We start from the raw sequence: 144,179 nt of genomic DNA, 5'->3' as shown, positions 1-144,179 counted from the left end.
AGATCCCATCCCGGCCACAAGGAAAGCATTACCCAAGCCCTCCCACACTACCACTGTCTGTTCAAAGTTGCTCAAGTCTTTCGTACCATCTTAAAAATCCCATCTCTTGGGATTTCAGACGGTTTCCCATCCCTGCCCTCACTTCCGTGTTCCTGGCTCACAATGAAAACCTTAAAACTTTAGGCTGGACCTGGGATTGGACTCTAGCTCTGGACCCTGCATGCCGTTTGACGCTGGGCAAATCACCTAGGAGAATCACGACTTCTGTCAGTGTCATTGGCTTTACCTACCACTAGCAACTTTAAGCTTCACAACAAACCACCGGGGCAACTATCGTTACTGTCCACATTTTATAAATAAGGAAATGTGGCACAGAAAAGTTAAACTAGTTCTTCAGTTTATGACCTTTGGCAGGTAATAGAGCTAGAGTTTGAACTCAAGTGGTCTGACTCCAGGGTCCAATGCTGAGTAACCACTTGATAAGCAACTTCGAGGTGTGTATATTGTGTAAGAGCGAGTGAATTCTCCTCTATTGTCACAAGCCTATGAGAGAGGTATTATCCACCCCCCCCCCCCCCCTCCATTTATAAAGATGAGCTACGAGTCTCAAAGAGATTGAAAATCTGCTAAATGTCACACAGGTCATAAGAGGAGCTAAGAGCTGCATTTCTCTAGAACCCAACCTTTTCTGATTCCATGATGCTTATGTTATCTGGACCACAATTTTCTCGTTTGCAAATTAAGTATAGATGATGCCTCCTTCTCAAGGACTCCAGCAAAGATCACAGTATGTGAGAGACTTCATCAACTAGATGCTCAGTGATGGTCACTTATCCTCGTCTTGGTCTATGCAAACCAACAAGAAGTCGTCTCTCTGGCAGGCTGCCACATGCCGACTCTGTGTTCATGTGTTGGCTGGACGTTAGATTCACTCACCTAATTTTTTAGGGCCCTGTAAACCATATGAGGTAATATGTCTTTGTTAGTGAAAAAGACTTAGTGATGAATTCACCCAACAGCATCATTAGCCCCAGGCCTGTCTGTCCCCGAGGGAGTCCTTCCTATCTTAGCAAAACACAGACAACCTGAGGTTTGGGGGGGGTGTCATTTTACAGAATCTAGCTCATCAAACACAAAATGCGCTGAATCAACAGGTCTTTATTCCTGCCACCTCTAAGAGACTCTGCTTCTCCCCAAAGCAAAACAAAGGAGTACTTTTTGCCAGCATTAAGGTTGGCCAAACAATGTAAATTTGAATTGAGAACTATTAAGAATTACTGGAGGCTTCCTCTGCGTTTCTACAGATGCTCCTTTGGGCTTCCAGCAACAAAGAGGTGTGCTTACAGAAGAGGAAGACGCTCGTGATACTTGCGATTGCTTTGAGAATGTGCCTCCACTTGATTTTCAAAACACTTTCCAAGAACATAAAGGCTAGGAGGTTGCCAGACTGCCTCAAAATGACAGAAGGATTTGCTCAAAAGAGAGTTGGCATTCTAATTTTACATCACGCTTTGGTCCTGCCCACAGAATAGCCCAAAGTGCCAGGAAACGACACGGTTTGCTATCCTTCTCCAGTGGCTTAGGTCACTCGGCCGTCATACGACCTTTGGTGATCTAAATCACCTCTTTCTTGCCTTTGCCAAAAGCTGATTGCTGTTCATTTCTTCCTCCCACCGGCCATTGAGCGATAAAATGTCTTTTCCTTACCAACTGAAGATAAATCCACAGGAAAGAAAAACATCCTGTGGCAATCCAACCGGCAGTAGACGTGCGTTGGCTCAGATGGCTTCTGCCCTCAGGTGCTCAAGTTCACATGCCTTCATAATGGTCCTCAGAGTCACTGGCATCGGTGTCCACACTGTAGCCAGGTGGGGTTTTTTTTTGCAGCCAGCTAAGAAAACAGCGTATCTCCTCTTGTCCTGGTGAGGTAACAGGACCAAAACCAGGAAGCAGGACTCACCAAGGTGACCAAACAAGGGGATACACCAAGTACAAGAGGGGCTCTGACCAAATCCATGGGAACAAAATAATTCCGAGGCTACTTCATGCAGCGTCTGTGAAATGACGTTTAAGCTGTATACAAACAGAACTCGTCTAAATCTCTTGATGGAAATGTTCTCTTGCTGGACTCCTGCATTGGTCATACAAGGCCCTTCATAATCTTATGCAGGCAAACCAGTGCATTGTGGGGCACTGCACCTGACGTGAGAACGTTCTTCTCTTGCTGGGTCTTTCCCCGCAATTGCTTCCCTGCTCCTTTGATACAAAACCCTGTAAACTCCTCTGAACAGTCCATCTGTGCTCACCAACCTCTCTCCCTGCTGTGCTTTGTCCTCCTCTGCTCTCCTTATCAAATTTTATTCATCCTTAAGCTCAAGCTTCAACTCTCTGGAGTCCCCTTTCATTGACTGTACTTTGGGATTTCTCAGCATGATTGCCATAGACTGAAGTTCACAGCCACAATCTTTTGCGGTTCCTCCTGTCAAAACTAGGTATCTTTTCCTCATTTTTTAATAATTTTTTAAAGTTTATTTATTTTGAGAGAGAGAGAGAGAGAGAGAGAGAGCACGAGCATGAGCAGGGGAGGAGTAGAGAAAGGAAGAGAGAGAATCCCACGTAGGCTCCACACATCCGTGCAAAATCCAACGTGGGGCTCAAACTCATGAACCGCATCATGACCTCAGTCGAAACCAAGAGTCAAACACTTAACAAACTGAGACAGCCAGACACCCCATTTCCTCATTCTTTAGTTTCAAATTTGCTCTGACTACTAGGATGCGGGAAAAGTGATGCTAGGTGAGTTCTACAATCTAGTCCTCCAGGGTGCCTTGAAAAGTCTTCCTTTAATCTCCTGAAATGTTGGCCTGCGATCACCATGTAAAGAAGGCTGTCCTTCCCACTGCAGCCTGCCAGAAACCAGGCCATCTGGACTATCTCCCCAGTTGAGTGACAGCAGGCCTATGACTGATTCTAGACAAACCAGGACAACACCACCTGACTGAGCCCAGCCCAAACTGCAGAATCGGGAGCAAATAAATGGTCATGGTTTTAAGACACAATATTTTGAGATGGTTTGTTAGGCAGCAATAGATAATGGATACAACGAGATCCTTTTCTTAGTGTTTGGGAAGCAGAAACGTTTCCATGTATGTATAGGAAGCCATGGGCATCTTTGTGTTGGAAAAGTGGATTATTTCCAGGGGAAAATTTTCTTTCTCCTGCATTCCCAATCCAAGGGACTCCCATATTCAAGTCTCGAATTAGACTGCCTTTCTCTAAGAATTGTTCTCTGACTCCCCTGAGAAGGGATTAGGGGCTTCTCTGATGGGCTCCTTAGCACCTCGTTCTTTCCCTATTATAATACAGGTCACCCCCATGGCGGTAATGCTGTTTTCCACATCAGATTGAAGGCTCAACAAGGCAAGGACAGAGAATGCCTCAGTCACCACAGCCCTCCCAGCTGTGGGTTTATACTTCCAGACGCAGAAAGGATCTTCTTCCTTCCACTTGTGTATCTCATCACTACACCAAGTGTTTACTGGCCCTTGCCAGGTCACCCAGGCCACTGTGGAACGGTGATACATGCCGCCATGTTTTTCCTTAAAGGAGACACCCTCTGTGTCTACTTTCTGTTCTCGGGCCTGTAGCTGATCTCCAAGGGCTCCCCAAACATCCCCTGCATATTTCAATACAGGCTCTCTGCTCTCCTTAAATCACTTCTTCTCCAGCCTACAGTGTTAGAAAGAGCTGAGGGCCCAGGGGACGTCTGGCCTAGAGCAGTTAGTGCCTGACCATCCAATCTCTCTTCTCCTGGCCATTTTTCTCTGGCCAAAATGTTGGCGTCAGCAGGAGCAGTCTGGCCAAGGTGGAATAGAGGGAAATGATCACATTCACTACTTAGAACGTGACTCCAAGGCTGATGCCACTTTACTCTAATGTGGCTTTACCAGATGGATGCACAGCCCCTGTATACAACGGGCATCTGTGTCACATTCATTCCGTCTCACCTGGACCTGAGAGTATACACTTGATCTTATTTATTAACATTATAGAAAACAAGCACAGCAATTTTCATTTAGCCATGTTTTCAAAGTCAAATGGTTATTGGGCTCTTCCAGTGCTATTGTGATTACAGAAAATTGTGTTTTATGCAATGCCCCTGTAGAGTCACATCAAGCCAGAATTCCACGTTCCATTCCATTGAACTTGGAACTTGCCTTTGGTAGAAAAGTTTCTATGTAGCACTTGGCAAGAGTTTTTGTTTAATTCACCTGTATTCTATTTGGAAAAGGAAAAATAATGGCAATTGGCAGTAAATTCCTTTCAGAGGAATGAGTATTTCTTGTTGTCCCCATGTTGTAGGAGACAAAGTTAGAGGACAAAGGAGAGAGTGTTTGGAATCAGGTAAATTCAGGATTAAATCTCTTATCTACCACTAGGTGGTTTAGGACAATGAAGAAGTGACAGAAGTGACTGGGAGAACCAAGTAATGGGGGATGAAGTTACTTCTCTCGCACCATGAAGCTAGAAATGTATTATGCTATATATATAATTTATATATTCATTATTAAAGAAGTATATACATTTTTTAGAATTTCTTATGCTAGATAACATCCATGATCATTGCACCGGGCACATAGAAGTACATAGTCTTGATTCTTTATTTGCTGTTGTTACCTACTGGATACAACCTCTGTCCATCTGGTACCCTGGGTGACCTTGGAGTCTAAAAAATCCCACCACTGAAACATGCATTTAATGTAGAACACTTCTTGTGATTACCTACTCTGTTAGATTTTGGCAAAGAAGAAATGGCACCTTGGGATTTAGTAGCTCATTGGCCCTGTCTCAGCTTGGGAATCGTGTGTGTGTGTGTGTGTGTGTGTGTGTGTGTGTGTGTGTGTGACAGTCACGTAGGCAGCCACAGGATCCTGTTTATGAATAGGTATAGGGGTGTGTGTGGTTGGGTGGAAGGAGTTGTAGGGTGGAAGGAGTTGTAGGGGGAAACATGGAGACACGGAGACCCTCCGAACCAGCCGGCTCCGCCACCAGTGGTGAGAGCTGGAGCCCTCTTGTGTCCCTTAAATACATCCCACCTTGCCAGCTGGTAGCAGTGGAGGGTTGGCGCATCTCTGGGTAGATGCTGCCATCTTCTGGTTAGACACACACATAGCAATTCAGACTTGACTGTTCCAGGCCAGAAGCCGGGCCTTTCCCACCTGAACCCCAAGACTCGGCTTTTGGAAGACAAGAAAACACAACGGAAAAGCCAGCTGGCCGTCAGCATAGCCCAGGATTACCTCCAAACATACTCTGGGCCCATCGTCCCCTCCACAGAGCTGCCTTTGCACTGTGCAAACTCACCAGTTACCCCTAGTTTTCTTTCTGGTCTTTGGAGGTTCTCTTTAAGACTCATGCTTCTGCTGCACTGACGTCATGTCATGTGACGATTCTGTCGTTGGAAGTGACAATTAGAATTAAGCAACTATACCAGAAAGTTTTAAAAGTTGTTCATACTCCGAAACAGAGGATCCTCAGTACTGGTAAACAGGCTGTAGCTGAGCAGGTTATTTTTCACATTTTAACTCCTTTCTAACTTCCACCCCACAAGCCACACCCCAACCAGGCCTCTTACCTTAATGCCCCGACCATTGCACACAGCTGTGACCGCACACTTGTCCTCGGCTGCCTGACCTGTTTGATTACCTCTGCTGACAGAGCTCTCACTACCCCAAGTGGCTGACTTTACCTTTGGACTACAGTATTTACCAGCAAATCTTGCTGGTTTCTTTATCCCACGAAAGACGTTCACACACACAAAAGGGATGTCAGTAGCCAGCTCTGTGTCATCAGAAAAATTATTCTTAGCTTCTTCAGCCTCAGCTCTCACTACACAGATCTCAAAATCTTGATCATACTTTCCTCACTGGATGGGCTTCATTTTGTTAATTCCACCTCAAATGGAGTTTACTCGACTTTTAAGAAACGGCATGAGCCAGGCGAAAACAACAGAACCATGATCTCCCTGCCCTGAACACTAGAGTCGTATCAGTGTGTTTAAAGATGCAAAAGCAGGGTGTCAATGGATAATAAAGATTCTCGCACAATGTCATCCTGATTTCTTTCACAGGAACCTCTGCTGAATTTTCTATTTTGACCCTGGTCCTTCAGCAACACAGAAATCATTCACAATTACGCCAAGGCAGGGTTTGCAAGGTTGCCATGTACCCCTCCCCTTCTCTCCACCCCCTATCCCCCCCCACCGCCCGGCTGGGACAGTTTAAGGCTGTGGCTTCCGCTTACCATTCTGGAAGCATGAGAAGGATTTACTGCTTTCGATGCACGTGCCCTGATTGGTCAGAACTGTGTGGAACCCACTCATTTCATTTTACAGGTTTCTTTAAATAAACCCATTCATTTTTTACTTTAAAAAAAAAACTTTCTGGGGCGCCTGGGTGGCTTGGCCGGTTGAGCGTCCGACTTCAGCTCAGGTCATGATCTCACGGTCTGTGAGTTTGAGCCCCTCGCCGGGCTCTGTGCTGACAGCTCAGAGCCGGGAGCCTGTTTCAGATTCTGCGTGTCCCTCTCTCTCTGCTCCTCCCTTGTTCATGCTCTGTCTCTGTCTCAAAAATAAAATAAAAAAACGTTTAAAAAAAATTAAAAAAACCCTTTCTTATTATCGTATGAAAATCTAGCCCTGGCTTCTTTAGGAGGCAAACACAAAAATAAATAGAGGGAAAGTTAAACAAGTATGTGAAGTTCTAGAAAAATAGAGTTGCCGGGGGCGCCTGAGTGGCTCAATCAGTCGAGTACCCAACTCTTGATTTAGGCTCAGGTCATGATTTCACAGTTCATGGGAGTGAGCCCCATGTCAGGCTCTGTGCTGACAGTGTGGAGCCTGCTTAGGATTCTCTCTCCCTCTGTCTCTCCCTCTCTCAAAATAAGTAAACATGAAAAAAATTCTTTCAATAAAAAGGAAAAATGTAGTTGCTGACCTAAGGTGTTACTGAAAGGGGGGGAGGGTGGCATTAGAAGTTTTAGGGATGTATTTGAGGCATTTTAAATCAAACTAAAAGTGTTTCTTTTTAAACATATTTAACCATTTTTGAAAGGAGAATAACATCACCACTGTGTGTTTCAATGTGATTCAATGGGCCATCAGGATCACAGACATCATGAGTAATAGGAGTCCCACACTTTGGTGAAACACTGCCCTAAGCCATTGATAAAGAGTATTGCATTTTGGGGCACCTGGGTGCCTCAGTCAGTTGAATATCCGACTTCAGCTCAGGTCATGCTATCACAGTTGGTTGGTTCGAGCCCCATATCAGGTTGTGGGCTGTCAATATGGAGCCTGCTTCAGATATCTGCCCCCTTTCTCTGCCCCTCCCTTGCTCGCTCGCTCTCTTTCTCAAAAATAAACAAACATTTGGTGGGCACCTGGGTGGCTCAGTCAGTTAAGGAACTGACTTTGGCTCAGGTCACAATTTCACAATTCTTGAATTCCAGCCCCCCATCGGGCTCTCCGCTGACAGCCCGGAGCCTGGAGCCTCCTTCAGATTCTGTGTCTGCCTCTCTCTCTGCCCTTCCCCTGCTCCTTCTCTGTCTCTCAAAGATAAATAAACATGAAAAGATTTTAAAAAATAAACATGTGAAACAAAAACTAGTTGACAGATTTATTTAGCTTTCAAAGCTGGGATTCAGGGTGAATAGGTAGATATGCTTATCATTCCCACGAATGCACAGACTACATATTATATAATAGTGACCCCCTTAATAAGGGAGGGAAATCGACCCCTTATTTTGTCTTTAAAATAACTCCATTGACACCATCATATCTACTTGCATTTACAGGCGAGGTAGTTGGAGATCAAAGAGGAAAATAATAAGCCCTAGGTCACGTTTAGTTTGTGAAGATTTCAAGCTTGAACCTGAAATGTTCTGCCTTCTAAGACTAGGTGTGTGTGTGTGTGTGTGTGTGTATGTGTGTGTGTGTGTGTGTGTGTGTTTATTGTACCATGAGAATGGACGTGAAAATGTGGAAGAATTTGGAAGCTTCTCCTTGTGGCAGTTCAGTGGTTCTCAAATCTGGTAGGCAAGTCATTTGTAAACACAGATATGGATCCCCACCCCCCTCTTTCTACATGGAGGAAAATGAGGCCGAGAAAGCTGAATGGACATCCAAGGCTGTTTGGGGAAAATAGGAATTAAAATAAGAGGCTTAATGCTCCCTGTTGAAAATAAGGGAAGAGATTTCACCTGCCTGCCTTTTCTTAGAACATTTACTTTAGAAAACTGGTCAGCTCTTTCTGTCTTTGAAATTTATATAAATCTTTCAAAAAAAGCTACATAAGCCTCTTACCACCTCTGTGACCCATGAGACTCTTTCTGAAGAACCTGGGAACCAGCTCTGTTTTCTTAAGTTATCTCTACACCCAACCTGGGGCTTGAACTCACAAGCCCGAGACCAAGAGGCTTGCTCTACCAACTGAGCTAGCCATGTCTTTGGAGTGTACCCATCCTGGAAGACAGCACCGCCATCTCCCAGGGCCTGTGGGAAGGGAGGAGTCTAACTTGCATAGGTGCCTACCTCTGAAACTCCCTCCTGCCATCTCATTGTCCGTTGGATAAAGCCCATGAGCTACCACAGCTAGTCACTCCAATTGCCAAATGAGTTTAGGATGGCTTATGCGAGACAAAGGGCGCTACGAATTCTGCCATTCGGGAGACAGTTACTGCTTATCAATGGGCTGTATGTGTTTGGCCTTACACAAGGGTGGCTTTCTTTGTTCTTCCATGGACTGCCTGGCATATGCATCACTCTACTTTAACGCTTACTCAATAACAACTAAAGGGGCGGCTGGGTGGCTCAGTCAGTTAAGCGTCCGACCTCAGCTGAGGTCATGATGTCACAGTCCGTGAGTTCGAGCCCTGCGTCGGGCTCTGCACTGACAGCTCGGGGCCTGGAGCCTGCTTCAGATTCTGTGTCTCCCTCCATCTCTTCCCCTCCTTTGCTCATACTCTGTCTCTGTCTCAAAAATAAATAAAAACATTAAAAAAATTTTTTTTAATGACTAAAAAGTGATATAACATGTCCAGGTAAAGGGAGTGCCTTGAAAATCTCAATCTCATGATGCTAGGGTGTCCCAAAGACTTGTATTTACCTCCGATAGGTGTGGGTTTTTTATTTTTATTTTTTTTTAATGTTTATTTATTTTTGATAGAGAGAAAGACCGTGAGTGGGGGAGGGGCAGAGAGAGAGGAGGACACAGAATCTGAAGCAGGCTCCAGGCTCTGAGCTGTCACCCAGAGCCCAACGCGCGGCTCGAACTCACCAGCTGTGAGATCATTCCCTGAAAGGAAATCAGATGCTCAACTGACTGAGCCACTCAGGCGTCCCCCCTACCCCCCGATGATGGGTTTGGTTTTCATGACACTCTTTGGGGTGGGTTTTGGTGACAACAGGCCAAATATGAGGCATACGTATTGCATCTCAAGGCTAGTAGAGTTCTAAATATACACGGAAGTATTTTTAAATGTTTGGTGAAATTTGTAATCCAGAAGCATTTAAGATTGAGTAGATAATACAGTCACTTAATGATGGATATTTTCCAAGAGCAAATAGCTGCTAGACATGAAGAAAATAGACTCTCTCTCTCCATGCATATACATAGAACAGGTGGCCCAAAAAAAAAAAAAAAAATTCTCTCATCATTATGCAGTTAGGAAGCAGTGACTCCTTATTTACATTTCACTGTAGGACCCTAGGTTTTATTAGTAAGAAATATTATAACTAGATAAGGGATGTGTGGATCACAGGAAACCAAAGGTTGTATGTTTCTCATGATACTTACAGTTCTATTTAAAAGGAATTCAGAGATAATTTTCATCTGTTTATTCTCTGCAGAGCATTTAAAAATATTTTAAAATTCATGGGAATAATCAACACTCAGAAGAATTACGTCTTGGGCAATGAAGAAACACACTGAGAGGTTTTAGAGCCTTTGCCAACTGCCACTCAGGCTTATTATTTATGAACTCTTTGCTCTTTAAAATTGAGAACAAAGCAATTAACTACAATTTCACACCTTCAGAAAGACTAAGAATACAGTCTGCTATCTATTGTAAATACCTAAGGGTATTCTTTCACTTAAATTTATAGTCCCATTGTGTGGAAATTTTCCTCTTCTTCCAAATAAAGTTAGAAAGTGAATCTTTTAGTTTGTTCACTGAAAAAAGTAGGCAATGCATACCAATTTGTTCCTAAGAAAACAAGTTTAATAGACCCCATTGTAAAGATAATTACAAGGCCAATATTTAAGAACACAATACATATAGACAGAACATATTAAGTGAGGCAATGTGCTCCTTGCTTTGTTCACTGAATGTGATCAGAATTTTGTAAATACATGCCGTGATAACAGGATGGGTTCTAGTTAGTGAGCATGAGCTCTTACTGGGGGTCAGGTCCTTCATCCCCACAGTGGCCCTGCTGTACTCACACGGCTACTAACCTCACATGCACTTGAATCAGTGAGACTGGGGAGGGGCGCACAGGTGGGGAGGCATGGATTGGAACCCAGGTAGTCAGGTGAGAACTTGAGCACCCCTGTATGCACGTATGTGTATCCAGCAGGTGCTATGAAACGCTACACAGGATCAGTGGCGTTATGCCAAAATACTACGACTCAACCCCTGTCCCACCAAACAGGATGTTCCTTTTTGAGAATAAAAATAATGAAATCACTCTCCTGATTTTCAGACTTTAGATCCGCTCAAAGAAAGCATTAGAATTGAACTGGCACTCCCGTGGTCTTTAGACCCATCATCTCTGTCTTCTCTTCCTACTGCCTGGGTCAGGCCCCTGCTGCCTCCTTCTGAACTGTTCTAGGAGATTCAACATCATCTTTCCAACCTCAGCCTCCTGCTCCATTACATTGTTCAGAGTGGCTCTGCTCCTGACCAGTCTACTGCTCAAGGAACCTTTCAATGGGTGCTCCTGAGTATGTGATAAAATGCATACAACCGAGACTTCTTGTGTCTGGGTCCCAACTGGGCTCTCAACACTCCTCTTCCTTCTCCCCTCAGGAAGTAACCTTTGATCCAACGGTTTCCATGTAATTCCCCTCCCCCACCCCAGCCCCAGGACTATTCTACACATACTTACCAAGGTCCTGCTGCCTTTAGTGGTCTGTGCCCAGCGGGCACCCTGAGAAATGCAAACAAACTGTACATGGATCCTGCCCTCAAGGCACAGACATTTAGGGCTCATGTGGCCCATGCACACGCCCAGCTAAAATAAAGTAATTCACAAGAATGCGTACAACTTCGGAGATTTTATCTAATTCAGCTGGGAACTGTGTTTTTAGCTCAGCTATTTTAGTTGTCTTAACAACTGAAGCAAATGAACATACCTCGTGTGGAAAAGGGGGCTGGATTTCAGACTGGGGGAGATGAGGGTCATGGTGTTGACCTTCAAGCAGAGAAACGCACAGTGATTTTTTTTGTCCTCTCTTCTGATTTCACTTCTGTGCTTATTTTCAAATTTGCCCCAAATATACTTTCTTACTTTCCCACTACTGGTCCCACAGTTTTCCTGCTTTACAAGAACTGTTTCCTTCCCTCTGCCCATTCAAAACACATAATACCATCACTGTTCTCATCTACAAAGCTGCGCATGAAACCCAGCTCAGGGTAAAATGGCCGCTCCCTTCTGTGAGGTCCCCCAGCTCTGAGCCCTGGAGCCACACTTCCTTCACGATGGGGCGCCCGGAAAGTAGTGTGTTTCCTCCATAATCAGGTCAAGATGAATATACCCTCAGTCTTGTCAGAGCCTAGATCAGGGCCCTCAAAATGTGTTGTTCAACAAATATTTTCCCCTCAAAATTCTCCTGGGTCATATTCTTTTTCCTCAATATATTTCCTTTTAAAATTAATTTACCTTTCATTTGCTTTTTCTTTACATTTACAAAATATTTTTCCACCTGCCTTTTCCATGTCAAGTGCTTCAAACACTGAATCTGTTAAGCCTCCGTTCCCTCATGTATAGATTGGAGATAACAGTGTTATCTAAAATACAAGGTTATTAGGGGAACCGATTGAAACAATGATGGACAAGGTTAGCACCTGTCAGCAGCAACTGAATAACTGGCAGGAAGCAGAACGACAAGCCAGACTCTAGGCCGGGAAAACAAAAGGAAATGTACTACTGCCCTCAGGGATACTGCTGTGTCACAGGGCAGGGAACTATATAGACAGAACGTAATAACATGGAAAATATTACTAGAGAGATCAGTACAGATGAGAAGAGTCTTTCCATTCAAGATGAGATTATGTTGGATGTTTCACAAAAGCACAGTATGTGGATTCTAGCATCTGAGGTTGTTTCTGGTTTACTTTTGCCATGACAAGTCCTTGGATGACATATGGGGACTGAAAAAAATGTGAGGTTCCCGTAACAGTGGAAACCACACTGAATGGATTTTGGGAAGGGCAGCCATTCTGCACACACCCGTATGTGGAGCCTGGAACTGAGGTAGGAGGAAGACTGAGAAACTGGTAGCAGGCAGTCCTTTCTGCACAACGGAAGCCAGCGACTCTACCCTGGAAAGGGATCCCAGTCATTCACCCCAGGGGTGACTGATCGCCATGCACTGACCACATCTGTTTGCAATAAAATGCATGAGTGACCAACAGTAAATGGTCCTGTCTTCCCATTTCCCTTTCATTTTCCTACATATATAAATAATCCAACAGGTGCCTATGTGTTCTAGAGTGATCCCCATTTAGTGTCAGGAAAGGAAAATTTCATCAATGCATCTCCTTCCTCACAGAGCAGTACTGGAAACATCCAGGGATAGAACAGAATAGAGAACCCAGAAATGGACCCAGAAATGTATGTCCAACTGATCTTTGACAAAGCAGGAGAGAATAGCCAATGGAATAAAGACAGTCTCTTCAGCAAGTGGTGCTGGGAAAACTGGACAGTGACATGCAGAAGAATGAACCTGGACCACTTTCTTACACCATACACAAAAATAAACTCAAAATGGATAAAAGACCTAAATGTAAGACAGGAGCCATCAAAATCCTAGAAGATAAAACAGGCAACAAACTTTCTGACCTCAGTCGCAGCAACTTCCTACTTGACGTGTCTCCAGAGGCAAGGGAAACAAAAGTAAAAATGAACTATTGGGTCCTCATCAAGATAAAAAGCTTCAACTGGGCTAAGGAAACAACCAACAAAACTAAAAGGCAATGGACGGAATGGGAGAAGATATTTGCAAATGACCTATCAGATAAAGGGTTAGTATCCAAAAATCTATAAAAAAGCTTAAACTCAACACCCAAAACACAAATACCCCAGTGAAGAAATGGGCAAAAGACGTGAATAGACACTTTTTTAAAGAAGTCATCCAGATGGCCAACACACACATGAAAAGATGCTCAACAACACTCACCATCAGGGAAATACACATCAAAACGACAATGAGATACCACCTCACACCTGTCAGAATGGCTAAAATGAACAACTCAAGCAATGACAGGTGTCAACAAGGATGCAGAGAAAGAGGGACCCTGTCAGAATGGCTAAAATGAACAACTCAAGCAACGACAGATGTCAACAAGGATGCAGAGAAAGAGGAACCCTTTTGCACTGCTGGTGGGAATGCCAACTGGTGCAGCTGCTCTGGGAAATAGTATGGAGGTTCCTCAAAAAATTAAAAATAGAACGACCCTCTGACCCAGCAATTGCACTACTAGGTATTTATCCAAAGGATACAGGAGTGGTGTTTTGAAGGTCCGCATGCACCCCAGTGTTTACAGCAGCGCTATCAACAACAGCTAAACTATGGGAAGAGCCCAAATGTTCATTGACTGATGAATAAAGAAGATGTGGGGTGTGTGTGTGTGTATAAAATCCATTGTGTGTGTGTATATGTATATATACACACACATATATGTGTATGTATATATACACATATATATGTATATATATACACACACAAATACATATTTATGTGTATACACACACACACACATACATATATATATACACACACATACACACAATGGATTTTACTTGGTGATCAAAAAGAATGAAATCTTGCCATTTTCAACCACATGGATGGAACTAGAATGTATTATGCTAAGCTAAATAAATCAGAGAAAGACAAATATCATATGATTTCACTCCTATTTGGAATTTAAGAAACAAAACAAATGACACTAAGGGAAGGGAAGCAAAAATAATATAAGAACAGAGAGGGAGACAAACCATAAAAGACTCTTAAATACAAAGAACAAATTGAGGGTTGCTGGCAGGGAGTTGGGTGGGGGGATGGGCTAAAGGGGTGATGGGCATTAAGGAGGGCACTTGTTGGGATGAGCACTGGGTGTTGTATGTAAGTGTTGAATCACTAACTTCTACTCCTGAAATCATTATTACACTATATGTTAACTAACTTGGATTAAAAAAAAAAGAATCATCCTCAGAAGCCCTTACTACCACTTTATAGCATCTCCCCGATTTCTATCACATTACCACATATTATGTAAATTATCATTATATCATTACCTGAAAAAAAACAAAAAAACCAAAAAAAAAACAAAGAAACATCCAGGGGGAAATAGGCTCTTAAAAAGAAAAAGATTTGTTTTGATTTGCCAGTGTAATTATTTTTAAGTAACTTTAATCTATTTTGAAATAGTTAATGTGTATTTGTTATTATCAAAGACACAAGTGGGTTTAATAAGGTTAGGAACAGGACTGCAAAACTTAGAGCACAGACGGTGAGTTTGCCCTCGCTGTGTGCTCCATGAACACAACCTTAGCTGCTTAAACCAGGACATATTTATTTCCGCCCCCCCCCTCCCCGCCCCGCCGTGGCCACGGGTCAGGAGTCCGGCCACAGCTGAGCTGGTCCTCCGCCCGTGGTCTCACGAAGCTGCAAACGAGGCACCTGCTGGCCTGCGTTCTCACCCGGAGGCCTCCCTGGGAAGAAGCTGCTTGCACACGCTCAGTGGCTCATTCGGGTTGTGCTCAGAGGCAACCCCTCGCAGCCGTGGGAGTGCCTGGCTCTTCGCGGGCGGTAGGCCTGCAGGTCCCGGGGGCTGCCCACAGCTCCTAGAAGCCTCCTACAGGTCCTCACCTCAGGGCCTTCTCAGACATGGCCACTTTTTTCCATCCGGTTCACCAGGGGAGGCCCTAGCTCCAGTCTGCATGGACAGAGTCTTCTACAACCTAAGATAATCACAGCAATGACATCCCGTTGTGTTCGCTCTGTTGGTCAGAAGCACAGCAAGGGTCCTGCCGACGCTCCAGAGGGTGCCGCACAAAGGCACCAACGTCAGGGATTGGGACTCCTTGGGGATCACAGTAGGGTTCGTCGGCTACACTAAGTTACAGGGATAACCTGTAAAAACACGTATGTGTCCATTATCTCAATACCTAAAATTGAAGGATCGAGAGAAATGACTGAGAAGCTAGGCTTCACTAAAATGAGAAACTTCTGCTCTGGGACAGACAATGTCCACATAATGAGAAGACCAGCCAGAGACCAGAAGAACATATTTGCCAAAGACACATCGGATAAAGGACTCTTAGCCAGTATATGCAAAGAACTCTTAAAGCTCAATGTGATGAAAAAATGGGCCAAAGACCTTAACAGACCCCTCACCAAAGAAGGTATACAGATGGGAAATAAGCATACGGAAAAAAGTTCCCTATCATCTCTCTCTCTCTCTCAGGTCATCAAGGAAAGGCCAAACAACAAGATACAACTTCACACCTGTTAGAATGGCAAAAATCCAGAACACTGAATGTTGTCAGCGTGTGGAGAAACAGGAACTCTCATCCATCACTGGCTCCGGGTGAGGGCTGTGGCAACAGCTTACAACACTCAACAGGTTCTTCCTAGATGATCCAGCCATTATGCCCCTTGGTAGTTCCCCCAAAGGAGATGAAAACCAGGTCCACACAAAACATTGCACATGGATCTTACAGGAGCTTTATCCATAATTGTATCTTGTATTTAAGAATCAAAACTTTCATGCAACATTTTTTTTCTAATTGGCTTCTGGAGAGTAAAATAAAAACCATAGGTGATAGACAAAAGAGAATCCTAGTCTTTCGTGTGGGATGGAGCCACCTGACCACATTCAATCTTAGCCTGCAGCCAACAGTGATATTTGAAAGTCAGGGACTAATTTGGGGAGTAGACAAGTAAACAGTGCATTCAATGACGGCAAATCATTATTTTTAAAAATCTTCAGGCATAATCTCATTTCTAGGTAGAGGCTTATAGATTTAGATCTAAAAATTTTTTAAAATAGTCCTTAGTATAAAAAGTTAGTGAACACTCCATTAAGTCTTTTAAACCTTTACTGAAAATCATTTATATATACCAGACATCATTCTAGGCATCGGGAATTGTATTGGTTATCCATTGATGCTTAACAAAGTAACGCCAAAACTCAGCAACTGAAAACAGAAAATACCAACACTTCCTCAAGATCCAGAATCCAAGAGGAGTGTAGCTGGGTCATTCTGACTCTGCATCTTCCGTGGGGTTGCCATCAAGATGGCAGCCTAGACTTTGGTCATCCGAAGGCCTCCCTGGGGTTTTGCAATCTTCTTCTAAGGCCACTCATGTGACTACCGGCTGGAGGCCTCAGTTCCTCACTGAGTATGTCCCCTCCATAGAGCTATTCATGACATGGCGGCTGACCTTTTCCTCCCTGAGCGCGCAATCCAAGAGAGAGCAAGTACACCACCAAGACAGAAGCAGCAGCTGTTTATGACTTAATCTCAGAAGTGACATCCCATCCTCTCGTCTGCATTATATTGGTCCCGGAGACCAACCTTGGTGCAAGGTGGGAGTGAACTGCACAAAGGTGTGAATCACTAGGATCCTGAATCCGACAGTAACACAGACATAAACGTATCAGAATAGGTATCTTTATCTTACTAGGTAGGCTTTATTTCTGATGACCACCAAAGTCATTTGGTGCCAACAGGACGAATAAAGGGCATGAACAAGCCAGGTAATACTGACTTCCGTCCAAACCATCAGTTGGAGGCAATCATTCCACCCTCCCCAAGATTAGCGCGTGCACGCCTCATGGCCGCTCACCACGTTCTGCACCTGGACCTCCTTTCCCGGCCTGTAAAATAATGTCCGTTCTTCAGGTATCCGTTCAAATGCTGCTGCCTCCATAAAGGTGTTCCACCTCCCCTTCCAACCCGATGTTGCTCTCTCTTCACAATTCCACCCTCGGGTGTTTTAAATGTCTCCTACACGAACCCTAACTTTTTTCCTACATTGTAGTCATTAATCTAAGTATTTCTTCCTACTAATCCAGTTTCAGTATTTTGCGAGAAAGGACAGCTTCTCCTTTCCTGTATGTCCAGCACGGTAGGCATTTCAGCAATTATAGAAAATAGTGCATTACCGCATGAGAGAGGGTATATTACACAGCACTTCCTTTGTCTGAAGGACTCAAAAACGGGGAAGGGCCCAGGAAGACATGAAAGGATAATTGGTAAAGGGACAAATACATTGAGGCTGAAAGCAGAAAAACTAAGTATAGAATTAGGCGTTCAAGGATAATTCTACCCACCATATTGACTGTATTGCCTGCACGCCCTTTCCCCAAACTCTCCAGTGAAGCCAATGCTCTATAAATTGGGGACATTACTGGTACAGCACTGAATTTTAACATTCTTGATGCATACATGGTTACAGTATAGGCACGTCACAAGATTTTAAGCTTCTACCCATTTCCGTCTTCTTTTGAAAGTACAAGATCGAAACTGGAAAACCATGCCATCTCCATGGCATTGTCAATTCCTGAATCCCGTTCAACACGACACCTTATCCCACGGCTTATTGGGCTGCGTTGCATCAGCATACATCAGCAATTCCAGGATTTATTTTCTAATCCACTGAAGTTCAACAGAAACATGTTAAAGATTAAACATGAATTAAGATCTAAATCGGCTCCCACCACTTAACCTCAGTCTGTGTCTTTTCAATGTCTCTGTCCTTCCCTTCAGCACAGTGGACCCATCACAAAGTCTGTTCTTCTCCATCGGGTGGTCTGAGATGGCCTGTCTTCATCACTGAAGTGGGTGTCTATGAGTGTATCTAGAATAGATGTATTGTATTCAGTAACTTCTACTGAATAACAGAAATAATACTAATTAGTAAAGAAAGAATGGCATTACCATAGTGACCCATCTTTGGTGTCTATTTCAAACACCTTCCTGTGATTTAAAACACCTAAATAATACAAACTACACCTTCCCTGATTTCAATTCTGCCTCCCTCTCAGTACCCTATCTCCCTTTTCATTTCTCAAATATGTGAAAGCTTTGACCATCTCCAGTCTTTTCCTCATGGCACTTCTTTTCCCTAGAATGACACTGTTCATTTTTCACATGGCAGACCAGTTGTCACTGAGTTTTGGTTTATTTTTTTTTTTAATTTTTTTTTTAACGTTTATTTATTTTTGAGACAGAGAGAGACAGAGCATGAACAGGGGAGGGGCAGAGAGAGAGGGAGACACAGAATTGGAAGCAGGCTCCAGGCTCTGAGCCATCAGCCCAGAGCCCAACGCGGGGCTCGAACTCACGGACCGCGAGATCGTGACCTGAGCTAAAGTCGGACGCCCAACCGACTGAGCCATCCAGGCGCCCCTGAGTTTTGGTTTAAACACAAACCCCTTGAGGGACTTTCCATAAGTACACTTTTTGACTAGGAGCCTAAGTAAATTATACTCTATAATAGCATTCAAATACTGTAATTTAGTATAAAATTTGAATTTTTACTTGTTCGTGTGTTTATTGATTGAATCCTACATTGAATTCAGCTCCTAGGACAGTGGCTTTTCTTTGTTTTTTAATCAAGTTATAACCAAGCATTATACAGTGTTGGTACATAGAGGACATTCAGAAACACTACTGAATAGGGGTACCTGGGTGGCTTAGTCCTCTGAGCATTCAACTCTTGAGTTTGGCTCAGGTCATGATCCCAGGGTTGTGAGATCACGCCCCATGTCGGGCTCCACACTTAAGATTCTCTCTCCCTGTGCCCCTCTACCCTGCTTGCTCTCTCTCACTTGCTCTAAAAGAAAAAATACTCCTGAATCAATGAGCGAATGAACATCTCATCAATTGAACCCAAACTTCTGCTACTAATCTCTTATAAAATTTTGCTTTTCCCGAGCTAACATTTTAATTCATTTTTAAAGAGTTTTTTTGTTATCATTCACCCAAACAATCAGCCTATCTAAAGGACATTTTAGGAAATGAAGTCAAAGCCGTCCTCAGGATGGGACCCATCACATTTACCTTCAGCGGACACGCAGGGCAATAACATGCCATCATCGAGTCTAGGATAGAAGAGAGCCACCACACTGAAATAGAGCCATTTCCAGAAATTGAAATGGAACGAGCATTAAAATGTCTCTTTTAACCAAGTAAGAGCTTGAAGCTGCCAGCTGAACATCTATCCCAACAGACAACTGCACTACAGAAGGTGCAGATGTTTCTGGGTTTCATTAAACCCCATGGAAAAGGCTGTAAATAACTGCAAATAGCGTCAAAGTCACAGAGCTACAGAGCAAGAGTGATTGGACCGGGCTAAGTGGTGCATTTTTCTGTCCTCTCATTGTTCTTTTGCCTTCCCACTCTCCTTTATTATGTGCCCAGCAGGAAAATCCGCTTGCCCTGGTTTTCTGAGACCTGTTTGTGATGAACCTTCGCCTGCATGTGCACATACAGCCATTATCGTGTATTCACATCCTTTATCGGGTGCCAATACATCAGTACATATAAACTTTACCATCTCAGAAAAAGGGGAAGCTGCCATCTTGGGAATGAACATTCTTTCTGTTTGCCTTACTTTACAGAAGCCTTTTTCCCAGGTTTGTTTCTGTCATGGCCAATCCGATGTTTTGCCAGTATTTTTATGGGATATAATCAACTGTGGATAATCTTAAAGCAGCATAAATTATGACCTAAAACTTAAACTTAGGAGCACCTGGGGGGCTCATTCAGTTAAGCATCCAACGCTCGATTTGGGCTCAGGTCATGACCTCACAGTTGTGGGATCGATCCACACATCAGGCTCTGCGCTGACAGTGCAGAGGCTGCTTGGGCTTCTCTCTCCCCTTCTCTCCACCCTGCCCCAGATCACTCGCTCTCTCCCAAAATAAGCAAAGAGACTTTTAAAAAATTGTTGAGGGCACCTGGGTGGCTCCGTCAGTTAAGTGTCCGACTCTTTGTTGCAATTCAGCCAAAGATCTCACTGTTTGTGAGTTCAAGCTTCCCATCAGACTCTGAGGTGGCCGCACAGAGCTTGCTTGGGATTCTCTCTCTCCCACTCTCTCTGCCCCTCCCCCACTCATGCTGCCTGTCTCTCTCAAAATAAATAAATTTAAAACTTTTTTTGAACTTGGAACTCTAGAATGTACATGTTTTTGTATCTCCGAGGAGAATGGATGAGAATACTTCAATGTCCCTAAACAAGCTTTTGAATATGGACTTAAAATCACCAAGGTTTTTACAGAATTGGGAAACGGGCTGATTCCTATTTCTTTACACTATTTCTAATAAAAATAAATGATCATCTGCCTCAATGATCCCCAACAATGCTTACACAAGCCCTATAGATCTGAACATAGGCTTAAATTTTTCAAAATCTCGTGCTCTAAAACTACAAACTAATTTGAAAGTGGAAGATATCGAGCCAGTGAGAATAAACAGCAAAACCAAGCAACCAACTTTTATGGTGAGTATTTCACTCAAAGCTCGTGATCGCATTTTTGATAAATAAGTTTTATTCGTATTTTACAGATGAATAAATCTGGACATAACAGTTTGCAAGTTTGATTTATTAAGGTCCTATTTCCAGTGAGGCCAGGGGCCAGATTTCAAACTATAAAACTTGCTGTGCTAGTTCGGCTCTTTTTCTAAGATAATTCAGAGCATCCATCTGTAGTGAGTTCCATACTCTGTGCCACAAATTCATGTCTACTCAGAGTATCTGAACGTAACTTTTTTTAGACAGAGGGTCTTTGGAGAATTCATTAGTTAGGAATCAAAATAAGAACATACTGGATTAGGATGTGTTCTAGGCAGTAAGAATATCTTCACAAGAGGCAGAAAAGGATACACAGAAGCACAGTAAAGAAGGCAATGTGAAGGTGGTGACAGAGACTGGAGTGAGATGTCCACAAACCAAGATATACCAAAGATTTGCTATAACCACCAAAGGAAAGAAGAAAAGTATGAGAAAGTTTCTCCCTCAGAGCCCCCAGAACACCTAACCTTGTCAACACCTTGATTTTGAACTTCTAGCCCCCAGAACTGTGAATGAATACATTACTGTTGCTTTACGTGACCCAGTTTGTGCTATTTTGGTACAGTGCCCTAGGAAGCCGGTACACCACCTCTTATAGAGAAGAATTTTTATTTACTAATGAAAATCATTTTCCCCATGAGGCCAAAAAGCCCTTGATTCTAATGTCTCTTGATAAATGTCAATTGTTCTAGAACGTATCTGGAATCTGTGAGATATCAGCATCATTTTAGCGTTTAGAATAACCACTTCCATGTGCAACTGCAAACAAACCAGCTGATGTCATGGCTGGTTTTATTAGCGGTAGAGGGTCTCTTTCTAAATTCTCCTGACCTCAATTTATCTTCTTAATATTCTTATTCAAATACTCTTCCTTTTTCACAATAACTGAACTGCAAACTCATGGAGGTCAAAATCCTGTTTGTCCACACTGAGCAGATGACCTGAACTGGAACACCATTCACTGCCTTTTTATCAAACCAAAGCCCCGAAGGGACTTACATGGTTCCAACTATCTCTAACCTTCCGACCCTTATCGAGCAACACCACTCACAGAAACGTTCCCAAGGCTAGGAAAGAGAAGGATAGCAGTACCTTATTTGACGTTTTAAGTATCTTGAAGGCAGAGCAACTATGGGTCAGGTCTTCAATGTTCCCTTTCTCAGATTGAGCTTGACCTTTGTCTCGTCAATCATGTAGCCATTCTACTACGAAGGGTGGATTATCCTGGCGACCTTCTCATCTTTTTACCTCCCCTCTCCAACCACACCCAACCCTCCCTTTTTATTTAAAATCGTATCGGGGCGCCTGGGTGGCGCAGTCGGTTAAGCGTCCGACTTCGGCCAGGTCACGATCTCGCGGTCCGTGAGTTCGAGCCCCGCGTCAGGCTCTGGGCTGATGGCTCGGAGCCTGGAGCCTGCTTCCGATTCTGTGTCTCCCTCTCTCTCTGCCCCTCCCCCGTTCATGCTCTGTCTCTCTCTGTCCCAAAAATAATAAATAAAAAAAAAAAATAAATAAAAAAAAAAAAATAAAATCGTATCAAGATGACCTGTCCCTGGAACTCATGTTTAGCAAAAATCTAGGACATAATTCTCCAAAGAAATAATAGTGAAGACTAGATTATAACCCTGATTTAGTATTGAGAATCGGTTCATTTGTACAGCACTTACACACAATAGCATTTGTTTCTTGACTGTGTACTTCACGGTGCTCGGGGCTGAGAGACTGAAGGTACAAGCGGACAAGAGCCAGAACACACAGGGGGGACGGGACCCCCCACAGGCGCTACCGCCTGCAGGAAGCCATCCGACAGTCCTCACGATCCTCCTGACCCAGGCCAGGAAGCCAGACAGCAACTCCTTTAGCGACTGTCCCCAGAGAGTCAGGACTGGAATAACTGACCCTCTTCCTCATTTCGGCCCTCACTTCCAACTTAGGCCCAGGGACAAAGCCTTCCCCGTGGCCCCAGGAGAACGCAGCCCCACCCAACCACACAGATGAGCCCCCTGGGGTCAGCCCCGGTTACAGCCTCCAGCCAGGGCCACCCGCAGCCTCGGGTTTTGTGCACCAGAAAGCTCTTCTCCTCCCATCTGCCTTGGAGTCCCTGCCAAAGGCGAATGACGGTGACTGACTCCCTTGCTATCGGTCCACTGGGAACAGTGGCTTCGGCCTGTTCCGGTCCGGGTGGCCCGCACTTACTTCCACCGGGAAGCCAGGAGTGATGGGCCCCGGACGACCAGGGGGTTCCCGCGTGGCTGTTCCGCGCCCAGAACCACAGATTCGGCCAGTCCTGTTCTCAGGGGCCGGTTCTTTTCAGTAACTTGGGCCTATGCAATCATCAGTCCTGTTTCTCAACATCTACTCTGTACTCCGAATCCAGCTGTGTAAGTACCTGGATGGGGCAGCTGGAGTCCTCTGAGGCGTTAGGTAACACACGTGATTCATTTTATTAGATGATCTCTTGTAACACTTGCTTGTGTTTTTGTTTCTACTATTCTATGTGGATTCCAGCCTATCGTAGATGCCAATATGCTAGCAGTTGCAATGTCATTACACAAGGGTTGAATTCTTACTTTCAGCTGGTGCCATGTTGACCTGGAAAACTCAGGAATCTTTCCCGACACAAGTAATGCGTTACCCGGGAGCCTGCTGCTTCCCAAAGACAAAGAGCTGGTCACTCGGTACACAGGACATTGGTGGGCTGCACGCAGCAAATCCCGACTTCAGACCAGGGCGTCAGAGGACAAAGACAGAGCATGTGTTTCCAGCCTCCTATCGTCTCCCTCTTTCATTGGTCAAGATTGGCCCCACCAGTAGTTAACGCCTTCTCCTCTCCAGCTCGTCATCTGAGCATTTCAGCGTTTACTGGTGAAGCCATACGGCACACTCAGTTAAACCATATGGCAGCCCTTCATTCTTGCCCAGAGATGGGGGGAGGAAACACAGCCTCCGGGGATCTATCAAGTCAGAGCTGCCTGCCGGAGCTCCCGGGTCTCCCATCCAGTGGTGACACAGGAGTCCGTCCGGATGCCACCTTGGGGGAGAGAGGAGCTAGTCCATGCCGCAATTAGATGAGGTCACGGTGGCCATAAGGTTTGCCCATGGTATGGACTCTCTCCATTAACAAGCGGTCAAAGCCCAAGACACAATGAGGCCAAGAGACGTGTGACCCTCACACGTTTAACACGGGAAGACTCTGACAAATGAAGGGTCAGCACCATAAAACATCCTGAAAAAAATAAGTAACTCTGAGAAACTGGAAATAGCAAGCTGCAGTTCCCCAGAATTTGTGTTCCTGGAATATATGGCTCCCTGACCTCCCAACACGGGGAGCAAAATTACGTCATAATATTTAATAATTGGCCTCCAGCTGGTGTTGGTACAGAGAAGCAGCAGTGAAAATTAAGTCCCTCTGCCTGGCTGGCAGTTAGGCTGACCAGGACTAAGACAAAACAGAGAGCCTAAGACATTTCTAATGCCCGAAAGTAGTTATTTTGAGAGCAAAGATCACTAGTGCCTTTGACCTATAAACATATTTCTACACCCAACAAGGAAAGAGTGCTCGTTCAAGGAAAAGCCATGTTAAATGAGCTACCACGATGTTTAACTGTTTTACTGCATAACATAGATCTCGATATTTTAATTATATCTCTGTGTGTTACAAGAACTTAGAAAATCTCAACTGGAAAATGATCACAAAGTGCGTCTACGTGTCATTTTCTGAGTCAGGAATGAATCAGGTCCTGGGCACATGTGGTCTTGTAAGACTGGAATCATCCAAAGCGGTCCTGACGCATATGGATAGGGGGACATTGAAGCTGGGGGAAATGCACATATTTGGATATCAGGTGACTTTTCTCCTGTATTTCTGTGACCCCTGTGGCATGCAGCACAGCAATGAGCTCCCTGCTTGTGTTCAACAAAGTGTCAGGTACGACAAGGCCCTGTGGCCACCTCTGTCCCCCCCACTCCACGACTGCCCAGGGAGGCCCAGCTCTCCCGCTTCACAGGTCACCTTCTCCAACTACATCCTGTGCGGCCCAGGGAAACACTGCCGGAGCCCAGAGCACTAGCCAGGCAACAGCAGTCAGGGGCCTCTTTACACGCCTGAGCTGGCTGCCGCTACCGATGACTGGCGGAGGGATTTGATTTGCAACGGGACGTAACGGGAATCACGGTGGCGTTCAAGGTGTGGTTTAAAATGCTAAGCATGGGACTTTTAGTCCTGTGACGCCGGCAAGGTGATTTCCTCTCTGAGGACTGGGTTCCTCACTCAAACAAGGCAATTCCCAAACCGCATTAGAATATAGAGCCAATAGTTGTAACAAAACCCCAAGAGAGGAGCAGCCTGAGCAAGTGAGCAGCTCACTTCCCCTCTGCCTCATAGGAGGTCACAAGAGGTGACCCCTCTTGGGTCCTGGGCTCGAAGGACCCCTCTGTTCTTACTGTTCCCCTCGCCTGTGACACAGTCACGTCCGTAGGGTGGAGGGGCCCACAGTCAGCTCCCAGGAGGGAATCACGAGGCGTGGAACCCCCCCCCCCCCCCCCCCCCCGCCAAAACCGCGTTGGAAGGGCACAAGCAGTGTTGTGCTGGGGGTGGCGGGTCCCAGCCCAAAGCCAGCTCTTAACCCCTCAGCGTGTCCAGGAGTGGTCACACACAGCCTTTGTGAAAGTTCAATTACAGAAACCACAACAATTTATATGAAAAACAAGGGCAACAGATACTCAAAACTCAACCCTTCCCGATTACGTTAACTGTATTTTACTACTAGCTATGCTCTTATAGGTGGTTATTTACCAGTGTTGATGCATGCAAATATTACATGACCATAGGCTACCGCCGATCTTTTCCTGACTTCAAGAAACTTGACGTTGGTAGCTTGAAATCCATCACGGCCGGTCTATTTACACTACAGAAATTGGCAAAGCCTGCAATTCAGGCCTTAATTTATTGTTTTGTTGATTATCCAGACCAGCAGCTGGCAAACCAGCCCACACCGTTTTGGTTCAGTCCTTAAACTAAGCATTTTTTTACGTTTTAAAATCTAAAAGGAAGGCAGAGAGAAAATGCGTGACAGCAACACGTACTGTGTGTGGCTGCAAAACCTGAAATATATACCAGCAGTCCCTTTACAAAAAATGTTCCCGAACCTGATGGAAAAATATTAATAATGCAAATGAATTGAAAAGTGTCCTTGCTGGCTGTCAGCTGGATGGCCTCCTGGGCTTACAGAAGCGGCCTCATTCCTTGTCACGCGGCCCCCTCTAGCTTCAAAGCCAGCAAGGGCGAAGATCCCGTGTCCAATCCCTCCCATGGTTTGAATCTCTTTCACCAGGAAGCAGCCAGTCTCTCTCTGGGTTTCTTTTTTGATTGTTTGGTTTTGGTTTTTTAGTGTATTTATTTGGAGAGAGAGAGAGAGGAAAAGAGAAAACAAGTAGGAGAGGGGGACAGAGGATCTGATACAAACTCTGTGCTGACAGCAGAGAGCCCAATGAAGGTCAGGCTCACGAATGTGATCATGACCTGAGCCACCATCTGAAGTCAGACGCTTCACCGACTGAGCCACCCAGCTGCCCCGCACCCAGTCCCTTTTAAGGGCTCCCCTGAACAGGTCAGCCCCACTGAGGACTGTCGCCCTTTCTTGAAGTCAGCGGTGTCATAAGGCATACTCATGACAAAGTGACAGCCTGTCACCTATGTAGGATTCCCCCCAATCAAGAGGGTGAATTACACATGGTCGTGGATCATGGAGGGCGATCCCAGAGTTCTTCCTTCCACAAGGGGAACCTCACAGCTTCAGCCACATCTACTTCTTTTATTTACATCATTATTTTGAGACTATAATAAGATCCTACACATACAAAGCACCTTATTACTATATAAAGTCTATCGTGGTCAAAAATGCTCTCAAGTCCAGTGTTACCGACCTCTACTGAGTCCGATTCACATACCTGAATCTTTGCTAACAGAGTTCCTTTCCAATTCCTACTTCAGAACCCGGGATGGAGGTCCATCTCTGACCCTGCTTTGGTTTTGCACTTCCTCCGAGGCGTCCTGAAGAGGGCATCCGGCCCAGCCATAGGATGGGGCTCCGGAACAGGGGTAACCCACGAACCCCTTCGTCGTCTAGCAAGTTCCACTTCACTTTCCAAATGCAAGATTTTCCATTCTTCCTTCTCTCCTCTCCTTCCATTTCCCTCCCTGGCCTGCCCCCCCCCCCCTTTTCCTCTCCCTCCTCTTCGCTGTCTCCCTCCTTCTTCCTTTCCTTCCATCCCTTTCTTTCCCAGACACACTCAGAAGCCTGTACACAAAAGCAACCTTTTGTCAGTTCCTCCACACTCTTTTTTGGCCAGAGGCTAAAAGATAACAATGACAAGTTTGTCATGTCTTTACCACGTGCGTCCGGTGCCCACAGTATCCACTCAAAAGGTACTCAGATTTCCTAAGGAACTGAGGCAAAGAGAAGGAACACGAGCTCCTAGCGGACCCAAGTGGGTTTATGCTCCCAGGGACGCTCCAGTTTCTGAGGCTTCTTTCAAGAGGGAAGAGCTCCATTTGATGTGAGCTCCTTCCTCCATGAAAGCAGTATTTTAAGCACTGATGGTTAACAAGAACTTATTTCTGGTGCAGAAGGAAAGCGGTAGCCAGCAAGTGGGATTTCTCACAAGGTCCGCAGAAGCACTTCGAACCCACACGCGTGTGATAATTTATAAAGAAAACTGCATCTGGCGCTTCAAATGCCAGGATGTCGCCTGCACCCCGTCTTTTTAACAAGGATAATGCCCCCACCCTTTGTTACAAACAAGACAATAGGCCCCAAATGGAATCACTATGCCAAGCCCCGGGTCACAAAACTGACACTTCACTTAGTTCCACTTTGGGATCTCTCAGAAGTAGACTTAAACCGGTCCATCAGTCACCGGATCAGCACTCCTCATCGGGTGACCTACCTGCTGGACGCCCCGCCCACCCGCTATTCCCTAAAGGAAAAGAACTCTGCAGTAACCAGCCCACTTTTCTGCCTAGAAAGCTTCCTTGCTCGCACTCCAGGCTGCCTGTAGGCTCCTTCACTGTTCCCACTCCTTGGAGCGCCTTTCTATCCACTGAACTGAATGCTGCCGGATTCGAATCCATTTTTGTGCAGATAAACTCTTAAAATCTTTAATGGGCCTCAGTTTACCTTTCAACCGTTCTGGTGTCAGAGAAGGAGCCAAAGGAGACCCTGCCATCCCCCAGGGGCCAGAGCGACGGGCGAGATCCTACCTGCGGTCTCCCTTGGAGCTCCCTGCTCGGGGCCTCTGGAGGTGGGGGCTCGTTCCTCTCACATCCCGGGTCCTGGCTCCACGGACTTGGTGTTGGGAGCTTTCAGACTATCGGAGCACCTCTTTTTCCAGACCGCGGCCGGAACCGGAAAGGGCCAGGGACTGAGCCAGGTCCGACTTAAAAAGCTAACAGCTTCCGACTCTGAGCCAGTGTGAGTCTGCAGGTGAATAAAATTTTGTTTTAAGGCTGAAAACAAGCCGGTTAAGTGGATCAGAGATCACCTTGGGCTAGAGTGGCCACAGTGGAGTACTTTTAGCCTAGATGAGCGTATCCATTTACGAGGCACTGTAGAAAAAGAAGGGTCTCGGCCACTCACCAAAAGGGAAGAGGGAGAATTATTTTTCCTCCTTTACAGTTTTTGATGACAAGGATGAGAGCCCGGGGACACCCCCACTCATTCCAGCGCCTGCAGATGGGATCCTGGGAAAACTGGCAGAAGCTGGTGGCAAAAGTCCATTAAAAAGAGAGAGAGAAGTAAAATCAAGAAATCGAGGGGTGCCTGGGTGGCTTAGTGGGTTCAGCATCAGAGTTCAGCTCAGGTCATGATCTCACAGCTCGTGGGTTCAAGCCCCGCTTCAGGCTCTGTGCCGATAGCTCAGGGCCTGGAGCCTGCTTCGGATTCTGTTTCTCCCTCTCTCTCTGCCCCTAACCCAGTCACATTCTGTTGCTGTCTCTCTCAAAAATAAATAAATATTAAAAAAAAATGTTTTAAATAAAGAAAAAAGAAATATCTGACGGAGTAATCGGTACAAGCTTATTGTGCACTCACCAGAAAGACAGCCACAAGTCAGCACTAATGAGATCACCCTCCGGATAGACCCCTGCCATCTCCTGAAGGAAGGTGCGTCTGCAATAACCCACCAGCATTTTTGCCCTAGAACTTCCTCGTTCCTGCTCCCTTCTGCCTAGAAGCCTTTGACTTTGTACAGCATCTCAGGGCAACTTGCTATCTGCTAGATTGGATGCCGCCCCATTCAGGAATCATTGAATAAAGCCAATAAGATCTTCAAATTTTATTCAGTTGAATTTTTTTTTTTTTAAAGATGAAGCAGAAAGAAAGAAAGAAAGAAAGAAAGAAAGAAAGAAAGAAAGAAAGAAGACAAACCTGGATGGAAGGGGGAAGAATGGAGTGTGCTGTGTGGCATGTGGAACAGGGAGAATTCTCGACGCGAGGTAGGAAGACCTGGGCTTCAATCCCAGCTCTATCCTGGTTGTAGTTAAGCGACCAACCAGTGGTGTTGATGGGGACCCGCTGTGGTCGCTGACGTGGTGACCAAATGCGAATACGAAAATTCTTTGTGGTAATGATGGCAGCTATCTATGTCCAACCCAGTGCTGTCCTGGGCCGGGTCTTGTCTTGGGGGCGTTCTGGATATTTCTTTAACCCTCACAAGCCTGTGCTTTCCAGATGAGGACACTGAGGTGAAGTGAAGCTAAGTGACTTGGTGAAGTCACACAGCAAGAGTGAGGCGGGGCTGGGCTGCTAAGGGTCCCCGGAGGTGGTCCGTCACCTGGACAGATGGCTGAATGTCCCCCCAAGATGCTACTGAGGTCGCCTGCCCCTCCCCTTCCCCGTGAACCCCTCAAGTCCCTCTGGCTCCTCCCCCTGCTTTTCAAGGTTGGCTCCTTTCTAGCTCAGTTCCCCGGGGGGCTTGCTCTTCAGCCTTTGGCAAAGCTGAGCTCCCCCACCCTGGGATTCGTTCACATGTGAGCATGAAAGACCGAGAAGCAAAGTTCTGGGAATAAATTCAGGGAACTGAATATCAGCCCTGCAGACAGAGGAGCTGGGCGGGGAGAGGGAGGTCAGTTTAGCCTGGAGAACAACTAGCAGATCAAAAGCCAAAGGACACAGATTTGTTGTAGACCAGGAAAGGCCACCAGGGTAGAGCCTCATTTCCTTCTGGAGGCTGCTGTAGGCCGGGCCAGGCTTCATTCTCCCTTGTAATTCCAGAAATCCCCGGCCGAGGAGAGAGTCAGAACATGTCCCGACGAGCAATGGCAATTGGGAGAGCCTGAGAGCCTGAGATGCCCTTCTCGTTTCTGAGGAACTGAATACCAATAAAGAAATTTCATGAAGAAGGCAGAGTCGAGCTGGGACCTAACGAGAGCATCACGAGCCAGCACGGTCACCTCTGGAGAAAGTCAAGAGTTTGAATGAAGAGGTGTGCGGGTCGAGGACAGGTTCTCGAGTCTGGTGTTACCCGTGCTCATCCCAAATGTAAAGTCTGCCATCTCGGGGGCTTCCCACTGGGACATTTAGGAGACAGGAAGGGGCTATGGAGACGGAGCCCCAAGCTTCCGCTTATTAGGTTTATGATAAGGGGTTTCAAGTCTTGAAAAAGAATCATACAACCCCCCCCCCCCCCCACAGACCGATTACTAGTCTCTTTCTGCACCCACTCTATCCTCCCCGTCTCTGAATCCACACACAAGGACCTACTTCCGCTCTGCCAAACCATTGGAGCACTGGTGGCAGACATTAGGAAACGTAAAACCTACTTCCGACCGCCTCCCGCCAAGATAAGGACACTCTCCAGCCAACCCCCTGCCACTGCCACTGCTAGAAATCCACACTAATTCCACCCTGCCATCCAACTTTCACTCTGTTCTTAAATTCCCCCCCAAGGACCCCACCATGTCTTTTGCAGCTGTTTTCTCCCAGCCTTGATGCAGGGCCCAGTCAAGTTTCATGAATTGCCTTTGGTCTCTTTGGTCTCTCCCACTCGAGAACAGTCCTCCAGGGTGGTAGCACAGAATAATGGCCCCCAAAGATGTCCATATCCTAATCCACACAACCTGGGAGTATGTGACCTAATGTGGCTGGAGGGACTTTGCAGGTGTGGTTTAGTTAGGCGCCTCGGGTTGGGGGATTTTCCCCGATTACCTAAGTCATCAGAAGGGGTCCTTGAGAGGGAGGCAGGAGGGTCAAAGTCAGAGAAGGAGATGTGCAAATTGAAGCAGGGATTGGAAGGAAGGAGGCAAATATTTAAGGCAGCTGGAGAAGCTGGAAAAGGTAAGGAATAGATTCTAAGAGCATCCAGAAGGAGCAGAACGCTGACGACACCCAGTTCCTCCAGAACTGGGACTTCTGGCCTCCAGAACTCTGAGGTAACACATTTGTAATACACTTGGTTTAGCCACCAGGTTTGTGGCAATTTATTACCGCAGTGACAGGAAACTGATACATAAGAGCTTCTCCAATTCTTCACGACACGGACCTGTTCCTGATGTGCACGGGAGCTGTGCTACAGAACCCTCACCGTAGTTTCCAACTGATTCAATTTAAGTTAAGCATTTTCATCAAGATCCTCACATGCGTGCTGATGGGTACCTGCCACGCGTCGCACCAGGAAGATAGGGTCAAGTGTACCCCCAGCTGGTCCTGTGACACTCAGCCCCTGGTTCAGGTGGTCTCGCCCTCTGATCTCCCCACTGTAAAGGTACACCCCCCCCCTTCAGAGTTAATAAATAAGGCGTAGGGTAAAAGCTTAAGAACATGTGATTGTCCTGCTCCTCAACAACCATTCAACAGTTCTGATGGCATGACAATTGTGTAAAGTGCGTTCCTGAAGCCTGGGCATTTTGTAATCTACACGGTGGGCAGTGGGGCAGGTGATCAGGGGCAGGCCAGTAGTCAGCTGGGCCTGGTAGAAGCCATGGAACAGGGATTAAAGCTTTCTGTGGCCTCATCTGTGCTATAATAATGGCGAGACTGAATATTTATTATGGGCTTACTGTTTACATTCACTGACTCAATTTTCTTCATCTCTAGATTGGGAATGATAAGAATAGTGATGAGAATAATAAACAGTAGGTATAATTTATTGAGTATTGATTGCATAAAAATCCCTGTTCTAAGAGATATACACACCTTGGTGTTCCTCATCTCTAGCCTGGGAATAACAGTAAGTTGATGTGAACCGTTTAGTAAGCACTTAATAGATTACAAGCCCCTGTTCTGATTTAAAACCAGGGCCTCCAACAGTGCCTGGCACACAGCAACCAGCACCTGCATTTTATGAATACATGTTTGGTAAATGACAGGACCCTGGCACAAGACACCTTTTGAATTTTAATTTTTTTTAATTCATTTTATTTTTTTTGAAAGGGGGAAGGGGCTGAGGGCAGAGGAAGAGAGAGAATCTTAAGCAGGATCCATACTCAGAACAGAGTCGCACCAGGGCCTCGATCCCACCACCCTGGGATCATGACCCAACCAAAATCCAAGAGTCAGATGCCCAACCCACTGAGCCACCCAGGCGCCCCAACAAGACACCTTTTGGAACAGGGTCCCCCACGCCAGCCTCCAAGGGAGCTGACATACTTAACCGACTTGCTGTTGTAGAGACCTGGGGTAAGGCCCCCCCCCCACGTGAGGACACAGCAGGGCAAAGGTCCTGAGATGAAAAAGTACTTGGAGGGGCGCCTGGGTGGCGCAGTCGGTTAAGCCTCCGACTTCAGCCAGGTCACGATCTTGCGGTCCGTGAGTTCCAGCCCCGCGTCAGGCTCTGGGCTCGGAGCCTGGAGCCTGTTTCCGATTCTGTGTCTCCCTCTCTCTCTGCCCCTCCCCCGTTCATTCTCTGTCTCTCTCTGTCCCCAAAAAAAAAAAAAAAAAAAAAAAAAAAAAAAAAAAAAAAAGTTGAAAAAAAAAAAAAGAAAAAAGAAAAAGTACTTGGAGAGGGTGCAGCAGCAGCTGGCTGGAACTGCCCGGGTGAGGGGGGCAGGGAAGGGGCCCGAGGTCAGTGGCGTCTGTGGGGGATGCAGGGGCTGTTGGGAGGCTGGGATTTACTAGGAGACATACAGGACCTTATATCGGTGTTTAACACGTTCCCTTTAGCCCCTGTTGGTAAAACAGTTAGGAATTGGAGAACAGACTGAAGCTGGAGGTGGAGGACGGTCCGAAATCCTCGCCTTTATTTCCGGTCGCCTTCGAAGGAGGGGCGTGGGGGGAGGGGGCGGGGCGGGTCCTATGGGTCTGGGGGCGGCTCCAGGTCCTCGCTGCGGGCGCTGGGGCGCTCGGGGCCGGCCTGCGGGAGCCACGAGTCAGGCTGCGGGCCCCGGCTCCCGAGGGCGCTGGCCTCCGGGCACGCGGGCGGGCGGCTGCCTTTACCCTGTCCCTCACGTCCTCCGCCGGGACGCCCTGCTCCCCACGGACGCTGACTCCCAGGGACTCCGAGGGCAGCCCCGCCGTCTCTGCCCCCTCGCCGCCATCGCCGGGCTCCCTACCTCTCCTTTGCAGGCCGCGTCCTTTGGGGGGCAACGGTTTGGGGCAGTCTCCTGCCCCTCGAGTATCTCCACCTCCGCCGGCTGCCTGGAGAGCAGGGGGGGCGGAGAGAGGAAGAAGAGAACGAGAGTGGGGCGGCAAGGGGAGGAAGCCACCGAGATCCCGACAGAGACCGCAGACGCAGAGCAGCCAAGGCGCGAGCGGCGGGGGTGCAAGGAGCGCGGCACCCCAGAAGTCCCGCCAGCCCGCCCCGGGGTCGGCTGGAGGCTGTGCCGGAGCGAGGGGGGAGCGTTAGCCCATTCCCCTCCTCCTGGTTCCTTCCCCTTCACCCCAGGGCCCCTGCCCTCTCACCCGTCGTTCACCATCCGGGCGCCCCCGACCTCGGGTGGCGAGCGCAGCCTCCGCTCCACCTCCCGCAGCTTGTCCCGGGCCAGTTTCTCTGCGGGTGGGCGGGGGGTCACGGGCGGGGCCGGGAGCTCCGGCGGACTCGGCCCCGCCCCTCGCCCCGCCCCCTGCTCGGCGTACAACCTTCAGTGAGCAGCTGCTCCTTGCTGCTCTGCAGGGCACGTATCTCCCAGGTCAATCGCTGCTTCAACATCTGCGAGAGAGGGGACCTGTCCGTCTGTCTGTCCTCTCAGCAAGTCCTTACCCGAATTAGGTCATTCATTCATTCATTCATTCAACGATTTAACTCCATGGGCAGTTCCTGCTGTGGTTGGTGGTGGTGAGACACATTTCTTCTCCAGAAGCTCCCTATATCCCCGTGCACCTCTCAAATCTCTTCTCTCCCCACCCCACCCCCACCCCACCCTTTGCTCTTCTTCAAATACCCAAGACGCGCGTCAGCCTCAGGGCCTTTGCATTGCCTTTCCTGCTTCCAGGAGCATTTGCACCACGATACCTGAATGTTTTCCTCCCTTACTTTATGTCTGCATTCAGATGTCACCTGCTTAGAGACGCCTTCCCCACTGACATTACATGATCTATCTACTTATTTTTTTGTTTGGAGTCTGAGTATGCCCCCCTCCACCCCCCAACCATCCTGGGGACAACAAATCCTTGACCCCTTTGGCTCCTCACTGTCTCCTCCTGCTTGGAATGTTGCTGGATGCATCCAGCAACATTAATTGAATGAAGGGATGATCAAACCATGGCTTTTTCAGGGTTCCCATTTGCCACTGCAAGGGGAGCGAACTCTAGGTGAGCAGGAAGTAAGCAGAATGCTCGGCAAAGGCTACTGCAACAGGCTGGGCCATAGATGCTAGACGTGGCAATGCGGGATGGTAAGAGGTGACTAGATTTAAGGTAAAAGCGGAAGGGCTGACTAGGTGGGTAAGAGGAAGGAGACAAGGACTATCCCATGGAGTTGGGGCTGAGCAGTGGGTGGGCACCGAGCCAGCCTGTGGGGACACAGAAGCCAGGAGAGGAAGGGCTTTGGTTGGAGGCAATGAGGATGGCTCACGTGCAATTCCCAGAGGTCCTTGTGCTGGCTCATCAAATTCTCCAGCTGTTCTTCAACCTGAACCCTAGGGGCCAAGACCCAGGAATGAGAGAGCACATGCTAGACTGACACTGAGACGGACACCCAGCCTGGCCCAGTCTGGGGATTCCTTTGGGGGACACTTGGATCTCTGCCTGGTGCTCCCTCTACTAGGAGCCCCTTTATGGGCTTTCTTCTCCAAGCCTTGTTTCCAACAGCTCCTCTTCCAACAAACTCTCCCTGATGCAAGCCCCACTCCCATGCCCAGCCATTGCCACATCAGGCTGTAGATGTGGGGTTACCCCAGCTTCCTCTGCCTGCAACTCTCTGTAACCTGACAGTTACGGACAGAAATTTGCTCTGTGCACTCCTGCAACATGTTCTTCCTGGAAGGAGAAAGACAGCTCTTAGTCATAGTCTCTAAATAAGCCTCCATTTCCTTCAGCAAGGTTGGGGGGTGGGGTGGTCTGTTCATAACCTTCATCATTCTCCTTTCTTCTGTGACACAATGGGCAGCATTAAGGGCTTCTGAGATGATCACCCTGTTCATCCTGTCATGGTTTCATGGTTCATCAAACCATGCCTTCCCAAGAAACTTCCGTGAGGGGTACAGTAGTTTGGCTTAATAGATTGTAAAGTCCTGACCTGAATTCTGGATCTGCTATTCTACTGGGACCCTGGACAAGCTACTCGACCAGTCTGGGTCTCAGTTTCCTCATATGTAAAATGGTGGTAGTGGTGGGAAGGTGACAGTAGCCCTTAACTCCTGTCCTTGTCATTGTGAGGATTAGGTAGAAAAACGAACATAAACTGATACGTGTGATGTGGTTAAGCATACATCCACTTTATCACCGGGTTTTCCTACACTGTTAAAGTCATGGTCCGCCAGGGTGTGAGACATCTGGTCACAAGAAAGGAAAGGTTCAAAGGATGGAGGTGGATAGAGAGATGGTTGGATGGGCAATAACTGGATGGGCGGGTGACTGGCGGAAGAGAGGATAGCTGGCTGGGCAAATGAAGTGTGGAGGGATGGTGGCTGGACAGAGAAATAAAGGAAGAATTGCTAGAAGGATGGATAGATGTCTGGATGGATGGTTGGGGGAAGAAATAAACAGCTAGATGAATGGGTGATTGGAAAGACGGAGTGAGGGTGAATGGGTGGTTGGATGGAAGACATAATGGTTGGCTGGCTGGCTGGCTGGAAAAGGACTGCATAGATGTGTAGATGAATGGATGGGTGGGTGGGTGAATGGATGACTGGGGGGCCTAAATGGGCAGATAGATAGACAATTGAATGGATGGTGGGAGAGCTGGATAACCAAGAGAAGATTCAGAATAACACCAGTGGGTGAAATTTATTTAATAAAGAAACTAGCAATGAACGTTTAAATGAGTGAGTTAATCTCAACACTATTATCTGATATCAAAGATGAGAGAGAGTCTCAAGTCTAGCTACTCTGCAGAAAGGAAAAATGAGAAGTGTGTGTCCAAGGTATATATTCCCTAGCTCTTGCCCCATCCTCCTTCAGGTTGGGAACAAAGTAGGGAAGAGTTGGGCAGGACCTCTTACCTCTGAGCTCCACTTTCCTTCCTCTCGCAGTGCAGCTGGAGGATCCCCAGTGCCTCTGTGGGGAGAGGAACCAAGGGAGCCCTGTGTGAGCTCTTGGGGAATCAGGGATGGGAGGATGTCATGGGCCCCACATCATATCACACATCGGAGGGCACTCAGAGGCCCTTAGTGTTTACTTCGAGTCAGGTGGCCGCCAAGGGACAGATGTGAGCAGAGAGGGAAGCCCCCTGACTCGGGTGTCAGTGGGATTCCTCTAGCTATTCTGGGAACGGTGGGCTTTTGTGGGTAGAATGGGGTAGAACAGTGAAGACAGAGAGCTGATAAATACCTTGCTTTTTGCTCAAGACCTCCTCTAGGTGAACTTTCTCTCCATTCACTGGAAAACACAGTGACACTTTGAGCCTCCAGGGGCCACACCCCGTGCCCCCACTGCCACTTCGCGCACAAGGCATACCAAGGTTGCCGAAGGTAAGGTACAGTGCCAGGGCAGGGGGGGCGGTATCTTCTTGCCACCCGCACCCATCTCCTACTGGGGGGGGGGCATCCTGATCCAGTTTCTCCCCCTCAGTGTCCACATTCTCTGCAAATGCCAAAGGAGTGAAGACTGCAGAATGCACAGGGTTTAGGCCAATGGGATAGATGACTAGAAATAAATCTGTTATGTCAAGTGGAAATAAAGGCTGTGAAGAAACAAGTCAAGCAGGAAAGTGACAGTGACAGACAGAAGCTGCCATTCTATATTCCGATGGGGCATTGAGGTCGACCTGTTAGAATGAGGCTTGGGCTGACAGCAGAAAGGTGATGAGACAACAAAAGGCAATCTGGATTATAGGGATAAGAGCACTGCAGGTGGAGGGAACAGTCCATGCAAAGACCTTGAGGCATGCAGAGAACATCAGCAGTGCTCCTAAGATCTCTGGGTCCCTCTCTTAGTGCCACTTACAGGAGTCCAGTTCCCTGTGCAGGCTCTCCCAGAGAGCTTGGGCCTCTACCATTTCCTCACTGGATTTCTTCTTTGCTAGGCCAAAAAAGAGAAGACACTGTGTGAGTGCAGCCTCTACCTCTGCTATTCTCTTGCACACTGAGACTCTGCACACTCATCTTTAAGGAAGCCAGAGGTGCCTGGATTTTAGAGCTGAGGAAGTGGAGGCACTCCAAGTCGAGGTTCTTCCTGGCCAGCTAGGAAGCCTAGGTCCTGGCGTTTACCTTGCTGAAGCTCATTAATCCGGTTAATCAGGTCTTCAATCTGTGGCTCCAGACTTCCCTCTGCAGAACGAAAGGAAGACTGAGCCAGAGAAGATAGACGCCTGGTTGTCTAAGGCAGATGGAGGTGGGTGGGTTGTTGGCACAGTGTCTCTGCTACTAGCAGTCAAAACGATTTTATTGAGCGCCTGCTACACGTTGGGTTCTGTGAGAGGCCCTTGCAGGGTGTGCATCCTGCATGGGAAAAATGGACATTGAACGGAGATACAGGCTATTAATGTGGGCGACAGTAACTGCGGTGGATGGAACAAAGTGAAGCAAGGGGTTGAAGAGGGAAAGGGTAGAGGGTGCTTCTTGATATAGAGGTGAGGGAAGGGAGCCCTGCCCACTCCATGGCGTGGGAGTATGGAAAAGGGAACCATGCCAGGCAGAGGGACAAGGGCAAAGCCCCAGCGGTGGGAGCGAGTGAGGCAGATGCCCAAGTAATGGCTAAGGGCCTGGTGTGGCTGGTGTGAGTCTAGCGAGCAAGTCAAAAGCACCAGGAGGCAAGTTGGGGCAAGTGTGATGGCAGATCACTCAGGGCCTCCTGGGGCATGCTGGAGGCTTCTGGATGTAATTTTGAGTGTGGTGGGAGTGTGGAGATCTCCCACCTGCTCCACCCTGTTGAAAGCCTGGCAGTCACTTCTGTCCATCTGACTGTGGTCTTGGCCACATTTGAGAAATGAGAAAAATGCTTTCCTCTGTGGATAGCAACTTTAAGGTTCTCCCGTGACAGGGAGATCATTCTCTCTTTAGGGAACCATCTCTAACTTCAGTCCCAATTTCAGGGCTCTGTATGGAAAAGACTTCCTCCTCAGCCCTCTCTGATTTCAGTCAGCTGCACAGAATTGGGGCAAAAGCTTCCCACCCCTTGCTGGGTCTCACTACCAACCCCTGAGAATCTGGAGTTCTGGAGTTAATAAACTCAAGCCCTTGATTTTCCCAGGCCACCAACTCCATCCCCTGAGACTTCCAGGAGCCTGGATGCTCTCCAAGGTGCTGATTAAATAACAAATTCCTGAGGGTCTTCGCTTTACTGGAGAGGGTCACCAACACCCTGCATTTCCAGTCCCGTAAGTTCTCTACCTAATTTTAGCCTAGGCAGCAACCCCGATGCACTTCTGCAGGTGGCCATGGGGGTTGGGGGGACAGTGTGAGGGCAGGAGGAAGAAGTGATTCTCTTTTATTTGGAACAGACCAAACAGACCGATGGATCACAGTATTTAAGTTGCAGATGGGCTGGGGTGGGGGTCAAACCTCAAACGTGGCCAGTACCCTGCCCCAGCCCAGATGTAGGCTGGCTCCTGGGCCCCCTCAACAATGGAAGCAAGGTACAGTCATTTGCATTGCCATTTGCCATCGTGTATTAAAAGGGAGGACAAAGAATACACACCCATGAATGCATTTTGTTTAATCTCTGGAAAGATACCTAAGAATTTAAAAATAGTTGCTGCGAGCCCTTGGGTCAGGGACACGGGTGGCTGGTGTTTGTGTGTGCGTTGATGTGTGTAAGAGAGGAGGCTTTTCCATCCTCTTATACTTCTTGAATTTTGAAGCTATATTTTTAGTTCAAAGAATTAAGTTGTGCAAGAGGGAGAATGTGCAGTGGGATAATTTCTCAAGGTTGTGAGTTGAGGGGTCTGGGTTTGAACCGCATCTGCCTGCCTCAAAACCCCAGGCTGAGCCTCAGACACAAAGACATGCATGACCTTTGTGCAGCTTTTTCACCATTGCCAGCAAGTCTTCAGGCACCTTCAAAGGCTTGGTCTGCCCTGTGGAGATGAAAACCACAATTTCAGGAGGGAGGGAAGGTCCAGGCCTTCTGGGAAGGGACGAAGGAAGGCGTAGACACCCTTGACCTGGAACCGAGGACAGGCTGAGGGGCTTCCAGACAGAGCAGGCTCCTGCAAGAGCCCGTCCCTTGTCCCTGAGGTTTACGATGTGTGTTGGATGAATCAGGACTCCTCATGTTCAGCTACTCCCAAGAGGTCAAAGGACACCACAGGCATCTCCTTAATGAAATGAAACGCGGGGGTGAGAGAAGGAGGGGATGCATTTTTGTTGCTGCTGCTGTTTAGAATCAGTATGAAGTTCAAACTGATGCAGTAGGACAGAAAGATTTCAGATAATTTTTTTTTAAAAAAAATCATTATAGGCCACAAGCTGCAAATTCTTAAAGAATCAATGGGTCTGGGGTGCCTCAGTCAGTTAAGTGCCCGACTTCAGCTCAGGTCATGATCTCATGGTTCATGAGTTCAAGCCCTGAGTCGGGCTCTGTACTGACAGCTCAGAGCCTGCTTCAGATCCTCTGTCTCTGTCTCTCTCTTTCTCTGCCCCACCCCTGACCTCTCTCTCTCTCAACAATAAATAAATATACTCCTCTAACATCTGACTACCTATATTATAATATGAAAAAATTTTAAAGTAATGAAAAAAATTTTTTAAAGAATCAGTAGGTCCAGGATATGGTCATCAATGACTAGCATCAAAAGAAGACAACCAGGTATTATGAGCCTCCTCATGGAAGATCACAACACCACTTATGAAGGATACTCGCCAAAACAAAACAAAACAAAACAACAGGAATGTTACCAGGTTTCTATACCTAAATACTAATTCGGAAGAAATAAGAGGGGCAGGGAAACATGTTAAATGATACCATGGGGATGCAATCAGTGTCATCCAGATGCTGGAAAACTCCAGAGGACAATTTGGTTTCTTCAACAAATACACGGCAAAGAAGAAAAAAAAAAAAAAAAAAAAAAAAAAGAGGGAGAGGAAACTCTATTGATCTTAAGAGACTTGACCCAAGTATCATTCATTGGAATTTTAATTGTATCCAATTGTATCCAATGTATTTGGATCTTGACTCAAAAACAATTTTCACCACTTATACTTCTATATGTATTTAACACCAGCCTGTGTCACTTTTAAAATTATAACAGGGGCACCTGGGTGGCTTAGTCAATTAAACGTCCAACTCTGGATTTCGGCTCAGGTCACGACCTCATGGTTTGTGAGACTGAGCCCTGCATTGGCTGTGCGCTGACAGCGTGGTGCCTGATAAAGAGTCTCTCTCTCCTTCTCTCTCTCTGCTCATTCCCTGTTCGTGCTCTCTTTCTTTCAAAATAAATAAGTAAACTTAAAAAAAATAAAATAAAGTTATAACAACAACAACAACAACAACAAAAAAGCCACAGGAAAAATTTCAACATCTTCAACTCTTGAAATCAATGATAAAAGGTCAAATCCCAGTGACCCACTCCTCTCTGAGGAACACTGGGCAGAGAAAATGAAAGGCCGCTAGAAAAACACATATGATAGCCACAGGATAAAGGAAGAGATACTTACTCACAGTAACATACAGGGAAAAGTCCCTCCTCCTAAGACCCTAAGCTTCTCACTTCCCCTTCAGAGAGACCACTAGTGTTACAAGCTCTTTGTTGTGTAGTTGGAGATAATTCAATTCATATATGAGCACAAGCCCACTCTTTCTATACAAGTAGTGTTGCCTCATGAATGGTCCACGTCTTGTATTTTTCATTTGACAAGGTATACTGGTGATCTTTTTTATTCTTTTTAGTGGCTTCATAGTGATTCACTGAATGGATATACCATAATTTAAGAGAAGCCCCCTTACTGATGGGTATTCAGGATGTTTCCCTTTTTGTTGTTATAAACAATACCACAGTGACCCTCTGTATTGGTTTTCTTGGGCTGCCGTAACAAAGCACCACAAAATGGGTCTTCCCTTGGGGTCTTCCTTTTTTGTGTGTGTCTTTACCTGGCATTCGTGTATTTCTGTATGTGCAAATTTCCCTCTTCTACTATCTAGTATGACTTTATCTTAACTAGTTATATCTACAAAGACCCTATTTCCAAATAAGGTCACATTTTTAGGTTCTGGTAGACATAAATTTGGGGGAGGGGCACAATTCAACCAGAAAACCATCCCCATACATTCTTTTTTGTGCAGGTATGGGAATATATTTACTGGATAAATTCCTACTAGGCTACCTGCTGGATTAAAGGGCATGTGTGTTACTAAATTTGATGTGTATTATGAAATTGCTCTCCACTTGTTTCAAGCAGGTCCACAAAAGACTCCTTCCCCGTAATCTTAGCAGCCAAATACATTTTCAAACTTTTTAATGTTTGCCAAAATGATAGGCAAAACCAGTCTTACATTTCAAGCTTTTTAGTAGTAAATATTAAAAAATTAGTCAAATCCTCCAGATCAGAAATTCCATTATCTAGGAATCTATCTTAAGAAAATAAACGATGGTGGGCAAATTGTTCATTGTTTCTAATCTTAAAAAACTGAAGCAACCTAAAGATATCTTAGTTAACTACAGCACATTCGTAGGATGAAATCTTTTGTAGCCATTAGAAATCATGTTTTAAATCAGGGCTTCTTTCTTAACCTAGGCTTATTAAATTTTGTTAAAATATTTGGTGGTTGGGGTACCTGGGTGACTCAGTCAGTTGAGCATCCGACTTCAGCTCAGGACATGATCTCGTGGTCTGTGAGTTTGAGCCCCGCGTCGGGCTCTGTGCTGCAGCTCAGAGCCTGGAGCCTGCCTCGCATTCTGTGTCTCCCTCTCTCTCTGTCCCTCCCCTGCTCATGCTCTGTCTCTCTCTGCCAAAAATAAATAAACATTTAAAAAAAGTAAATAAAAATTTAAAAAATGTTTGGGGTGATATGTTCACCTTCTGTACATCTTTCTGTCTTGTCTGAAATCCTTTACAAATTAGCATGCATTAATTTAATTTTGCTTTTGAATTTTTCAGCACTTAATAAGCTAATGTAGAAAAACCTGGACAGGGGCGCCTGGGTGGCTCAGTCGGTTGGGCAGCCGACCTCAGCTCAGGTCATGATCTCGCGGTCCGTGAGTTCGAGCCCCGCGTCGGGCTCTGGGCTGACAGCTCAGAGGCTGGAGCCTGTTTCGGATTCTGTGTCTCCCTCTCTCTGACCCTCCCCCATTCATGCTCTGTCTCTCTCTGTCTCAAAAATAAATAAACGTTAAAAAAAAAGAAAAAGAAAAAGAAAAAGAAAAACCTGGACCAAAAGTAAAAGCTTCCTCTCATGAACAGCCCCTTCATCAAGTTACTCCCCTTCCCAGAGGTAACTACTGCCTTTGAACACACTCAGACCTTTTAGTAAAATGTATTTCATGTATTGCTTTAATTTTTACTTTCTTACCCCCCAAAACATTCGGACACTACAGAAATTGGTGAAGTTAAAAAGACACTTTTCCTTCTCACCTTAGCCCTAAATCTTACTGCCTTTCTCTGATATAATCAGTAATACCAGGTTGGTATGTCTCTGCTTGAGATTCTTAAATTTTTATAATATTCAATATTTGGAAGTGAAACAAAAATTAAAGCTACTTTATTAACAAGGGGAAGTAGTTCTAATTATTTGCTTTCTTTTTAGTGTTCCACACGAAGATTTCCAAATGCACACAAAAGTAGAGAGGACACCATGATGATACTTTTTGATTTTTGCGTTGCTGAGATCTGACAGCTATTAATATTCATTCGTATTTGCTTCAGCTATGTTTTTCCTGTGCTGAGGTATGTTCAAGAAAGCCCTATGCTTCCTGACATTTCATCCCTGGATATTTCATGAAGAGTCTCAGCTACTTAAGGGATTTTCACTAGATGACTCCAAACCTTTAACCACACCAACAAGAGTAACAGTCATCATGTAATACCATCCAGTGCCCAGATAACGTGATTTCTCGATTGTCTCCGTGCATTTTACAGCCGGCTTTTGTAACCATTTCTGCCAAAGCTCTGTCTGTATTTTTCCTCCCCACTTCATTTCTAGTCCTAGTCATCGTGAGTTATCAGCAAAATTTTTAAATAATCAGACTAACGTCCTGATAAAAATTTTTAGGAGTGTATATTATAAAACAGCCTGTACAGCAAGAGTCCCTTTTAACATTTTATTTTGAAATAATTTCAGATGTACATAAAAGTGGTAGAAAAAGGCCCCAATGCTCTTATCTGCCTTGGTATCAGATTTCCCAGTTGTGAGCATTTCTGTAACACAAATTGCAGGCACCATGGCCCATTATTCCTTACTATTCCAGTGTATATTTCCTATACCCAAGGGGACTCTACTAGGTAACCACAGTATAACCATCAAAACTGGGATGTTAACAGTGCTCAAGGTCAGTATATGATCCTCCGATGCCATTCAAAAATTTCCCTATTTCTCTTATATTTTAAAATTATAGAATACATTTTCCTGAAAGAAAAATAAAAGAGAAAAAAAACATCACAAAATACCTCCACCTTTGTGCACTCCTAAAAACCTATGTCCCTTGTTGAGGGTCATTAGTTAGGCCTTTAGCTTCAGACGCTGTTCTGTGCGACATACATAGGGCTCTAGTTGACGTGGCCCTCTGGTTTTTTTAAATCCCAATTTGCTTTCCTCTCATAAAACTATGATCACCTTTGGAGCTCCTTCTGTGTCAACAAACCATGATCTTACGCTTTTAAAACCCATTGTTAAGTATCTTAAATGAGATTGGATTTTTCCCCCTACTGCTTAAAATAATATCCGCCACACAAGCATTCCACAATATGCATGGACAGATCTAAATCCAGCCATTTCCCTGATTGCTCCTTGTGTTGTACTTCCATCCGCAACACTCCAGTGATCCTTTGTGGTCCACACATCTGCATACTCTCTGATTACTGAGCACGGTGACTAAAGATACGGAATAGCATTTTAGATGCTAAACATATACTTCCAAACTGCTTCTAGCAAAGTCTTTAGTGGTCAGTTCTCTGAGTGAGGCAAGAGACAGGCTGTTTCCCCACAGAGTAATCAATACTAGATTTAAAGCCTCTCTTTTTAAAGCCATTTTCAATGGGCTAGAAAATGATAACTTGGATATGCTTTTCAATTTTCTCTGTTGCTGGTGAAGTTAATCCTAACTTCAATTGTGACTAATTTGAAAGCTTGAAACTAAAATAGTTTTCAGCACAGTTGTTACTATCACAAGTGCTATAGTAACTGCTCAATACATGAGGTCTATTTGCAGCTTTCTCATTTCTGTCTGTCCTTTGCTTAAAGCTGGCCCTCCACATGTAGCCCTTATTTAAGAAAGCTCCTCCCGGTAAAGTTATTAGTTATCCATACAATACAAAAAAGAAAACTACTGAGTACCTACTATATACCAAGCAGGCCTTGTCTTAGGTGCTGGAGAAATAACAATTGTAACTATTGACGATGCCTGCATAGATAGATCTGGAAAGATGCAATCCAACATGTTATTAATATAACGGTTTAAAGAGTGCGCAGGAAGGGGGACAGGGATAGATCAGAGGAGGGCAGAGAGTCGACATTTGAAACCAGAGTGATGGGTACATGGGCCTTCACCATGTTATTTGCTGTAGTCGTGCACATTCCGAAAATGTCTGTAACGAAAAAATGTTAGGGGGAGAGCGGCGGCTCACCATCTTGGGGGAGATTTTCTTCTTCTGGCTACACTGTGATTTCTAGTGATCTCTAGGGCAATTTTTCCCCTCTCACTAGGGTGTGGGGTGTCATTACTGACAAAATGCTGTGGAGAAAAGCTGTCCAGGGGAGAGGCCATTCTCCATTAAGACCCAAGAGTCCACGCGAAGTGTGACGTGGGCTGGGTGTGAAAGGACACTGGGGAATTACTGGGGATTTTCTTCGGTGTGGCGGCAGCAGGGTGATTCTTGTGACAACATCCACCTCCGTGTTTTGTGTGAAGGGATGCATACCGAAATATACAGGCTGTTGTTTCTTCCAAACATTTAAGTCAACATACCCAACGAAGTTGACAGGAGTTAATCTAGATTGAGAATAGTCAGTTGTCTCCCCTTTGATGAAGGGTTTTTTTTTATAAAAAGCTTAAATTTTCACGTTTTTAGTACCGCTACTAATATTTCGTTATTGTTACGAAACAAGCCTCCCTCCCTTCTGACCCGACTGCGGAGACGCCTGCTCGCCCTCCCTACCTTCAGCCTCCTCGGTCTCCTCCACAACTTCCGGCGGCTCCATTGCCAAAGGCTCTAACTTCCCCGCCATTTTCCTACGCGCGGGAGGTTGCGCTTGCGTGCGCCTCGGATGACGATTGGTTAAAACACAAAAACAAAAAAACCCCCACCTATGCGAGGGCTACAGGCTCTGCGGCGCGCATGCGTGTAGTGCGTGTCCGCTCGCCAGTTGACCAGGGCGGAGGAGCAATGAGGCTTCAGCTGTAGCCAAGCGCGGACCGGGGCCCCTCATTGACAGCGCGCATGCGTCTACCCTGAGGCCCGCCAACTCCGGGGGAGGCAAAACAGGAGCACAACTGGGTCTTGGTTCGGTTGAGGAATGAGTGCTGTGCACACACATACAAACTCTAGGGAGGGCTTTCCCTCTCTAGGTTGCTGTGCAGGTTGTGAGTCTGGGACACGTGTGCTGTGCGGTGGTACACAAGAGGTCGAGACCCCTGTCGTTTACAGATCCTCACGTGACAGCCTACGCGCCGTTTCCTCCTTTTCATAGAGGAGTACAACGAGCCTTGGAAGCCGAGGGCACCTCCTGCATAAAAAGTCTGGATCTCGGCCATGTGCGAAGTCAGGTGCTCTGCCTGGGTTACAGAGCCAGGTAGGCCCTGGAGGCCACCTTCTCACTACTAGCAGCAGCAGCTACATTGATGGGGGCCACTTTTGACAGGGTAAAGACGAAGTAGGTGAAGGGCAAAGGAATGTCCTCGTGGGAACCGGTTTTAGGCCTTTTATGTACAGTTTTTTTTTTTTCTTTAAAATATCCCCAGGCTGGCTCCAGCCATAGGCTGGCACCGCATTCCCAATTCCAGAGCCCCTGCGGGCCCCCCATGGGGACCCTGGCCAGCCCTGGACACTCAGGGCTGAGAGCCCATCAAGGAGGCTGACTCTTGATGCAGGACAGGGGGTGTGGGGGAGGAGACAGCCCCTAACAGAGGCTGGCACGTCATCCAGGTGGAGGAGGTGAGGCAGAGGGAGAGGGAGGCAGAGGGACGCCTAAGGATTTGCCCCAGAGGTGGAGGTGCAGGGGGAAGCAGCCTCTCCCCTGCCCCTCCTGCGCCCCATTTCCAGGGTGGAGACAGAAGGTAAAAGCTAAAGGTGGTGGTTCCCAGCGCTGCTCAATCTAGCAGCCTCTCAAGGTCCAGTGAACAAGCCATTATGGGAAGGCTGGTCTGTAGAGGCAGCTGGGGCTGCTGGGGGTGTGGAGTACTTGGGTGGGTAACGAATGAAGAGCCGGTCCTCCTCTTTCTTCACCCAGCGCAGGAGTTTGGTCACTACCAAGATGGCACCAGCCTTTGTCACCAGGGGGCTGAGGCAGGTATAGAGTTCAAATTTGGAAGTCACCTGCAGGTTTGAGAGGGGACAAGAGTCTGTTGAGCCAGAGCTGGTCATGCCCTGTCCCGTCTGCCCCACCCTAGCCCCATGCCTGTCTCCTGTTTGGAAAACACACTTGGCGAGGGCTCCCACCTGGTGCTACCTGGTCACTGGGCTAAAATAGGTAAGCTAATATCATGGCGGGCCAGGGGTTTTCAGTTGGGCCAAGGAATCAGCTGGATCTAGTGGCTTCAATTGGGTAATGCTGGCTGTGTGTGTGTGTGTGTGTGTGTGTGTGTGTGTGTGTGTACTTCCTGGATATCAGTTTGCTCATCTGTGCACCGAGTATAACAACAACAATGCTTAACACTTAACAAGCTTAACACTTACGGAGCAGCTGTTGTAGACAAGCCCCACATTCTCCCTCTAGAAACCCACATGGCCTGCCACCTCCCCCTTAGATGCCGTTTCTTAAGTGAGTCATCTCCTGACAAGCCAATTTAAAATCCTGGGCCTACCATATCTTGATTTTGAAATGCCATTCTCTACGAAAAGGCACAAGGGCTCGTTAGACAAATGGCTCATTCCAGGACGGGCACAGAGAAAGTACATGATGAGCCTGGAACATCTTGTGCCAGAAAATGAGAATGCTTCAACAGTGATGGAGACGTATCAGACACAGGGGCCAGCCTGGCTAAATCAGAGACCGTTTGGGCACCAAAATAAGTGACAGAAAAGTCTTTGAGCCCACAAAGAATTAAAGAAAAATCCCTGAGACCATATTGATAGAAAATTAAAAATTCAACAAATAAATAGGGGGAGGAAAAGTTCTTCCATATAGTAGTAGAATCTCAACCAATAAATGTAGAAGGGATGATGGAGTTCAAAAATCACCACCTGGTAAACACCAAAGTAGTAACTCTTGCAGGCAAGAATCATTAATGGATATTAAAATTGGTGGACGAAAGTATGATAAAAAAACAAGTCTGGGGGCGCCTGGGTGGCGCAGTCGGTTAAGCGTCCGACTTCAGCCAGGTCACGATCTCACGGTCCGTGAGTTTGAGCCCTGCGTCAGGCTCTGGGCTGATGGCTCGGAGCCTGGAGCCTGTTTCCGATTCTGTGTCTCCCTCTCTCTCTGCCCCTCCCCCGTTCATGCTCTGTCTCTCTCTGTCCCAAAAATAAATAAAAAAAAAAAAAACAAAAACAAAAACCAAAACAAGTCTGACATAATCACCACAAGATATTTGCCGGTTATGAAGGAGGCAAAACACTACAGTGGAGAAATCTGGGAGATGTCACCTTAACCAAGTGATCTAAGTTAGCATCAACAGCGGGACAAGCTGATATTGTGGACCTCCTGACAGGATGCAGAGAAGGACACATCACTCACTCGGGGGATATTTTTGCCCAAAACGCAGGATAAAGTATCAGAAAAACCCAAGTTGAGGGACATTCTACAAACTAACTAGCTGGTACCCTTGAGAAGTGCCAACGACATGCAAAACAAAAAAGACCACGGAGGGTTTAAACGAGACAATAAGTAAGCCCAGCCTATGATCCTACGCTGGATTCTGGATCTGTAAAAGGGCGTTAGTGGGACAACTGGTGACATCTAAATGAGGTCTGTGGATGAGATGATGTTGTAGTGATGCTAATTTCCTGATTTTAATAAGCGCCTGTGGTTAACATCTGGGGAAGCTAGGTGAAAGACCTATTTATGGTAATTATTTGTACTGTTTTGCAGCTTCTAAGTCTGAAATTGCTTAAAAATCAAAGTGAAAAAAATGTAAAAGTAAAATAAAATTCTCAGGTGAGAACAATGCCTGATACACAACAGACATACAAGAAGTTATTTAATATATGCGTACTAAATGGCAGAGCCTGGGGGAAGGTGCTATTTCCGACGGGGTCACCTTGACCAAACTCCCTGAATAGCTGACCCTTAATAAACCCACGGGAGGGGAGGCGAGGAGCCCCGGAGACCCCAGGGGAGAACACCCCGGGGGCAGAAGGCACAGCCTGGGACCAACTCTGTCATGTTCAAGAGCGCTGGGGACTCAGAGTGACAGGTGCACTGTGCACACACAGGCAGGGCTAACCGGGAAGCAGGAGGCACACTGATGGCTGTTAATGTGACCTCTTCAGAGTGGAAGACACTGTACAGGTTGTTTACGGGGGAACAGAGAACAGATGGGGCTACTGGAGGGCTGGAGACCCCGCGATCCTCCTGGGTTTCAAAGACACACATGTAGCGTCAGGAACAGTGATGCAGGCCAGGGCACAGCGTGCTCGATGGAGGCTGTTATGGTCGGAGGGGATCCGGTGGGGGAAAAGGAGGCGTGAGGTCGGGAACGAACCCTTTTTGACCCCTAGCCGACTCACCCAGGCCAGCAGCGTCTCCCTCTCGGCCACGTGGTAAATGAGGCGCAGGGGTCTGGAGGAGCTGTGAAGGCGCGCGTGCAGGCGGTGGTACAGGTCCGACAGGCGCTGCCGTTCCTCTTCCCTGCCGTACGGGGCCTCCAGCTCAGGGCTGCGGGGACCGCGGGAGGTAAGGCCAAGGTCAGTCAGAGGCCTCCTTGGCTGGCCCGTCTCCCCTCAGTCTAGGGGTTCAATGAAATGAGGCAGCCGAGCCTTCCCCATCGGACTTGGGGTTTCTCAGGGGCTGGATACCCAGCTTCCCCAGCAAACGAGGGATTGATTCCTTGAGCACTGGATTAGAGTAAGGGATTCCTTGAGCCTCCCTCATTACACGGACACCCATTCGATCCCACCTTTCCAGAGGATGCCCGGCTGTCTCCCGCCTCATGTCCAGCAGAAGAATCTTTTAGTCAAATAAGCCTGCCTGCCCAGCCAACCGCCCATAGGGTCAGGGCCTACCTGGTAAACTGAGGCAGCTGGCGGTGATGGTCGGGGATATCCAGCGGCTTATAGAGGAAGTGGCGGAGGCCGGGTGCCCCCACAGCCTGCACGCTGTAGGCAGGGGCACTGCTTGCTGGGGCACTAGAGAAGCTGGCAGCCTCCCGGAGGGCACGCGTGGCCCCGAGGGTGTGCATGCCCTCTTCCACCAGGCGCCGGCAGGTGGCCATGTCATGGAAGGCCTCAGGGTCGGTGCCCAGCAACAGCAGGCAGACAGGCATGGCATCCAGGCGAGCCACGTAGGCGTAGAAGAAGCCATCGGGGTTGAAGCGGGGTAGGCACACAGGCGCCCATGCCTCTCCTGCCGCAAAGGCCGGCGCCCCCACCCAGTCGAGCAGCAATTGGAGGTCGGCCGGGTCCAGGCGGCACTCGGCCAGCACGGTCCGCTCCTGAGCTGCCGTCACCAGTCGCCCTCCGATCGCCAGCACGGACAGCGCCAGGCCGGGTGCAGTGCAGCGGCGCAGCAGCGCGCCCAGTGCTTCCCGCAGTGGGCGCGCCAGGGGCACGCAGCGCACGGCGCCCAGGAGCAGGGCACCGGGGTCGCGTTCCACACTGTCCAGAAGCCGGTCCAGCGTGCGCTCTGAACCGGCCAGCAGGCGGCGGAGGTCGTAGTTCTGCTTGCGCGCGAAGATGCGGGCCACGCTTGCGCGTGTCAGCGTGCTCACTATCTGTGCGTGCACAGCCAGCAGCTCCCCCCGCAGCTGGGCTGCCGACTGCGGAGTCCTTGACACGGCCACCAGCAGCAGTGGGCCCTGCTGTAGGAACACCAGCTTGTGGTCCTCTAGGGGAGGGAAGGGTGGGGGCGGGGGGGAGAGATGGGTCAGCGGCGACCGGAGGGGATCGGGCGGGGCTCTTCTGCTCTTTGCCTGAACACACACACTGCTGGCCCAAGCTCACGCGGTCACTCCATGGTACACTTGGGCTGGGATAAGGACAACTGGGGGGAGTGTGGGTATTCGCAGAGACACGATGGGTCAAGGAATCAGGTGAGACACACAGCATGGATGACACAGAGCAAGGACTGACACAGAGCCCAGCAAGACACCCAACTCAGCCACAGAGCCCCCGAGGTCACGCTTTCAGATAAATAAGGAAGTTTATCCAGCCAGTGACTCCGACCCGGGCGAGTTAATCACTCAGGACCCAACTGGCCAAACGGACGGACAACAGACAGACGCCTGGCCAGCCATCCACACACACGGACTCACCCCTGGCTGGTGGGCTAGTCCCCCAGGCAGCCGGTGGGCCAGCCAGATTCCCAGTCACCATCCCCCGGTCCACCTCCTCCTTTGCTCACCCGCATAGATGGCACGGATGGCATCTCCTGCACTCTGCACGAAGGACACGAGGGCTGTCATCACGCCCATGGTGGTGGACAGTGCCTCCACACTGCCGTACCTCGAGTAGATGGGCTTGCCTGCCTCGCTCAGCACAAACACGTGCTTCCGCTTGCTGCGCCAGTCCTCGTCGCTGGGGTCCCCACCCTGGCCCCCAGAGCCACTCTCAGGGCCACCTGTGGGACTATTCTCAGAGACTGCGGGATCCCAGAGCCCACAGGTGCATGATGGGGCCCCTGACTGGGGCAGTGGTGACAGCAGGCTGGGTGGCTGGTCCTTTGTCTCGGATTCTGAAAGAGAACTCCTGGTGGGTCATCTGGCTGTGGACTCCCACTAACTCCAGGTACCCAAGGATTTACCAAATCTCCACCGGCTCCCCAGTGACCCTTGCTGCTGACACAGACCTCCAGGTGTCTCCTCTGCCTCTCAATGACACCCAAGAGATCCCTCTAAAACCCCAACAATCCAATCTCTCATTGTCATTATTGAACTATGTCCCTAGAGACTGTTTATTCTTTCAATAACTGCCATTTCCAAGGCTTCAAAGCACCCCAGGGCCTCTGAATGACCATTATTAATATTTCCATCTTCAGTGATTCCCCACTAAAACCTCTGACCCCTCATTTATTCTCCTAGTACCTACTCACCCCTCATTGGCCACCATGACATCTACTAATATCTCTATATTCTCTCATTTAAATCCTTCCCCCTGCCCCACTCCTCCCTAACCTCTTATTTATTCTCATCAATGTTCACTGATCCCTAATGACCTCACTGACTATTCTGGTCACCCACGTGTATCTTTGATGATAACCACTAAATCTCCCAATGACGGCCATGAATATCCACTAACACCCAGATCTTTAAGCCTTCCTTAATCCACTATTTACTCCCACTGCTGTTCACTAACATCCCAGTGACCCCACAATATCACTAATTCCTCCAATGACTGCCCTGTCACACAATCTAAAATATTTTACTCCATGGGCGCTTCATCCCCACCATGACCACCATCGACCTCTACTAACATCTGAGACTTCATATGACCTCCACTGACTCTTCTGACCCTGTTATTCCATTCTCCCTTCACTCCAGTGACTACTATTAATCTCCACCAACACCCGGGACTTCAGTGACCTCCTCTGATTTCCCTGACCTCCCTTTATTTTCACGGATAGCTACTCCCTTCCTCACAATACCCACTATAATATACACTAACACACAGGACAATAATAATGACTTTCTTCATGACCGTCACTAATAATCACCAATAAAACCCAGGACTTCACTGCCCCCTACTGACTCCCTTGACACTCCTCTCTTTTATTCCAGTCAATACCCATTCATCCCTCAATGACATCCATTATTATCCATTCGTAAGTATGTCTCAACAATTTTCCCATAAAATCCCAGTGACCACATATTCCCTCATTCTCTGGTTGACATTCACTGATCCCCCATGTACCCAGTTACCAATTACCTCCTCCCAGTACCTGCCAGTAATTGACAGTAATTCTCAAGTTCTCAAAGACACTACCCCCTACCACCACCATTTATTCTCGGTGATGTCCACTCATCCTTCCTGATGATGCCACTAACATCCACTCATTCCAAAGCGGTCAGTGAACATTGATTCCCCAAAGACTCCCATTGTGTCTCCATCAAATACCTTTACACATCCAGCTGGGTCTTCAAAGACTCTCCTATAGGTCATCTCACTCTCCAAATAAACTCATTGATGTCCACGCCTCCCTACCGATGATCACCATTAACATCCACTAATTTCTGGTTCCTTAAAGACTGCCCCCAACAACTCACCATTGATTCCTCAATGATGAAAACACTGAGTGCCCACTGGTCACCACTGATCCCCTTTCCCACCGCAAGGACTTACATAACACCTTAGCCACCAAAGACACTGACTTCTAAATAGTTCCCCTTCGACTGTATTAACTTTCTTTTGGTCATTCTTTGACCTAAACATCCTAAATCCCCATGCCCCTCTGTGACCCCAATCTCTTCTTGATTCATCAAAGACCTGAACTCACACCAAGGCCCCAGGGAACATCCCCTGATACCCACGGATTTCCTTGTCATTCCTCCATGATTTAAATTACACCGTGTGTCCACAATGACCTCCTACTGATCCTGCTATGGTTTAAGCTACTTTCCTGTGTCCCAAAAGACTCTTCGCTGGTCCTCCATTGACCTCCCTCAACAAAGACACTCCGTAGGGATTCCTTCCAAGACCCGAATGAGGGGAAGGCATACCTGTTTCCTCCTGGTCCCCGTCTCCAGGATCCGGTGGGTCTTCGCGAAGCCCTCCACCGTCTCCTGCCACCTCACTGGGAAACCGAGTGTCCTCCAAGTCCTCCACGTCCCCAGGGGGTGGGGCAGTAGTGTCACCTCCAGCCTCCATCTGCACATCCCTGTGGGGTAGAAGAATTGAAGGTGACAGGCGGCAAAAGAAAGTTCTTAAAAGCCTCTACTGAGCCTGGCCCCCTCGGACACATTCCTAGTGCTCATTTCCCGTCGGGTTTCAACAGGATGAAACAGTCAAAAACATGCCAAATACGCGCACCCTCCAACATTTTCCGAAAAGGGAGGTCCCACTGGGCCCTAGAAAATAAAGATACATACACACCTGTTTTAACCCCGTATCTCAATTGGCCGGGTACCATCACTTCTCAAGCCGCGGTAGCATCACACTTCCGGGTGCGGCGTCCGTCTTGCCACACTTCCGGGTGCGACGTCGCTCCCAAGACGCTTCCGGTTGAGGCGCCTTATTCGCTCTCCGCCGCGCCGCAGCCCTCTCTCCCGCCGCCTACTGGTGTCCCCTCACCGTTGAGATGACGCGCGCCCCTCCCAGATTTACGTCGCTCCGGTTAGGGACCCGGTGAGCCGCCTATAACCGCACTGGCTGGCCCGGCTGACACAGGCGAGCCGGGCCCGCTTCTCCTACAGAAGGCTGCCGGCGTGAGGGGGGCTCGGCTCACGTCCAGCCAATCCGGAGTCGGAGGGCGGCACTGCCTCCCTCATGGCCCAATCAAGAGAAACCGGCTCTCCTTCAGCGCTTCCGCCGGTACGCTGGCCGCCTATCTCTACCAGTACTGTGCACTGGCTTGAGATTGCACCCGCCCATCTTGACTGACATATCCCCGGGCCCAATCGTAGGCTCAAGCCGATGTCCCTCTTCATTCGAGGACTTTGGCAGCCCCAGTCATGATGGATACTGGTGCCCGACCAATAGTGGTGCTTCGCCAGAACAGAGGCAACTTCACGCTCCCTTATCCACCCGAGAAGGCCAGGGGATGAAGGTGGAGTGGAGTAGTCTGTGCATTGAGGAAATGATTGACGGACAGCCCACCCCCCTTCCAATCGGAGCGCTGTGCGCAGCCTGGCCAACCTATGGGACTTGGCTGCTAAGGCGAGAGGCGGGCTTCTCAGAAGTAGGAAGTATTCGTGGGTCTGTCTGCAGTCAGCCGGGCAAAGGGCTCGGCGGACTCTGGAAATAGGGAAGCGCGAACCCTGGACGTGCTCATGACGAGGGGGGAGTGAGCTTACGAAGGCCACGTGCAGGCTGCCCAGAGCTTGCCCAGACTCACGAAAGGCCAGGCAGACCTCATTTCCGAAAACATCGGTGGGCTGAGCCGCAGGTTTAGGAGTATCCGCCTAAGGGAGGGGCATGGGGGCGTGGCTTTGAAAGGCCGCGGAGCACTGATTGGTTGAGGAAAATGCCCCTCCGACCTCTGCGTGCCACCATTAGCTGGGCTAGGGGAGGCGAAACGCCTTCGCCTCTGGGGACCCGCCCCCTAGAGGGTGTACACCTGGTTTAGAAAGATTGCCTGGACTGGATTTGTTCTTAACCTGGGCTGGAGCGGTGGGGCAAAGCCCTTGAGGAAACGCGGAGTGAGTTCCTGATCTCCACCTACACTGGGGAATCATAGGAGAAATAGACTTGATCTCTGATCACTTTGTCTTCAGGAGATTGAAGAGTAAACTCTTCCCTGCCTTCCCGACAGGGGTTCCCTGAATTGCGACTTCCTTTCTCTCTGCGTGGTGTGCTTAATTCCAAGCTCCTTGTCATGTTGGCTGAATCACCATCCCCAGGTAAACAAATCAACTCTTCCCACACCCAGATTCCCTCCAAAATACAAGGCATTAAAAAACAGCTCCGGCAAGAGTAGATGGGGTAAGTTCTGGAGTCCAGTGAATCTTGGAGACCATAGTAAGTATCCTGGGCTCACACAAAAACTTTTCAATTCATTGCAGAGGATTAAGGCAACCGAAGGGTATTTGAGTTTATTTATATGGCTGCTAAGGAGAATGAATAATTGTGCTTACATCCAAAGTGTGCATCCCCAGTGAGAAATTCTGCATTTCGGGTGAGTTGATCAATCTTAAACTCAATCTCAAGGTGCCCTCTCATCTTCTGCACAAACATTTCCGTACTGGGCTCTACCCACAAGTCCTGGAAAGAGTGCCTTTCTAAGGATTTTTTTTTTCCCCCATGAGGTCACTAGCACATTGTTCCCAGGGCTGTACAACCATTCCTACTTCTAAACTTGTCCCAGGTTGTCTTGAGCCTCTGGAACCGACAATGCATAAACCACACTAGGAACCTACCTGTACCTCTCTGGATACATTGTGATAACTCTCCCACGATTCTAGACTTCCTGAGTGCTGGGAAATTGAATTTGAATATATACAGTGGAAATTGGAGTGGAAGAAGAACACAACTATGTGCAAAAACAGGCAACTTGTAGTGTATCTGTGCTGTGATTGGCTCCCTCAGCTGTACCTGCAGTGCAGGAACATTTGTGGTTTTCATTTCCCTATTTCCTATCCCTCTTCTCTTCCCAGCTTCTTCTCTCTTGTCTATGCTCCCTCACCTTGTTCCATGCTCTCTTCTCTGATTTGTACCACTGCTCCCTGCTCCTACTTTTTGTTCCCTGCCATGTCTTGCTGTTCTCTGCTCTGTCTATTCAGCCCTTTCTCCCTGCCCCCAGTTCTTTGCCTCTTCTTTCTCTATCTTGCCACTCTTCTTGTCTTTGATTCCCCTGATCTTATTATCTTCTCCAAACTGGGTTGGGAATAGAAATAAGGAACAGAGGTATGATGATCTTAGCTACATTTACCACACTCTTCCATGGGGAAAGGGTTGGATGCTTTCCTAGATACATAGTTTTGAATTGAACACCCCCTGTCCTGCATCCATCAAGTGCAAAACTTGAACAAGATTAGCCTACCCTTTGGAACTAATCAATGTAAATGGAATCACAAATTCATAGCCTTCTGCACTCCACTCTCTTTCACCCAACAGAGGTCTAACCCCATTCCCAAGCCTACCATCCTGCACAAGGCAACCAATTTCTTCACATTTTGAAATACTCAAATCTCATTTAACCAAGCCCTTAAGCACACCTTAAGTCATCAACCTCCATAAAATATTCAATGTTGCCAATTTCAAAAACCTCCCCAAACACTATTCCTCCCCAAATCCGATAACCTCTCCCAGACCCCATCTTCACCACACCCACCAGTGTTCCCAGAACTCTCACCCTTCTAAGCCAAGAAAATGTCCAAAGCACCTAATCATGCCACACAACCCAGCATCCATGAATCTACCCACATCCCTAAAGCTGCCACCTTCCACAAATCAGCAATCTTCCAAAAACTCTAGCCTCTAAAACCAAACACACCAAAACCTCAGATTCCCCAAATTCACCGATGTTTCATGCTCATCAACCTCCTCAAGCTCAACAGTGCCCCATGCCCATCAACTGCCCCAAACCCACCAATATCCTTATGCCACTCAGCCTCCCCAACCCTGCAAACTTCCTAAACACACCATACTGCCGGAATATACCCACGTGCTCAAACCCATCAAACTCTCCAAACCTTTGTCCTCCCTCAAGGCCTCAATATTTCCAAATTTTTCAAACTCCTCAAGTCCCAAATTTTCCATGAAGCTCAAATCCCCATGTCTACTTACCTCCCCCAAACCACCAATCTCATAACTTCAAGTTTATCAAGCCCTGAACCAATCCACCAAATTTTGCAAATTTCGCCCCAAATGGTGAATTTATTCAAAAGTCTCCAGATACTTGTCCCATCCCCCTAATTCCACATGTCCCCAATGCCAAATCTCCAAGTCCATCAAAATCCTCAAACCCACAGTCACTTTCAATTTCCTGCCTTCCTTAAATCAACATATCCAAACTTTCCCAAAATACGAACTGACAAATTACTCAGAGCCACCAATCTCTCCAAACAAGCAACCCTCCCCAGCAAACATGCTAGTTCCCACAATTCTATGAGACTACGGATGTCAACATCCTTTCCAAACCATGCCACCTTCCTAGCACCATCAAGTACTGTTGTTCTTGAGGTGTTCTCCATGGACTTTCTCTTGCTCTGGTAGCAAGATGCTACCCGTTGATGGTACCATGTCCTATAGGAGTGAATATAAACTTAACAAAAAAACTCACACAGATGTCCCCCTGTCGCACAAACACGTTTCTTAATATAGTTTGTATATCATTAAACTTTACCAAGTTCCTGGATTTAAAAAAAAAAAAAAGCCCTCACCTGTCCGGAAACACCCTCTGTAACTTCACTCAATTCCTTTTTGTAACCTCCTTCAGTCTCTCCTTCATCTAAGAACCATATCCCTGTGTCTGTTCCTTTTTGCTTGAAATCACACCATCTCTCCCCACTAGGGGCAATAAGACTGTGGAGCTAAAGAGAGTGTGAGATACAGACAACTCCGAGCTAAGACCACAACAGGAAAGGCATGTTTTCTCTCTCTCTCTTTTTTTTCTTGACTGAGGTATAGTTAGCCTACAATGTTATAGTAGTTTTGGTTACAAATGTCAAAATCCCTGTGGCTCCAAGAAGAGGACTCTGGACTTGTGGTGGGCCCAGTCCAAGGTCGAGGACTCTGTCTCCACAGAGGATACACATGCCCGAAGGGCATGGGCAGGCCAAGTGTTGGTACCAGAATTGTGGTGATTTTTTCCCAACATGCCTGTGACATTCCCCTATCTGTCTGGCCCTGGTCGCGGGTTGGGGAGGTTGATCTCCTGTTTTGAAACGAAGAATACAAGACTGCTAGTGTAGGGCAGATGGCTCAGAAGGAAGCAGAAGAGGTCCCCCTTTAAAGACTAAATCCAGACTCCTTTTCCATAACAGAGCATGGCCTGACTCAGGGTGAGCCTGCTGTGTGGCCATACCGGGGCTGGGGTGAGGTGGGGTGAACAGACACAATTACTGACTTGTGTGCGATCTCATGACTATTTGTGGAGGTGCATTGAGAGCCTGGGGAAGACCATCCACTGAGTGTCTGCCCAGCCTTGAGGGGAAGGCCTGGTTGGGTTCATAGGCTCTTCTCCTCCAGAAAGCACCCCAGTTCTTCCTGCCTTTCTTCTTCCCTCCTTCCTTCTTTCCTTTCCTTCTTCCTTCCTTTCTTCCTTTCTTCTTTTTCTTTTTCCTTCCTTTCTTCCTTTTTTCTCTTTCTTTCTTTCTTTCTTTCTTTCTTTCTTTCTTTGCTTCTTTCAGCTTAAATGGGGGTAGAACCTCATTTGTAAAGGCTTATTATTTATCACTGCAATTTTATTCCTAATAAATATTAGTATTAGTAACATTGAGCATTCAAAATAATGGCTCTCTAAAAGTGCCCACATCTCAATCCCTTGAACCTGTGAATATATGGCCTAACATGGTAAATGGGGCTTTGCAGTCATGATTAGGTGAAGGTATTTGAATTGAGATTTACCCTGGGTTATCCAGTGGCTCAGTGTAATGATATGAGTCCTTAAAAGTGGAGAACATTTCCCAAATTGAATCCTAAATAGTTATGGAAATGGAATGAGTCAAAGAGATTCTACACGGTTGGCTTTGAAAATGAACACAGGAGGTCAAGAGCCAAGGAATGCTGTCAGCCTCTGAAATGTCACAAAGCACAGATACTCCAGGAGAGCCTCCAGAAGAGAAGGCAGCATTGCTCATATGTTGATTTGCGCCTGGTTGAGGCTCTGACATACAGAAATGTAAGATATTAAATCTGTGTTATTTGTGTGGCTAAGGTTGTGGTATTACGTTGTATACGTAGCAAGAGTAAACTAGCACATAATAATATGAAGCAATTCGTAACAACAATCATAATAGCAACAGGCACTGAGGGATTAACATGTACCCAGGACAGCCCTGTGTGTTCTGTGTGCTTTAAGTTACTTAACACTGTATTCCCGGTGATGTTGGATGACAAAGTTATTCTCCTATCGCATTAAAGAATCTGAGGGACAGAGGGGATGAATGTCCTGTCCTGAGCAAAGACACCTAGGAAGGAACATAGCCTAGGTTTGGTCGTAGGGTAGTTTCACGCCTGGCTCCATTCATGTCTACATTGTTCTACCCTGGGTGATTAAACAGAAAGTTGTTGCAAGTCTCTAGATTCCATGTTTGGCCATGTTACAGTGATACTCTGCTGGTGTCAGTATACAGATAAATACTGATGTCAGAGAATGGGTGAAAAACGCAGCTGCAGGTGTTTGACAAGAGGAATAGAACCCCAAGGACACTTTCCCATCCTTAAGTCCCCCGCTGTGGCTGAGGGACACAGGAGGGGCTCCGGCACCCAACCAGTCCTGGTGAAATATCAGGGCTCTTTTGCCTGCTCCACTAAAGTTCATTAGTTTCTTTTCTGTTCCCCCACACGCTTTCTCCTCATAGATGATCAAAAGGGCCGAGGGACAAACGATCTCTTCAAATTAGCTAAGTCAGTGATTCTGTATTATAAGATCAATGAGTTTGGCTTTCCTACAGAGATTTCCTCTCTGGGGCTGTGCTGACCCCTGCCAGGTTTCTTGTCATATTATCTCACAGGACAGACCCCTGCATCCTGGGTCCCATGCAGGCATCAAGTCACCACAGTGCCCGTCGCTGCAGGCATTTCACCCACTGAATCACCCCCTGGTAGCTGTATTCACAGCTCTGGCAGCCCTGGACTCCTTTGGTACCTGCATCAGGACGTCTGAGCCTCTGGGACTGACCACCTACGACCTCCAAGCAGTGTGTGCCTGTCAGTGGACATCTGGACACATTGCACTGACCCCTTTTGCTGTATGCTGTAGCATCTGTTCCTGCATGGTGATTTGGGTGGTAATAAATTACACCTGACCTGGTATGATATGATTTCTCGCAGAGAGGTCAACAAAGACCAGACAGAAGGTTGTGCAAGAAGGTGGCGAAGGATGTAACCCTAGTTTGAGTAACCTCTCCACAGTTTCTGTCGCCAGGCCCTAGTGCTGGTTTTTACTTTCTTATTGTCTGTTTCCTCTCCATGTTTCTTACTCCCTTAACCTGAACAATGCTCCTTCTCTGTTGGCTGTTGGCCCAGCCACTGTGCGCTTGACTCACCCCATTTCTCTATTCCGAAAGGAGTCGGACTCAGGGAAAGAGGGTTGGGGGTTAACTTTGCTGAGGTTCCTTCACTCCCCATATTGTTATGGCTCTTATATGACTTCGGTTCACATTGTAATATAATGGCGCTGTGCACCCCATCCTTCCTGATGGCTTGCTGTGCCCCCTACACCTGGAAGAGACCAGCACTTGCACCTCCTGGTGTCAAGGCTGAACACATCTTCCAGTTCTCCCACATCATGCCATCTCATGCACATCCGAAGGTCTAAGACCATGACATTCCCAAGGAGTGCTTAGTCCTTCCTGCAGCCCATGAGTCACTGAAGCATTTCAAGTACCTTCATGACTTTCTCTTGGTCTGGGTGTTGCAGTGAATGAGAGGTGGTTTGTTGCAATAAGTAGATGTGTACACAATTCTTTCTCTGGATGATGCATCAATAAACTCAAGGAAGTTCAAATATCAATAAATTACAAGGAATGTCAAAATCTCATCATGTTGACAGATTCTATCTATACCTTCATTCAATTGCTCTTCCCACCTCATTATTTTTTATTTATATAATTTAAATTCATAGTGCTTTAAAATAAAGATTTTCTAGCAAAGCAGGGTTAGACAATTCATACTTTGGAGGGTTTTCTTTTTTAATGAGTCAGAATTTCATTTGTAAAGCAATGTTAATTACTGCTGCAATTTTATTCCTAATACAGCGTGATGAAAGTAAGAAGAACGATAACCCCTAACAACTTCTACTTTTTCTCGTGAATCCAGTCAGTGTCATCTTATGTGGCAGAAGGGACTTTGCACATGTGATTAAGTTTGAGGATCTATGGAAGGAAGAGGTTTTCTGGACTACACAGATTGGTCCAATCTTAAAATACGAGTCCTAAAAATAGAACCTATCCTGGCTGTACTCAAAATGAGATTTAACAATGAAAGAAGGACATCAGAGAGATGCTATGTTCCTTGCTTTGACGATGAAGAAGTCCAAAAGCCAAGAAATGACAGTGTCCTATAGAATCCTCAAAAAACAAGGAAACAGATTCTTCTCTAGGATCTCCAGAGGGAAAGCAACCCCGTTAATACCTTGGTGTTAGCCTGCTTAGACCTGTTTTGGACTTCTGACCTACAAAACTATAAGATAATACATTCGTGTTGTTTTATTTTATTTTTTATTTTAGGTAAAGAGAGCAGGGGAGAGGGGCAGAGGGAGAGAGAGAGAATCGTAAGTAGGTTCCGTGCTCAGTGCAGACCTTGACGCAGGGCTCAATCCCACAACCCTGGGATCATGACCTGAGCCAAAATCAAGAGTCGGACACTCAACCTACTAAGCCACCCAGGCGCCCCCATTTGTGTTGTGCTAAACTGCAAAGGCTGTGGTGCCTTGTCACAGCGGTAAGAGGAGCTAATACATAATTATTTTGAAGATTTACAAAAACAAAACCAGCAACATATATTGAGTCATTAATGTGTGCCACATACTTCTTCTCCATGTGCTTTCCATGTTTTAATTTTAACTCTATATTTTCAGGATCAGAGATAAGGGTCCTGTTCCAAGACGTCATAACCTGGAAGAAACATGTCTTGGATTTGATTAAGGTAGTTTGAGGCTAGTTTTATTCATTTCAACATTGTTTTCCACAGAGTGATTAAAGGAAAATTTTTGAGGGATCTTGAATATACTTCCATGTTCTGTCAATATTATATTGATACTTGGGTAGTGGTGATGTCAGCAGGGGCACGTAAAGCAGATGAGGACACAAGAACTGAAAATGGCCATCATGCACATCAAATGCTCATAGAGGATTCAGTTATCTTCATTTTGCATCTAATTTTCCTATAAATCAGGCTAAGAATATAAATAAAATTAAGCAGGAAAAATTTTAGGAAACACATGATCTCTGCTCTTTTTTTTAAGTTTATTTATTTATTTTGGGAGAGACAGAGACATCGTGAGTGGGAGAAGGGCAGAAAGAGAGAGAGAGAGGGAGAGAGAATCCCAAGCAGGCTCCATGCTGCCAGTGCAGAGGTCAACATGGGGTTCAAATTCACGAAATCGTGAGATCATGACCTGAGCTGATAATAAGAGTCTGTCACTTAACAGACACTAAGTGTGCCTAAGTGGACACAGACTGAGGGGTGGGGCCAGGCCAAATGTGTGTCAGGTATATGGTAGTTTTTCCCTGACATGCCTGTGACTTTCTTTCGCAGGAGAGAAGTGAGGAGACTGATCTCCTGTGTAGTGATGAGACGTGGAGGCTGCTGGTGCAGGTAGATGGCTCAGAAGAAGGCAGAGTCCCCCTCGAATAGACCATTTTAAGGCTAAATTTAGATTTCTCACCCACAAGAGGGCATGGTCTGATCAAGGGTGAGGCTACCATGTGCCATCCTGGGGTTGGGGAGAGGTGGGGTGAAGAGACACAATCACTGACCCAAGTGCGATCTCATGACTATTCCTGGATGTGCACTGGGTAGGGCACAGGCTGGAGCAGACCATCCACTGAGCATCTGCCCAGCCCTGACAGGAGGGCTGGGTTGGGACATTGGCTTTGCCCTGTGTGTGACCTCCACAGATCACCTGCCAGGGCATGGGCCTGTGTGACACCTGTGTGACAGAGATGTCATTGTTAGGACAGCACCTTGTTTCCTCACCAAAGTGGTGATGCCATCCTTCACTGTTTATTTGCGTCATGCTATCTTTACAGCAATAGTTGGTACCACGATAATCTTGTGCTCTACCATCACCAGTTGAAATAAGCATAAATGTGATGCTTTCATTGACATTGTAATTACCTTACCTATATAATTGCTATTAGTTCTTTTTTTTATTGCTATTAGTTCTGCAAACATGAAGATGCTCCTATAAACAGGTTTAGATAAGCCATACTCTACATGTTTTTGAGAGATGTGAATGAAATGTAACCTTTTTTATAATGTAATGCCAACAACTTCTGCCATTTTGTTCCTCACATATAAGAATCATAGTAATTAGCATAAGTACATGAACAAAAATAACACTAGAGCCACATGCATTATGTGCTGGGCACTGCTCCATGCCCTCTATATGTTTTAATAATTTAATAATTATGTAATTGCTCATAACCATCTTGGAAGTCAAAATTATTCCTATTTTAAATAGAAAGCTGCGAGGGACGGAAGTGATAAATGTTCTGCCCTGTGGATTCACAATCAGGACGAACATTTCCTGGATTCGATCCTAGGGTAGTCTGAGGTCTAGCTCCTTTCTCTTTGAAAGTGTTCCTCATAGAAACTTATTACAAGCCTCTAGTGTCTGAGTTTCATCCTTACTGTACTGATGTCATGGCGGTGGTGGTGTTGGCAAGGTCAGCTGACGATACGCACTTCCACGAACACACACAGGTCAGTGAGTCTGTGTGGGGGCACCAATGAGGCTGGATTCCCCAGCAGAGCCATCCTCGTGTGGGATAGTTGACTCATGCCAATTGCTCTGTCCTTCACGAATCCCTATGGTTGATTCCCATCCATGTGTCTGGTAACACAGAATCCCTCACGTCAGGCGTCCTGCCTTCTGAGCTGCCCCCAGAACACTGGGCTTGTGGATTCATTACCCTTGGGTGTTCTGAGCCTCTGGGATGGATCCCTGTGAACCATGGCATGTCCTTTCATGGAGGTATCTGGACACACTGTGTAGGCTCTAATGTTGTATCATGCTTTCCCTCAAAGTTGCCTGCGTAACAGAGAACTGAACTTTAATATTTGTCATATGGGGTTCTGGGGGGGGGGGAGGTCCTTCTTTGAGCAAAACCAAAGCTTCCTAAAGGTAGGATTAAACTATCTCATGAGCAGTCCCCAGGGCTGCACCTGCAGCGAATGTCACTGTTGCGAGCTCCTTCACCTTGTTTCCTGGCCTCTCACTCTGCTTACTGATCCTATCACTATTCTCTGTACCTCTGTCCTCCACTCCTTCTCTCCTTGTTCCGTTCTACCTCACTACCCCATCTCTCTCCTCTGTGGCTTCACCACAGCCCCATTTCTTTTTCTCACATGCCCCCATTCACTTCTCTTGTCTAATCGGGGTGGACTCCAGTAACGGAGAGCAGAGGGGACCTGACACTGCTGGACATTGAACTCTGTAGACAGATTGTAAAACTAATGTGAGTTGCTGCTTTCCTGAATTCCTGTCCTGTCCCATGGGGCATATTTGCCTGAAAACATTGAGTTCATTCACTTGACCTTGACCAGCTCCGGCCTGCCCTTCCTACTTGGTCACTGTGACTAGAATCACATAAACAAGAGCCTCCTGCATTTCACTCACCTCACCCAACTGATGAGCCGTCTTACTCCGTAGGCTCAACAAACCGCCCAGAACATCCAGGCTCCCCGATGCCATAAGATTCCCAGGCACACCAGTCACGCCAAACATTCCATTCTTTCTTCCCGTCAGTTCCCTCCAAACCCTCAAAACTCACCAAGTGCATGATTTTGGATCAGTGCTTGGGCACTTGTTTTTTTCTGCTTCTTGACTTGCGTCTTAGTGAAACAGGTGTGTAGATTTTGTTACAACTCACAAAGCTGTACGCACACAGTGTTCACGCATTTTGTCGTTAAGTTTATGCATTAACATAATATAATAAGTAAAAAGTTGACAAACCTCCTCTGTGTTTCTTCCTTCCATTTGATTTCACCACTTTGTGTTCTCTTTCATCTGCAAGTTGCACTCTTGACCCTGGTTTTTCTCCATGTCAAGTACAGCCTGTGTCTTTACGCCACCGAAAGTATAAAACATGGAGGTAGACAAGTGCCAGGTCCAGAGTGCTCTAGGTTAAGAAAAGTTCTTATATCTCGTGAATCTCCCTTAAAGTCTGTGGAAGGCATGAGTCATCTGGGGTAGAGAGACAAGGAGAACACAGCCTGTCTGGAGGGTTGAGTGATAGGTCTGGCCCCTGACAAGGTCTTGGTCAAACACAGGAGATGGACTGGAGATGTGAGTTTAGTTTAAGGAGTAGGTCCATGCTTCATGGATGCCACTGGCAGCTTGACCCTTTTTCTCTGATGAGCTTGTAAGCCTGGCTCCCGGTCCAAGGCAGGAACAGGGCTATGGTTCACGGGGTAGTGGACAGGCCTGTGGAAAGGGCATGATGCACAGGGAAAGCTTCCTATGTTGTCGGTGACATCCCCCCGTCTAGAATTTGATTTTCCCCCGAAGATTAATGGCCCAGTATCCCTCTTCCTGGTCTCCTGTTTTCAGGGGGCTTTTGGGGAACTACACTTCTTGAGGCAGGAAGCACCTATTGTGGGTGCTCAGGAGTTATGGCAGACTAGATGAACTGGTCCAGGCCCAGACAATCAAACTTACCTCCTCCGAAATCCCCTGGGGACTTTGAGAGGACAAAGGGTGCACCTAATCAAATAGATTTGTTTCTGATATGCATGATCTCCTGCTGTGTGCAGAGGAGGTCATGGGGAATGGTTACAGCCTGGGGTCACAATCCAAGTGAAGGACCCTGGAGGGCAACAGGGGCATTGGTGCCTGGCCTTCCTATGTCCTCTGGCCAAATGCCTGTTCATCTCTGGGTCTTCCCAGGCCTGAGGAAAAGCTGAAGATTTGGCTACAGATTAATGTGTATCCAGCATTTATGAAGGTATGATGATTGCTTTCTGACCTGTAATTGCCCACTCATTAAGTCTTTGACTCGATAGGGACATTTCCTTGCTTGACGTGTGCTCTCCTGTGACTCTTGCACACAGGATCTCCAATGCTCAAGGACACATAAGACTTTTTAGGGGGTCGACAAACTGTAGTGCAGGCCAGATGAACTGGTTGAGGTCTTGAAGCCATGGGTAAGAGGAAGCCAGATTCTCTGTCCATTCCCTGAGGAGGCATGGACTGGCCTTGGTAATGTCTTGGGCATGGCCAATCTTGTAGTTTGGGATGAGAGCCATAAACATCGACCACTGACTTGTGTGTGACCTTCCAGTGAGGGCCTGACAAGTCTTGAACATTCTTAGGATGGGGGTGAGGCCATTAATGTTGCATACGATTGGCTCAGTCTAGGACCTGGGAGTTATGGTGTGTCTCTATAATGATTCTTCTAGGGTTGTATTTACTTTTCTGAGAACCAGGAAAGGTTCTTTACTTTTTAAGATTCATACAACTAAGTTGGGCACACCCAGATAATCCAGAACACTCTCCCCAACTCAGTGTCCTTACATTTAACCAAATCAGCAAAATTCCTTTTGCTATGTAAGGTACCACACTCACAAGTTCTTCACAAGTACATCTTTGGGGGAGCCATTATTCTGCCTACCTTCTATGAATTGAATCATGCCCTCCATAATTCATATGTTGAAGCCCTAACCCCTAATGTGATGCTATTTGGATATAGGGCCATTGGGCCATTAGAAGGTTGTGAGAGGGGGTCCTCATGATGGGATTAATGGCCTTATGAGAAGAGACCTGAGAAGTTACTTTCTTTTTCTTTCTACCACCTGAGGATATGGCAAGAAGGCAGTGATCTGCACACCAGGAAGTGGATTCTCACCAGATACCAAGGCTGTGGCCACTTTGATTTTGGACTTCCCAGCCTGCAGAACTGTGAGAAATAAACTGGGTCTGTTGTTTAAGTGCCCCAGTCTATGATATTTTATTATAGCAGCTTGAATTGACCCAAACACTCCCATACTCCTCAATCCCATGCCACACTCCTATCTTTTTACAGGTGATCAAGGCTACTGAAGGGGTATTTGAGTTCATTTATCTGACTTCTAAGGACAACAGTGTTTACATTCAGAAGTGGACACCTCAGAAGAAATTCTTCATCTAGGGTGAGTTGATCACTCTCCAGACTCCTACCCCTAACCCTTGGCATGTGTTCCTCCAAAGCGGACCATTCATCTTCCCAGGCTAAGAGGTCACCCTCTCTGCACATTATTCTTCATGAGGCACCAGGACACTGCACTCCCAGGACTGGTCAACCATGCCCCATTCTATACCTGCCCCAGGGTCCCCTGAGCCTCTGGAATAGACTATTTGTGGACCACAGTGTGTTCTTTTCTGTGGATACCTGTATGCACTTAGGTCACCCTCAGGCTCTGACTTCTTTTCCCATGAGTGCTTCTGAATCATAAGAAATTAAAACTGAAGACAGGCCACAGGAATTACTAGGGAGAAGATTTTTAGTTGGAAGCGGTAACAAGGCAAACCACAGATCTACAAAAGAGGAGGCAGCTATGTTATTTATTTATTTATTTATTTATTTATTTATTTATTTATACGTTTATTTTTACTTATTTTGAGAGAGAGAGATGGAGAGCAAGCGGGGGAGGGGCAGAGAGAGAAGGAGACAGAATCCCAAGCAAGCTCCGTGCTATCAGCACAGAGGGCTCGAACTCACAAACCATCAGATCATGACCTGAGCTGAAATCAGGAGTCGGATGCTTAACTGACTGAGCCACTGGATGCCCCGCAACTATGCTATTTTAGACTATATTGGGAACATTTTGACTATTATTTGACATGGTTCCTTTTCAAATCTTCCCTTTTAGTAAGTGGCCCACCCATTTGGTTTGGGAACACACACTCTGGCCTACTGCCATGGGCTGTAGTTCAGCTATGAACTTAGCTTTCAAAGCCTTTGCAATGTGATTCTGACTTCTCTCACTTGTGTGCTGCCCAGAGGCCAATTGTGAAACCTGTTTGGTATTCTATACAGTAGTCGATTTCTCAGACATTTTGCTGTGTTGGCTCTGGTCATTTTCATACATGCATCTCTTAGGAGTTTGCCAGGACATCATATACAAATTTAGTGAATCCCTTTCTCTGGCTCCATCGTTTCCATAAACAATGCTTATACGCTCTAGCTGGAATAGGGTAAAGTGCCATCTTGTTATTGAGGGGAAGTAACAAGGGTGTAGGGATGGAACGCCAAGCTCTAGGAAACAAGATGACAACAGTCACACACACACTGAGGGGGAAACAGACTTTTTGTCCAGGCAAGTCACTAAGCAAACAAATAAAAATCCAGCCACCACAACCACTCACAAGGTGGGAACAGAATGCAAAGTTGGTACAATGTACTATCTAAATTGCCGATTTTTCAGTAATACATGCAATGAAATAGGAAAGTATGCCTTTTACACAGAAAAAAAATCTGTCAGCAGGCATACTGAGTGGGCTCAGATGTTGGACTGAGCAGAAAAGGACTTCAAAACAGGTATTAAGCACATATTTATGTGCTTAAAATGAAAAGAAAGCATATGTAAAGATAATTACATGACTCATAAAATAGATAATATGAATACATGAGTTGAGGTTATGAATACAAACCAATGAGAGTATCAGGAGTTTTAAAAGTATAATAACTCATATGGATAAGAGAGTTTCCATGACAGGTTTCAGCTAGAAGTAGGAGGAATCTATAAAACTGAAGACAGCGGCGCCTGGGTGGCTCGGTCGGTTCAGCATCTGACTTCGGCTCAGGTCATGATCTCGCGGTCCGTGAGTTCGAGCCCCGCGTCAGGCTCTGTGCTGACAGCTCAGAGCCTGGAGCCTGTTTCAGATTCTGTGTCTCCCTCTCTCTCTGACCCTCCCCTGTTCATGCTCTGTCTCTCTCTGTCTCAAAAATAAATAAACGTTAAAAAAAAAATTTAAAACTGAAGACAGATCAATTAAGAGTATCCAGTTGATGGACAGAAAGATAAAAGAATGAAGTACAATGAACAAATCTTAAGATACCCTTGGGGAGCCATTAAATATATTGCATTAAACACACAACCTTAGTTCTAGAAAGAGAACAAAGAAAGAGGCAGAAAAATTTAATGGCTGAAAGCTCTTCAAATTTGAGGAAACGTATTCATGTGTGCACTTAAGAAGGTCAACAAATCCATAAGAGCTTAAACACAAACATATCTGCCCCTGGAATCTGTGTTCTACAGCGTCTCCCCTTTGGCAGTCTCAGTTGAGACGCACCACAAAGTTTCGGCAGGGCCTTCAAGCTCCTGGGAGGATGTACAGTCAACTGTAGTTCATTTTCATCTTTTGGGGCATAACCATGAGTAAAATACAGGCTAATGATGGGTCACGGGGCAACTGGAATAATTCTTCTTAGTTTCCTTTACACTGGTCGCTAACTCCACCTGCCCGTGGGCTCCTTTGTTTTATTTTGTTTATTCTTTTAGAGACTTTTGATTCTATTTGTTTATTAATTTTTTTTTTTTATTTTAGAGAGATAGAGAGGAGAGGGAGAGAATCTGAAGCAGGCTTCACGCTTAGCATGGAGCCCGATGTGGGGCTGGATCCCAAGACCCTGGGATCATGACCTGAGCGGAAATGAAGAGTCAGATGCTCAACCGAGTGAGCCACCCAGGCGCCCCTACAATTTTGTTTTTTAAAGTATGACTTTTTAAATAAACTTTTAGGGGTACCTGGATGGTTCAGTTGGTGGAGAATATGCCTCTTGATCTTGGGGTTGTAAGTTTGAGCTCTGCGTTGGGTGTGGAGATTACTTAAAAATAAAATCTTTTGAAAAAAAAATAAATGAACTTTTAACTTGGAATAATTTTAGACTTACAGAAAAGCTGGAAGTTAAGTATGGAGGGTTCCTGTATACCTTTCATTCAGTTTCTTCAGGGTTAACATCTTACATAACCTTGGTGCACCTGTCAAAACAATGAAATTAACATTGGTACAATACTATGAGCTAACCTAACTTTATTCCCATGTACACAGTCTTGCCACCCATAGCCTTTTTCACTTCCCTGATCAGATCCAGGAGTCTCTATTTGCCTTCTTTAGCTTTTCACAATATGTGACAGTTTTCACTCTTTCCTAGTTTTTCATGGTCTTGATAATTTTGAAGAATACAAGTCAGGTATTTTGTAAAATGTCTCTCACTGTTGGTTTGTATGATGTTTTCTCTTGGTTAGATTTGGATTATAGGTTTTTTAGATGAATATATCACAGAAATGGATTGCCCTCTCATTGTATCATATCAAGTGATATCACTACGAGTTATCCCTGGTTATATTCACCTTGATCCCCTGGTTAAGAAGGTGTCTTCCAGGTTTCTCCACTCTAAAGTCACCACTTTAACCTTTTCGTATGTTATTTGGAAGTGAGTGAGTCACTAAACCCAGCCTGCACCCAAAGAGGAGGGAAGTGAAGTTTTGCAGGGGTTTCCACAATTTGCCCCTTCTCTTCACTGATTTCTTTCTGGTAAAAGATACTTATTTTATTCTTTTGGGGTGTAAGCCTATATGACCAACATATATTTTGGGCAAATTGCCCCCGCTTTAGCCATTGTGATGTCCTTCAGATCCAGTGTACAACATGGTGAACTATAGTTAATAATGCTGTATTGCATACTTGAAATTTGCAGGAAGAGTAGATATTAGGTGTTCTCACCACACACACTCACACACACATGCACACAAAGTCACTAAGTGACAGATTTGTTAATTTAGCTTGACTCTGGTCATCATTTCACAATGTATACCGTATATCAAATTATTACATTATATAACTTAAATATACATAGTGTTAAAATCAATTGTACCTTAATGAAGCTAGAAAAAAAAAATCTTTGATTTATGGCATGAGATGATGCCCCAGAGCCACTGTGCATCTTCATTTCTTCAGCTCTGGAATCAACTGTTTCTCTAAGGTCCTGCACTCTTATCACATCCTACCAAATTCTTTCCTAACACAAAGCCTTGCGAGTGCTTCCCATGAAGTCAATAACTAAGAGAAAGTCATAATATATCCTCGCCAGGGACATATTGAGCCTGCTAGCAAAACAGGGGCAATATTTCAATAGAATAGTGGAATCTAGCTGTCATGTACTCACAAGAGCCTGAAGGTGGACATGGGACAAGAATCTGTGATTGGTGGCCAAATGGTATTGAAGATTAAATTTGGAGACAGGACTTAACATCACCATGTTGTACACTGGATCCTGTGAACTTATTCATCTCATTTAAAGTTTGTACCCTTCAACCAACCTCCTTTCTTTTCCACCCCTCACCCCCACCGGTAACCATGCCCTAGAAGGATGTACAGTTTTTAAATAAGTAAATAAAAGTTACAGATATACCAAAAGGACACAGGAGTCAATCTGAAGGACATCACAATGGCTAAAGCTGGGGCAATTTGCCCAAATGGCAGGAACTGCATTAGATGGTGGGAACATGTTTCTAGGATGGTTTCTAGAAGCGGGGAATGATGAAAGCCCTTGGTGGAGAACAGCCAGAATTGCTATGGCAGACAGCAGAAGTAGGCACATTCGAGGGGGTAAACTGTGTAAGACCAGGTAGTTTTCTGGCACCTGAGGGGTGGTAGTCCCAAGCCTGGTAGTGTTTTGAGCCACTCTTATTACTTTTCGGACCTACTCCCTTGTGCTGACTTCCAAGTTAGATGAAACAGAGATGAACAATCTCCATCAGTCCTTCAGATAAACCACCAGACAGGTTTGAGCGCACGCGCGCGCGCACACACACACACACACACACACACACACTAATTTGCCGCTAAGGTCTATTCTGTTCCTTCCTGATTCAGGGAGCAGGGTGCCTCTCTGGAAATGCAGGTTGCTATTGCTTTAAAACCACCTTATAGCTGGGAATGGGGGGAATAAAGGCAAATAAAATCACCACAGAACTTTTCTGTGTTGAAGTCATATTGTTTTCTTGATTCAGCATTTGCTTGGCTGCTGTCAGTTGTTGATTGTTTCGCAGAGTTCTGATAAAGTTGGTTCTGACATTTTCTGCTTGTTTTTTGATGTGTCTCGGGGGGAGATGAGAGCTTGCAGCTGCCTACTCTGCCATTCTGATGACATTACTCCTCTGGATATTGGTTTTTAAATACCATACTCTGATTTTAAAAATATGGGCTTTGCAAACGGGTACAGAAGTCAACCTGAAATTGCTCCCCATAGGCAAAGCTAGAACAATTTGAGCAAATACATAAATAATATGAGGACTAGATTATAACCCCCAAAACAAAATAAATCTCCATGAGTCCATAATAATGTCAAATAAGTAACTAAATAAATAGATGGGGGTGGGGAAGGGGAGCAGATCTCCCTTACAGAGCAATTTGAATTAATTCCAATTACTCTCCCTGCCGTGGAATGTGGGCTGGACTTAGTGACTCACTTCCAAATGAAAAGGTATGGAAGGGGAACATAAAAAGTGGCTTTATAGTGGAGAGACCTGGTAAGTCGCCGCTTTAACCAAGTGATAAAGGTTAACATCACCAGTATCATGTGTATATAATGTACCCCGATACGATTAGATGAGAAGGGCAATTCTTCTTTGTGGTAATTTTCTCCACAAAAACCATAATTTCAGTCTAATAATAAGAATACAGGAGACCAACAAAAATTGGGGGACATTGTACAAAATAGGTGAGCAACACTCTTTTAAGTTTTCTAAGTTAACGGAAAACAAAGAAGGATCAAGAAACCGTCACAGATCAGAGACTGAGGAGATACAGTGACTGAGGGCTGTGATATTCTGGATTAGATTCTTGTATGGAAAAACCACATTTGTGGAGAAACTGATGGAATCCGAATAGAGTCTGCCATTGAGTTAATAGTATTGTGTCCATGTTGATTTTTTAGTTCTGACCGGCGTCCCCTGGTGATGTGAGATGTTCTCATTAGGGCAAGAACTAGGTGAAGGGTATGAAAAAAAATTCTACGTACCATTTTAGAACCTTTTACGCAAATCTAAATTTATTCTATGATAAAAAATCGAATAGAACAAAAAATAGAGGATACACTTTTGTGGAAGTATTCTGAACAAGTTTGGAGATGACAAATTATGCTAAAAGGAGAAATTCAATCAATTCTCCAAAACACTAATTTTTCAGACCTCACTTATTCTGTAAACTCTCTACAATTCTACCCTGGGTCTGCATCTTGCAGTGTTTTCATCTTACAGTGTTTATGGTATTTGGTTTTATTTTGGGAAACATGTCTTATTTTAAAGTAGTCAGATTGATTAATAATGGCCTTCACATTTTGTGCCTTCTGTATCTTGGAGTCCTAAAGATAGTCTCCTTTGTGTCATCATAAAAGTTTAAAACTTTTGTGTTACGGGAACTAGAATATTCTCCCTTTCCTCACCTAACGATTCTTGGTTGAGCAAAGTACGTAGGGAAGTTTCAGGATATGTCAGCTGGACTTTGACCCCAGGCTTCTCTGGATCTATTTCTTTTTTGTACACTTTGTTTTACTTTGGATGGAGTGAGGTGTCTGATGTTAGAGAACCCCAGACACAATGGATCTTTCCTTTCATTCAAGTTAATTTTGTGTCTTTTGAGAATGTTTACAGTTCATACATACTTTAGAACTTCTAATTTGTTGATAGTTTTTAACCGTTTTGAAAATTACATGCACATTTTATTGCTAAACCACACTGAAGGTAAATCACAGAAATCAGTATGTTTCACCCCTGAATACATGCATCTCCTAAGAACTAGGATATTTTACACAGCCAAGAAACTCACATGGGTTAGATAAACTTACCTAATATATATTAAATTTTGAAATATTTTTTAATCATTCAACTAACATAAGGTTCCACATTCTTGGGCCTCTAGAGCCCACAACATAGACACCTCTGTCTAAACATCATTTATCCTACAGACTGTGTACCATAGACAAAATAGATTCCACATCTCAGATATTTCAATATCCTATTCTAGACATTATTTCTAGAGACTCCATTGCTAAGTCCAGAAAAAAAAATCCGTTTCTGGTACCATTTCAATCACTCAGCTCTCAGCCACATTCACTTACCCCACGGACATTTGCTACTGAACCCACAGACACTAATCACTGACCCCATACATGTCCATCAGTGTCTCCATATACCACCATAATGAATCTCCAAAGTCCCATCACCTATTTCACAAACTAAATTCTACAACCCACTGTTCCAGTGAGATTTGTGGGCAAGTCCCCAGGTGGGGCAAGAAAGAAGAGAGGCACCGAAGACCCCATCTTTGCTCACATAAAGATTGTTGTTCTTCTCAAAAATGACCAGCAGATGGCAGAAAAATCCATGTTTTGGATATGTAGACTCCTGCTCCAAACATTATGGAGCTTTGAGATAGGGGTTTTTTGTGTTTTCTGTTTTTGTTTGTTTTTGTTTTTGTGTTTGTGTTTGAGACCAGCTAATCTGCCTGGTGAATAATGAGAATTAAAGATCACTGTGATATCAGAAAATTCTCCATCAAAACATTTTCTTCTCAGCCCATTGCAGCCCACCAGTGTCACTAATAACACTCCAGTGTCACTGATCCCAATCTGTACCTGTCGGAAGATTCTTGTGGTTCATGTCACCCTTCTCTTCATTAAAACCCATTAGGAGGAAATAACTACTTTGGGAACTATTTATGAAAGTCTTGAATGTAGTATTTCATGTTTCCTACTAGAGTTTTCGGCATTGCCATAGAGATTATTTGTTAATCCAAAGTGATGAATCTGTAATGGCCAGAGTGGTGTATATAACATATTTGGATGAAACTAAGAGTTCATCTGCCTCTTAAATTAGGTTGGTGGAGGCTGCCCTATACTTTTTGTAATAATAATAAGAGCCGATGTTTGTTCAGCACTTACTATGTGCTAGGCACTGTACCAACCACTTTACATAGTAGGCAGATTGAATCTTCACATTAACCCCACAAAGCGATGACTATTAAACATTTTTTACAAAGTATACAGATGCCCAGAGAATTCAAGTAATGTGTTTCAAGGCCCTACAGTTAGAAAAATGCTCAGGACCGCATCTTTGCATCTATTCACACCATATGCAATGAATACTATGGTGGTAGCATTGTTGGGGCTTTATGGATTCAAAAGAAGTTCTTGTTCTCTTGCCCCTGCAACACATGTGTTGGAATCTTCTCATTGCAGGATCTGGGAAACAGTTTTAGTTGTGTTACCCTGGGTAAGTATGACCATTAATTAGCTCTTCAGGGGGCACTGTGACAATCTCTAGGCTGATGTGAGCAGAATATTTCAAACCAGGACTGTCCCACTGGCTCCAGGTTACACGACTCCCTTTAGGGCAGTGGAATGTTTAAATTACACATCCCAGCTGTTGGCAGGGATCAGTTCAAGTCTGTCTTCTTTTCCTTCAGGCAAAACATCACTCCATTCTTCAACTTGCTGTGTTTCTCTGGTGGTATATAGCTTGACGCTCAAGAGCTTTGAGCAGCAGCTCTGCATCAGCACCCCAGGGCTGTTGTGAGACATGTGGTGTGCAGTGTCACAGTCCTGTGCCTAGAAAGCAGTTTCTCTACTCATTGTCCCATCTCCTACAACTCGCTACAGTAGTTGGGATTCTGGGTTGAAAGTAAGAGAAACCAACTCTAAGGCACTCATTTAAAAGGGAGTTAAGAGGGGCGCCTGGGTGGCTCAGTCGGTTAAGCGTCCGACTTGAGCTCAGGTCACGATCTCACAGTCTGTGAGTTCGAGCCCCGCGTCGGGCTCTGTGCTGACAGCTCAGAGCCTGGAGCCTGTTTCAGATTCTGTGTCTCCCTCTCTCTGACCCTCCCCCGTTCATGCTCTGTCTCTGTCTCAAAAATAAATAAACATTAAAAAAATAAATAAAAGGGAGTTAAGAAAGGGTTGCTCATCTTTCTCTATCAGGAACTTCTCCCTCACCCACATGGCTCTTTTGGTCATGACCATCTTTCTCTGGACACAGAGTAGAAGGCTTGGGTCAACCCAGTCCAACCAGAGTACCCCAGCTCAGACCACACTTATTGGGGAATGAAGGGTACATGGCCCAGTGAGAGTTCTCCTTGGATTTTTATGCCCGAGAAGAGAAAAAGCTGGTTATTTTCTGTGGGGTTTCTGAGTTGGCAGATGAGAACCTGTCTGAGGAAGGATGCCAGAAGAGTCTAGCAGATTCATAAGGGGGAGAGACGGATTAAAAGTCCTACAGGTATTGAGTCCTAGCATCAAGCTAGGCCTGAAGCCAGGAGCAGTTCTTTATTTCCTAATTAGGAGAGCTCATAGATCCCCCTCTTATGCTGAAGTGACTTTGAGCTAGTTTTCTGTCACTTATAACCTAATGTACTGGTTTGTATGCCTCAACCCACAACAGGCTCTGTGGGTTCCTTCAGGCCCTATTTAATCATTTCCTTAATGGATGATTATTTTATTTGTAAGATCTTTATTTTTTTAAGTTTATTTGTTTATTTGAGAGAGAGAGAGAGTGCAAGTAGGGGAGGGGAAGAGAGAGAGAGAGAGAGAGAGAGAGAGAGAGAGAGAGTCCTAAGCAGGCTCTGTGCTGTCAGTGAACTGTGAGATCGTGACCTGAGCCAAACCCAAGAGTTGGAGGCTTAAGCAACTGAGCCACCTATAAAGATTTTTAAAGGAGAGCACCTCACTAATCAGCAACAGAGCCCTAGAATGCACCATTCATCATCCTTCAAAATAGCCTCAATATCTGGTGCTGGCTTTGCCATCATCTGGTGTCACATTATAAATGAATTCATAGGTTTAGGGATATTATCTTGTTATTGTCTGTTTTCTTTTGGGTGAAAAATTTAAGGTCAAAATCATTAAGTAATTTTTGTAAAGGCAAATTGCTGAACCTGAGGAGAAAATCCACTAAAACTTTTCAACTTTAATATTAGGCATTCCTAAAACCTAAATATGGAACCAGGGGATAATTACGTTTGCACAAAAATTTGGCATCAAGAGCACGAGTTAAATCACACACAGATCACTTAAATGAGCACAAATGGTCTATCCTCATCATTTGTTTGCCAGCTCACTTCCCTGACAAGCAATGATGGTCTCAACCAAACACTGTAGAGACTCCTAAACTCCCCTCAGCTTGCAAAACCAAAAACTGAATTCAGAGTATGTGAAAGAGAGATGTTGTAAACATGCTTATAAACAAGATCTGGAAATTACTAAGTATGCTATTTTTCAACATATATGTGCTAAGCATCATGAAGGCCAGGATACCTCCATCTTCTGTCATTAACAATATGAATTGGTTATCTCCAAGGGAAGTATTCAATTTGAATCACATTTTCAGGAAACATCTCGAAAGACTGGAAGGTAAGAGCTTATATGCCAGTAGTCACATTTTGAGATTGTCTGCATTGTGTTAGTGGGTCCTAGATAGATGAGAAAGTCCAACAGAAAAAGAGGACAAAACTGAATGGTCAGCATTTCATTTTGTTGCATTATTTTAAAGTTAGTGGTTATACAAAACCAAGAGCACACTGTATACACAGTATGTTAGCCAACTTGACAACAAATTATATTAAAAATAAATAAATAAATAAAGTTAGTGGTTATAGATTCAGTCATTCAAATTTAGTATAACAGAGGTTTACAAAGGAATTGTAATTTAAATACAATGCATTATGTGACATATGTAAGTAAATTGCACTTTGAAAAGAGAAAAGGTGTTTTTTAAAATGTACTCAGAGGTGGAGTATGTTTTTCATTGTATATGATATTGCTATAAATCATATCTGCTGATATTAGCCTTGATCACTTGGTTAAGATGGTTTCTTCAGTGTTTTTCTACTAGAAAATCACTATTTTCTCCTTTCCGTATTCTATTCTCTGGGACATGGTAAGTCCTCTCCATACTTAAGAGAAAGGAAATGAATTTCCCACCTCCTAGAAGGCACATATGTACACATGCTATTTGAATTTTTTTTAACTTTTATTTTTTGGGGGGAGACACAGAGAGACAGAGCATGAGCAGGGGAGGGGGCAGAGAGAGAGGGAGACACAGAATCTGAAGCAGGCTCCAGGCTCTGAGCTGTCAGCACAGAGACCGACATGGGGCTCGAACCCATGAACTGTGAGATCATGACCTGAGCTGAAGTTGGACGCTTAACTGACTGAGCCACCAGGCTCCCTTGCAATTCTTCTGTAAGGAAGATTTGTCCCTTCTCCTCATTTACTTAATATTTTGTTTTTATTGGCACAGAATGATGGATATTTATTTTATTCTTTGAGTTATAATTTAATATTATGTATTTGTTAGGAAAATTGTCCCGTATTTCAATTGTTTCAGTTGCTACACATTTTGCTTGGAAAATTGTTCCAGCCATGGCTATTGGGAGTTTTTTCATATTGATCCATGTGTCTTTTTAATATACATGGGATCATCTTGTGTTTTAACTGCCCTTGCCCTGTATATAGCCCTTTTCCAAAAGAATTCTGATTTCTTTTATTAGATAATGGTGTTTAGAAATCAAGATCTGGGCACTAGGTGTGCTCATTGTTATCAGGGTGTCAATGCCTCTAGGTCTGCTTAGGAGACAGAGCCAGTAAACAAACAAACAAACTAATTTAATAAATAATACAAACACATATTTATATATGCATATTTATTTATACATACATACATATGCTAATCTTTGTATATAAGCATATCTATTTGTGCATCTGGGCATCTGAATATATATTAAAATAAAATGAATTCATACTGCACTCATATATCTCTGACCACAGATATAATGTGCTCTTTCTCCCCTTTGCTTATGCAGGGGTATTGGATGAGTTCATGGGTGGTAGTGAGAGGCCCTGATAGGACATAGGAACAAGCAATTGATCCTTGACCCATTTGGCACCTTCTCCTGATGCAAAATCCTGGGCATGTGGCTAAAATCAGGGTGGGGTGCCCAAGTGGCTCAGTCGGTTAAGTGTCTGACTTCAGCCTAGGTCATGATCTCACTGTTCCTGAGTTCAAGCCCTGTGTTGGGCTCTGTGCTGACAGCTTAGAGCCTGGAGCCTGTTTCACATTTTGTGTCTCCTCCTCTCTCTCCCCCTCCCCCACTCACGCTGTGTCTCTCTCTCTCTCTCAAAAGTAAACATTAAAATAAATAAATAAATAAATAAATAAATAAATAAATAAATAAATAAATATCAGGGCTCATGGCCTGAAAAAGATTGAATGTTATATATTAGAGGCATGGCAATAGGCCCCTGATTGGCAAGTAAGGTCCAGCCAACTGTCTGCCTGAACTCGGGAATTTGCAGAGAATGGAGAGAGAGTGGTCATTGTAACTTGAGGATGTAGGGACATGGCTATGTACAAGAAAATTCATGGCCGACTTTGAAGGACATTGGGGGAAAGTGACTATAGGGACTAATCTCTGAGCAATTTTGTGACATCTTACAGAGTTCTTTCATATTGCAGGACCTTTCCAGGGCCAAAGAAGTAGTCACAAGAAAATATTGGTTTCCTTTTAGGAAATGAGGATGATTTCAGTACATTGTTAATTTGCATTATCATAACATTAAAACCATGATTAATACTACCCTGGTGAATCTTGTTGTTCCTTTTTAATCTATATGAAACTAGGATAGTTGTGATGTGCCATTGATAGCATTTTTTGCTTTTACATTAACAATATGACTGAAATTAATACTGCAATTAGGAATGAAGAAATAGTTCAAAACTAGGATAATAAATTCATATTTTTATGAGTATGGTGAGGCTTGAAAGAGGTAGATCCTTGGGGTGCCTGGGTGGCTCAGTTAGTTGAGCGTCCAATTTTGGCTCAGGTCATGATCTCCTGGTTGGTGGGTTTGAGTCCCACACTGGGCTTTGCGCTGACAGTGTGGAGCCTGCTTCAGATTCCCTGTCTCCCTCTCTCTCTCTGCTCTTCCCCCAATCACACTCTCTCTTGAAAATAAATAAACATCAAAAAGAGGGGTAGATAATTATTTATTAAAGTAGTGTTCATTATTGCTAGTGTGAGTAATAATAACTACTAACCATGAAGTATACAATACAAGTCCAATTGATTGAGTGCTTACTTGGTATCAGGTAATACTTCAAGTACATTTCATGTTTTTAACATTTAATCTTAGCAGTGGTCCTGTATGAAAAGTTCTGTAATTATTTACATTTAACAGTTGAGGATTCTAAGGAGTGAGTTGTTGAATGAGCTGTCCTGAGGTCCTACAGCCAGAAATTAATGCAATTTGGATTTTAACCCAAGTACCTTGAGTCCAGGTACTATTAAGTTAAAATTTGTCTCTCATGATGATTAAAGGAATACTTACCACAAACCACTAATATTATTTATCCACATTCTGTAATATTATCATGTTATATCAGTAAAGACAGAAGAACTGTATGAAAGTCTTTTCCTAAATCCTTCATTGGTATCCAGGCTCCTACCTGGCTCCCAACTTCCTGGTGGTCTCTGTATCCTCCTGGCTATCATGGCCATGCCTGGGCAAGTCTACTCTTGTACACTATTATACCACTGGATTGTTTACTTAGAAGTTGGTGAGTCTGTAAAGAATGCAGAGTCCTTGCCTATGGTATTTCACCATTTGGTTGTAAGGGGTAAGAATTCTCTCTGCTGTGGTGGTTGAGTGGGGGATAGGGCATGTGGGTGGCATGGGGCTACACATTTTGTCTTTCTGAGACTTGGCTGGAGACACATGAATACATAACCATGAGAGGGCCCATGTATACTCTTTTCCAACCTCTCAATCAAGATGGTTTTATTCTAGGGCCTCACCATTTCAGTAGGAAAATGCAACTCTATGAAATCACATTACCAGGTTCACCCTACCAGCTCCTCTCCATATACATCTCCCTACGAGAACAGAGGATTCTCCATCCTGCTGTGAGAGAATGTGCAGTATGTGGGGGTCAGACAGGTCCTGGTCAAATAGCAACACTGCAGCCTCCCATCCCACACATATTCCTGAGTCTGCATCATTTTTCCTCTTTCCTCCACAGATGCTCAAGTCTCCTGAGGAGAAATTTCAATATACCTACACATCTGATGAGAAAAAGTACCATGGTGAAAAAATACATTCATGAGTGAGTATTTTCTAGCAAAAAATTACTCCATTTAGAATGAGCTCATATACCCCAGCACTTTGTTTTCTCTGACCGCCAACATGAACCCTCAATTTTGGCCAACAGACCAGAAACACAGTCATTGTCTCTCCTTAATAATTTAGGACATTGTGCTCCCAGGACTGCCCATCCAGGGCTGATCTGCTTCCTTGCCCAGGGTATCCTGAAGCCCCAGGGCTGGATTCACTCAAACTACAGAGGGAACACAGTGTGCTGACACTCCAAGTTTGACTTCTTTCTTCATGAGCAGCTTTGAGTAACAATAAATTAAAACTGAATAGATGTAGCATGCAATATGGGAGTGTACAACTAGGAGCAGAAAGAAAGCACCTTGGTGTCTACAAGGCAGAAGCTAATTCTACCATGAGTGATCCACCAAATGTTCTTTCAGCCCAGGAACTATTGCTTTCTCTCTCCTGCTGTACCTGCTCCGTCTCCCTCTTCTTCTTCTTCTTTTTTTTTTTTTTTTTTTTTGTTCTCCTTCTATCTTCATTGCCTTTACTTATTCCTTGTTTTCTTTCTGTTTTTGCCCATTCTTTATATTTGGTGTACCTCTTTGTCTTCTCTTTTCCCTATCATCACTACCTGCACCAAGCCTTTTTCTTTACTCGCAAAATTTGACCCCCTGATGGACAAAGACGGACCCAGAGTTGTTAATAGATGGGCTGGCTTGGTGTGTTGAAACAAGGTGAAAATGGATGGCTACCATATGATATGCTAACACAAGGGTGACTTTCAAACAAAGAGATGAGGGAAAAGTTCTCCCAATTCAGAGAGGACAAGGAAGTGCTCCTGGTCATATTGTTTCTGTGGAAAGAGAAGTGACCTGAAGTTAAAAAATACCTGCATTAGTTTTCTAGGACTACCATAGTGAAGTACCACAGACTGGGTGGTTTAAACAACATAAATTTATTTTCTCACAACTATGGAGGCTAGAAGATCAAGACCAAGCTGTGAGTAGTGTTGGTTTCTTTTGGGGCTTGTCTCCCTGGCTTGTGCATGGCTGTCTTTTCCTGTGTCTTCACATGGTCCTTCCTCTGTGTGTGTCTTTGTCCTAATCTCTTTTTATAAGGATGCCAGTCATATTGGATTAGTGACCCAATGACCCCTAGTGACTTCCTTTTATTTAATTATGCCTTTAATGACCCTCTCTCTAACTACAGTAACATTCTGAGGTACTGGGGGTTAGGACATCAACATATAAATTTTGGGAGCACAATTCAGTCTATAATAATAAATGGACACATGGGCAGTGGCAAATGAATGTTCCAGTCCATTTCCATCAGCAGCTAATTGCAGATGGTGTCACATGGAGGGGAGGCTCCACCTAGCCAACTCATGGAATCACAAGAAGTAATAAAATGATGGCTACCGATGTAATCAAATTTATAATGGAAATGGACACACAATGCAACTTGCACATTTCAATCACACAGTCTAAAGAATTTTTGTGAATAAATACACTAGGTAACAATATCTTAATCAAGAGACAGAAAAACAGCATAAATACTCCAAGTCTCTCATACATGTTTGGAGCTAATCATTCCCTTAGGCCAAACATTGACCTATTTTCTATAAATGTAATTTTGGATGTTCTAGAATTTAACATAAATAGACTAGTTCAGTGCAATCTCTTTTATAAATGGTTTCTTCCTCTCAGGACAATGCTTATAAAATGCATCCACGTTATCATCTATACTGGTAGTTCGTTCCTTTTCTTGGTGGTTACTATTACATTGTATGAATAAACCAAAATTTGTTTATTCATTCAATTACTGATGACAAATGTTTATTTCCCAGGATTTTTGCCATTAGAATAAAGCTATTATATACATTCATTACAAGTCTCCTTATTTTTAAAGAAGTTCTCTGTTTTCATTATTTGTATAAATAATATGTTTGTAATCTGTTGATCCTATGATAATTGTATCATTAACTTCATAAGAAAATGTTGAATGTTTTCCAAGTTGGTTGTAATATTTTATAATCCCAAGAACAAACTGGAAGAATTCCAGTTACTTCAAATCCCTGTCAACACTTGGTATTGTCATTCTTTTAAATTTTAGCCATTGTAGTGAATATGAAGTTGTATCTTATAGAGGCTTTATTTGTGTTTTTCCAATAATATTTTTAGGGACTATTGGCCATTCATGTATCATGTTGTTTTTAATATTTTTTTAATGTTTATTAGTTTTTGAGAGAGAAAGAGAGAGAGAGCATGCTTACGGGCAGGAGAGAGTCAAAAAGAGGGAGACAGAGAATCCAAAGCAGGCTCTGTGCAGTGAGCACAGAGCCTGATGCAGGGCTCAAACCCACCAACTGTGAGATCATGACCTGAGCCAAAATCAAGAGTTGGCCACTTAACTGACTGAGCATCCCATGTATCATGCTTTATGAAGTGTCTATTCAGACATTTTGCTCATTTTTATTGTTATTTTTCCTTTTGAGTAGCAAGAGGTTTTTTTTCTTTTAATATATTCTGGATATAGCATGTTTGTCAGATATATGTGTTTTGCATTTAACTCCCCTCTCTGGGGCTCATTCTCTTATTTTTGGAATTGCAGCTTTTGAAGAATGAAAGTTTTAAATTTTAATGAGGCACAATATATCAGTTTGTCTTTTATACTTTCTGGTTTTTGTGCCCTATGTAAGAAACTATTCCCTATGCAACTGATAAATTTCATTTCATTTAGTGTCTCAGCAGATAAAGCTTCCTAGGAAATATATGTCACCTACATATACACAAATATTTATAAACATTTTTGTGACTGTGTGTGTGTGTGTGTGTGTGTGTGTGTGCGCGCGCGTGTGTGTGTGGCCTGATAGGCACAGAAAACCTTCCTGTTCCCATTTGGTTCCCTATGTCTGTGCCATTTTTTCCACAGTCTTCTTTTTCTAGAATTCTCTTCTGATTCCAAGGTCACTGGTTGAACTCCAGGGTGAGCGAGATCGCAGACAACTGGTGTGTGGATTTGGCAGCCTCTTCTGTGCCTATTAACCATAACCATGGCTACTTACATTCTTGACCTTCTGCCAGGAGATCTATGTTTCTCTGAGAGTTTTAAATGGGAAGACCTGCTCACTGGAAGGTTGAAATTGGGGGTCGGGATCAATTAGGTTGGGATTGTAGATGTAGAAATATCAGGCGGTGTCTTTATTCCTGGCAATGCATGTAAGTTCACCGAGATTTCTGAGTCTGCACCATGTCCCCTAGGGCCTCCTTTCCCAGAATGGACCCAGGTGTGTTTGGGACCCTTTGGGGCCTTAGGGTAGAAACTGTGTGCATGTGAGTTTGAATGAGTGGATTTATGTTAAAAACTACACAAACCTGGTACTATATTGGTAAATTTACTTCACAGGGGTACATGCTGAAACTACTTTACATATACACTAGGTTCGAACAAATAATAAAATAAAAGTCAAGTTTCCTATTGTCAGAAAAAAAAAAGGTACAAATAATCAATAGGTGAGAGCTATAATGAGCCCTGTATTATTCTGTAGTTGGCATTAGTATGAAACTCAGGTTTATTTTTATATTGAGAGAAAGGGTCATAGTTATAACCATGTGGATATACTTAAATTCATATGCATACATATGTTTCCTAGTTCTGTCTACTGAGAAGGCCTGGAAGCAGTGACACCCCAGTAGCAATGAAGAACCCGTGTCCAGATACGATTTTCTAAATTCCATTGTTCAACTAAAAACCAATGGGACATGGCGAAGAGTATAAAAAGGAAAAACGGTGCCTTTCCAGTGGAGAAACTTGGCGGACCCCACCCTAACCAAGTGATCATTGTTAACACTATCAGTGGTGTAATATCAAGGCTAGGTACTTGTGATACAGTGCAATGAGAGTAAGTATTCTTCTTTGTGCTATTCTTGAAAATCGACAGCCCCAGTCTGATCATGAAAATACATCAGACACATCCAAATTGAGGGAGTCTCCAGAACACCAGTACACTGTAAAACTGCCAGGTCACTGAAAATGAAGTTCCATTAAGAAGTTGTCACAGACCAGGAGTGCCTGGGTGGCTCAGTCATTTAAAGCGTCCGACTCTTATTTCGGGTCGGGATGTGATCTCATGGTTCGTGAGTTTGAGCCCCCATCTGTCAGCGCAGAGCCTGCTTGGGATTCTGTCTCTCTCTCTCTCAAAAACAAATAAATAAACTTCAAGAAATTAAAAAAAAAAAAGTTGTCACAGACCAATTTCTGCAGTTTCATGGATTAGATTCTGGCACAAAAAAGAGGGAAAAGTGGTAGAAATCTGAATAAAGTGTCATTTAGTTAATAGTATTGTACTCATGTTAATGTCTTAGCTTTAACAAACATACCAGTGTTGCATAAGATGTTACCATTAGAGCAAACTAGGTAAAGAATATGTATGAATTCTTTGTACTATCTTGGTACCTTCCTCTGTAAATCCAAAATGATCCCAAAATTTAAAATAATTAACAAAATAAAATTAGATTAATAAAATACATAATTAAATTAAATAATAACACAGAGAAGACACTCTTTTTGGAAGGACTCTGGGAAATTTTTAAGTTCATAAATTATGTTCAAAGGGAAACTTCAACCAATTCCCCAAAACACTCTTCAGACCTAATTTTTATCATAAAGCTGTAAATCCTTTCCAATTCCAATCTATGTCTGTATCTTATATTTTTATAGTGTTTAGTTTATGGTACTTTGGTTTATTTGGGGGAAGATATTTTATTTTAGAGTAGTGGAATTTATCAACATTTTCCTTCATATATTTTGGAACTTTTGTGATTTGAAGTCCTAAAAGTATTGCCCTTTGTGTTCTTATAAAAGTTTAAAAGTCTTTTATTTTCAGAATTTTAATATGACAAGGAACAATGTTTATATTTGCAAGTGAGTCTTAATTCTGTGGGAACAAGGAATATCCTTTCTCCTGTGATTTATGGTTCTGCAAATCATCTGGGGAAGGTTAAGGGTGTGTCAGGTGGAGTGTGACCCTGGTCAGATTGGATCTGGATCTGTCCCTTTGTTTGGACCCAGGGCTCTTGCTTTGAGAGGATGAGGAAATGTCAGGAATTGTGGAATAAGAAGGATTAGAGTCTGGCATGAGGTTGCTGGATGAAGAAGAAATAAAAGATAATTGATGAACAGAGAAGATAAAGGGAATTTGTCATCAGGGTGGTTTATCAACTTGGGATTTGTTTTTGTAAGTTTTATTGATGCGTACACTACTTACAGAAAGTAAACAAAACTTGAGTGTACAATTTAGTGGAGGTGTACAAAACTAACTCAGTTCTGCTAACAGCAGCCAGACCAGGAGACAGAATATTAAACTCTATTATATGATTTCGGGCCTAGTGAACAGAGGTCACTGGAGCCGAGGTTTGGTACGGATAGTTCATCTGGATGCGGGTCCATTCACAGTACCCATTCATGGAGGGCACACACATGGAGAACAAGGAATGGTTTCCTTCCCATACCTTGTAGTTACAGTCTTTTTGTTTCCACACACACTCTCCAAAGTCAGGTTGAGGGCAGGAATGCCAGCAGTGGAGGCAGGGCTGAACCTAGGGGTGGAGGGAGATACAGAACTGCCCACTTCCTGTTCATACACTCCATCCTGGACCGACAAGGGCAACAAGGGTCTGTCAACAAGGAGAGGCTAAAGGGAGCAGTGAGGAGGGAAAGGACAGAAAGGAAACAGTGGGAAGAGGTCAGGGAATGGAAGGAAGGTGAAAGAGCAAGGGTCATCCGGAGGGAGACAGCAGGGAGGAAGATCTGGGAACAAGGACATGGGACAAGAGTAGTGCCTGGGCTGCAGAGAAAAATCACCATACTCACTTGACATTTGCATCCTGTTCTGTATGCTGCCTCAAAACCTAGCCTCTGCTCTCTGGTGAGCCGGTACCAGAAATAGACCAGATGGCATCTTGTGAAGCGCAATGTGCCCCCCCTCAGATAGCCTGCAGTGATGGGGGAGCATGGCCTGAGTCAGTATACCATGTATGCATATCCCCTGGGAAGTCAGACCAGAGGGTCTAGAACCCCTGAGGCTGGTACAGAGTCAGCCATGAATGAGAGTCCAGCATTGCCCCAGGAAGAGTCTGTCAGATCATGATAATGGGGCCCTTGGTCCTTGGTGGGGTTAGTTGCAGAAGTCAGGTGGTCCTTTTAGGAGGAGGTAGCAAGGTTGAGGGGCTGTATGTGGACAGGGATGCTCACCTGCGATAAGTAATAGTGATTGTTGAGTGGTCCTCAGCCTATAACTACAGTCTTTCCAACTGATGGGTGAGTAGATCTCGTGGATTGTTGGGATGCCTCTGGGAGCCTTGAGTACCTGCAATGGGAGGGAAAGAGTGACTAGGACCTTAGGTTTACATAGAAGTTGCTAGGCTCCAGAAACCATCCAAATCTCTCAGCAAGAGCAGATAGTCTTGCTTATTTTGAGGAAAGGATGTAAGAACAAAGGAGGTACTGAGTTTACCTTAATGACATTGACTCTGAAACCTTGTTTTGTCACGGTGTTGTTTCCTGGTCCTTGTATATCAGCTAATATGACTGGGGGGAGGAAGAAATGGGTCAGGGGCCCATAGCTTCATTGCTCTAGGATTCCCACATCCAAAGTCTCATGAAGGCATTGATCAGATCACCCACCTCTGAGCTCCCCCACCTCTGCATTTCTACACCCTATGGTGAGAGCTCCTTGGTGGAGACTTCTCTAAGGTGTCCCCTTAGACTCACCGACATCTGATGTACAGTAATATGTCTGAGGGTGCTGAATTTTACAATCACAAGCATTGCAAGGTGTTGACAGGGCCAGGAGCAAAGGAAAGATTACCAGGAATGAAGGAGCCATGATTGGGCCCTAGGGAACACAGGGCATAAATTACAGCATAAACTTCTAGCCCAGCTCCTCCATCCACCTCTAGACAGAAACTGGGATAACTTCGGATGACTGTTTATCTCCCTTAATGTTTAAGGGCCTGAGAAAGATTGGATCTAGCTCCTGGATGCATGAAGTCTATGTTCTATGTCTAAAATGCCTTACCTCTGTCAGTCTGAGCCAAGGTGTCCCGTGGCTTCTGCAGAACACCTAGCACCAGGAAGGATAAATAGCCCTCTGCATTTCCTTTTCGCCCTAGAGCATATCCACTGGGGAGGTACAATTTGATAAGTGGGTGTATTAGCTGGAATCATTTTTCTCTCATCTGCATTTCCTTTCATCCTTCAGGCATATCAACCAGGCAGGTACTGTGCGATTATTGCACGCACTGGCACTTGGAATCTCTCTGTATGGTTATTCAAAGAGCCACCAAATTGATCCATTCCTGGTCAGTATTTTGGGCTGAGCTGTGTCCCTCTAAAATTCCCATGTTGAAGTCATAACCCCCAGTCCCTCAGAATGTGACTGTATTTACAGATAGGGTCTTTAAAGAGGGAGTTAAGGTAAAATGAGGTCATTAGGGTGGACCCTAATCTGATATGACTGGTACTTTTATGACAGGACGTTAGGACACAGACACACATAGAAGGAATGCCATGTGAACATAAAAAAAGAAGGTGGCAATCTATAAATTAAGGACATACTCTCAGAATAAGACAACCTTGCTGAAACCTTGATCTTGGACTTCTAGGCTCCAGAACTGTGAGGAAATAAGTTTCTGTTGTTTAAGCCACTCAGTCTATGGTGCTTTCTTACGGCAGCCCTAGAAAACCAACAGACACCTTTGTTTTATTTTTAAATATATTTAGGACCATGGGGTGCTTGGGTGGCTCGGTTGGTTAAGCATTCGACTTTGGCTCAGGTCATGATCTCATGGTTTGTGGGTTCAAGCCCTCTGTTGGGCTCTGTGCTGACAGCTCAGAGCCTGGAGCCTGCTTCGGATTCTGTGTCTCCCTCTCTCTCTGCCCCTCCCCTGCTCACACTCTGTCTCTCTCTCTCTCTCTCTCTCTCAAAAATGAATAAACGTGTAAAAAAAAAAAAAAAAGAAATGTATTTAGGACCTTTATACAATTTAAATTTGCATTAGGATTTTAAGAAAACAAAGTCACCTGCAATACCAAATCTACCAAACAAAACTTATTCACTCATTCAATTTCAACTCCTTTCCCGCAGCTCTCTTCTCTGCTACTTGCCCTACACCCCCCACCATGATTCAATTTACTATGTTGTGGTTTATCCTCCTGTTGCTCCTTTAATGGAAATACCTATAGGCACAGACACAAGGGGTGCCTGGTGGGCTCAGTCAGTGAGGGTTCAGAGCACGTGAGGCTTGGTCTCTGGATTGTGAGTTCAAGCCCCACATTGGGTGTGGAGCCTACTTAAAATAAAAATTTAAAAGAAAAAGCACAGACATAAGCACATCCATTGTGGTGCACTAAATATAGCTTTGGTCATCTTGCCATTTTTATTTTAGGGCATACTTCATGATACTCCTCATTCTTTATACAGTTGTATAGTACTATGTGTTGATAGGCCCTAGATTATCCAACCATTTCCTAATAATTGGTTCTTTCAACAGTTTTCTGTGGGAATACATCTTGTTGGAGCACCTGGGTGGCTCAGTGGGTTGAGTGTTTGACTCATGATTTCAGCTTGGGTCATGAACCCAGGGTCGTGGGATCAAGCCCCGTGTTGGGCTCCACGCTGAGTGTGGAGCCTGCTTGGGATTCTCCCCCTCTGTCTCTCTCCCTGAGTTGCACTCTCTCTCTAAAATAAAGATCGGAAAAAAAATTAAAAAAAATACATGCATCTTTTCTTGTATTTAACAAGGGGTCTTTATTTTTTAAGCATATTTTTATATTTTTTATTTTAACCACTCAGTGCTCACCATGACAAGGGCTCTACTTATTCCCCATCTCCTATTTCACCTGGAATCCCTCCACCCCCCCCCTCTGGTAACCATCAGTTTGTTCCCTACCGTTCAGAGTCTGGTTCTTGGTTGTTTCTGTCTTTTTCCCTTTGCTCATTTGTTTAGTTTCTTAAATTCCACATATGAGTGAAATCATATGGTATTTGACTTTCTCTGACTTATTTCACTTAGTATTATAGTCTCTAGCTCCATCCATGTTGTTGCAAATGACAAGATTTCATTCTTTTTTACGGCTGAATAATATACATGCTACATCTTCTTTATCCATTAATCTATCAGTGAACACTTGGGCTGCTTCCATATCTTGGCTATTATGAATAATGCTGCTATAAACGTAGGGGTGCAGGTATCCCTTTGAATCAGTGGTTTTGTATTCTTTGGGTACCCAGTAGTGTGATGGCTCATTTGTAGGGTAGTTCTATTTTAAAATTTTTGATGAACTTTCATATTATCTTCCACGGTGGTTGCACCAGTTTGCACTCCCACCAATAGTGCAAGAAGGTTCCCCCTTCTCCACATCCTCAACAACACCTGTTTCTTGTGTTGTTGATTTTAGCATCCTGACAGGTGTGAGGTGATACCTCATTGGAGTTTTAATTTATGTTTCCCTGATGATAAGTGATGATGAGCACTTTTTCATGTGTCTGTTGGCCATATGTAGGTCTTCTTTGGAGAAATGTTTGTTCATGTCTTCTGCCTATATTTAATTGGGTTATTTGATTTTTGGGTGTTGAGTTTTAGAAGTTCTTTATATATTTTGGATACTAACCCTTTATCAGATATGCCATTTACAAATATCTTATTCCATTCCATAGGTTGCCTTTTGCTTTGCTGATTTGATGTAGTCCCAATAGTTTATTTTTTCTTTTGTTTCCCTTGCTTCAAAAGGCATATCTAGAAAGAAGGTCCTGTGGCCAATGCCAGAGAAATTAACTGCTGTGCTGTCTCTAAGATTTTTATGGTATCTGGTCTCACATTTAGGTTTTTCATCCATTTTGAATTGATTTTTGTGTATGGTGTAATAAAGTAGTCTAGTTTCATTCTTTTTTTGCGTTTTGCTGTCCAGTTTTCCCAACACTATTTGTTGAAGAGACTATCTTTTCCCCATTTGATATTCTTTCTTGCTTTGTCGAAGATTAATTGACCATATAATTGTGGGTTTATTTCTGGATTTTTCTATCCTGTTCTGTTGACTTATGTTCTATTTTTGTGCCAGTATCATCTGTTTTGATTACTACAGCTCTGTAGTATAACCTGAAGTCTGGAATTGTGATGCCTCCAGCTTTGCTCTTCCTTTTCAAGACAGCTTTGTCTATTCGGGGTCTTTTGCTGTTCCATACAAATTTCGGGATTGTTTGTTCCAGTTTTGTGAAAAATGCTGTTGGTTATTTGATAGGGATTGCATTAAATGTGTAGATTGCTTTGGGTAGTATAGACATAGATATATGTCTTTACAAGTGACTTCTAGAAATAGGGTTGGAGTAAGAGCCATTGGCATTGTTTTTCTGTGACTTGTCCATATCTTGTCCTATTTTTTCTACAGGGTTATTGACTGTTTCTCTATTTTTAGAAACTATATATTAAAAACATTAACTCTCCATGGTATAATTGTAATTATTTTTCTCATATAACATTTTACTAATCTTGAGTTAAAAAATATATAATCAGTTTAACAATATTTTGATTAACTGCACCTGGAATTTGAATCATAGTTAGCAAATGCTTCCACTCCTAACAAGTATTAGAAGATTTTACCATGATTCTTTCCATAACTTCACTTTTTATATTTAGATCTCTAACCAATTTGGGATTTCTTTTAGTATCAGTATGATTCATGAGCACAATTTTATTTTTGCCATATGGATATCCAATTAACCCAATACGTCTATTACAAAGCTCTCTTTTTCCATACTTAACTGAGATATCACCTTTAGCATAGACTAAATTTGCAGATGTATTTGAGACTATATAATGATTTTCTATTTAATTTGTCTATTTGTGCATTCCTTCATCAGTATCACATTAGATTTTAAAACATAATTGAATATGTCCTAGATATTTTAATATTTTTCTAGAGAGGAATTTCTCTTTTTCATTTTTGGCTTTTTCCAACTGCTGGTTGCCCCCAGTTTTGGTCTCATGGCGCCTTTCCATCTTCCAAGCCAGCGATGGCTAGTCAAGTGTTTCTCACATCACAGTGTATGACATTGACTCTTCTGCCGTCTTTTCTCACATTTAAAGGATCTTTGTGATTGCATTGGCTCCACTCTGATAAGCCATGATAATCTATTTTTTAAAACTTTTTAAATGTTTATTTATTCTTTAAGAGAAAGAGAGAATGAGAAAGAGAGAAAATGAGCAGGGGAGGGGCAGAGAGGGAGACAAAGAATCTGAAGCAGGCTCCAGGCTCTGAGCTGTCAGCACAGACTCCGACGCGGAGCTCGAACCCACAAACAGTGAGATCGTGGCCTGAGCCGAAGTCAGCCGCTTTAACCAAGTGAGCCACCCAGGTGCCCCCATGATAATCTATTTTTAAGTGACCTGATTACAAACTTGATTCCATTTGTAACATTAATATACATAATGTTATTTAATATGACAGTTATAGGTTCCAAGGATCAGTATCTGGTTATCTTTGGAGGGGCATTATTTTGACTACCATAGGGGTCTCTCAGTCTCTGTCTCTCTCTCTCTCTTACACACACACACGTATTTTTCCTATCCAGGGATATGGAGCTCCACCAGACACACCATCCTTTTTACATTTTGTGAGGCTCTTCATTGGAATTATCTCGAGGCAAACAGAGCTACATTGATGTATTTCAAGTTAATTGTTTTATTTTTCAATAAATTTTAAATAAATGGTTTTATTTTATTGCATAAAATATTCGCTGTTTTCTTTCAGTCTGGCTTTTTTTCCTTACAGTGTCTTCTGAATAATACACATATTTTCCTTTAATTAAGCAAAAGTTGTTTTCTAAACCTTTCATGTTTTTGTCATTGTTGTTATAATATAGGAATTCTTTGCCCATGCCAAGGTTGTAAAAATGTTTTGTTTTCCTCTAGAAGTTGTAGGCATAAACTTTTGCCCTTACATTTAAGATCCATTTCAAGTCAATGTTTGTGGGTGGTCTGGGGACAGAATAAAAGTTAATTATTTTCCATATAACATCAATTGTTCTGGCATAATTTCTTGAGAAGACTAATTTTCTCCATTATATTACCCTAGCCTCTTTGTTGAAAATCAACTCACCCTACATGTGTGAGTTTGTTTCTGGATATTTTCCTCTACTACCTATATAAGTATTCTCATGCTAATACCACATTTTGTTACTGTAGCTTTATGATATACTTGAAATTTTGTAATGTTATTCTTTTAGATGTATTCTTTTTTTTTTTTAAAACCCATCTTGGCTATTTCCATTGGATACAGAGCCTGCTGCATATACAATTTAGATACTGCTTGTCAAAAATGCCTGCTAGGCTTTTGACTAGAATTGATTTGAATCTAGAGATTATTTTAAGGAAAACTGATACCAATATTGAGCCTTTCAAACCATGAGCATTTTATCTCTATTTATTATACCATTTAAAATTTCTCTCTGCAGTTTTGTATTTAGTGTTATGAGTCTGGCACATATTTTGTTAAATTTGTTCTTAACTATTTCTTATTTTTATGCTGTTGAGTAGGTATTGATTTTTATTAAAAAAACTTTTTTTATGTTTATTTTTGAAGGAGAGACAGAGTGTGAGTGGGGGAGGGGCAGAGAGAGAGACACACACACACACAGAATCTGAAGCAGGCTCCAGGCTCCCAGCTGTCAGCACAGAGCCCGACGCGGGGCTCCGTCTCGTCAACTGCGAGATCATGACTGGAGCTGAAGTCAGACGCTCAAGCTCAACCGACTGAGCCACCCAGGCGCCCCAATTTTTAATTTCAATTTGTAATTGTTCCTGTCGTATACAAATGAGTACGAGTGAATTTTCTACATTGTTCTTGTCCCTGTGACTTAGTCAAGTTGACATATTGGTTACAGTAGCTTTTCTTTAGATTTCTTAAGAAATTTTACATACAAGATTTTGCCATCCATGAATAACAACTGTTTTTCCTATTATTTTCCAATCACTATGACTTTTATTCCTTTGAATTGCCTTATATACTGACTAGAACTTTTGTTACTTTTGTTACAATAAAGAATAGTAGGGTTGAATAATGGCGGGCATAAGAGCAGAAATCTTTACCGTGCTGCTTATCTTAAGGAGAAATCATTCAGTCTTTCACTATTAAGTATGATGTTGGTTGTAAAGTGTTATTATACGTTTTTTAATATGTTAACAAATATTCTCTCCTATTGCTATGTTTCTGAGAGATATTATCAAAAATAACTGTTGGGGTGCCTGGGTGGCTCAGTTGGTTAAGCATCTGACTCTTGGTTTTCGGCTCAGGTCATGATCTCATGGTTCATGAGTTTGAGCCCTGCATCAGGCACTGTGCTGGTGGGTTGGGGCCTGCTTGGGATTCTCTGTCTCCCTCCCTATCTGCCCCTCCTCTGCTTCCACTCTGTCTCTCTCTCAAAAAATTGAATTTTGCTAGATTTTTTTTTCTGCATCTACATACATAATTAAATGGATTCTCTTTAACCATTTATTTGCTTAATGTAGTAAACTGCATTATTTGGTTTTTGGAAAGAGAAATCAACTTTCAGTCACATTGCTGGATTTAATTTGCTAATATTTTCTTGTGGAATTTATGTGTATGTTCCTGAAGAATATCGATGTTAGAGGGTGTGTGTGTGTGTGTGTGTGTGTGTGTGTGTGTGTATGTATGTATTTTCTTGTGTTCAGTGTCATAATAATTTTTCACTGATAAAATAACCTAAGAAAAGACATTTCTCTTCTTTTTTCTTAGAGTTTGTGAATGAATGTATTATTTCTGCCTTAAAAGTTTGTTAGATTAAGTGGTGAAGCAAAGTTTATTTGGATGGTAAGAAAATTTCAGTGAACAAAGTCAATTTCCTTGACTGATGCAGTGGTAATTAAATTTCTAATTATTCTTGTGTGTATTTTGGAAATTTTTATCTTTCATGGAATTTGTCCAATTCACCTACACTTTCAAATTTATTAGCATAAAGTTCTTTATAATATTCCCTAATTTTATTTTTATGTGTGATATATCCGTAGTGATGTTCTTTTATCATTCCAGATAATGGTAATCTGCACATTTTCCCATTTTTCCTTGATTAATACACCCCTTGAGTTGTCAATTTGCCCTTTTCTTTTTTTTTTTTTAATTTTTTTTTTCAACTTTTTTTTTTTTTTTAATTTATTTTTGGGACAGAGAGAGACAGAGCATGAACGGGGGAGGGGCAGAGAGAGAGGGAGACACAGAATCGGAAACAGGCTCCAGGCTCCAAGCCATCAGCCCAGAGCCTGACGCGGGGCTCGAACTCACGGACCGCGAGATCGTGACCTGGCTGAAGTCGGACGCTTAACCGACTGCGCCACCCAGGCGCCCCTTGATTGCCCTTTTCAAAAGACAACCCTTTTTGGTTTAATCACTATTCTCTATTTTCCTATTGATTCCCATTCGTTTTCTGAAAGAAGGTAAGAAGAGACCCTATTTCTGATTTTCCATATCCTAGAAGCAGTACTCCTTCCTGCCTGGTCAGTGTATGTATAAGACCTGGCAGGGGCGCCTGGGTGGCTCAGTCGGTTGAGTGGCCGACTTCGGCTCAGGTCACGATCTCACGGTCTGTGGGTTCAAGCCCCGCATCGGGCTCTGTGCTGACCGCTCGGAGCCTGGAGCCTGTTTCAGATTCTGTGTCTCCCTCTCTCTCTGACCTTCCCCCATTCATGCTCTCTCTCTGTCTCAAAAATAAATAAACGTTAAAAAAAATTAAAAAAAAAAAAAAAAAAAAAAAGACCTGGCAGATGGGGATGGGGAGAAGGGCTTTCATAGTAACAGAGAGAGCAGTAGCATTAACAGGCATTTACTGAGCATTCACTATGTTACCTGCCAATGATTAATATTAATAAGGGAAGGCTATCTTTCTGCTTCTTCAGCTTTGTAGCATCATTCAGTTCTCATTATGGCAACGTGAGATTGTCCAGTATTTCAAGCATTACTGTTGACTCACCTAATAAGCCTTGGTCTTTGATTACCTCACAAGCAGAGCAAGTATTGCCCAACCAAAAAATATCATTGCTTGTTTCCATTTACCATGTATCTGGGATCAAAAACGAACAGGGACGTTGGCTAGGCAATACACACCAACTTGTCGCTGTGGAGTCTAATGTTTCACCCACTAGTTTGAGTACCAAAAAAACAGTCTTAGTCTCACCATGAAATTGCTATACGATAAGGAACTCTTTTGATTCAATTCTTTTCTAAAAAATTAAGAATGATGTGCTAAATGTTTTTTGGCTCTTACAGGGGAGAAGTCTGTTTTATAGCTATTATAGAGCGAAATTAAATTATAGTCAGTAAAACTGGTTTTGAACAGCTAAGTTCAACTTTGAGTTGGGACACTCAGAATTTAACCATTTTTCAATATTTCACCTAAAGAAGAACTACTGGTCTTGAGTCAAGGCAAAAATACTAATTAATACATTAAAAGGTGGAGAGTTTTATGATGTTTAAAATGAGTGACAAAGAAAGTTCGGTAGAATGATTAAAAGAAAACTATGCGGGAGAGATGAAGAAGGATGTTTTGAAATAATTTTTTTTGTTTTTAGTTTTACATTTGCTTCATTGACTATAAGAATAGTGTCCATACATCATTCTTTGATTCAGGTATTACTTATGGAGCACCTAATATAAGTCAATCCCTAAGGAAACAGGAGACAAGAACAGTCTGATTTTCCAAGTTAATAAAAAGGTGTGTTGGTGGAGGTAGGTGGCTGGGAAACGTATCATAATAGGGTGACAAGTGCATTAGGACATATAAGAGACACCTCATATGGTCTTGGGGGTAGGATAGAGCATGGGAGGAATTTATTATAAGCCTGAAATAGGGAAACATGCAAAAATAGTAAGAGAACAGGAGTTTTAATAGTTAATCACTACAAACACGTGAAATCAGCTCTACAACGGAAGATAAAATTACCTTGCTGGTGACAAGGGACTAGTCTCCCCATTGCTGCTTTATGTATTGAGAAGATAAAAAGAGTAAATGAAAAAAATTTAAGGTCTTGTTTTTTAATAAAAGCTTTTTCTTAAATTATGGAAGACATGAAAAGGACATCAAAGACATAGAAAGTGAAGATTTTGTGGGTCAAGATAACAGGGACACAGTGACCATAACAACCAAGAACAAGTTTAAATAATTCTTAAGAATAATTAACGTCCAAGGGCACCTGGGTGGCTCATTCAGCTGAGCAACTGACTCTTGATTTCTGCTCAGGTCATGATCTCAAAGTCATGGGATTGAGCCCCACATGAGGCTCTGGGCTGAGTGTGGAATCTGCCTGAGATTTTCTCTCTCTCTCTCTCTCTCTCTCTCTCTCTCTCTCTCTCTCTCTCCCTTGTTCCCTCTGCCCCTCTCCCCTGCTAATACTGTCTCCATGCTCTCTCACTGTCAAAAAAAAAAATAATAATGTCCAAAACTTAAATGAAAAGATGACAATGTGTCCTTTTTAAAGTCATAGGTCATCATTAAAAGGTCTCATTCAAGGATTATTCAGTTATTTAAGAGGACCCATCTGTGTCTGATTTTGTTCTTTACTACTTGATGGGAGCATTGATAATATCATTTAATATGTTCACTTTTAGATTTCTATCTCACCAGAAATCTACACTCCAAAGGTTTCAGTTTATGGTCCTAAAGAGCATTAGCCAGTTTTATATCTATTAACAAATTCATTTCACCATTCATCTGAATGACTCTTTACATTTCTGTTCCTTGAATTCTGCTTTGAAACAGGTATATCATCTGATTGATTGCTTCATTTCTTAACAAACTTAATTAACCTGTTGGCATATCCTTATCATATATTTATGTAAGTTGTGTTTTTAACTTTTTGAAATTATCCCTCAACAAAAGGCAGTACTCTATAAGTAAAGTCCAACAGGAAATACTGAGATTATTAGACGTGATTTAATAATAGACAACTCACAACCCCTCTGTTAGAGCAATCTGAAAGCCTAATTTGCTCTTGGCTTAAAAACTGGATCAAAAATCTAAAGTTCCCAGTGGGCTCCACCCCAAAGATGAGGACCTAGAAATTAAATGGCCTACCACTGGGGTGCCTGTGTGGCTCAATCAGTTAAGCGTCCTACTTCAGCTCAGGTCATGATCTCGCAGTTTGTGAGTTTGAGCCCTGCATTGGGCTCTGCGCTGACAGCTCAGAGCCTGGAGCCTGCTTTGGATTCTGTGTCTCCCTCTCTCTCTGCACCTCCCCTACTCGCACTGTCTCTCTCTCTCTCAAAAATAAATAAACATTAAAAAAAATTTTTTTAAATAAATAAATGGCCCACCATCACATCAAAATCAAATCTTATTGCTGATGAAAAGTTCATGATTTTGTCCTAGCACTCTTTGTATACGTATACACAAACAGATTTGAAATGATAATTACCATATCTCAGAGCAGAAAGGTATGAAATGATAAGGTGTTTTCATTTCCCACTTGGTACAACTGTATCATTTAAATATTTGAAAATGAGCATCTATTAGCTTTAATAACATATAAATTAAAACAACAAAAATATCCCATACTGAAAAATGGCAATTTCGTAGTATTTGTATTAATCATTCCTACTGTAATGCTTTGAAATCAACATGGGTAATTTGGAAAGGAGTATTCCACTTAAATTTTTTCTTCCATTGGTTGAATACTGAAAATCCTATAACAATACCACTGCCAGGAGTACCCTCCCCACCCCCTCCCGCACCCCCCCGGCACTGGCAACAATCATAATTCACTGAACCAATACTGTGTATCATGTATAGGAGACATCTGATATATACTATCTCATTTAATCCTCAGCACTCCTTTGGAATGGCTATCACTATGCTATTTTATTTTATTTTTTTAATTTTTTTTTTAAGTTTATTTATCTTTGAGACAGAGAGAGACAGAGCATGAACGGGGGAGGGTCAGAGAGAGAGGGAGACACAGAATCAGAAGCAGGCTCCAGGCTCTGAGCCATTAGCCCAGAGCCCGACACGGGGCTCGAACTCAAGGACCGCGAGATCGTGACCTGAGCCCAAGTCGGATGCTTAACCGACTGAGCCACCCAGGTGCCCCTATCACTATGCTATTTTAGAGATAAGTTAAAAAGAAGCTTAGAAAGGGTGAAGCATTTAGTCAAGTCGAACTGGAATGTGCACCTCCAGACTTCCTGAAGCCTCATCCACTATTCCACGCCACCTCTGCTCTATTCTGAGCCCATATTAAAATGCAAGAGCAGGAGCAACCTTCAGAACTGCCTGCCCAGAATACAAGGCCACAATCTGGTCACCTAAGACTTAGAAGGTGTCCACTGCATAATGGTGATGGGTGGGTGCCTCTGTTTGCACAGGTCCCTGGATCCCAGATCTGATTCCCTGTGGAAGTAATGAAGCCGGTGAGCATCATCATTCTTCAAAGAATTAGAAAACAAGAAGGAGCACAAAATCATTTCCAAGTCACCTGCTGCCAGTTAAATAAGATTTGAATGGATTTTCTAATGTTTCAAAGTACTTCCTTGCAGATGACTAAGACATTCATAAAACCAACTGTGAGAGTTCTATTCCCTGTAAGAGTAAACAGTTATGATAGAGGAGTAACTGCCTACACCCACAGAGCCTTTTAAGAGGAGACTGATAAGAGTTTATATATCTCAGACAGAGAGAAAGGGCCCCTTTGATCATTCTCCTGCAAATCCCCAAAAGCTGACAGAAAGCTGCTTTAGGTTGTGCCATATTTTCTTTTTAAAATGCATATGGAACAACTAGCTTAGAAGTAACACTTTCCTTTTGAAGATATTTTTTTCTTAAATTGGAAACAATTATGGGAGTTAGACTCTTCCTCTTTTTTAAATAGAAATTTTCATTGTAACTTTTTCTCTGAAAAACTCCTTTGGAGGTAAAGGCAACAAAACCATGCAGTTAGCTTCTGGATTTGTTTATCAGAATGGCTCAAAATTCCCCCCCTTTTTTTCCTCCGTCTTGTATGTAATCAGAAAATGAGGCACAAAACATCACCACCAGCTGCCTTATTTCCTATTCCTTGGATTTCAATAGAGACAGACCAAATGGTCTCCTGACTTAGCTGAAGGAGATAGAAAGATGCAGTTAGGGACCCTTTATTTATTTATTTTTATTTTTGAGGGAGAGGGAGAGAGAAGGAGGAAGGGAGAGATAGAACATGACTGGAGAGGGGCAGAGAGAAAAGGAAAGAGACAATCTCAAGCAGGTCTGCGCTGTCAGCACGGAGACCCATGTGGGGCTTGAACTCAAACTGTGAGCTCATGACCTGAGCTGGAATCACAAGTCGGACGTTTAACTGACTGAGCCACCCAGGTGACCCAGGGACACCCCCCCCCCTTTTTTTTTTTTTGTTTAACTTCCTGTGACCTTTTTCTCCAAGAAAAATGCCTTTCTGGTACCCTCTACTTCTCTGGTCACTGTGATGGGTCTCCAGTTTTCAGGTGAGATGGGGTCCCTTATGACTTGCTTCACTCCAGTGCTCTAATTACTTGAAACAGTGATAGGATTCTGCACAACACAGTGGCATTATCAAATTAGGCAGGGAGGCATGAGCACCTTCTTCCAGCTCCTCTCCCAGTCTAGAATGTCCTACTCCCTTTCTTCCACTACATCTTCCAAGTACAGCTTTAGCATTACCTCTTCCACGGACGCACCATCATTCCCACTGGCAGGCATCACAGGACTTTTTCGAATTCCTAATAAACGTAATGATCATCAGGCTCACAGAAGACATTGGGACCTAATTGTTCTGTAATTATTTTTGGATAATTTAGCTTTAATTTATTTCTTCATTAATTGAGCACATATTCCTTGGGGCCTTCTAGGGGTTAGATGGCACAGTCCATGCCCTCAAGGACCTGCCAGTTTCCTGGTGATGGTAGACAAGTCAACACCTTTGAGGCTCAGTTGGATAGTTATCCTCAAATTCAAATTGTTCTAAACTGAACTTCGTCCCCTTCCTCCAAACTCATTTCTTCTCCTAGTTACGGCAATAGCAGTCAGGCCCAAAGTGACTTAGGTCGTGCCCTTGAGGTCACACTTGCCTCTGCCTTCTCCCCCATGCTCAGGTCCAATTTTTAACAGCCAAGTAAGCACCCCCCGGAACCTCATGGGCACTTGTGGTCCTTCGCTGTCCCTTCTGCCTGAATATTTTCCTTTAGTCTGGTAAAGCTGGAAGGAAAGAGTCTATGAGGACTAATGCAAAATGTATGGACACTTTGCATGGGGTTGATAGGAGTTATAAATTATTATTGTTGGTGTCATTATTACTTCAAAAGGAAAAAAAACCCAATTCAACCTGGCTTAAATAATAAATGAGCTTTGTTGGCTAACTGAAGAGAAAGGAGAGACTAGCTTCAGGTCAGACTTGGTCCAGGGCTCCAATGATCTGGTCAGGATTCCAGTTCCTTCTCCATTTCTTTCTCTTCTTTGTTGGGGCTCACAAGTTTCTAGCAGTCTCTTTCCTCTGATTCCAAGAAGGCTTCAGCAGTTTCTTTGGGTATATATGTCCTGCTTATGTCCAGAAGGGATCAGAGAGAGTCCATTTCTCATAAGTTCCTCCAGAAATCTCATTGACTTGGGTTGGTTCCTATGTCCACCTCTGAACCAACCACTATGGCCAGGAGAAGGATCATTGAGAGTGGCCTAAGCCAAAAAAGATCCACTCTGGCCTTGGAAGTGAAGTCAAGGCTACTCACGTCATAGCAGGGAGTACTTTTCCAAAGAAAATTCAGCGTGCTGCAGCTGGCAGGAGATGGGAGTACTGAGGAAGTGATACACAAACGTCCTTTCTAGGGCCCAAAGAATGCTTTGATGGCAAAATGCAGGTTTGGATGCGATAATGGCAGCAATGGGAAGCCAGTGGGACCTTCATGTAGTTGGTTATTTTCAGATTCCTCTTTCTTGTTTTTTTTTCTTAATGTTTATATTTGAGAAAGAGAGAGGGAGGAAGGGAGGGAGAGAGAGAAAGAGAGAGAGAGAGAGAGAGAGAGAGAAAGGGGCAGAGAAATGGAGACAGAGAATCCCAAGCAGGCTCCATGCTGACAGCAGCGAGCCCTAAGTCTCTTGAACTTAACAAACTGTGAGATCACAACCTGAGCTGAAGTCTGATGCTAAACTGACTGAGCCACCCAAGGACCCCATCCGGTCTCTTAATTATTGAATAGAATAGCGATGAAGGGAAAAGGAGAGACTTTGGAAGTTGGTAGAATGTTACAAAACGTATGGTAGTCATTTTTGGAAGGGATTAAGCCAGTGCTATGTCTTGGCAAATGGAAAAGTCTAGGTTAAATAAATCCAACAAATGAATAAACATGTATTATTGGTGTGATCAGCCTTTCTAGCATTCATCAAAAAATATCTGAATATTAAAAACAAGCCACCTACTCACTGCTCTTTGCATTCTACAGACTTTAGAGTAAATGAATCAATAGTTAAGAGGCTTTACACAGAAATTAAGAAGAAGGAGCTTCTCCAAGAGGAAGATGATGCCAGAAACATTATACCTACCCACCTTATTACTGAGTTGTCCTAAGGAATGCTAAATTAGTTAACTGTCTAAATGTTATACTTTCTCCTCAGTTTAGTCTTATTAATGAAGTATAGATAAGCTTCTTTAAAAAAATATTTGCAATCTGAGAGACACTGGAACACCAAAATATCAGAGCTAGCAGGAATCCATAGCGTGACCCATCTGATAGATGAGAAGGTGGGTTGGGAGAGGGAAGTGGCAAGCCTGAGGCCACCCAAAGAACAAGTGGCTAAGGTATTGCTCTGGAGCCAGCCAGTGTGGAGCTCTAACCTCCCGGAAGATCTAGGCCTTTGTATTTCTTTCCATCTCATACGGGATCTCAGTCCCTGGAAAGTGTAAGCTGAAGACGATGCCCAGGAGTTGTTGTTACTTACGTGGCTTTATTAAAGTATATAACTGATACACAAAACCTGCACATATTTAATGTGTAAGATTAAATGAGTTTGGGCATATATGTACACCTGTGAAATCATGATTCCGCTTATATAAGGTACGTAAAACAGTCAAACTCCTAGAAGCCAGTCAGGTTCTTGGGCACTGTCCAGGGTGAGACAATGCCTTCTTAGCTCACTTAAAGGCAGTTGTCCTCAAAAGTTGACCGCTAGATGGCAGAAAAAATCCATGTACCTGATAAGGAGGCACCTGTTCCTCAGATTTTGGAGCTCTGAGTATCTCTGAGGAGACAAGCTCATCTGCCTGGTGAGTCTGGAGAATTAGGCATCAGCCTACCACCATGTCAGTTCTGCAAGTCCGCATCTCTCTCAAGAGTCCATTGGTTAATTGCATCCTTCTTTGCAATAAAATATATTAGAAGGAAATGATCTAGTTGGAAAACTATTTTCGAAAAGGTTTAAATGACCATTAGGTAGTATTTCATATTTCTGAACTAGAATTTTCTACATTACAGAAGAGATTATTTGACAACCCGGAGAGATGAATCTCTAACTGCTAAAGTGGCATCTGAAATATTTTTATTTTATTTTTTTTCTTTTTCTTTTTCAACTTTTTTTTAAATTTATTTTTGGGACAGAGAGAGAGACAGAGCATGAACGGGGGAGGGGCAGAGAGAGAGGGAGACACAGAATCGGAAACAGGCTCCAGGCTCCGAGCCATCAGCCCAGAGCCTGACGTAGGGCTCGAACTCACGGACCGCGAGATCGTGACCTGGCTGAAGTCAGACGCTTAACCGACTGCGCCACCCAGGCGCCCCTTTTTTAAAAATTTTTTTTTTCAACTTTTTTTAAATTTATTTTTGGGACAGAGAGAGAGACAGAGCATGAACGGGGGAGGGGCAGAGAGAGAGTGAAATATTTTTAGACAAAGGGGAGGGAGGTCATCAGCCTCTGGAGTAAAGTCAACGGAGGCAGCCAGATACTTCTAGCAATAATAATAAAAGGCTCATCTTTGTTCAACACCTACCATGTGCCAGGAACTGTGCAAAGCACTTTATATTGGTAAATTTATTTAATATTCACAACAATCGTGAAGTAATACATATTAAATCTGTTTTACAGAAAAGTATACAGAGGTCCAGAGTTTAATTAATTTGCTCAAGGTCATATAATCAGGAAAATGTGACTTAAAAAATGTATATAGACTGCACAGAACTAACAATATGGTGCTTGATGTTAGCATCGTTAGGGCCTTATGAATCCAGATGAAAAGTAACTGTCCCTTTGGGCCTGGGACTCATGTACGAAGAACATCTCATTACTGGAACACTGGAAAAAGTGGATCTGGAAAACAGTTTTAGCTGTGTTACTCTGAGTAAGGATGAGAAGTTCTTAAGGGAGCATTGTAATATACCTAGGCTGCCGTTAGCAGAGTGTTTTAGACTAGGACCAGTCTGCTGGCTCCAGGTCGCATGGCCTTCTGCACAGCGGAGTAGTCAAGTCACACATCTTGGCTTCTTGGAGCAGCCAGCTCAATCTATCTTCCATTTCCTCCACAGGCAAAGCACATCCAGCCTGACGTATTTCTCTGGTGTGTAAGTTGATGTTCGGAAATTTTGTGGAACACGTCAGCACCCGTGGGGCAGAGTAAGCTTTGTCGGGGGTGTGGCGTCCTGTGCCTAGAAAACCACCTCTCGGCTCACTTGGCCATGTCCTGACACTCACTGCGGTTGTTAGGATTCTTGGTACAAAGTAAGAGAACCCAGCTCCAGACAGCTCATTAAAAAGGTGGCTATGAAATAAATTTAAATATACCTCATAGTACATAGAATTGGAAAGCGGCTAGACTTCAGGTTGTTTGAGATTAGAAATTGGAAAGATCCTGAGATCTTCTCTCTTCACCTCCTGTCCCCACCTATACTTCTCTGTACATCTTCATTATTCTTGGTTCTTAGCCCTGAACTTTTCCTGCTGCTTAGTAAAAATCCTGGCCATCCACGGCTCTGAAATCCCCATGGTATGTGTTCTGCCACACAAGAAAATCTGACTTCCAAGTTTCTCACAAAAATATATGATTCTGAGACATTCTGGGACAATATTGTGCAAAGACCTTAATTCTTCTGGCTCAGGCCGTAACAGGCTTTAGAAGCTTTTTGCTTTGCTTTTCCATCATGATGGGGGCTGTTCTTGCTCACTTTCAGATAAGGCTGTATCAGCTCTGCTAATATAACCTGTTAATTTCAAAGGACTTTGTAAGTTGGCTGTGATTCAGATTCTCAGAATTGGGAAAATCTGTGTCTTTTGAGATAGGAGAGTTCTTTTCTTTCTCCTTTTAACTTTTGTTTTTTCCCCTAAAATATCAGAATGCAATTTTTCCAGGTGCCACGTGGCTCCTCCACAACATACAGACTGCGGTAGTTGTTTTTAACGAACGTTATCACCAGCCGTTCAGCCGTGGCAACTTTTGTTTCAGTGTTGTTGTTGTTGTTGCTTCTAATTTTGGGAGGTGACAGAGAACTCCTTGTAAGATGCACACGCCGAATGTCACCGTCTGCATCACTGATATTCTCCCGGGTACCAGGAACTCGGCACTGCAGAGGGCGCCAGCACTCATCCTGTCTCTAAGTGTGCACACACAGGGAAAGCCTTAGGTAAAACTGGCAAGTGTTAACAGGCGTCACTATGTTTGGACCCCAGTTCTTTCCTGTGTTGCCCCCTTTCCCCGGCAAGACCACCCTGGTGTGATGAGATGTGGGTATGTGGAACTTGTCTGGTTGCCTAAGAATTGCTAAATGGGATCCAAAGCTGAAGGAAGAGGCAATCAGAGCTCAAACAACTAGGGGCAGATCCCAGATCCCAAGAGAAGTCTCCAAGCTGTCTCTGCTGCCTCAGTCTCATCCCTCACCCTTTCCTGCCAAGCTTATACAAACAAAAGATTTGGAAGAGGAGGGTGGGCTGTACTGTGGCTCTTCCCACCATGATTTTCCACCTATATTCTAGCCTTTTAGAGATTCTCCAAGACCATCCTTTATGAAGGACACAGGCCTTGGGAAGACAGATAAACATTCTTTTTCTCCAGCTCGGTATGTCTGCACATACAGGAAGACAGCCTGTGTCAACAGGGAGCAGGAAGGAAAGAAGACAGAGAGCAGTGGAAGCCAGTTATCTTGGAGGGTCAAGGTCATGAGAGTGACCCAGGGGTCAAGAAGAGTCTACTAAGGGTCTTGACCTTAAAACCAATAGTTATTATGAATTCTCTCTCATGCCACAGGCAAAAGTCAGTTTCAGGTAGACTACAGATCTAAATATGAGAGAGAAAACAATGATGATTCCCATCTATGGTTTACAACATCCCCACGACCCCGTGGCCGGCAACAATTTCTTCAACCGGACACACTCACATGTACTGTAGCAATTCTATTTAGTGCCAGGTGTTTTATAAAGTTTATGTTCTACTCACACAATTCTATGAGGTAGGAGTAACTTTCCACTTCTGTCTGGGAAAACACAATTCCATATCTGACTGGTTGCAAACTTGACAGGCATGTGTTGAGAAGTCTGCTTGGAGTTCTCATCTGAGCGCTCATCTCAGCCCACAAGTTGGCTGCAATGACATTTCTAGTTAAATCAGGACTCCTTTTCATACAGAAGTGTTAGATATTGCAAATTGAGAGAAAACAAATCTAATATTCATTAAACACCTATCATGTCAAGGACTAAACTAGCTCATTTATATGCTTATTTTGCTCAATCTTTACAACAGCCCTATGAGGCAAATATAATTATGCCCATTTTTATAGTTAATAGAACTGATAGAGAAGTCAAACATCCTCCCCCCAGGTCACAAAGCTAGAAACCTGGGTAGGAGCCAGGACTGGATCAAGATAGTCATCTACATTTACTACCCATGAAATGAAAAGGGTAGGGGTTATCTGGCTTAGAAACTTTTCAGAGCATATGCTATTCACCTTTGGCCTCCACTATGGGATACTCTTCGTTTTCTTTCCACGGAACCAAAGGGATTCCATATTCTTCCTTTTCAACAGCCAGTCAAGGGGTTATTTTCCAATTATACTGAAAGATCTTTAGGGCTAGATTCACTTGGATCTTGGAAATTTGTCCTTAATGATTTTAAATGGCAAGTTCAGTTATATAGGACCATGGATGTTCTATGCTTGATTTCAGGGCAGTGATCCATGCTTCCTTTAAAAACTTAAAGAGATTTAAATTTTCAATTTTATCAGATTCATAGAATGGGAAAAAATGTATGGAAAGGTACTATGGGGCACAGAATTTTTCTTGTTGTTGTTTCAGGAAAGTTTTCTTTATTGCCCAAAAGTTTGTTTTTAAATAAAAGTTCAGAAGCAGAGACACTATCACTGATGAAGATCATTTATCTCACTCTTTGATTCAAACCTTTGTATTTCTGGCCTTCCCCTATTTTTCTCCAAGATTATAAGCTTTTTCTGTGAAATCTGTTTTCCACTCAGCTTTCCTCCAACCTCCCCACACTCCCTACCCAGTAAGCACTGGAGACTCAAGAAACAGATGTAGACTTGGCTTGAAGATGGAGGGGGCCATGTGAAAGTTGTGAGAAGGAAATGAGTTTGTCCCTTCTTGCCCTCCTGTCATCAGGAATCGGGCAGTGACTGCCATGTCTGTGGAAAAGTCTCACATATGGTATCACAAACTAACCTCAGCATGATGCTGGAACAGTAGGTGGAACCAGAAATGCCCATCCTTCGAGGTGATAAAACCATCCGTGACTTTCCTAGGAAATAATCATATGTGATGGTTGGATAAACCCATCCATGACATTTTTAGGAAATAACCATATAACCTTATCTTGTATTTCAAATTACTTTAGGTATTTGGTAAAAAAAATCATGAGCTTGTGCCACTCCTCTGAGAAGTGGGTTTATCCTGGTTGGAGAGTCAGAGAATAATAAGGTTACGTAGTTGCCAAATAATTTACTTAGAAGGATAGCATCTGGTCATGAGAAGTTTAGAAACTTGGATTGAGGGTTTGGGGATGGCGGTAACCTATAGAAGGAGTAAGGTTCTTTCAACTTTAGCTTAGCTTAGGGAGAAACACGGCAGGACAGACCTAGCAGCAAAGTTATGTTCAGATCGTACTTGGAAGGCAGGCAGCTGATGACTGACAGAATGCCTGAAGGGGACAGTGTCCCTGGATGGAGAAACTCCACAGAGCAGGACCAGGCAGAATATGCCAAGTCTGTGGTGTCTGTGCCATAGAGGACAATGGCTTCCTAACACCAGATACTTTATTCTGATGAGTTGAGAACTGGAGTTAAATTTTAAAAAGTAGTACATAACATACCACTTGTTGATTTAATGTACGTCTCCTTGAGGAAGGGTCTGTCTCTTTAACTCTTGTTTCATGTTATTTAAGGGTTAACCTAAAAACAAAGTTATGTTTGGTTAAACAGCTTTATTTTTTAACTAAACTGCATTTTATTAAATGGCAAAAACAACAGCAAAGAAACGGGAAGATGTGGGGAGCCTGGGTGGCTCAGGTGGTTAAACATCTGACTCTTGGTTTTGGCTCAGGTCATGATCTCACAGTTCGTGAGTTTGAGCCCATGTCGGGCTCTGCGCCGACAGCGGGGAGCCTGCTTGAGACTCTCTCTTTCTCTGCCCCTCCCCCACTCACATGTGCACACTGTCCCTCTCAGAATAAACATAAAACAAAAGCAAAAAAAGAAACAGGAAGATCTGATGGAATTAACTATGGTTTGAAGTCAGACATTGCTGGTCTTCGAAATCTTGATCTGTCACTTCTTAGCTGGGTGACTGTAGTTAGAGCACCTACTTAGTTTTCAGCATTCTTGTTTTTAAAACTGGGATAATGGTATCTAACTTTTAGGGTTGCTGCGAAAAACAAGTCAAATAATAAATGCAAAACCCTAGTTTAGTGCTTGAAACTTAGTATGCAACTGATAAACAATTCTGGTAAAAGAACATTATGTCAGTCTCTTCGTTATACACATCAAAGGAGTTATATTTACCCCTAAACCTTCTTCCCTAGCTGGCACCAACCTTTCTAACAAAAATGGAAAATACAGGTATAGGGTTCATGAAGAAACAATTTCTTGATAACTTATTTTGCAAATGCAAGGTATTTTAGTAATGGCAAATCCACGGCTCACAGCTGCAAAACTTACATGACGGTTCTCCTCTTCCCATCATAAAATGCTCCAGAGATTTGCACTGGGTGACTATTAGGATTAAGGAAAGACCATGATCAAGTCTTTAAAACCCCCAAATAAGAGGACAATTGGGTACACTTTGGGAAGAAAGGAAGCATTCCTTTACCTTGGTTAAGTAGATGAAGCCACCAGTACTCTACCTGAATGACAAACATAGTTGAAGTCGCACATGCAGGTCATGAGGAAATAGTGGCTCCTCAGTGGTTAAAATCTAGCAGGTATTTAAAGAACATTTGGAGATGTGTAGCCTTCGGCCCAACTTCAAAATGGTTTCACAGGGGACAGCTTGAGTGAGAACCGACGATAGCAGTGTTTAAAAAGTGAAAGGACCGGGGAGATCCAGGCCTTCTCATTCCTTTCAACTCCCATTTCCCAGAGCTCAGCAGCCCCCAGCATGAAGGTGAGGTCTGCAAGAGCTGGTGGGAATCAGCTTCATGATCAACGGAGCCAGCCAAGGAACAGCACAATGGCGGTTTTGTACGAAGACAAAGCGGATGGCTGTGTTTCAACCAATTTACCTCTTTATTCCATCCTATTAATATTTGCAGCCAGGGATAAAGGTTCTTAAATACTTCTTGCAGCATTTCACTGTTTTGCTGAATTAGAATAACAACATAGAGGGCTGTGGCTGCAAGGAATGGAAAGTGATTCTGCGCAGCTTAAATGCAAAAGGAAGTTATTTCAAGTCTTATTGGGTAGCTCATCAGATTGAAAGAAGAATTGAAAATCAATCAGCACAGTATCAAGGTAGGTCTAAGAACCCCGTAGCAGGAGTGATCAGTCAGTCTCTGTGGAGACTGATATACAAATGGCTTAGATCTACCTCCACTCCCATGATAGGTCATTCTTCTTGAGACTCAAGTCCTGGGAAAGGGAGTTGAATTATCCTGAATGTCCAGTGGGGAGGGGAAGAGTACAGGGCACTGTGATTGATACAACCAAAGATGTTGATCAGTTTTGCAAAGAAAAACCAAAATAATATTACTTAAAGAACTCTGGAAGTATTCTGGGCAGGCAAAGCCTGTCTCTACAAGACACATCATTCTGGCAGGTAATGATTTTACCTGGAGTAAAGCTTTCCCAGTAAATCAGGTGCTAATGATGAGTGAAGTATAACAGGAGCTAATTATCTGACCGACACCTCACTCCTATTAGAGCTCAGGAATAGCAGGCACTTTGGCATAGATGATTTTACAATAAGTAAGAGGGAAGAGAAAGAAAGAAGAGGAAGGGGGGAAAGGGAAGAAGGAGAAAGACCCAGTGGCTCACATCAAAGCCATGATAACCCAATGAGGGCTTGGGGGTGGTGGTGGAATAAACATCTTCAGCCCTTCCATCTTCCCTGCGTGCAACATGCTTCACATAGTTCTGTCATCATGTCACAAGGCACCTGAAGAAAGGGCAGGTAGAGCCTATTCCCAGAAAGAAAATCTTTCTCCTAGATCAACACTGCCTACAAGAAATATAATGCCAACCACGTAAGTAATTTTAAATTTTTTAGTAAGGCACACTAAAGGTAAAAATTAACAGGTGAAATTACTTTTAATAATATATTTTGATTCATTATATCCACAATATTATCAGGCCAACATAATCAATGAAAAAAATGAATGAGATATGTGACCTTCTTTTCACACTAAATCTTTGAAATCCAGGGTGTAGTTTACACTGATAGCACATCTCAGCTGGGACTGGCCACCCTCCAATAACCACATGTGGTCAGTGACTACCATATTGGACAATGGATGCTTAGAAAATTCTGGCATTCTGGCTTTGCTTTGCAACATCGAAGTAACTGAACAATTATTGTATGATTATACAATTGTATCTGGGGTATGTGTGAGGGTAGGGTGTTTTGGTTTTCTTTCATTTTAAGCGAAAGTAAAAGGAAACACACTTTATTTCCATTCCATGTTTCCCAAGCTAGGACATTGTTTCTGTTCAGATTCACAGTTGCCATTTTTTTTTCCTAATCCTGTTCTGGGAGGAAGCCAATGTTCTGTGAAACTTCAACAATGGTTTCTTGGGAGACAAAAGAGAAGACTCCCATACAAATGAGGAACATGAGGCCAAGGGAGACCAAATATTTGCCCAAAGATTGCAGGCTGCATGGTTGCAGAGCTGGGATTGGAGCCCCCATGCACGGTGCTCCCATCCGTGGGTGCAGAGCTGCCTCCTCTGTGGTGTGTCCCTGACCTTTGTCCTGCATCAGACCCACTGGTGTCTGGCCCAGCAACTTCTCCAAGTCCTTATTCCCGTGCTATCGCCTTTGGTGTGTGGCTTACTGCTCCCTGATTTTCCAGGTGAGGATGGAGGTGGTCAGAAGGATAAGTGCCCTGCTCTGTGAGGGTGAGGAATGGACTACGGGGAAGAGAAAGCCGCCTCTGAGTCCTTCCTGTTCAGAACACTTATTCTACGCTCTACGAAGGCAGACTCAGTGGTCTAATGACTCTGTTTGATGATGCACACTTTTAAAGCTTCATTCTTTTGGTTACAGGGAGGCCATTTGAGGGGCATAGGAGGGCTTGGAGAATGACTTTGTTCTCACTGGACTCACTTGGCTCCATTAGTAGCACTCTTCCAAGTCATAGGCTGGTGTGGGTCACTTGTAGTTTTTTTTTAATTGTAGCTTTTTTCTGATTACAACAATAGTATATGATTAATGGAGAAAATGTGGGGAAAAATAGGTCTGCATCAAAACACAAGTAAATAAAAATCACCTGTATTCCTAGAAGGCGGGGGGGGGGGGGGGGGGGGGGGGGGGGGGGGGGGGAAGAAAGGCTCAAAACGTTGAATTCTGATGTTTCCTTCTGATATTTTTCAAAAATATGAATATGACATATATACAGTTTGCAGTTTTAGCGAGATTGCACCGTACGATTTGTTTTTTAACCTAGTTTTGCCCTTTGCTTCATTGAGGCCTGTGGGTAGGTTGCGGTTTCTAGTCATTTTCCTGGGCCACCAGAATTGCTTTATACAAGTCCTTTCTCACTGGCCTTATGACCTAGCTGAGGCTGGACCCAGTTCCCCAGGTCTCTATGGATGGAAAGCTTCGATCAGCTACTCTGACTCCTGCTGGATTCCCAGGACTGAGGATTCCAATAGGTTAATTTCTCAAAATACACAAAAAACTTGCTTTGGCCTGCTGGACAGCTCCAAATATAGCCGGAAGTGTGTCGAAGACTTCGTGGGTTTGGAAGAAGGGTGTTTACCAGCTTGGGGCTTGGAAGGGTGTGTGGAAAAGGGATACAATACAATAAGTAGAACACAGGTGAATAAATGTGAATTCTCAGCCCGGTCTGTGATGGGCAGGCATGGTTACATGAAACCTAGGACCCTGCCACGTGGCCAGCTCATGCTTGGTTCCCTCCACCCCAACACACACCCGAGCAGTCCCAAGGGAAGGCTTAGCTTTCCCCTCTTTGGGGATGTAGGACCTAGATGGGCCCTGAGAAGAGGAGATGGTTGTCTAGGTGGTACGTGTGAAGGCAGGGGATCAGCGATGCTGATGCGTGTCTGCCCCATGACTTCATGTTCCCGTTCATCAGGTACATTTGGCTAGAACGATGGGTTCCTCTTCCGTTGAGGGAGTGAACTTTTGTTTCCTTTTCCTAAGAATCAGGAAGCAATCGATTATCTTTTTCACAGTAACAAGCAGCAAGAAGCAGTCAAAATTTCTCTTCCTAGTTTTTTCATGGATACATTTGTTGACCAACTCCCTGAATTCATCCTAACATGTGCTGATAACTGCATGAGAAAAGCAAGGAGAGAGAGATTTTTCCACCTGTGAACATATGAATAATGGCATTTGTTTTTCCTTTACTTAAAAAAATAAAACGTACTGTCTACAAATACTGAAGATGACAGGAGTATATGCACAGATAATTATATGAATTTAGCGATCCATTTGTCTAGGGAAATCAGCTTTGTTTCAAAGAAGATTAAAGAACAGTGCTCTCTCAGAGTGCTTTTCTCTGCTGATCACCTTCTGATTGTTGACAGGGAGGTTTGCCAATTTCTTTTTCCCAGAAACTTTGTGCTCATGTCAGGATTCTCTCCAGCAGTGTTCCTGCAGAGGTATTGATTGTTCTTTCCCTGAGTAAAAGAACAGCCAAGCCCACCTTCAGCGAGGCCACTCTGGCTCTAGAATGATCAAACATTCTGCCATTTACACACTATGTAGCTCTGGGCAAGTCACACCAGCTTCAGGAGCCAGACTCCTCACCTGCGAGACGGGGATGAGGCTGTCTCCCTCACTGGGGTGTGGTGAGGACACAAGGAGGCGTGACTGAATGCTGAGAAAATGCACGGCTGATAAAAGCAACAGTGTTATTGTCCTCCTCTCCCTCAGAACCGAAGGACAATGCCAATCCCTGCCATTTACTGAGAGCATATGAATGTACCGGGTATCTAACCCGTATGTTCTTGTTTAATCCTTGGGACATCGAAACAATGTGATGAAGTGAGTATTACAAACTCACTTTGCAGATGAGAAAAACGATTGATTTAGGGATTCTTTTCATTATAAAGGAAAGAGCCAGAATGTGAGGCCAGAGGAGTGAAACTTCAGAAGGGATCATCGCCAGCACTTACCAGGGTTCTTCCTTACAGGGGATCTTGCTGCCTGATACATCCCCAACAAGCTGGCGTGTGTGTGTTTGTGTGTTTGCGTATCTTACCATGTGGGAATAAATTAGGAGTAAATGTTAGGCACTCAAAAATACGCTTTCCCCAGAAGGAGACATTGCCCGTTTCTCTCATCTCTGCACTCCTGAGTGGGTGGAAACCAAGCACTGTCCCAGGTCCCCTTTGGCATGGGGGAAGGCTCCCGTTCAGAGCACCCTTGGCCACGCAGAGGCAACCGACCACTCAGTCCCTCGATACAGACTCGGAAGCTTACTGGAGAGGCTGCGTCACCCCTGCAAGCAGCATCTACCCCTGTGCGCACCTAGAGGGGTGGTGAGCTAGGCCTGGGAGACAGTCCTTCTCCACCTTCCCAACATATGCTACCAGTCAGCTGCCCCTGCTTCTGAAAAGAGCCTATTTATTTTCATTACTAATATATGGTTCTCCCCCCTGCCACAACATTGCTCTGTGAACCTTTCCTCCGAATCCCCGAATTCCTTCTTGGGCTATGTTCTGTGCTAGAAGCTTGGCAATTCAGTGGTGACCGGGACAGGCTATGTGAGGAGTGTCATACTCTCTGATCAGGACAACAGACATCAGGCAAAATATCCTGAATTAGTATTTGCAGGAGATCCATGTGCAGGTACAGGAAGTACAGAATGCTTTGCAAACATAAAACTGGGGGCCTCTGAAATCCTCAGTCTCAGGTCCTCATCATTAAAATTGGTAGTAAAATTTCTTCTCATGCTGATAATAGCAGATTTTCTGAGAGTCCAATTATAAAGTACTTTGTAACTTTTAAATGTCTTATGTTATTTTTCTGCTTTTTAATAGGAATAATTATGAGGATACCTAAATTATGAGGAAGCATATTACCATTACTGATTATAAAATAATCCTAATCACATTTAATATTTTTCCTACCTTCTCTACAGACGAAGTAATTCCACTTCCCAAACCTTCTTTGAGATAACATATTCCTTTTTTTTTAATTTTTTTTTTTATTTTTAATGTTTTTTATTTATTTTTGAGACAGAGAGAGACAGAGCATGAACGGGGGAGGGGCAGAGAGAGAGGGAGACACAGAATCGGAAGCAGGCTCCAGGCTCTGAGCCATCAGCCCAGAGCCTGACGCGGGGCTCGAACTCACGGACCGCGAGATCGTGACCTGAGCCGAAGCTGGACGCCCAACCGACTGAGCCACCCAGGCGCCCCGAGATAACATATTCTAATCATTTGTACAGATGTGTATAGAGCCCTTCCTGGACAAAATTGCTAGCTGTGGGGGTCATAGGCAATGAGGGCCAAAGGGGATAGGAGATTGCTCAAGAGAACATGCCTTGAACGTCTATCATCTATGAGCATCTCACAACTGCTTTACAAGATGGGTGTTCTTTTTCCAGTTTTCTGAGAAGGAAGCAGTTTTTAGGGTTTTCATTGAACTTGTCAAGGCCACTCAGCAGGTGGGTGGTGCAGTCATCAGCATCTGAAGCCTGTGCTCTCCCATCAAGCCAACAAGCATCCCAGGAACATTAACTCTGTAGCCTTTTTGCCCCCTTGGAGGTGCTTACTGAGCCGGCACTTTTCTGGTTTAAAAAGAGGAAGTGGATGGACATTCACTGAAAGTGTTTTTGACTTGGCTGTGAGCTCCCCATCCCAGTGCTGAGCTCCTGGAAAATGGAAACTCCCTTTTGTGTTTGGTTGTTGATACTATGAAGCTTCTAGAAGGTATGCAATACAAAAATTTAAACTGAACCAAATGACCCCTTTCAATGTCATTTCTATTATAAAAAATGACTCAGAAATGGCACTGGCTCCCTTTGGTGGTATTTCAGATGGAGCGAAAAGTCTAGAGAAGCAATTAATGGTGTGCATTCTCGACTCTGTGGGGGCACCCTCAGATCTGGCTCCCCACTCCACTGACTCATAATTCTTGCTGAGGCTTGAGTTCTTTTCTGGAAGGCACTTCTCCAAGTTCTACATCTGGCCCTGCTCTAATTCTTGGTGAGCACAATGAGGCCCGTGCTCTGTAGCCTGCCAGGGTACAGGGTAATATTTCCCATTTGCTTTCTCTCCTCAGAAAAACTATTCAATGCAGAGAATTAAAAAATGTGGCAGACACAAGCATTTTTTTTTTCTTAGCAGCAAAGTCTGGGATATATGCCCTTCAACAGCAATTAGGTTTCTTGTTCACTTCAATCTCCTGTATTATCTTACACCTTGGCATGATTTCTGATGTGACATTTTCCTGTAGAGACGCAACGTAAGACACTGACACTCACTTTGCATTTGACAGGAAGTTGTTAAGGCAGCACTCACAGTTTGGAAGATATAGGAAAATAAGTCATCTTTGCATGACTTATTCCCAAAGCCCATTATAACAAAAAGCCCCTGATAATTCCAGTTCATATTAAATTTTTGCCATTCAGAGAAAGAACAATTTGGGCAAATAAGTGCTCATTAAAATTTATTTTGAGGGAATATTTTCCATTAGGGTATTTCATTATTTAAGAAGAAAATAGAAGCCTATGTAGTAATGCATAACTCTTACACCAACATGGCATTTCAGATAAATTACATTTGGATAAAGATGAACGTGTTTGGGTTTGGAAGGCTGATTGATTCTAGCAGGTACTGTAGTTGCATAATTATAAGCCATGTTGAAAGAAGTTACTAAAAAACAAGGATGAACCCAAAGAAATCCACCAACAAGCCAATAAAAAATAATTCCATGCTGGCCTAATTTTTGTTCCTTTGGGAACTGAGGTTTGGGGCCCCCATATAGAAGGAGCAGGCCCGTGTGCATTCCTGAGACTGGGTGGTTAAAGGGATAGAGAGGCAGTTTAAGGAGTCAACAGGGAATAGTAGGCAGTCTCAAGAATACAGACCCTACCTCATGGCATCACATTTCATTTTTTTTTAAGGCAAAGGAAAGATGACTTGGCCAGATCTGGGGTTGGGCCCACCAGGGAGCAGCCGTGAAATTTAGGTAATCACACATCTGTCTTAAAGAGCTGCATTTTCCATTCATAACTGGCTTAGTAACTTTTTTAACACAGACTCACAGCAAGTTCTCAGGATGCCACTTTTTGCCTCAAGGCCCTCTGCCCAGACACCTCGGATGATGAAGCTTTCTCTCTAAATAGGTTCTAGTACCAATTCCAATGTGTGTACGTGGTGGGGGCGGGGGGGCACTTCCCACACCAACAAGCAATTCTCAGGATACCAGCAGATTGTCCTACAATTCAACACAATTCCGACACCATCTACCTGGAGACGGCATCAGATTCCACAGGTTAGAGGCTCAGTCCTACAAGACTGTCCCCAGCCCCCACCCCAGCCCCATTTAGATGCCAGTTGCAAGCCCAGGCTATTATTTGCACTTCTCACTGATAGGCTATACACTGGAAGTTCCCAAGAGCCTCTACAGTTGATTAATTTGTTAGAGTGGCTCAAAGAACTCAGGAGAAACATTTTACTTCCTGGATTACTGGTTTATTATAAAAATATAGAGCTAATAAGGAATAGCCAGACAGAAGAGGTGCAGAGGGTGAGGGGTGGGAACCGGGTAGGGAGCTGCAATGCCCTTTCCAGGGGCGCCACCCTCCCAGCACCTCCACGTATTCACCCCCCTGGAAGCAATGTGAACCCTGTTGTGCTGGGTTTTTATGGAGGCTTCATTCCATAGACATGACAGATTAAAATCGCTGGCCAATGGCAATTGATTCAAACCCTGGCCCCTCTCTTCACCTTGGAGGTCGGGGGCGCCAGGTCCTGAAAGTTTCAACCCTCAAATCATGTGGTTGGTTCTCCTGGCAACCAGCTCCCCATCCTCAGGTTACCTAAGGACGTTCCAAAAGTCACCTTGGTAACAAAATGAAAGACACCTCTGTCACCCTCTGCACAAGAAATTCCAAGGGTTTTAACAGCTGTGAGCCAGGAATAGGCTGATAACCAAACATATTTCTTACTGTCCATCACAATATCACACTCTCCATCTCCTACCCAGGTTTTCTTCAGTGAGCCCCCTTTCTGCCTCCACATCTTCCTCAAGTGGTATCCTCTGCACATAGTTGCCATGGTTACTTGTCTTTCTGTTGTTCCCACTACTGGAATCCAACACGTTTCACAAACCCTCACCTCACCTCTCAGAGGGTACATTTACTTTATTTACCAGTTCCAACTGTACCCCTTCCTCACTCCTCAGCCTGAATGACTACATCCTGCTGAGCCAGAAGAGTGAGCGAGCACAGCACAGGTAGGGAGAGCTCCTCATGATCACCCACAGCTTTGGTACCTGGGCCAAGGAAGTCCATTACCTACTTTAAGCCTCCATTTCAACATTTAAGAAATGGGCATAAAACATCCATTTCAGGGAAATTCTGGAGATAAAATGATATAATGTATAGGAAAAGGCAAGCAGGTTGTTACTGATTCAACAAACATTCATTAATCAAGCAACATTTTATGTGCTGTGAGCTACACAGTGTTTCCTGGTCCTTGTTTTCATGATCCTCATCGTCTGCTGTCTGGAATGTGGTTGGCAGTCAATTAATAACTGAGAGTAACACTACCAAAAAAACAAACATTTTCTTTATTCTATGTTATTAAATTAAATGCTTAACTTCTGCTTTACTCAGCCCTGTATATGATCAACATTTATTTAATATTCTAAGCAGGTTGCCTGCCACAGCTTAGAACTTTTGAATGCCAAGGGCCAAATCAGATTCTTATCTCATACAAAGGAGCACTTGGTAAATCTTCTGATGGATTTCAACCTTCTGTCATTTAGCATATATTAGGAGTAAGTCTCATACATCCCATTCATCAAGTGATGTCCAACATGATTAAGATGTGAAATATGTGCTTACCCAACTGAAAGAGACAGTTGCTAGTAAGTTAAAAATCGGTATCATTCTTCTCCATGTTTCCCAAACTCAGTAATTGCTGGCTAACTTGAACTTCAAGGATAATTGCCAGGAATTAGAAGACCTGTAAGGTAAAATGAATTTTAGTTCTCGACAGACCACCAGTATTTTCCTTTTTCTTGTCGTACATTTTAAAAAATACCATTTATCATTTACTTGAGCAGCTCTGATTCCTCAGGGAAACAAAACTGATAGTAAGCTATAGAGATACAGTTTCCAGAAGTATCAAAATAAAGCAGGAAAGAGGAAATCAAGATATTTATTTTTTCCCAAGATATTTCTGGAAAACCTGGAGCTCTAAATCCCATGCTCTTAGTTGATTATTCTTCGTATACATACATTGCCATCCTAGCGAGGCCCACTTTGCATTCTCATGTTCTTTCACTGGTGTCAGACTTGAGTGGGGATAATGGGGATAATGCAGGACCTGTCTGGCAGTGAAGGTCAGGGACATGTTTTCAGTCATGGAACTAAGAAATGCTCGGACTTGTGGACATCTATATCTTCACGTACCTAAACTCTCCTAACCAATATATGTTTAGTTTTAATTTTAAAGCCTTAACTTCAGAACTCAGAGTTTTTAAAAATTTTTAAATTTACGTATTTGAGAGAGAGAGTGCCTGCACGAGTCGGGGAGGGGCATAAAGACAGGGAGAGAGAGAATCTCAAGCAGACTCTGTGCTGTCAGTGCACGACCTGACATGGAGATCAATCCCACAAACCGTGAGATGAGAACCTGAGCTGAAATCAAGAGACAAGACACTTAACTGACAGACCCACCCAGGTGTCCCTCAGACTGAGTTTTAGTCTCACATGAGATGCTCATTAAAGTCAAGAGTTATTTATTTATTTTATCCTTATGCAATGGTTATTATCAATTAAACGGCAGTGGTCAAGTTAAACAGCATTGTTCCCCTACCAACAATCGTGTATGCTTCAAGTTCATTTACATAATGAGTACAAAATTTAACTGTTAATAGTTTATAGGGGCCAGATAAAGAAAGAATATTATGATTACTATTTTTAAAGTACATGATCAACCAGGACATTCAGTTGAGATCCCATAAAGTCAATGCCATGTGGGCAAAGACATTATGCGTTAGGACAAAACTGTTGTACATCCAACCTAACGAAACCTAAAAGTGGGCCTCATCAGAAACAAAGTGATCTGTTGGTATTTTAACTGCGCTTAGGACAAAAGCCAACACTCTTTAGGAGAAGATAACATAATATGCAGTCTCATTCACAGTGTCCAGCATGCAGTAAAAAAGTAACCACACATGGTAAGAAGTGTCCAATTATAAATAGAATAGTCAATAGAAACAGACCTACAGGTGATCCCAAGTTTGCAGGCAAGGGCTTTAAAAAAGTGGGTAATGTATAAAAAATAACATGAATGTAACATTGAATATTTAAATCGAAAATTGTGATCTATAAAAAATAATCAATGTCCTAGAAATGATACAGTATTTGAAGTAAGGAACTCTTTGAATGGATTTAACAGTAAAATGAACACAACAGAAGACAAGATTAATAAATCTGAAGAAATATCAAAGCAGAGGTCAATGTACATGAAGCATGAAGAATGAAGAAAAACAACAAAAAAACCCAGAAATAAACAAAAAGGAAATGTAGGACACTGTCAACAAGTCTAAAATATGTGTCATTGGAAAACCAGAAAGAGAGATGTACAGAAATTATATTTCAATAAATAAGAGAGCCAAGACTTCCAAACCTGATGACAGACACTACTCCATTGACCAAGAACTTCAATTAACACTAAGCCAAAGAGCTACAGAGAACACCACACGCAGGTACATTACATTTAAACTGCCAAACACCAAAGATAAAGAGAAAACCTTAACGGTAGCTGAGCTATGTGTGCATTTTGTTGTTGCCATGGTAACCTTCAATAGCAGAGCTAGGTGTACATTTTTTTGTTGCTATGGTTACGTTTGTCCCACAGGGGAAAAGGAAATGGGTAGGGATTTATGCCTTTTGTACCACCCCATCCTCCATCTTTCTTGTAAGCACCCAGTGATGTCCACGAAGAATAACCTGTGAGTTGGTACAAAATCTCTTTGTGTCTGAGAACCTCAGGAGTTCTATACTCTCACACTTGCCCATGCTTGGTCTTTAGCAACTCATTAACATTTTTTTGCTGAAATATGACCCAGTTGTGCGGCTTGGTGAAGAAATTAGGATGGTCTCCTTATTCGAGGCATAGTTGTGTTTGTGTCAAGTTTTCTCTGACTGTGGGAAGCCCAACCTACGACGGGGGAAGGAATATTTGGTCAACCTTGTCCATGGAATTAGTTCTATTGGTCTAAATTCACTTTCTGCATCCAGCCCAATGCATGGTAACTACTGCATTTGGATGGTTCCTTTTCTGGGAGCAAAGGGCTGTGGGTCCAAGCTGTTGATACATTTCTAAAACTATGTATTTTGTGATTTATCAAATCTTATAGTCTTTGAGATGAAGTGTGATAATCTATTAATTCCCTTTGGAACTTCATAATCTGTGGATACATGCAGAGCAGAAGGAATCTTCCTAGACCCTTGACAGACACATGTGCTTTCAGCATGAACTGCTCACAACTACAACTCACACTGGCTGACGCATGACAACTGGACTTTCTGATGGAAGTGCACTTGTAAGATTTGAGGTCCAAACTTTAGAATCATTAATTTAAAAAGATCGAAAAGGGGAAGGCCCTTATTATGGGGGAGGAGGGATCCCTTTTACCATGATACCAGACTTGCTGGTGTCTTATTTAATAGCCATTACCCCCCATAGCTTTTTTTCCTTTTATGGTGAGGTTCTTCCTTAAGCCTGTCATGATATTAATTCCCTTGGTCAAGGGCTGGTTTAGGAAGGGACATGGAAAAAATTATGACCAGGTGATGTGTGTTTATGGGTATGGATGAGAAGAGTGCTGGGTGGTTTGCTAATTTTGTTGTTGTTGTTTGTTTGTTTTTGTGGAGACACTGTGAAAGTAGACCTTCTTCTTTCATTGGATTTTTTTTTTTAATGACACCTGGGGTGGCAGCATCCAACTTATGTCCTAGTAGAGTAGAAACAAAGAACATAACTCCTTGACAATGACGGTGAGACACTGAAATACAAATTAAGCAGTCATATAAAAATCTAAGCAATATACATAAATCGTGGAATGACAGTATTGATAACCTGAGAAGTATATACCAGCACTCTAATTTAATTTTAATAAGTACCTTATTTTCTCTAATAATAAAATGAAAATACCTCCTTAGTGAAAAAAATAAATGTAATACAAAAGGGTATCAACTTAAACATGGACCTTTCTCTGTACCACATTCTCCCTCTCGGGGGCCGTCCAGCTCCTCAGAAGTAACCATGGCCTTTGTTCAATATCCTTCTCATTCCTTTACCTTGCATTTGAGCCCTAACAAAAGGCTTAGACATACACATATACAGTTTCATTTCACAAAATGGAATCATAGCACATGCATGTATCTTCATAGTGATTGTTTGCTTATTAGGTTATATTTCTGATTCATCACATACATTGTATATTTATGTACATAAAAAAGCAATTCAGTAAGACTCTGGGAAGAGGATTTGCTGCACCAGTGGCTGTGCCTATTTAAATTTTGGCTGATGCTACCACACTGCTATCTAAACCAGTGTTAGCAGGTTACGCTCTCACCAGAAGCGTGGGAGAGAAAGCAATTTTATATTTTATGGAAAACTTTGGAGAACAGATGACAATCAAACGGAGAAGTTGTTTTCTGATAGGTATCAGATTTTTATTTTCTACACCCAATTCCCCTTCTAGAAATTAATCTTACAGAAATAATTACACAACAAGATCTATCATAAGGATGGCAAATGCAGTGATGCTTACATCTTGAATTGGAGGCCACTAAATGTCTGGCAATAGGCAATTTGTTAAATAAATTATGATATGAAAGACTGTGTGCTTGAGAGATTTAATATGTCCCATAACCACCCAGCTCAGGGAATATTTGTTCTAAGAACATAAGCCCTAAAATCTAATGCTCTTAGTTCCAGCTGTCTGTGGACGCTTCCATGAACATTTAACCCACAGGTAAGGGTTAAGATCTAGAAAATGAAGCAGCAGAAAACAGGATTTCAAATTTATATTCCCAAATGTTTCCTCATATATTGTTTTAAAAAGACAAAAACCCTAAAAACGATTTGACCTCAGGATTTAAAAGGTGAGTATCAAAATCAACCAATAAAAACGAGGAAGATAAATGAACTCAGATCAAAGATATGAAAAATTTTAGTAGAAGTGAAAGCAGAAATGTTTGGTAGTATATGTGACACTGTAACAGACACTTCCAGTTCTACTCAATATTCATTCCTGTCCTCTCATGCAGGGATAGAACTTTGTTTTTTTTTGTTTTTATGAAAATCTACAAAGGCTGCATTCCCAGCACTCCTTGCATCATGCTGTGGCTCTATGAAGAAGTTCTGGCAGATATATACACAAAAGTATGGTCAGCAACTTCCGGGAAGGCGAAGAAAGGGGGCTGAATCAATGGCAAAGTGACCATTTACCAAGTCTTCTACTTGCTGCTGTCCAGAAATGTGACTCTGATCAATAGAGCTCCAACAGTTATCGTGAATAATAAGGATCATAAGGATGGAAGCCAGGTGTTGGGAATGCGAGCATGAAGACAAGTCTGGGTCCTTGATGATACCAAGGTGCTGACACAATGGATCTCTTTTCCATGAAAGGAGAGTGAACTTTTGTTTAAGATACTGTTCCTTAACTTGTTGTAATATGCTACACGTTCTATGTTGCATGATACAAAACACACATTTTGTTCTTTAAGAATATGATAAAAAGGGAAATCCCTGGCAAACCTAACAGACAGACATAGAAAATGAATATACAAGGTTAATGATGAGATACAATCTTCAAATACAGTAAAGCTTAAAGACGTATATTAAAGCATTGGTACAAACTTACCATAATAAATACGGACAACCAAAGAGAAACAGGTAACTTGTTACCAAAACATAAAATACCTCATTTGACCCAAAATGAGACAGAAAATTTGAACAGTCCAGGGGTGCCTGGGTTGCTCAGTCAGTTGAGCACTGGACTCCTGACTTCAGGTTTGGTTAAAGTCATGATCCAAAGATTGTGGGATTGCACGCCATGTCAATCCACTCCCAGTGTGGAGCCTGCTTGAGATATTCTCTCTCTCTCTCTCTCTCACCTCCTCTCACCTCTCACTCCCTCTCTTTTTCAAAAATAAAAAAAAGATAATTTGAACAGTCCAATAATCCTAGCCAAATCTGGTGGCAAATTTAGGTGGTTTTACTGCCGAGTTTAATCTAAATTCACACATGATGTAATTCCTATGTTATTCTAAACAATTGTAGTCCACAGAGAAAGATTAAAGATCCCTAATTCATAGTTATCAAGTATTGTAAAGATAGCACACAAGAGAAAATAAGATGAATTCCAATTACAAACATAGAAGCAACTATTTCAAATAAATTATTAGAAGTCTGAATCCAGCTATTCATTTATAAAATTATGATATAAACAAATGGGATTAATTTCAGTAATGTAAGAACTTCAGAAATAGGAACTTTATCAACGTATTTCATTACAACAAACTAAAGGGTAACAATAGATGTTGAAAGCTATTCAATAAATTATAGAGCTACTGTGAATAACTACAGGGAGAGTAGAAGGAAACCACTTAAACAAATGCTATTTACTGAAAAGAGCAAACAATATTTTGAAGGGTATAATATTAAGACCATTTACCATTAAAAACTGGAATTAGTACTGATCACTTCTCGTATTCACTCATTGAATCTTCCCATTGGCCCTCTGAGGAGGACCATTAATGCCCCCAGTTTAAAGACAGACAAAGCGAGGCGTAAAGTGGTTAAGGTAACTCACTCAAGCCAGCTAGCAGTGAGGCAGGATCTGTACTCACGCAAACTGGTTCCACAGTACCCCCCCCCCCCCCCCCCCCCGCATTCAAGATGGTTTATTCCTTTTCCTGCCCACTAAGGCCCGCCTCCCCAGCCGCCGGCCACGGCTTCTGCGCCAGCACCTTCACTCCGGAGCCCGAGGAGTCACTGTGCCACCCATTGCACCACTACGTGGCGGCGGGCCTGCAGGCTTCCCTTCATTCCCGGCGTCCACGTGTCCTTCCGAATCAGCTTCCGCCCGCTCCAGGGTGACCCGAGCTAAGGCTCTCAGGCGCTGACGGGCCACCGGCGCATGCGCAGCTCTCACAGCTCAGTGAGCCCGGCGTGGTGCATGGAGCCTTCGAGCGGCGTGCGGAGCATGCGCGTCAGGTCTGACATGCGCAGTGGTTTTCCTCCTTTACTTCTCCAGTTTGCGGAGGCGTCTCAGGCTCGAGGGCTGAGGTCTTTGGAGGAGCAGTGACGGGACTCTGAAGCTGGAAACGCATTGTTCTTGTCCTTGCTTGGGGGTTGAGCATCATCTGGGCGGCTCCTGCAGGCGGGCTTCTGCAGGAAGGGTTTGGACGAAGGCTACCTCCCATCAGGAAAGCCGGCACCTGCTCCTGTGACGCAGGCCGCGCGGCAGCCCTTTCTGTTGCTCACAACGGGCTCCCCGCTGCTCTCGTGGGCCTGCAGCTGCCAGCGATCTCCTCCGGGTTGGTGCAGAATGTGCTCCAGGATAGCCTCGCGCTCGTGCAGGCAGCATTTGGCTCGACAACAGGGTCGTGGCAAGGCCGCAGAGTTGCAGCCGCAGTCGAAATTGTAGACTTCAGTCCGGCTCTGTTAGAAGGTCTGGGTCCCGAGGCCTGAGGCTGCTGTGTCCCTCTCAAGGTAAGTATAGACGGGGTCTGCAAGGCCGTTTTTGCTGTGCGGGGCCATCCTCACGATTCCTTGTTTTTTTTTTCCCCGGCTTCTTCACCTGTTCCCCTACAATGGAAAGGCACCAGAGAATTTTGTCTCCTATTAATTTAGCTAGCTTTCTTTGGATTGGCGTTTTCATACTGCATCTTGTTCCATCTTTTTACTTTTAACTTATCTGTTCTTTATACCGAAAGGTGGTGGTATTTTGTGGATGACAAATAGTTCTTGCTTTTTCTCCTGTTTGACCATCTTTTTTTTTTTTTTTTGCTTGGAGTGCTTAGACAATTAACAGTTAATGTTACTATTAGTATGGGGGGATTTAAATTTCCCATCTTGCTACAAGTTTTCTGTTAGTTCCATCTGTTCTTGGATCCTTTCTCTCCCCCTTTTCTGCCTGTCTTTGGGCTAGTACAGTTGTTTTTGTTTTTTTTTTTTAATCCCTGTGTTCTGATAAGCTCACCATGTATCCAGATGAGCAAAGCCTTGTCCTTATAAAATAATTGTTTTTCTAGATATGTAAACTGTTTGCCTGGATAGAATGAATTGCAAGAATTTCCTAAAGATAATAGTGAAATATTGTTATTATTAATATAATTAATATGTTACTGTTAGGCTGCAGTCCTTTTGCGTGTGCCTCTCATGGAGCAAATAGTTACATTTTGTTGACTCAGGTCACCTTCGCTCTCAGCCCAAATAGCTAAGTTTAACATACCCACAGGGTAGGCAAATGGATAAAGTATGACATTGTTACACACTTGAGTATTATGCAGGAGTGAAAATTAATGTAGCATTATGAATTAACATGAAAATGATGAATCTCAAAAGCTGAAAAAAGCAAGTTGTTAATGAATCCATACAGTAAGAAATCACTGATGTGAATTCAAGAACACATAAGTGACAGAACTACAAATATAAACAGAGGAATGGTGAAAACGAAATTCAGAATAGTCCCTCACCCTTTCTTTCACAAGATAAGAGGAAGATGGCATCAGGAAGTGTCACAGTGAAAGCTTAAATAGTATTGCCGTTTGTTGACATGAGTGGACTATTCATGGTTCTTCAATTAAAACTTGTTTAAACAAGTATAAAGTATATTTTTTTAATTTAAAAAATATTAACATAGGGGTTCCTTGTTGGCTAAGTCGGCTAAGCGTCCAGCTTCAGCTCGGGTGGTGATCTCACGGCTTGAGAGTTCGAGTCCTGCGTCGGGCTCTGTGCTGACAGCTCAGAGCCTGGAGCCTGCTTCAGATTCTGTGTCTCCATCTCTCTCTTCCCCTCTCCTGCTGGCAATCTGTCTCTCTCTCTCTCAAAAATAAACATTAAAAAATTAAAAAATAAAAATATCCATTAATATAAAAAGGCAAAATGTTAAATGTGTATAGTGCTCAAAACATACTTCATTACCCTCTTCCCTTTTCCAATCAAGTATCACCTGGCATTCAGTCACCAGTAAATCAGGGCATTTCCAAATTGCCTTCACACCCAGTTTTGTCTCTGCAAAATAAGGAGAAACATTTTATGATCACTAAAGTTCCTTACAGATTTTATAACTACATTTGTACCTGCCAAGAAAGTCCCCAAAACCAAAAAGCAAAAGTAGAGTCTACCAGTTACTTATTTTGATCTTTTTTTTTTTTTTTTGAGCAGCAGCTAATGCAATACGAACAAAAAATATTTATGATAAACATTGGAGAAAAGAGACATGATTATAAAATTTAAAAAAAACCCATGAAACTTAAGAAAAGAATTTGATAAAGTAGTGAACAAAATATAGGAAGTATTAAGTGCTAAGAAGAAAAATGAGTAAGAGGTGTGTTAGAGATTGTCTGTGAAGAGGTTGCATAGTTTCAAGGTAATCAAAGAAGGTGTGTCTGAAGATATATTTTTGCAAGACCTTGAATGATTAATTCTGTCTTGAACCAGCGTTGGAGGATGAGTGTCGGATCCAAACAAACTTCTGGCCAGCTGTGCGTGGGTGCAGAGAAGGAGATGTTCAGTTTAAAGGACCTCAGAGACACATAACTATTGTCAGGGGAAGGTTAGAAAAACTGGCTTTCCCAGCTTCCAGCCATTCTCCTGATCACGGTGCACTGACTGATGGTGAGCCAGGACAGGAGACGGGAATGGTCTTTGCAAATCTCAGATTTATCTTTAGTTTGGGAGAACAAAGCCCCCTACATAAGCCTGCTGGTTTTGGATATGTCGGAAAGGTCCTTTTCCTGCAAGCAAGATGAAACATTCCAACAGCCAGTGACCACAGGGGGCAAACCTTTTGTCCAGTAAAGTAGGTTTATTGACTTCATGCAATGAGGGAGGGTGTGCTAGGTGAGTCCTGAAGTGTGTGTTAGTAAGAAGGAGCAGGGAGAGAGTTTTATTTATTTATTTTTTATGAGGCTTGTGCTTGTGTGAAATGATTTTCAGGAAGGGTTAGACCAAGCAGGAATCATCTCTGAATTGTTTGCTATCATAGAATCTGCAAAGCTGGGCTGAGGACATCTTTTGTAAAAGAAAAAAAAAAAAACCCCAAAACTTACTAGCCCTCAAAGAAGAGGGTCATTATGATATTCTACAGCTGCAGCATGACCTTTGGAGAAATATTCTTTAATGTTAACTTTGCAGTTGGCTTTATTGTGTCTGTTATCACAATCTGTTTAATGGCAGGCCTGATATTTAATGCCTTAGAGAAAAAGTGTAAAATGTCCCTGACATTTTTAGGAAATCAGGGCCGTGATCAATAGTGTTTTTTAGCCCCATTGTGCTTGAAGTCAGCAGAAGGAACCTACAGAATAGCCATAGGCTGGCTTAAGTTAGATTGACTATCTTCCATCCAAGTCAGACTGACTCTAGAGTCTGACTTGGAATGGCCTGTTTTGCTGAACTGCAAATGGAATCTAAATACTTTTTTTTTTTTGATTGAACTAATTTTTTTTTTTCAAAAACATTACCCAACGAAAAACAACAAATTAGTTCAAATGAAAATTTAAGCAATCTAACTTCAAAAAATTTTTAATTTTTCGTTATTGTAAAAACATAACATTAAATTTACCACCTGAATCATTTTTAAGTGTGTAGTTCAGTAGTGTTAAGTGTATGTATATTCACATCATAGTCACAAAAAATCTTTAGAACTTTTTCGTTTTTCCACATTGAAACTTAATGTCCACTGAACGCTACCTCCCATTCCCTCTCTCCTCAGCCCTTGGTAACCACCTTTCAATTTTCTTTTTCTGTGGTTTTGACTATTTCAGGTGTTCACATGCATAGAATTATATAGTATTTGTCCTTGTGCCCTTGACTTACTTCATTTAGCCTAAATGTTCTCAAGGTTAATCCATGTTCAAGTCTGACCAGATTTCCTTCCTTTTTAAGGCTGCATAGTACTCACTTCTATGTAAAAACCACATGTTCTTTGTCTCTTTACCTGTCTGTGGATATTTGGGTTGCTGCCACCTCTTGGCTATTGTGCATAATACTGTGATGAATACGGCTGTATAGATATCTCTTCAAGATTCTAGGATTGCTGGGTCAGATGGTAATTCCAGTTTTAATTTTCTGAGGCACCTTCATATTTTCCATAATGGCACACCATTCTGCATTCCCACCGACAGTGTACAAGGGTTCTAACTTCTCTGCATCCTTGCAAATACTTGTTTTCTGCTTTTTAGAGACTGGCACTCTTGATGGATGTCATTGTGGTTTTGATTCACATTCCCTAATATTAGTTACATTGAGCATCTTGTCATGTGCTTATTATAAGATCATTTGCTTGTCTTTGGAGAAATATCTGTTCAAGTTCTTTGCCCATTTTTAATTAGGTTATTAACTTTTGTTGTTGAGTTGTAGAAGCTCCTTACATATTCAGTATATTAACCTCTATCAAATATATGACTAGCAATTATTTTCTCTCATAACACTCTGTTAATTGCTTGTTTTGATATGAAGAAGTTTCTGAATTTGGTGTAGTCCAATTTGTCTAGTTTTTCTTTTGTTGCTTGTGCTTTTGGTATCATATCCAAGAAGTCATTACCCAATTCAATGTCCCAAAGCTCTTTTCCTGTGTTTTTCTTTTAGGAATTTAATAGTTTCAGGCCTTACATTTAGGTTTTTAATCCATTTTGAATAAATTTTTGTGTGTTACGTTATTGGTGACACAAATTACTTCTTTCTATATTGCATATATATTAACATAGATTTATAATGACTTCTTATGCTTTTAGAAAATACTCTGTACATATTGATGAAGGATTTACTCATCTACCCTACAACACCACAGGCTTCTCTATTTGTCTGTATGTTTATCCCTACAGGACCCTGATGAGAGAGTGGAAGGAGAGTGTTGTGAATTACCTACCTGCTGGGTTTTGATGTGGTCAGCTTCATGCTCACCTATGGTGCAGGAGCCTTTTAATTAGTTTCTGCATTTCACACTGAGGTATTTTGTTGGTTTGTTGCTGTTAAATCCGTGTTTCTGGATAAAGGAGAGTGTAGGGCTTCCTATTCCACTATCTTGCTGATGTTACTCCCCCCAAATCTGCTTTTTAAAACCAAAACCTACAAACACTCCACTCGGTTTAGTTGAAGATCTTTAGCACAGAGTTTGTAGAAAATCTCTGGTTGGAAACGTCTGGAAGAGAGTTAAAGAATGTATACCAAAATACATCCAGGTTTTTTAAGCAGACACAGAATGCTTGGTTCCTCCCTTCCTCCTTGTCTTCATAAATATAATGGAAGATATTTTCCACTTTCATGCCAAGTGCTGGGTAGAGGAAGAGGAATGGCATGATCCATATCCATACTTTACAGAATTATAAACTGAAATTCAAAAAATTTAAAGAAATTAACCGAGAAATACATCTGGTAATTGAGCAAGCTAGAATTTTGATTCTTGCCTCTCCTTCAAGAAAACCTTTTTTGGAGGGAAACCAACACTTTTACCCAACTATTTAGGTATTTCCTGGGTTTTTTCCCCTCAAGCAATCCTCTTTCCTCTTTGAAGTTTGTTTTTTTTTTCCCCTTTCTCTCCTCTGCACCTCTGTCTGATGGCCCATTCTCCGTTGTCACTCTCCTTCAGTTAGAAGCCCAACATGGATATTTATGAAGGAATGATGGATACAAGAAAGCTGTCCTTGGCTTGCTCTGGATTCTAAGGGAAAATTAGGCTTCAGGGAAGAACAGAGCATTGACTGAGCTGATGTATGATTTCCAGGAAAGTAGCTTACATATTTTCTTGGTTCTGGACTTATATTCCTGTTTATAAAGTGAAGGCTAGTGAGACTGCCCTCCCAGTGAGAACATCTACCCTTGAGATTGATAAAAACCCAGTCGAGGCAGCACAATTTCAAAGAGCAGCATCATTGAGCATCCCTGCAGTTTTCAATTAGGAGGTTACTGGGAATGTAGCTATCACTGTAGAAAACAATCTTTGAACGTCCACTTGAGTACAGATGGCTAGCCTGGGAGACTAGTAGGGTATCGGGTAGTTATTATTGGAAGAAACACCACCTATTATTTTCCTCTCCTAATAAGGTGTTTGAGCAGATAGATGAAATGAGAACTAGGTTCAGAGTGCTGCTTTTGAAGACCATCAACCAAGAAAAGGATAATCCTGTGTTTGCATACAAACTGGAGAAAACAGTAATGTGGCAGGAAGCTTTTTTCTTTGCTCGCTTATTTTGTTTTTGTTTTGGTTCTGAGGTAAAATCTAATGAGGGAATAAAATGCAGGGGAGTGAAAAAATACTTGATTGAATATTTCCTTTTCCTCTTCCTTCCTGTAAGTGGCTGCTCACAGAGAGAGCACTTAATGAACTATGGCAACAGATGCCTGCTCTGTTATGCATTTCTCCAGTTTATAAAGATGAGCAGACATGAGGAATGGATAATGTTTTTCTCTAGCCAATCCAGAATCGAGAGGACTTCAGCTGCCTTGAAGGAAGGGTGATCCTCTCTGGACGGGGATGATACTCTGTGGGCAGATGAAGAAGATTTGCTATCAGAGAGGGTTGGCTTAAATTGGAGTGCACCTTGGAGAAAGGGAATGTCCTCGGGCATTGTTGGAAACAGAAATGGACAGGGAAGGCCAATGCAACAGGTAGTCCGATGTTGTAATCCTGGATGGGGAAGGCAGTGGGAAGTGGATGAACCAGAAATTTAAGAGGGAAATGTAGAAGTGAAGGGGCCATGTGGACAACGATAAGCTCCACGTGTTCCTCGAAGTTTATACAGTTGTGTACATGCATAAGGCTGTGTATGCTTAGGGTTCACCAGGGAGGGTCCTAGCATTTTACTTGTTTCTGGCTGAAGCCAATGCCTTGCGCGTGTGCAAAGGTGATATAATAAGGCTCAGTACTTATAAATTACTTGAATTATTACTATATTTCTCAACCCAGGTACAGATGCATTGGCAAAGAGTAGCCAAAGCTTTTACTGGCTCCATGTGTTTGAGCACAACCTGTAATGAATCATTGGCTGACTCCTAAGCACTGCTGACCCAGACACCTCTGGAAAGCCATTAAGAATAAAAACTAAAACCAATATTAAAAAAAAAAAAGTGAGCAGAGAACATTGTCCACACACTGCAGGTCAGACAGACTCTATGGGGTTAATCCTAAACAAAGACAAACAACAAACAAGAACAAAAAAATCCATATCAGGACATCATAATCCAGATTTGTTATACAATATTATCTAAAAGTTACAGTTCTCAACAAAATTTGTGACACGTACAAATAGGAAAGTGTGACCTATACACAGGGAAGACAATTAGTCAGTAGAGTCTGTTTTTGAGGGATCCTGACATTGGACTTAGAAGTCAGACTTCAAAGTAGCTATTATAAATAAGCTCATAGAACTAATGGAAAGCATGTTTTAGTACATAAAGTAAAGTATGAGGACACTGATTCATCTGATAAATGATCCTAATGAAAAGACAGAGAAGTTATTTTAAAAGGAACCAAATGGATATTCTGAAATTGAAAAATACAGTAACTAAATGAAAAATTCACAGAAGGTGCTCGACAGCAGACCTAAGACAGCAGAAGAAAGAATAAGAAAACGTGAAGATACAGCAATAGAATTCATCCAAAGGGTGCCTGGTGGCTCAGTCAGTTGAGTGTCTGACTCTAGATTTCAGCTCAGGTCATGATGTCATGGTTCGTGGGCTCAAGCCCCACATTGGGCTTTGCGCTGACAGCACAGAGTCTGCTTGGGATCCTCTCTCTCTCTCTCTCTGCCCCTCTCCTGCTTGCGTGCTCTCTCAAGATAAATAAATAAACTTTAAAAAAGAGCTCCTTATGGGAAAAGATATTTTCAAATGACATATTAGACAAAGGGCTAGTATCCAAAATCTATAAAGAGCTCACCAAACTCCACACCTGAAAAACAAATAATCCAGTGAAGAAATGGGAAGAAAACATGAATAGACACTTCTCTAAAGAAGACATCCGGATGGCCAACAGGCACATGAAAAGATGCTCAACGTCGCTCCTCATCAGGGAAATACAAATCAATACCACACTCAGTTACCACCTCATGCCAGTCAGAGTGGCTAAAACGAACAAATCAGGAGACTATAGATGCTGGCAAGGATGTGGAGAAATGGGAACCCTCTTGCACTGTTGGTGGGAATGCAAACTGGTGCAGCCACTCTGGAAAACAGTGTGGAGGTTCCTCAGAAAATTAAAAATAGATCTACCCTATGACCCAGCAATAGCACTGCTAGGAATTTACCCAAGGGATACAGGAGTACTGATGCATAGGGGCACTTGGACCCCAATGTTTATAGCAGCACTTTCAACAACAGCCAAATTATGGAAAGAGCCTAAATGTCCATCAACTGATGAATGGATAAAGAAGTTGTGGTTTATATACACAATGGAATACTACGTGGCAATGAGAAAGAATGAAATATGGCCTTTTGTAGCAATGTGGATGGAACTGGAGAGTGTGATGCTAAGTGAAATAAGTCATACGGAGAAAGACAGATACCATATGTTTTCACTCATATGTGGATTCTGAGAAACTTAACAGAAGTCCATGGGGGAGGAGAAGAAAAGAAAAAGAGGTTAGAGTGGGAGAGAGCCAAAGCATAAGAGACTTTTAAAAACTGAGAACAAACTGAGGGCTGATGTGGGGCGGGAGGGAGGGGAGGGTGGATGATGGGTATTGAGGAGGGCACCTTTTGGTATGAGCACTGGGTGTTGTATGGAAACCAATTTGACAATAAATTTCATATTAAAAAAAAGATACAGGAAAAAAATCCGCTGATCCCATAGTATAATAAATAAATGTGATTTCTTCAGAAAAAAAATAAAAAATAAAAAAGAGCTCCTTAAAAAAATAGAATTCATCCAATCTGAATAAATTCATCCAATCTGAAATTCATCCAATTTCAGAATTCATCCATTCTGAAAAAAATGCACGAGACCTGTGAGGCATGGCATCATCACGCAACCAGTGTATGCATAAAGGGAATTCCAGAAAGAGAAAAAGGAGAGAGAGAAATGAGTCAAACACGTATTTGAATAAATAATGGCTGATATCTTCCCACCTTTGCTGAAAAAAAATTGCACCTACTTAGTAAACACTTGACAGACTCTTAGAATCTTCACATGGAAATTACAAGATGGTCCAGTCATTTCATCTGTAGGAATCTACCCTAGAGAAGATGTATGTCCACACAAGGACTTTTATACCTTATTCATAAAAGCCTATGATGACTGTGGTGGAGAAACCCTGAGTAGTGCATGGCACAGTTTTCACATGAGGCTTTACTTCTGACAAGCAGTGGCTGTGGCAGAACCACAGAGGGGTTCCCTCCCAGCTCCTGCCTCAGACCCAACCGTGGTGGGGGTTGGTGGGGGGAGACCTCAGGATCACCAGAGCAGATTTCAAATTAACAGTTTTTATAGTGCTAACTTCCTCATCTTACATGATAGAACAGATATTTGTACACCAGTGTTCACAGCAGCATTTTCGCTATAGCCAAAAGGTGAAAACATTACTGAAATGTTTGTTGACAGGTGAATTGATAAAACAAAATGTGTGTGTGTGTGCATGTGTATACATCCTTTAAAGGGCGTGAAGTTTTGACACATGCTATAGTGCAGATGAACCTTGAGAACATTATGCTAAGTGAAATAAGCGAGACACAAAAGGACAAATATTGTATGCTTCCACTTACTGAGACTCCTAGAAACAAAATAAGAGTGGTGGTGGTTGGTAGAGGCTGGAGGAAGGAAGGAAGGAATGGGGAGTTACTGTTTTATGGTTACACAGTTTCAGTTTGGGAAGATGAAAAAGTTCTGGAGATGGAAGGTGATGATGTTTATCGCTTCTCGGCCTTTTGGCTAAGATCAAGTGGAAGGTGATGATGTTTGCACAACATGTAAAGGTACCTCATGCCACTGTAGTCTACACTTAAAAATAAAATGATAAATTTTATGTATATTTTACCACAATAAAAAAAAACCCTAAAAAGTAAAAAGAAAGAAGGCAGTCCTTTCTCCCACCATAATAAATTGCACGCAAAATCAACCCGCCCCACAAAAACAACAAAGTAATCACAAGGAGAAACTTGGTTTTGTTTGTATTGTGGACAAGTGTGGCCGAATAGTGTACTAGTGTTTTTAGGGATAAAAAGTTGCCAGGTGAAAAAAAAGTAACCAAATAATTTTGAGGAATCTGGAAATGTTTTGGGGGCAATAAGCATTGTAGGGATGAGGCAAAAATACATGTATGCTGTAAACACTAAAATATGCAACTATATATTTCCAGTGCTTTCTTTCCCTTCCTCACCCACGTGAGTTTTCAAGTGTCCATTAGCCACTGTGGGTCTGCATAAGGTTAGCCATCATCAAGGAGTGTTTAGAGCGACAAGTAGGGAGTGCTTTTGTGGATCCATTCCATTTACAACCCAAGAAAGGATAGGGAACTAACAAGAGTATTTGTTACGTAAAATATGTTACCTTGGAGTTGAATTTTACAGTTTTATCCCAGACACTCTACATGTTTCTCTTCTGTTTTAAAGTTTATTTATTTTTGAGAGAGAGAGAGAGAGAGAGAGAGGGAGGCAGGCATGAAGAGAGAGAGAGAGTAGGAGAGGGGCATAAAGAGAGTCCCAAACAGGGATTCTGTCAGCACGGAGCCCAATGCTGGCTTGAACTCATGAACTGTGAGATCGTGACCTGAGCTGAAATCAAGAGTCAGAGTCGGACGCTTAACAGACCAAGCCACCCAGGCACCCCTTCCCTTCCCTTTTAAAGGAATCAGATTTGTATGGTGGAAAGAACATGGATTTAAGAGCCATATAGTTGCCTCTCTATTAATGTGGTAACCTTGAACTTCTCAGTATCAGTTTCTTCATTTGTAAGTTGGTGGAAATGACACTGACCTTTCAGGGTTTCTTTGAGGAGTAAATGAGATAAGGAAATTGCCAAACCTACGAGCCTGACACACAGCAAATATTGAGTAAATGCTAGTTTGTCTCCCGTCCTCTCCCTTCCCCTCTTCACGGTTGATCAAGATGTCAGGGGTGTGGGTGTTAGTTTGGAAGGCGTAATGTGGAGTGCTGGGTAAAAATGTGAGTAATAATGAATGCCAGCTGTCAGAAATGGAGCCCCAGCTCAGCAATCTGCCAGCTGTGTAACCTCAGGCATGTTTCTCTAATCTCTCATTTTTCTCAGGAATATAATGCGGCGTATAAAATTATAAATGTACTCTACATTTTTTATGGAAACAGTGTGAACCAGAATTTATCAGAATTTCTGTGTTTGTAAGGCACTCTTCTGTAGTAGTGCTGCAAACAGAAGGTACATCTATAAGTGAAGTCGCATGTCTTATGAATACAAACTATCAAAAGTAAAAAAAAAAAAAAATTCAGTCAGCCGTGCTAGAGGAAAGACTAAATTAACATTCTATTCTCTCTAGAGAAAGCGAAATTACAAAATTGTTGCCATGTAAGAAAGCAATCAGAGTATACAGGTTACAAAAAGAGAAACAAGCCAAAAAATATTTTCTGGATGTGTTTTAGGCACCCAATTAATACAAGTGTCATGTTTCTGCATTTTGTAATAACAGTGGAGTTTTTCAGATTTTTATAGATAATTTCTCTGTAATTTCTCATTCTAAATAAGCACACGCATTTGTCCACAGTTCCGTATTTGTCATCTTATATTCTTTTTCTTAAATTGGACACCGTAATTTGCTCCTGGGATTGCCTCTTACCAGATTCTCATTCAAGCAAGTTGATGGAGTCAGAGCCCAGACTAAAGCAGGTGGTTTGGGGCCATCCAAGGCGAGGAGAATTCTACCCACAGAATTCTGTTTTTCTAGAACTATCCCCAAAACCTCAGGTGATGAAAATAAACAAAAGAAAAAATAATTCCATGACTGTTCTTTGAAGTTTTATTATTATTTTCACATTTTCAGACTTTTTTTTTTTTTTTTTTTTTTTTATGCCTGGCACTGTGACCACTCCACATGCATTATCTCACCTAATAACCACAGCTCTATGGGGTACATGCTGTTATTATCTCAACATAATAAGTGAAGAAAATGAGGTTTGGAAAGATAAGCCCCTGTGCACCGTCTCCAGGCTAGAGACCCCATTATCAGGTGTTTGGGAAGCAGGACAAGAGCAGAGATTATGACAAGTCAAGAGGGCGGTAGGCATTCCTGCCTGTTGAAGACACGTGTGGCCACATTACTTGGCGAGTGGCTGCGTGCTATTTTCCGCTTGTACTTGTGCTGTTGGTTGATGATTGAGGAGATGTGGAGGCTGCTACTGAGACTTGGGAAGCCTAAATTTTCCTAATTGCTAAATAGGGATGTGGCACTTTCACAGGCTTCCATTTTTCGCAACTAAAGAGGGCTTGTTGGGGGAAGGGTTCAGGGTTTTTTAATGGTTTGTGATTTTAATATGAAAAAGTGCTTTCCGAAACTAGCATGTTTTTGTCATGATTAAAATGATCTTTCTACCTTATTTAGTTTTTAAAAAACTTTAAATGCAAAGGCTCAACTTCCTTGACATTTCTATTTGATTAAAATGATTTACAAACTAAATAAACAAGTAAGTGAATTAATCATACTAACTGCAATAATATTACCATTTTGTGACCCAGATTGAGGTCATTATATGTAAATGATGCAAAATTAAGAGAAGGGGGGTCCTGGTCCTCACATTTCTTTGGACAGTGAAAAATGATGTCACAAACCAGGCACTTTATTTTCTAAATTAATTTTTAGATTGTTTAATCTTTGCATAATTTATATACATGGACACACTTTTATGATGGAGAGTCAATAGGAACTTTTGTATAAGTTAAATGGTATATTAAAAATGAAAGCATATATGTATAAAAGAGGTGTATTTGGTTGTATAAATAGTTTGGCGGAGTTCAAGACATGATTTACAGAGTGATAATTTTAAATTTCAGAAATAGCATTTAGTAGTCGTAAACTCTTCACAGTTCCTTTTTCGGAACTCACACCAACTAGGGAAATAGTATTTTCAAAAATCCCCATACAATCAACATCCATATTCAGCAAGGATCAACCTTGCATCCTTTTTTTTTTTTGAAATCCCCTCATGTATTTTTACTGAAGTATTTTAAAGTGGGTTCCATATATCCTGTCATTGGATCCATTAGAAGTGGAGTTGATAACATGAAAGGCAAAGGTAATGCATTGATTCCTTAGATGACGGAGGTTAAAATCTGATTTAGGAGATTCTACTTTGTACCGCAGACCTTGAAGCCAGTATATGGTGCATCTTGGTTTATAGTCAATTTCCTAAAGCCCTGGCCTATGCTTTTTATGGAAAGTAATAGAATAAAAACAATCACCATGGCTTGGAACATTGGAAGAAATGAATGGAGAAGTGTGTATGTGGGCAAGGAGGGTGCAGCAGCCCTGGATAGATTGGAGGGAGTTAAGAAGAGGACAGTGGATACACCTGAGACTTAGGAAAAGCTAATGGCATGGTGAGATGGTACCTAAGGAAGAGTAATGTGTGTGTTAATGTATACGTGTATATATTTGTGTGTGTATATATATGTATATATATGTAAGTGTATGTATATATACGTATATACATGTATGTGTATATATGTGTGTATATGTATACGTGCGTATGTGTATATATATATGTATATATATACGTATACATATATGATGAACCTGAGCGTAAATGGGATGATGGGGAACTTGGGTACTCTTGCCGGTAGTGCAGGTGTGAGTTTATGCAAAATCAGAGTAGCAGTTGTGGGAATCAAGAGAAGGAGGAAAATCTTCAGCTATAATCAGTAAATACACATTTTTTTTCTGACCTGAAAATAAAATCATTCAATAAAATTCTAATAGTGGTTAATTGGACAATATAGAAGAGTATGGAAAAGAAAACCATGTTTTCATAGCCCAAAGTTGATAATTCTTAACATTTTTCCTTGACTTTGTTTTTTTAATTAATAAGCCTTATTTTTAAGAGCAATTTTAGGTTCAAGGAAAAATTTAGCAGAAAGTAGAGAGTTGCCATACATGTATCCCTGTCCCCCCCCACCCTACAATGACCCCAACTATCAACATCATATACCCGAGTGGTCCATGAGTCCATGCATTGTCCATGAGGCTGCATTGATATATCATTATCATCTAAAGTCCATAGTTTACATTAGGCTTCCAGTCTTGATGTTACACATTGTGGGTATATGTATAATGTATAACGTTTAATGACGTGTATCTACTACTATAGTATCGTATAGAATAGTTTCACTGCCAGGAAGATCTTCTGTGCTCCACTTACTCATCTCTCCCTTCCCCTTAATTCCCGATTTAGTCATATATTTGGAATCATACTGTATGTATCCTTTTCACATTTTCTTCTTTCCTATAGTAATATGCATTTGTTTCTTCCATGTCTTTTTATGGCTTGATAGATCATTTTTTTTTTTAGCATTGAATAATATTCCATTGTCTGGATGTATCACAATTTATTTGCTCATTGACCTACTGAAAGACATCTTGGTTGCTTCCAGGTTTTGGCATTTGTGAATGAAACCGCTGCAAATGTATGTGTGTAGACTTTTGTGTGGGCAAAAGCTTTTAACTGCTTTGGGTAAATACTAAGGAGTATGATTTCTGGATTGTATGGTAGAGGTATGTTTAGTTTTCTAGGAAGCTATCAATTGTCTTCTAAAGTGTCTGTACTGTTGTACATTCCTGCTAGCAGTGGACGAGAGTTCCGGTTGCTCCACACCCTCGCAAACAGTTGGTTTTGTGTTCTGGATTTTAGCCATCCTGATAGATCTGCAGTGGTGTCTTGTTTTCCTTCCCATTTTGCTGATGACAAATGATGTGTGGAGCATCTTTTCACATGCTTATTTGCCATGTGGATTTCTTCTCTGGTGAGGTGTCCATTAAGACTTCTGCCCATTCCCACCCCCCCCCCCCCCCCGAGCTTTATTGAGGTATGATTGACAGGTAAAAATTGTATATATTTAAGATATGTGGTATGAGTTTTATATATGTATACATTGTGAAATGATCATCACAATCAAGCTAATAAACCCATCACTTCATATAGTTTTGTGTGTGTGTGTGTGTGTGTGTGTGTATGTGTTGAGAACACTTTAGATCTATACTCTTAGCAAATTACAGGTATCCCATATGTCTTTATTAACAGTAGTCACCATGCCTTACATTATATCTTTCAGAACTTATAATTGAAAGTTTGTATCCTTTAACCACCATTCTTCCACTTTCCCTACTTCCCCAGTCCCTGGCAACCACCATTCTGCTCTTTGTTTCTATGAGTTCATTTTATGGAGAGCAGGGATCATAGTTGGATAGGCAGCTAACATAGCCGATAGCGGACAAAAGGTCGTCCTTTTGGACATTTTTTTTAATATATGAAATTTATTGTCAAATTGGTTTCCATACAACACCCCGTGCTCATCCCAACAGGTGCCCTCCTCAATGCCCATCACCCACCCTACCCTCCCTCCCACCCCCCATCAACCCTCAGTTTGTTCTCAGTTTTTAAGAGTCTCTTATGCTTTGGCTCTCTCCTACTCTAACCTCTCTCTATTTTTTTTTCTTCCCCTCCCCCATGGGTTCCTGTTAAGTTTCTCAGGATCCACATAAGAGTGAACACATATGGTATCTGTCTTTCTCTGTATGGCTTCTTTTTTTTTTTTTTTTTTTTTTTCATTTTTTAAATTTTTTTTATTTTTTTAACATTTTATTTATTTTTGAGCCAGGGAGAGACAGAGCATGAACAGGGGAGGGTCAGAGAGAGGCCCGACGCGGGGCTCGAACTCACGGACCACGAGATCATGACGTGAGCCGAAGTCGGCCGCTTAACCGACTGAGCCACCCAGGCACCCCTGTATGGCTTATTTCACTTAGCATAACACTCTCCATTTCCATCCACGTTGCTACAAAGGGCCATATTTCATTCTTTCTCATTGCCACGTAGTACTCCATTGTGTATATAAACCACAATTTCTTTATCCATTCATCAGTTGATGGACATTTAGGCTCTTTCCATAATTTGGCTATTGTTGAGAGTGCTGCTATAAATATTGGGGTCCAAGTGCCCCTATGCATCAGTACTCCTGTATCCCTTGGGTAAATTCCTAGCAGTGCTACTGCTGGGTCATAAGGTAGGTCTATTTTTAATTTTTTGAGGAACCTCCACACTTTTTTCCAGAGCGGCTGCACCAGTTTGCATTCCCACCAACAGTGCAAGAGGGTTCCCGTTTCTCCACATCCTCTCCAGCATCTATAGTCTCCTGTTTTGTTCATTTTGGCCACTCTGACTGGCGTGAGGTGGTATCTGAGTGTGGTATTGATTTGTATTTCCCTGATGAGGAGCGGCGTTGAGCATCTTTTCATGTGCCTATTGGCCATCATCCTTTTGGACATTTGATAACAGAACTACCTGTTATGTATCTTCCACTTAAACCTGCTCTTCAGCCATAGATTGAATATATAAATGAATGAATAAAATGCTTGGTCTTTGATAACTCATAATATGGACTGACAATTAACTCAGTCCACTGATAGAAATAGAAAAACTGGAACCGTAGTGTGAGTACCTTGAAATTTTGTGTCCAGAGAAAATTTTCAGTTATAACTGAAGAGAATCTGAGGTATAGTATTAACCAGAGTTTCTAGCTGTTACACAAGTGTGAAAGCTTTGGAAATATCAGAGATTTAGTATCCCTTAGTCATGCTTGGGCCTCAGAGGCACACATAGATGGGCTCTTTACCATCTTTCCACTTAACCATGAACACTAAGAAAGGGCATGTTTCAGGCTCCTTTCCTGAAAATGCTGCCATAGCAAGATAAAAGCTTCAAGAATAAAAAGGTTTAATCAAGGGAGTGATTTGCTATATTCTTATTGGTGCTGTGTCCTAGAGCAAAGCTTCCCCATAATGGTTCTTGGTGCATGTGGACATGGGTTGTTCTCATATGTGAATCTGAGCTTGGTATGTGTTACAGTTGATTTTGCATGACATATCCAGATAATGTACAGCGATTTTTTTCTGTTACATAAAATTTGGGATCTTCATGGATAAAAATTTGAAATTCTTTGAGAAGTACAGGGGAATATATGTTCATTATCAGTAATGAGTTAGATATTAAATGTCAATGTGAAACCCTTATAATCCCATAATCACAATACTGCTAACATTTTGGTAGATTTCCTTACTAGATATAATTTAATGTCGTTTAAAAGTATAAAATTAATACATGTTCATTTGTAGGAAGTGAAAGTGGTACAGAAAGTAGATATCAGTTGCTTCCTCAAACCCCAAGACTTGCTCTCCAAGATTAGCTAGTGCTACTGGTTTATAGCCTATGTTTCCAGATATTTCAGCATGCTTATTTTTAAAGCTTAGAAAACATTCGACACCACCTGTCATATTGTTCCATGAGAAGAAGAGATGGATTTTACTTAACACAGAGAGACTGTTCTGAGGGTCATAGTAGATAATGCGTTTGACTTAAATATGAAAATCTTCCAGTTCCGCCTGAGAACTGCTTGTGCAGTTCACTTAAGTTCTTGGTACCATTTATCCCATTACAAAGAGATGATAATACCTTGGGAATGTGTAATTCAATTATTTCATGAATAGTTACAGCACAGCTACAATATGCTTGGTATAGTGGTGGGTACTCAGAAGACTGTGGAAAAGATACTGAGCAAAGTTTGTGTGTTTAATGCAAAGGAAAGAGTGACAATTTGGTGACTGGTTGTTTCACTTTTATATAACAGGTACCCGCAGTGCTTAATGGCAGTGCCCCTAGTAGTTAGATCACAGATATGCAATTTCAGCAGGGCTCTTATCTCTGCTTCATGCAGCATCACTGGGCAGGCTTGGCTGAGGGATCGAGGATATACTTAGATGATGGCTCCCATACCTGATTGGCAGTTTGGTCCTGGCTATTGGCTGCAAGCTCTGCTGGGGATAGGGGCCTTTGACCTCGCTTCTTTTCCGCATGGCCTTCCCCACAAACTTAGCTGTAGCCTTGTGGCCGGTTTCCAAGGGTGAGCATTTCAAGAGATACAGTAGCTGTCGGTTTCTTACTTCTTTGGCCTGGAAGCTGGACAGTATCACTTCCACCATACTCGATTAGTCAAGCTGGCATGAACCACGTTCAAGTTCAGGGGGTTTAGACCTACTTCTCAACGGTAGGTGCGTTAAAGGAATTTGAAGTTGTGTTGTGCTGTGTGTGTGTACTTAATGTGGCACTGACCTTCTTCCTCTGGTAAGATCACTTGTCTTTCTGTGGGGAACTTCTTCACCTCTACCACCCATTCCATAGAATTCTGGTGGGGGCTTCCGCTCGGTTTTCTGTCCATTGACTGCAAAGTGAGTAGATGGTTTTAGTGTGGCCAACAGTAATAGTATATGCATAGGGCCAAAATGCATGGGCCTGCAGTGAGCACATGCTTCCAGGGGGTCTACC

At 43.3% G+C, this 144,179-nt stretch overlaps 3 protein-coding genes across 9 annotated transcripts; all 3 read right to left on the bottom strand.

Moving 5' to 3' along the window:
- Positions 1-32,113: 32,113 nt before the first annotated feature.
- On the bottom strand, positions 32,114-45,783 carry SYCE1L (synaptonemal complex central element protein 1 like). 3 transcript variants are annotated; one of them, XM_060650092.2, is made up of 12 exons: positions 45,709-45,783; positions 39,414-39,476; positions 37,669-37,728; positions 37,406-37,480; positions 36,791-36,838; positions 36,463-36,517; positions 35,195-35,278; positions 34,875-34,938; positions 33,941-34,010; positions 33,764-33,851; positions 33,415-33,495; positions 32,114-33,215 (listed from the first exon to the last, which is right to left on the bottom strand). In XM_060650092.2, the coding sequence occupies exons 1-12, from the start codon at positions 45,776-45,778 to the stop codon at positions 33,044-33,046; spliced, it is 930 nt and encodes a 309-aa protein (XP_060506075.2). In that variant the 5' UTR covers positions 45,779-45,783; the 3' UTR covers positions 32,114-33,043. The 3 variants fall into 3 exon arrangements, with proteins under 3 accessions (XP_060506075.2, XP_060506076.2, XP_060506077.2); XM_060650094.2 differs by having other exon boundaries at positions 33,043-33,215; positions 33,415-33,499; XM_060650093.2 differs by lacking the exon at positions 35,195-35,278 and having other exon boundaries at positions 32,115-33,215.
- MON1B (MON1 vesicular trafficking associated B) lies at positions 43,642-54,621 on the bottom strand. Its single transcript, XM_060650091.2, has 6 exons — positions 53,953-54,621; positions 53,580-53,737; positions 51,269-51,598; positions 49,933-50,752; positions 49,438-49,585; positions 43,642-47,085 (listed from the first exon to the last, which is right to left on the bottom strand). Exons 2-6 carry the CDS (start codon positions 53,725-53,727, stop codon positions 46,876-46,878), a joined length of 1,656 nt encoding a protein of 551 aa, XP_060506074.2. The 5' UTR covers positions 53,728-53,737; positions 53,953-54,621; the 3' UTR covers positions 43,642-46,875.
- A 13,067-nt stretch (positions 54,622-67,688) lies between these two features.
- On the bottom strand, positions 67,689-125,533 carry LOC132690122 (uncharacterized). 5 transcript variants are annotated; one of them, XR_013552537.1, is made up of 8 exons: positions 125,432-125,533; positions 119,285-119,405; positions 108,899-108,977; positions 108,253-108,328; positions 107,018-107,161; positions 87,792-87,906; positions 70,281-70,368; positions 67,689-67,921 (listed from the first exon to the last, which is right to left on the bottom strand). XR_013552537.1 is itself a non-coding variant. In XM_078439007.1 (5 exons), the coding sequence occupies exons 2-5, from the start codon at positions 119,327-119,329 to the stop codon at positions 86,924-86,926; spliced, it is 495 nt and encodes a 164-aa protein (XP_078295133.1). In that variant the 5' UTR covers positions 119,330-119,405; positions 121,077-121,212; the 3' UTR covers positions 86,281-86,923. The 5 variants fall into 5 exon arrangements, 1 of the variants encoding a protein (XP_078295133.1); XR_009615265.2 differs by lacking the exon at positions 125,432-125,533 and adding an exon at positions 121,077-121,212; XR_013552539.1 differs by lacking the exons at positions 108,899-108,977; positions 125,432-125,533 and adding an exon at positions 121,077-121,212.
- Positions 125,534-144,179: the final 18,646 nt, after the last annotated feature.

Source organism: Panthera onca, chromosome E2 (genome assembly GCF_046562875.1).
Source record: "Panthera onca isolate mPanOnc1 chromosome E2, mPanOnc1 haplotype 2, whole genome shotgun sequence".
NCBI lineage: Eukaryota > Metazoa > Chordata > Mammalia > Carnivora > Felidae > Panthera > Panthera onca.
The sequence above is the reverse complement of the archived record's forward strand: the minus strand, read 5'-3'. Positions and strand labels throughout refer to the sequence as shown.

Excerpts from the sequence above, each read along its gene's own strand:
- SYCE1L (XM_060650092.2), bottom strand. The coding sequence starts at position 45,778 with ATGGCGGGGAAGTTAGAGCCTTTGGCAATGGAGCCGCCGGAAGTTGTG. Across the intron at positions 39,477-45,708 it reads GGAGACCGAGGAGGCTGAAG|GGCAGACCAAGCCTTTGAAG; the intron begins GTAGGGAGGGCG and ends TCATCTCCACAG. Across the intron at positions 34,939-35,194 it reads TGCAGGCAGAGGAAGCTGGG|GGTTCAGGTTGAAGAACAGC; the intron begins GTAACCCCACAT and ends CTTGGCCCCTAG.
- MON1B (XM_060650091.2), bottom strand. The coding sequence starts at position 53,727 with ATGGAGGCTGGAGGTGACACTACTGCCCCACCCCCTGGGGACGTGGAG. Across the intron at positions 50,753-51,268 it reads CATCCGTGCCATCTATGCGG|AGGACCACAAGCTGGTGTTC; the intron begins GTGAGCAAAGGA and ends TCCCTCCCCTAG. Across the intron at positions 47,086-49,437 it reads GGGAGACGCTGCTGGCCTGG|GTGACTTCCAAATTTGAACT; the intron begins GTGAGTCGGCTA and ends TCAAACCTGCAG.
- LOC132690122 (XM_078439007.1), bottom strand. The coding sequence starts at position 119,329 with ATGATACCGATTTTTAACTTACTAGCAACTGTCTCTTTCAGTTGG. Across the intron at positions 87,907-119,284 it reads CAACTGTCTCTTTCAGTTGG|GTACTCAAGGCTCCCAGAGG; the intron begins GTAAGCACATAT and ends CTCCCATTGCAG. Across the intron at positions 87,533-87,791 it reads ATCACTATTACTTATCGCAG|GCTATCTGAGGGGGGGCACA; the intron begins GTGAGCATCCCT and ends CCATCACTGCAG.